The sequence below is a fragment of the Phyllobates terribilis genome, unplaced genomic scaffold, assembly GCF_046119375.1.
Source record: "Phyllobates terribilis strain yellow unplaced genomic scaffold, ASM4611937v1 Scaffold_4__5_contigs__length_816908805, whole genome shotgun sequence".
NCBI lineage: Eukaryota > Metazoa > Chordata > Amphibia > Anura > Dendrobatidae > Phyllobates > Phyllobates terribilis.
This window is the reverse complement of record NW_027362764.1, coordinates 395,917,042-396,061,220: the sequence shown is the minus strand read 5'-3', so window position 1 is coordinate 396,061,220 and position 144,179 is coordinate 395,917,042.

The window sequence follows — 144,179 nt, the reverse complement described above, 5'->3', positions numbered from 1 at the left end:
AAGTTCCGACTGGGTCCCGGCTTCCACTATGTTAACCCAGTGTGCTGTCAGCGAGATGTACCGTCCCTGCCCACAAGCACTTGTCCATGTATCCTTGGTTAGGTGGACTTTCCCGGTAACTGCGTTGTTGAGGGCACAGCTAATGTTGTGGGACACATGCTCGTGTAATGCGGGGACTGCACACTTGGAGAAATAGTGGAAGCTGGGGACCGAGTACCAAGGAACGGCCGCCGCCATCAGGTTGTGGAATGCTTCCATCTCCATGAGCCTAAAAGGCAACATTTCAAGCGCAAGCAGTCACGAAATGTGGGAATTTATTAGTGTTGCCTGTGGGGCGCTGGCTGTGCATTTTCACTTGCGTTTCAAGAACTGGGGTATGGACAAATAAACGCTGTGCTGGGACATGGACGTGGATGTGCTTCCTGATGCGGCTACTTGAGATAGTGCAATTAAAGGTGCAGGGCAGGAGGCATCTTCGCATGCACCATGGACAGTGGATTGGCTTGCATGCACAACAGCGGAAGAAGCAGTGGTGCCACCTGTAGACACTGTTCCTTGAACCTGGGGTTTGCCTACAAAGTAAGGTGCTTTGCTGCCATGTGCCTGATCATGCTGCTGGCGGTCAGGCTGGTCGTTTTGCCACCCCTGCTGATGCTGGCCTAGCAGGTGATGCAAATGGCCTTTTTGGGGTTATCAGCAGAGTCTTTAAAAAACAACCAGACTCGGGAAGACCTAATAGTTGTACTGGCAACTTACTTCGTGTTGGTGTTACCGGGAACGGTTACCTGCCTTCTGTCTGTGGCCACCACACTGCTTCTTCCTGCCTGTTGGGGTGCTCTGCCTCCCTCCCATAGTGTGCTGCTCTCTTCTCTCTGCATGTCCTCCTGCCAGGCTGGGTCAGTTACTGTATCATCCACCACCTCATCTTCCACTTTCGCACCCTGGTCCTCCTCCTGACTTTCTGGCAATTGTGTCTCATCATTGTCCACCTCTTCTGACACTTTCCCACCATCGCCTTCATGTGACCCTGGCTGCTCAAATATTTGGGCATCGCTGCATGCCATCTCCTTTTGCCCCGCTTCAAGTGGACCGGGCGAGAGGCCCGAATCTATAAATGGAGAAGTGAACAGCTCTTCGGAGTGTCCAAGTGTGGGATCAGTTGTCTTTGGGCACTCGGCATAGTGGGAGGAAGGAGGTTCAGGGTAAGGAATATGCTTGACTGTGTGGAAGACAAGGTGGCAGTGGTGGTGGCTAAGTGACTGGAAGCATTATCTGCTATCCAACCAATAACCTTTTCACACTCCTCTGTGTTTAATAGTGGTGTTCTGCGGTCCCCTATTAATTGGGACAGGAAGGTCAAGTGAGAAGATGTGGGTGTTTGTTGTGGCACAATTTCAGCTTGCCCATGGCCTTGGCCTCTGCATGCACCATCACAGTCACGTCCAGTTCCCCATCCAGTGCCACGTGCCTTACCCATTTTAATGGAGGCCAATATCTTCCCTGGTCCCTACAAATGGCTGAATTTGGAGCGAACTTATATGTGATCCGTGTGATGGACAAACCACAGTTTTAAATACCTGGCCTGTAGGTAAGTAGTTTGAACAGCAAACTGGTGTGAATTGCTTCACTGATACACTAAAGGAAATTTTTAATGGAGACCAGAAATGGCAGTATTTTCTGACAACATATATGTGACCCGTGTGATGGAGAAAACAGAGTTTTAAATACCTGGCCTGTAGGTAACTATTTTGAACAGCAAACTGGTGTCAATAGCTTCACTGACACACTGAAACAAATGTTTAATGGATGCCAGAAATGGCAGTATTTTCAGCGGAATTATATGTGATCCTTGTGACGGACAAACCACAGTTTTAAATAGCTGGATTTTTAGCGCTGTAATATGGAAAGGACCTGGCTGTATTCTGCAGTGCCAACAAGCAAATGATGCAGAAATACTGTGTTCTCTGGATTGCTTTTTAAGCAAATAATGAAATTAAGATCCAAAAAAATTATTCCTGGCCCTTGAGACCTGGGCCTATTTCTAGAAATATCTAATAGCAGCAGCAGCAGCAGACAAAACTGGAATGAGCCTCTTGTGCTATATGCACTGCAGTCTGCTATGTACCCTGCCTGCCTGCCTATATATGCTGACTGCCTGATATCTCTGCAGATGGATTAGTCCTCAGAAGGACTGATTGTTGAGTTAGATATGTGTCTCTAATATAGTTTGGTACACCTACACTAACTAGAAACAAGTAAATCTCTCCCTACCTCAGCAGTAGAGATGATCGTTGTTCTACTCGAACTGTTCGCCAATCTCAAATTCGAGCTGTTTTGGGCGGTGTTCGAGCCGTTCGGCGAACACGAACAATTTGAGAAAAATTCGGCTGTTCGAGGTTATGTTCGATAACTGTTCGTGCACCAAAATCATAATTGGATTTTTTCTCAGTAATGATGAAAATTAATGTTAATACGCAGTTTGAGTGTACAGCGGGGTGGGGGGAGGGGCAGGGGATGGATCTCTGCAGGAGCAATGAAGATCTCCATTTTTTTTTTCTCTTTCCCGCATTTACAGTGGGGAGGTGCAATCTGTCAGCCTATCAGCAGCGCACACACGGAGCGAAGTGCTTTTTTTCACACAAGCAAGGGCATGTGTCATTGGCAGTGTATGTCACATGTCCTTGCCCTATAAGACCAAGCCATTTTCCCCGCCGCCACCATTTTCTCACTGCTGCAGCTGCATGTTAGACGGCACCGCTGTTGCTGTGTGCGCTATACCTTGTTAATTTCAAGCCAATTTTCGCACAAATCTACAGATAGCTTGGGAGTAGGGAATAGTTGTGATTGCAGTCCTTTTAAGGACTAGGTTACAGCATTTCCTATGACTTTTATCAGGCAGGTCTGTGCTCTTAAATAGATAGGTTGTGGGAGTAAAGACTAATTGTAATTGGAGTACTTTTCAGGACTAGGTTACATCAGTTCCTATCAGTTTTTGCCAGGCAGGTCTGTGCCAGTGCTGTGCAAGTTTTTTTCACAGCATTTGGCTGAATCTAGCAAAGCTAATCCTTTTTGGCCTATTGCAGAGTGTGTTAGTCAGTGGAGTAGCCTATCTGTGTTGCAAGATATACCACCTGTGTATAGAATACCAATTTTTTTACTGCACCTAGTGAAGTAAAATCTTTTGGGCATAGCATCATTCTATTAGTCCATCTATACTGACCTCCATCAGGTTGCAAATTGAATATAATTTTTTTCTGCATCTAGCTCTGAAAAAATATTGGGCTTCTAGCTGTGTGTGGGACTTGTATTAGTCCATCTATACTGACCTCCATCAGGTTGCAAACTGAATATATTTTTTTCTGCATCTACCTCTGAAAAAATATTGGGCTTCTAGCTGTGTGTGGGACTTGTTCTATTAATCCATCTATACAGACCTCCATCAGGTTGCAAACTGAATATATTTTTTTCTGCATCTACCTCTGAAAAAATATTGGGCTTCTAGCTGTGTGTGGGACTTGTTGTATTAGTCCATCTATACTGACCTCCATCAGGTTGCAAATTAAAAATAATTTTTATCTGCATCTACAGTACCTCTGAAAAAATATTTGGGCTTCTAGCTGTGTGTGGGACTTGTTCTATTAGTCCATCTATACTGACCTCCATCAGGTTGCAAATTGAATATAATTTTTTTCTGCATCTAGCTCTGAAAAAATATTTGGCCTTCTAGCAGTGTGTGGGACTTTCTCTATTAGTCCATCTATACTGACCTCCATCAGGTTGCAAATTAAAAATAATTTTTATCTGCATCTACCTCTGAAAAAATATTTGGGCTTCTAACTGTGTGTGGGACTTGTTCTATTAATCCATCTATACAGACCTCCATCAGGTTGCAAACTGAATATATTTTTTTCTGCATCTACCTCTGAAAAAATATTGGGCTTCTAGCTGTGTGTGGGACTTGTTGTATTAGTCCATCTATACTGACCTCCATCAGGTTGCAAACTGAATATATTTTTTTCTGCATCTACCTCTGAAAAAATATTGGGCTTCTAGCTGTGTGTGGGACTTGTTCTATTAATCCATCTCTACAGACCTCCATCAGGTTGCAAACTGAATATATTTTTTTCTGCATCTACCTCTGAAAAAATATGTGGTCTTCTAGCAGTGTGTGGGACTTTCTCAATTAGTCCATCTATACTGACCTCCATCAGGTTGCAAACTGAATATAATTTTTTTCTGCATCTAGCTCTGAAAAAATATTTGGCCTTCTAGCAGTGTGTGGGACTTTCTCTATTAGTCCATCTATACTGACCTCCATCAGGTTGCAAATTCAAAATAATTTTTTGTCTGCATCTAGCTCTGAAAAAATATTGGGCTTCTAGCTGTGCGTGGGACTTGTTGTATTAGTCCATCTATACTGACCTCCATCAGGTTGCAAATTAAAAATAATTTTTATCTGCATCTACAGTACCTCTGAAAAAATATTTGGGCTTCTAGCTGTGTGTGGGACTTGTTCTATTAGTCCATCTATACTGACCTCCATCAGGTTGCAAATTGAATATAATTTTTATCTGCATCTAGCTCTGAAAATATATTTGGCCTTCTAGCAGTGTGTGGGACTTTCTCTATTAGTCCATCTATACTGACCTCCATCAGGTTGCAAATTAAAAATAATTTTTATCTGCATCTACCTCTGAAAAAATATTTGGGCTTCTAGCTGTGTGTGGGACTTGTTCTATTAATCCATCTATACAGACCTCCATCAGGTTGCAAACTGAATATATTTTTTTCTGCATCTACCTCTGAAAAAATATTGTGCTTCTAGCTGTGTGTGGGACTTGTTCTATTAATCCATCTATACAGACCTCCATCAGGTTGCAAACTGAATATATTTTTTTCTGCATCCACCTCTGAAAAAATATTGGGCTTCTAGCTGTGTGTGGGACTTGTTGTATTAGTCCATCTATACTGACCTCCATCAGGTTGCAAATTAAAAATAATTTTTATCTGCATCTACAGTACCTCTGAAAAAATATTTGGGCTTCTAGCTGTGTGTGGGACTTGTTCTATTAGTCCATCTATACTGACCTCCATCAGGTTGCAAATTGAATATAATTTTTATCTGCATCTAGCTCTGCAAAAATATTTGGCCTTCTAGCAGTGTGTGGGACTTTCTCTATTAGTCCATCTATACTGACCTCCATCAGGTTGCAAATTGAATATAATTTTTATCTGCATCTAGCTCTGAAAAAATATTTGGCCTTCTAGCAGTGTGTGGGACTTTCTCTATTAGTCCATCTATACTGACCTCCATCAGGTTGCAAATTAAAAATAATTTTTATCTGCATCTACCTCTGAAAAAATATTTGGGCTTCTAGCAGTGTGTGGGACTCATTGTATTAGGCCATCTATACCAAGCTCCACCAGCTTTGAAATTAATAATAATTTTTAGCTGCATCTAGCCCTGAAAATAATTTTTCCCAATAGTGGTAGCAATAGAAATATGGGGCGCACGCCTGGCTATCAAAAATATACGCTTCATAACACAAAACACCAGCCTAGCGCACTGCATTAATAAGATGGCATCATCGTCTCTCCCAGTGCTAGGCCTACTACGCAGGCTAGTATTCCTGTGCCTAAAACACAATGTATGGGTCCGCGCTAGCCACTATGCTGAGGGGTATAAAGCTGCTGCTAACGTTTTATAACAATTCAATTGGCAGATTTTCACAGAGCTCTTCCACAACGCCCACCCATCGGGCAACAGTTGCCCACCCTCCCTATGGGATCTAGTGGCGAATAGTTGATGCCATTAATCAGAGCGTCAGTTGCCCCGTCAACGTGGCAAGCATACGGTAAAGCATGGGAAGAGTGGACACGACTAGTAGCAGGCAGACGGGTTGACCAATGTGAACAAGCCAGATCACAAGTCACCATAGAATTTCTCCACCAGCTAATGATGAGGGGCATATCAGGGGCATCAGCGCAGCGGTGTCTGACCGGAGTAGCATTTCACTTCCAACTACTGAATTGGGGAGATGTGACAAAGATTCATCATCAGACAATCCATAAAAGGGTGGAAAAGGGGTCAGCCAAGTCAGGAATGTAGACGTCCCGTCCCGTGTCACTAAAACTGATTTCTCACATCTTATCCCTAACACCATTAACATGACACTCACAATTTGAAGCAACACTAATGTCTACTGCATTTGTGATCGCCTTCTTCGGGGCGCTATGTATAAGCGAATTAGTCCCTCAATCCAAACTTACCACCAGTGGACGCTTATTACACCAGGAAGTAGTCAGAGCCAATAATGCAATACGTCTACGCATACACCAATCGAAAACGGTTCCAGGGGGCAGGGGTACTTGGGTACTTCTACAACCCACAAACGGTACACTGAGTCGGGTAACAATAGTAAAAACATATCTAACCATCAGATCACAAAGTAATTTCTTCGTATCACACATTGATGGAACGCCATTATCAAGATACCTGTTCCAAGCTATATTTAATAAATGCATAACATCGGCAGGGAACCACCCCAAAGATTACGGGACACACTCATTCCGCATAGGTGCAGCCACGGAAGCAGCAAGAGCAGGACTGTCAGAAACGGAAGTTCAGAGGATAGGGAGATGGCGATCCACGTGTTTGGCGAGATACATAAGACCGGACTTGTTATCCTAACGTGGTTTGTTTCTTTTACAGGTGACGCTAAGCCAACAGTGTGAGTGATAGGCCACTCGTATATATATTGGGCACAAAAAAGGGCGAAAGTCCGCCCAGGCGGGAGGAAATTAGAGTTTCATAACACATATTTCAACTGGAGAGGTATTAGAGGCCTGCTATGGCCACAGGTACTAATGGAGGTAATCAAGGTAGGGAGAGAGGCAAGAGGTCCGGTCATCTTAGTTATACAGGCCGGGGGAAACAACCTAGGTCATCACAAGAGCGCATAACTAATGGCAATAATGAAACTAGACACTGAGCGCTTCAGAGAATTTTTCACAAAATTAGCTATAGTATGGTCAGAGATTGTACCGATAGCAGTATGGCAAGGTGCGCGAGACATCACGGCCATCGAATGGACAAGGCGGGTAATAAATATTCGGATGGCAAAATTTAGAAGAGACAGAGGCGGTGTAGTGATACGACACCGACAACTGGAAGGAGATAAAGCAGGCCTCATACGGCCCGACGGTGTTCACTTAATAGATATTGGACTGGACATATTCCTGTCAGGACTCCAGGATGGAGTGGAACAAGCGTTAAGAGTGCTGGGTGGGGGTCAGAGTCCTGCATACGAGTACACTAGATCCTCCGTGGCCTGGAAATAGAAAGGACATGTTGGAGAGTTACACTTGTTGGCCAACTTGCCGGAGTGGGGACCCAGGGCATGCTGCAACAAGCTGAATTATTTTAGAAATAAAATGCCTTTCTAATGGAATGATTATAAAGAGTTAATAAAGCTGTGACCGATCCTCACCCATCCAGTTGTAAGGGTTACATTATTGGGTTGTCCATGAAAGGGGGGCGGTAGGGGGGCTGAGCATCTGGGTTTGGTTGGGGGTCCCCACAGTCTGCCTAGGCTAGATTAATTTAAAAATTCTTATTAGATACACAGGCGGTGCAGCTTGCTTCGCAGCTGGGCTACTACGCCCAAAGTATTGCCTAGGCTAGATGCAGTTAAAAATTCTACGCTGACTAGCAGACACTGAAGATTTGGAGCAGACCTCTGAGTAAACAGCTCTTCAGACTCAACCATCTGTGTTACCCCAAGCCATAGTGTATGCAGTTTCTTACAGTTAAAAGGGGGGGGGGGTGCGACCCAACCCACCTGGAATTGACGATGCCAACGTCACGTAAGACACAGCAAGGGGACTCCCAAAATTGTGGCACAGACACCACTTAACCCTAGAACGCATACCTGTGGCCTTGCAGGCCCGCCCAGTTAATTGTTTTCTATTTTCTGCAAGATTGCTTTAGTTAGAATTTTGAAACTCTAGGTATTCTTCATGTATATAGTTGTTTGTCATTTGAGTTTGAGTTATTCCATGTTATTTGCACACGGGCCTAAAGGGCCCCAGGTATGTGAAAGTGTAGATTTTTATGGTCATGCGTTCTAGGGTTAAGTGGCATCAATTGCCCCACTGTTGCTTAAAACGGTTGGTGAGGTGATTTTACCAAATCCCCAAGCTTTTAGTCTCCCAAGGATGACACAGGGGTAGAAATGTCCTTGCGAATCCATGATTTGATCATCTTTATGAACGTGAGCCTGTCTACATTCTCAGTGGACAGCCGCGTGCGCTTATCTGTCAGCACACCACCAGCAGCGCTGAACACACGTTCAGAGAGAACGCTGGCTGCATGGCATGACAAGATCTCCAAGGCGTGAGTGGCGAGCTCCGGCGATTTTTCAAGATTGGAATACCAAAATGAGCAAGGGTCTAGTGACACAGTCATGGCTTCGATGTTCACTTGGAGATTCTCCTGTACCATCCTCTCTAGGCATTGACTATGTGTCAGACTTCTTGTCTCCTGTGGCCTTGCAAAGGATGGTCTAAAAAAGTGGTGAAACGATTCCACAAAATTGCTGTTACCAGCAGATACTGTGTTACTGTTACTGTTTGAGTGATGAAGACTCGACAGTCCCACCGTTGGCAAGTTGGAACTGTGAGATTCACTACGTGCACCACTGGTGTTTTGTGGAAAAGCACATGTAAGATTCTGCAACAGATACTCCTGCATTCGTCAATACCTTTTTATGGCAGGAATTATTTCGGCAAATATACTTTTGTACCGGGGATCTAAGAGTGTGGCAACCCAGTAGTCGGGATTACTTCGAATTCTGACAATCCGGGGGTCATGTTGCAGGTAGTGCAGCAAGAAGGCACTCATGTGTCTTGCGCATCCAGAAGGACCAGGTCCTTGTTGTGTTGGTAGCGAGGTAAGAATCATGCTTCCTTCCTCTGCCCTCTCCCTCCAACCTCGCACAACAGAAATGTGATCAAGGTCTCCCTCATCTGATGAGTCTTCCATGCCCATTGCCAGTTCGTCCTCCACTTCTTCCTCGGCTCCTGCACCTTCCTCAACAGTTTGGCTGCTACCATGCGCCCTGGTTAATCCCTCTCCCCCACCCTCCCATGCCTGCCGCCTTGGTGCTGCCAACCGTCTGGACCTTGGAGATGTTATCCCTTCCGCATACGACTCCTCCTCTACTTCCTCCACCTCCTCTTGTCCCACCACCTGACTCCGAATTCTGTTTAACATGTGCTCCAGCATGTAAATCACCGTAATAGTCATGCTGATAATGGCATCGTCAGCACTAAACATCTTCGTCGCCATTTCAAGACTGTGCAGAAGGGTGCATAGGTCCCTGATCTGAGACCACTCCTCCAGCGTGATTTGCCCCACCTCTGGATCTCGTTGGCCCAGGCTATACGTCAGAACGTATTGCACCAGGGCTTGTCGGTGCTGCCACAGTCGCTGCAACATGTGCAAAGTTGAATTCCACCGTGTCGGCACATCGCATTTCAGCCGGTGAACTGGCAGGCCCAACGACTTCTGTAGAGATGTAAGTCATTGAACTGCGGGATGCGAACGGCGGAAGTGAGCACACAGCGACCGTGCACTCTGCAGAAGGCCATCTTGTCTGGGATAGTGGGCTAAAAATTGCTGGACAACCAGGTTCAACATGTGAGCCATACAAGGCACGTGTGTGACATTGCCCCGGCGAAGTTCCGCACTCAGGTTTGCAGCATTGTCGCACATGGCCTTCCCTGGTTGCAGGTCCAGTGGAGACAACCTTTCATGAAACTGGGTCTCCAGAGCTGACCAAAACTCCTCAGCTGTGTGACTCACATTTCCCAGACATTTCAAAGTAAACACTGATGCGTTGAGCCCTGCTGCCAGCATAGTAAGGAGGTGTGCAGGATTCCTTCTGCGCAGTTAGAAAGCAGGTGGCATTACCAGACAGGCTTTGGGTGCAGGTGGAGGACCGAGAGGAGGTTGAGGAGGCAGAAGCAGTGGAGGAAGATCGAGATAAAGAGGATTAACACACAACTCGTGGGGACGGCAAGACTTGTCCTGCTGTCACCATAGTTACCCTGTGCCCAGTCAGCGACATGTAACGCCCCTGTCCATGCCTTCTCGTCCAAGTGTCTGTGGTGAAGTGCACCCTGTCACACACAGAGTTTCTCAAAGAAGCGGTGATGTTGTGTGCGACCTGCTAGTGGAGCGCAGGCACACCTTTCTTTGAGAAGTAGAGCCGACTGGGCATCTGGTACTGGGGCACTGTGACGGACATAAGGTCTTGAAAATCCTCTGTGTCCTCCAGGTGGAAAGGCAGCATTTCTGAAGCCAACAGCTTGCAGATGGTGAAATTCAACCTCTTAGCTTTCTCATGGCTAGGAGGAAATGGTCTTTTACTTTTCCACATCTGAGGGACCGAGGGCTGGCTGTTGTGCTTAGACGGTGTTGAGTAGGGTGTCCCCGGCAACTGCCAGTCTGTGAGGAAGATGCAGGCAGACATGTTAGGTTGCCTTGATCCAAAGGTGGTGCTCTCGATGTCGGGCAGCGCTCAACACTAGCAGGTGTTTCCACTTCCCAATGAACTGACGACCTGCCAATCACACTGGCTGTTGCGGGTAAAGAGGTGGCAGGTCTGCGTCCAAAAACATGTGTGACTGCTGTCCCCCCAGTCACAGAGGATGAAGAGGCTGCGGATGCACAAGATGGGGCAGACGGTGGTTGGCCCAGCCGGCTAGGCCGCATTGTAGCAAAGTGAGCTTCCCACTGCAACTTATGCTTCATATCCATGTGACGGTATAAGCATGAAGTACTCAAACTATGTATTTTTTGGCCTCTACTTAGCTTTTGCTGACAAATATTAAAGATAACACGAGTTGGGTCATCCTTATCGATCTAAATAAATGCCCAGGCTATGCAAGGCTTAGAGCCCATGTGACCTGAAGAGCCACTACGACTTGTGGTCAGAGGCAGAATTGTGGTTGAGGATGCAGTTGTTGACGTGCTTCCAGTACTCCGTCTCTGTTCAGGAAGGCGCAACCTAACCTCGTCGTCAATAGCATCTGTGATGCCCCGCTGCGCTTGGTATCACAGATCCTACAAGAGTGCATTGATGGAATCCTCCACAAGAGGCCCCCATAAACATTCACACATCTCCACCTTCCACCTCAGACCAGCAGAGGGAGCCCGTTAGGGATATAAATAGGGAAGGTGGAGCTAGGCAATTCAGTTCCTCTGAAGAGTTCCTGCAGTAGAGAAGCCTAAGAGAGGTCAGTCTGCAGTGGAGCTCAGTCTAGTCTAGAGAACGCAGTTAATAGTTCAGCAGTGGAGCACGAGGCTCCTGCTTGCTAGATTCAGGGAGCCCAGATAGAGCTTAAGGTGTGCCGGTGCCATAAGATCAGTGAAGCGCGGCAAGCTGCCGTTAGTGTGTATAGCCTAGTGAGGGCCCGAGTAGGCCGAAGGCGAGTGGCGAGTTAGTACATAAGGGGCAGAGGAGCTTAACCAGCTCACCCCGAAGCATTTACCGGACACAGGATCCGAGCTTACCGGTATCTCTATGACCCAGTAAGGCATAACCGGAATCCCTGGAGAACTACAAGTCCCAGGATCGCTAAGGTGCTGATATGTAACAGAGCCAGGAGACGCTTAGGCCCCGCATACTGGGAGCGTGAACTCCAAGAGAAGGCCCTACCACAAGGTCAGCCAGCGCAGGACAGAGACAAAGTTAGGCCTAGCTCCAGTCAGGTCAGAAACTTACTACGCAGAGGTAAGAAACAGGAGGCCCTACACCCGCTCATTGGGGAGGATCCTGATTTGCAACCTTCACCCTACAGTGCTCCGGGATGTGCCTGAATTTCCACCAGTAAAAGGTACTGAAGTGACTACCGTGTCCGTTCCCGTTCTTGCTCTGACCCAGCTGGGTCTCGCCTGTCCTGCATTCCCCCTGCATACACTGCCCTGAGACCTAGCTCCACCTGTGGGGAGCTATACCATCGAGCTGCCTTATCACCGGCCTCAGTGGACTGCTGCAGCGCTGGTGCTTGTCACCAGATACCACAGGTGGCGTCATGAACTCTTATAAAATTAACAATTATCCACCCTTTTAAAGAGAGACCCCAGGGTACAGGCCAGGGAGCCGACCACCGCGACATCCCCAAGGCCAGGCAAATGCCCGGGTACCGAGTCATCCCCATCCCCAGGGCTAGTCACATCCTCCTCCACCTCCTCTGCTGACCTCATCGACTGTCTGACTGTGGGTTGACAGTAAGTGGGATCTCCAACCTCGTCATCATCACCCTGTGTGTTATCACACCCGTCGCCCTCAGAGCCAACCTCTTCCTGCCCTGACCGAAAAGTCAAGTTGTCGCTCCAATCAGGTATTTGAGTCTCATCATCGTCTTCATCATTGTCTCCACCAACAGGAGTTACAGTTTGGGAACGAGGGTGTACATTATGCTCAGAACCTTCTTCATCTGGTCCTGGATCCAACTTATAAAGATTCTGGGCATCGGATCAGATCATTTCCTCGTCTGGATTAACAGAAGCTCTGGAGCAGACCTCCGTTTCCCAGGCTATAGTATGAGTAAACAGCTGGGCAGACTCAGCCATTTGTGTTACCCCATACTCAGACGGGCAGCTGGAGACTTGGGAGCTGTGAGGAAGCAAGTGCGATTGGGGTGACACCTCTGAGGACTGGAGTATTTGTGATGTTGAAATTGAGGTGATGGAGAGCCCACTTGAAGGAGCACTTGATATCCGTTGAAGCACCTGCTGTTTTTGTGCCTCATCTAGAATTTGTAGCGATGGGCGTGTCCGTAAGAATGGGATCGTATCACATTGTCCACGAAAAGAAGTCGATATCTTAGTTTGGCTGGAAGATGGTCTTTCTTCTGCAGATGTTACCCCCCCCCCCACCGTGGGGGGCCTCGACCCACCGGCGGACATGCACCAGTATTGGGATAGGGGGGCTGGCCGTCAGGGTCCACCGCGGCTCTGGCACAAACCCGGCGACACAGAGGTGGCACAGGCAGGAACGGACTGGCCGTGTTGGCTTCTCACTTTTTGGATTTTAGAAGGGCATGACATGCCTATATCTGTGTCTCCCCCTCCTTTTACTCCTCCACCTCTTTTCTTTTCGCATGACTATATGTACTTGTCACTTTTCCATGTGTTAGTTGTGTCTTCTGAGCAGTTTGTCAGCTTTTGGACACCTTTGAAGGTGTTTTCTATGTGTTTCTATGTGTTTTTGTTTGCCTGCCATTGGTTTTAACGGTGTTCGAAGGTGTTCGACGAACAGTTCGACGAACAGTTCGGCGAACACACGGGTGTTCGATGAACCGAACCGAACTCGAACACTACGGGGGTGGCTCAACACTACTCAGCAGCACCTCTCCCTACACTGGCTGATTAGGGAGTGACTGTGATGAGCATGGCGGCGACAGTTCTGATATATACCTGATGACGCTGTGCGGACACCAATCACTGTAATGCTACAACCAACATGGCTGCGGCATTACAGTGACAATCCCTGCATGTTCATTGGCTCTGTTAAGAGAACCAAACATGCAGGAAGGGGACCCGAGCTCCTGCCGAGCAACCCCGGAAATACTCGGTGAGCGCCGAGCATCTCGAGCAATGAGATGCTCGGGCGAGCACCGAGCAGTAGTGAGCATGCTCGCTCATCACTAGTGGCCGGGTTTGCATGGGGATGTGTTTGAACACGTAGCTGCTTATAGTTTTTGCACGCATTTTAAGGTTTTGCATACCAGTTTGTCTGGTACTCTTCTTCTGCTACCTATCCCTAGTAGGCCATGGACACACTTTCCATGGATTTTATTACTAACCTACCGGTTTCTGCAGGCAAAACTGTGGTTTTGGTGGTAGTAGATAGGTTCAGTAAAATGGTTCACTTTGTCGCATTGCCTGCACTTCCAAATGCCTAGACACTTGATCAGGTGTTCATAAATGAGATTGTGAAGCTTCACAGGGTTCCCTGCTATGTGGTGTCATATTGGGGGACCCAGTTTGTTTCCAAGTTCTGGAAGGCATTCTGTTCTCGACTGGAGGTGCAGCTGTCCTTTTCCTCTGCCTTCCATCCTCAGTCGAATGGTCAGACCGAGCGTGTCAATCAGAATTTGGAGACCTACCTCAGGTGTTCAGTCTCAGAAAATCAGGAGGATTGGGCATCCTACTTACCGCTGGCAGAGTTTGCCATTCATAATCATCGTCAAGAATCCACTGGCAGGTCACCGTTCTTCGGTGCATACGATTATCACCCACAGTTTGGTACCTTTAGTGGGGTAGGAGCTTCAGGAGTTCCTGAGGAGAAACGATTTGCTTTCCTCGGTATAGCAGGGTGTTCTGAGTAATTTATAGATCATAGGAGACAGGTATAAATGTATGGCTGACAGAAAATGCTTGACAGGTCCGGACCTGAATGTGAATGACTTTGTGTGGTTGTCTACCACGAATATGAGATTGAAAGTTCCTTCTTGGAAGCTGGGACCTAGGTTTATTGGTCCCTATAAAATAACCACCGTCATTAACCCAGTAGCGTTTCGTCTTGTACTCCCTCAGGCCCTTAAGGTCCACAACGTGTTCCACAGGTCCTTACTCAAAAAGTATATGGAACCTCTTGAGCCCTCACCTCTACCAACACCACCAGTAATGGTTGATGGTAATCTGGAGTTTCCGTTTTCGAGGATTGTAGATTCTCATCTCCAACATCGTTTTCTACAATATTTGGTGCACTTGAAAGGCTATGGTCCAGAGGAGAGGATGTGGGTTTCAACGTCAGAGGTGAACGCTCCCCAGTTGGTTCGCTCATTCCACACCTCTTATCCTGAGAAACCCGGTGCTGAGTGTCCAGAGGCAACTCGTAGAGGAGGAGGTACTGTCACGGGTGTGTCAGAGGTGACAGACAGTCGCTCTGCAGTTGGTTGCATGAGATCTCTACATTTGGCATTACAGACATATTCTTTGAGGCTGTCTCTAGGACCCAGCGGCTACCTCCCTCTGGCTAATTAACACTCTGCTTGGGTGTATAAATACCTGCTGTGTTTCAGAGAGAGGTGCCGGCGATATTCATTACTACCTGTGAAGGCTTTAGCAAGAGCAGTACTTCGTCATCTCTGGAACTTGAGGACGTGTACGCATTTGTCTGGAGTTCATCTAAAGCTAAGCAATTTCTTTCTGGTAGCCCACCCCCGTTAGGGAAGACATGATGATGCTAGATCAACCTAGGAGGTCTCCACTTCCCCCCTTTCCCTAGAGTCTAGGCTCCCTTTCCCTCTTCCCTTTGTGTTGCATTAAGTCTTTCTCACACCTTGCGTGACATTGCGTTACCTGAATCTGAAATGCAGTCTGGCCTTGGACTCCGAGTCTGTGTCAACTGTCCTGACCCTTGACGTCAGCTGCTGTGGTATCGGAATCTGTCTTGGATTGGCACCTGGCATCCACCTATGGTTCAAGTCTAACCACACCATCAGGGGCTCTAGTAAAAACCCAAGTGGTCGCTTAGTTATGCCACTCCAGGCTTTCTGCAGTCTGCAGTGGGTCCATGATCCACAAGTGTGACACTAGCTACAGTAAATGGTAGAATAAAGTTAGATATTTGTTTCTTCAAGCAAGAAAGAGATATTATAAGAATTGTAAATACTGATTCATGGACCAAAAATAGATCCAGCACACTGAGAAAACACGGACAGTTTTTTAAGGAACGAGCAAAAACAAAATGCTCTGTAAAACTCTGTAAACTAACAATTTTGATACATAATCTATATGTTTTCATAAAGTGTATTTTATGGCTGTGCATATTATGGCAGTCAGGGAATTGAAAAAAAAAACAATTAACTATTGATTACCTATTAATGATTGTCTTCAAAGTGGATCTGTAACTAGATTTCAAACTGCATATATTACTAAAAAGTTGTTTTGGCCTAGGATGTTGCATTTACTTATTATATCTATGTCAGCATGCCAATAAAATCCTATAAACTCAGTCTCCGCTCACCTAACGTGACTGATAGTTCATCGCTGTCATAACTGCTGCTAAGATCTCACACTGCCCACTATAAGCTGCAGCTGTCAATCCGACTGGCTGGGTGGAGACTAAATACGCTTGGTTTCAAGACCTATTTCATGCTATTGCAGGGCTCATAAAATGCTCATTTTGATATCAGGATTATGTAACCATTCTGAAAAAGATTTTCAAAGTAAATATAGAAGTCTCATTAAGTTTAAAATATATATTTAATAATGTATCCAGTTTGTATAGTCATATCTAGAGACAGATCTTCTTTATTGCCCACATTTAGTTCATTCATTGTCTAGGCTATTTGCAAATTGGTCATATTTGTCTTGCTTACTAATCCCTCCACCATTGCTGCTAATTTTCTCCCAGCCGAAGGTTGTCTTCTCTTGCACTTTGGTATTGACTAAATACTACCTCCTGCTTCCCTCCTGATGGGACTTCTGGTGTTGCCTCTAGTGCATGTTCACTCCAACATCAGCTCACTTAAAAGGCTAGATCTGAACTTTTTCTCAACTACCGCTGTGCTTGGTCTCATCCTGTCCTGACATTGGCCTATCTGACCAATGTTTGAATCTCCTGCTTTTGTATTGGATTGAAGAGTTGCAACATGGAGGTTCCTTGCAGTGAAGTTCAGATCCCTGTGCTGGTATAAAATAGTGAAAACCTGGAAATCTCAAGTAAGACTCATCTCCTCAGTTTAGCCCAATGTCAAATACATTACAATCCAAGGGGCTGATATTTTCCTAGGTAGGCTTTGTGAATATATTTATATTATCTATTTATATTTTTTTAGGCTTCCAAGCAAGCCTAGAATACCTATTTAAGAATAGGGCCAAATGATCTTGCTAGATGTACTTGGCCCAAGCAAACAATGGCTAATTGTGACAATTTTATATGACAAGCATGCAACTCTTGACTTTTCATATGAAGGCAATGCTTTGGCCACATAGCCACTGTACTATCTGGTTGTATCATGGGTAGAGAATATAACTTTAACAAGGGTATACTGCATGTATATATATTTTACAGTACCATTGCTGTGAATGGGAGATTCCAACAATAGACTAAGAACTATGGAGTGGTTCATATTGGTCATGGAACCACTCTATATCAAAGACCTCCTCTGACATTTAAAAAAAAAGTTGAATAATCATGTTTCAAAAAGTTCGTTAAAAAAGATCATCGTGTCTCCACATGAACTAGAATATCTCACAACTCAGAATAGTTGAAACAGGGTTAAATGTATTTTGTCATCATACTGTAAATTTTAACATGTTTGAAAATTTATATTGTTCCACAGTACATTAAGGTCATATTAGTAAATGATATCATTATCTAAATGGGTAGGAGCTACTGTACACACAAAAAATAATCAATGTACAATTGAATCTAAATTAGTTAATGGAGAATTGAAATTATTCTTGAGCATAAAGGAAAAAGTACTTACTAAAAATTAAATAAAACCAACAAATCATGTAATATTTATTATAACTGGACCAATATTAAGTATTTTAAATGATTGTCATAACATTCTAGATACACTTCTACTATGTACAAAAATAGCCCTATATAGTGGCACCAGACATTTGCAATTAATGACAATTACATAAAAATAATAGGGAACCAATTCTCTAACTGATGGAGAAAAAAATCATTAGTCCAGGAGGGTTTAAGTGATCCCTTCAACACATTTCCAGCTGCAATCTGACTGTTATTAAATAAAAATTAGCACACTTAACGAGGAGTTTGATAGAGTGTTAACAATCTTCAACTTCACATTTAGCGGCTAAGCAACAAGTTGTCATTAACTTCTGGTAATAAGAGTATTTGAGCATTACTACTGGTAATTATAAATGTGATGCAAAACAGCTCAACTTTTGACTTAAAGGTTTATTTTCCACTGCATCTGTCTTCTAGAAATATTTCTTGGAAAAGTGAGCACAGTGTACAAGGTAAATGGCATGCTTCTTTATACATGGTTAAAGGTGACCTGTCAGCTCCCCTAACAAGAGATGACAAAATCTTTTGAAATTCAAATTTGCCAGGATCAACACATTTTTCCAAAAAATGAAAAAAAAAATCTATTTGCCCTGGCTTGCAATATTGCAAAGCCTCCAATTGCCCTGAAAAGACATATGTAACACTCTGAGGTCCCCTAAGACTGTATTCAACCCTTTTGAAGCTTTTTAACATAAAGACAGTCTTAGTAATGTCCAAGTGACTTCATCACAGAAAGAGATGGTAAGTAATCAACAGTTCATTTAATAACAAAGAACACTTGACATACTTTATATATATATTTCAAATTGAGAAATGGTTCAAAAATCTTCCTCCTCTGCATTTTCTTCCCTCTATTTCCACAAAATTCAACCACCTTACCAAAGTAATATAATAATTAATATTTAGTAAGTGCAGGTGCAAAAAGCCATCATCAACAATAGGGCTCTGCATTGGTGTGTAGTGTATGGATCTAAACTTTGACTAGTAAAACAGATATGCAAAAAAAAATAAAATAAAAAGTTTACCATGCACACTTCATGAGAATCCAGTCGCAATTAAATATCTGGATTTTAGGTAATTTTCTTTTGTAGTTTTAAAAAAACAATAATGTTCCCCCTTTGCAAAAAAAAGATTGTACACGAAATGCAAAAGCTCAGTTCAGTCTCTTGTGACAAGCAAATACACAATCCCAGACTAACAGCGATTTCAATTTACTTGTTTTTTTTTCATGTACTAAAATTTGTGATGGCTTGCTGCTGCTTTCTGCTGTATTAAAAATGAAGAAAAATATGTGAAATTGTAATTCAGATGCAGCAGAACAGATTCCAACTGCTAGAACCTCTACTATTTTTCTCAGCCTATCAATTGACTCTCTCAATTCAGAAAGAAATACACATATCTGCTTCACATGTGCAGTTGTACAACAAACTACTGTCTGAAGTATTTGTGCAATATTTTATCTCCTTATCTAAATTGCTGAGCTGTGAGCTGTCGTCCTCTCACTATCTTAACCCCTTAGTGACCAGGCCAAATGTTTTAAATCTGATGAGTCTCTTTATGTGTTAACTCTGGAGTAGTGATGAGCGAGTATGTTTTGTTAACCCTTTCGCCAAGTATACTCGGCCGAGCACCGAGTATTTATAGCGTGCTTGGGCTTTAAGTTTTCGTAGCTCCGTGAACATGGTTTGCAACTGTTTGACAGATTTAATACATTTGAGGAATGCTGGAAAAACAGGCATTCCTCAAATGTATTAAATCTGTCAAACAGTTGCAAATCATGGTCACGGAGCGACGAAAACTTAAAGCCCGAGCACGCTATAAATACTCGGTGCTCGGCCGAGTATACTCGGCGAAAGACTTAACAAAACATCCTCGCTCATCACTACTCTGGAGTGTTTAAACATATCCGAGTGATTCAGAGACTATTTCTTCATAACACAATGTATTTAATGAGCATATACCCTGTAGTAAGTAAATAAGTAAATAGTAATAGTACATGTAAATATAACATAGGGTACTTAGTAGTGATGAGCGAACGTGCTCGCCACTACTCAGTACTCGCCCGAGCATCATGGTGCTCGACGCTCGGCAAGTATTTCTGGGGTTGCTAGGGTGGGAACTTGGGTCCCCTCCCTGCATGTTTGGCGCTCTTTAGAGAGGCAATGAACATGCAGGGATTGCCTGCCATGCACTGTAATGCCGTAGCTATGTTGGTTGTGGGCATTACAGTGATTGGCTGGCTGCACAGTATCATCAGGTCTATATCAGACCTGATGCCGCCATGCTCGTCATAGTCACTCCGGATCAGACAGTGTAGGGAGAGCTGCTGCTGTGTCAGGGAGAGATTTGATCGTGTATTAGGTAGTGGAGGGAGAAAAACCGTACATTACACATATCCATCTTAACAAACAGTCCTTCTGAGGACTAATCCATCTGCAGAGATATCAGGCAGCCAGGTTATATAAGCAGGCAGTGTATATAGCAGACTGCAGTGCATATAGCACAAGAGGCTCTATTCCAGTTCTGTCGGCTGCTGCTGTTAGATATTTCGGGAAATAGGCCCAGGTTTCAGGGGACAGGAATCATTTTTTTTGCATCTTAATCCTCATTATTTGCTTAAAAAGCAATCCAGAGAACACGTTTTTTCTGCGCCATTTGCTTGTTGGCACTGCAGAATACAGCCAGGTCCTTTCCATATTACAGGGCTAAAAATCCAGCTATTTAAAACTGTGTTTTCTCCATCACACGGATCACATATACGTTTTCAGAAAATACTGCCATTTCTGTCCCCCATTAAATTTTTTTTTCAGTGTGTCAGCAAAGTTTTTGACACTGGTTTGCTGTTCAAAACAGTTACCTACAGGCCAGGTATGTAAAACTGTGTTTTCTCCGTCACACGGATCACATATACGTCTTCAGAAAATACTGACATTTCTGGCCTCCATTAAAAAAAAAATTTCAGTGTGTCAGCACAGTTTTTAACACTGGTTTGCTGTTCAAAACAGTTACCTACAGAGCAAGTATTTAAAACTGTGTTTTCTCCATCACACGGATTACATATACGTTTTCAGAAAATAGTGACATTTCTGGCCTCCATTAAAAAAAATTTCAGTGTCTCTGCAAAGTTTTTGACACTGGTTTGCAGTTCAAAACAGTTACCTACAGGCCAGGTATTTAAAACTGTGTTTTCTTCTTCATATGGATTACATACACGTTTTCAGAAAATACTGCCATTTCTGGCCGCCATTAAAAAATTTCTTCAGTGTGTCAGCAAATTTTTTGACACAGGTTTGCTGTTCAAAATAGTTACCTACAGGCCAGGTATTTAAAACTGTGTTTTCTTCGTCTCACGGATTACATATACGTTTTCAGAAAATACTGCCATTTCTAAAAAAAAAATGTAAAAAAAATTTCAGTGTGTCAGTGAAGCAATTCACAGCAGTTTGCTGGTCAAACTACTTACCTACAGACTAGGTATTTAAAACTCTGTTTTCTCCGTCACTCGGATCACATATAAATTCGCTCTAAACTCAGTCATTTGTAGTGAGGAAGATACTGTCCTCCATTTAAAATGGGCAAACCACATGACAAGGGACGGGGAACTGGACGTGATGGTAATGCTGCATGCAAGGCCGAGGACATGGCTGTGGGCAAGCCGAAATTGTGCGACAACAAACACCCACATCTTCCCATCTGACCTTCCTGTCCCAATTTCTAAGGAACCGCAGCACACCACTATTGAACCCAGAGCAGTGTCAAAAGGTTGTTGGTTGGATAGCGGATAATGCTTCCAGTCACTTAGCCACCACCACCACCCTGTCTTCCACACGGTCAAGTCTCAGTAGCCGTGAGTCTGGACCGCATATTCCTCACCCTGATCCTCGTTCCTCCTGGATTGGGTGACAATGAGGAAGAGGAGGAGGAGGAAGGACAGGAGCTAGTTTCATGCACTATAGACGGTACTACCTGCACAGTTGTCATACCGTCTGTTCAGCGTGGATGGCCAGAGGACAGAGAGGAGGAGGAGGAGGAGGAGAGCATGGTCAGTCAACCTCTTGGTGAGGACATGAAAGTCTTGCCTGTTAGTAGTCTGGCACGCATGGCCAAGTTTATGTTACGCTACCTTTCCCATTACCCTCGTGTTCTCAAAATTTTGGGTGACAGTCATTACTAGTTAGTGACACTTCTAGACCCATGCTACAAGGAGAACTTTATATCTCTTATTCCTGAGGGGGACAGGTCTACAAAAATGGGGCTGTACCAGAAGGCCCTTGTTGTGGAACTATTAAAAAAATTCCCATCTGAAAACGCTGGCGGCAGAGGGCACACTTCATTGGACAACCAAGGAGTACAGGCGAGAGAGACACAACTTCAATCCAGCAGAGGCAGGGGAACACTGTCAAAGTTCTGGGAGAGTTTTCTCTTACCCTCCCATCGGACAGGCCCTGAAGCGCGGGGCACTCTCACAAGGAGTGCAAAGTTTGGGAAGATGCTGAGGGAGTACCTTGCCGGCCCTACCAATGTCCTCCGTGATTCCGATGTGCCTTATAACTATTGGGTGTCCAAGCTGGATATGTGGAATGAACTGGCTCTCTATGCCTTGGAGGTCCTGGCCTGCCCTGCCGCCAGCGTTTTATCAGAGCGGGTTTTAAGTGTCGCTGGTGGAATTATAACTGATAAGTGCATCCGCCTGTCAACTGAAAATGCTGAGAGGCTGACTCTTATAAAAATGAACAAGGGCTGGATTGGGCCAGACTTCTCCACACCACCGAATGATAGCAGCGTAACATAAACTCCAATCCAGTGTCTTTTCTTGGGAGGTGTATTCCCATGCACCTTTTCACACCCACACATAGATATTCGCTTCCTGATTTTGGCTATTTGCTCTAGTCCTCCTCCTTCTCCTCCTACTCCACCACCATATCACCAGAGTGACCATGGTCCGTGATGCAACACCCACATAATTTTTTTAAAGGGTGTTTATGATGCACATTAAAAAATTTTTTTATACAGTATGTTCATGTATACCCCCCAGGGGTAAATGTTAGTCAGCCCATACACATACTGCATGGGCATTACTTTATAGAAGGCCCGCTCCTTTCTAATGGGAACATTTTTTTATGAGGCCTTCCTCCACGTCTCTTCCAAGGGGCATTGAAGTGCCTCCAAATTTTTGGCAGCCCTTGCATTCACTGCATAGGCCAACACTATGGGAGACTCTCTGCTTTGTAATGGGAATTTGTCATTACTCTAGCCCTGTTCTGTGTGTCTTTAAATTCTTAGTGGGGTTTTTCCTAACATTGGTCAGCCATTGGACTCACTGCATGCCCTATAACTGTATAGCAGACTATCTCCTTTCTAATGGGAACATGTCGTACCTTGTTACTGTGGCTCTGGTCTATGTGTCTTTAAATTCTTAGTGGGGTTTTATCTAAAATTGTCAGCCGTTTGACTCACTGCATACCCTATAACTGTATAGCAGACTCTCTCCTTTCTAATGGGGACATGTCGTACCTTGTTATTGTGGCCCTGCTCTGTGTGTCTTTAAATTCTTAGTGGGGTTTTTCCTAAAATTGTCAGCCGTTGGACTCACCACATACCCTAAAACTGTATAGCAGACTCTCTCCTTTCTAATGGGGACATGTCGCACCTTGTTACTGTGGCCCTGCTCTGTGTGTCTTTAAATTCTTACTGGGGTTTTTCCCAAATTTTGGCAGCCCTTGCAGTCACAGCATGGGCATTACCACAATAGGAGACCCGCTACTTTATAATGGGAACTTTTTTTTACTGAGACCCTCCTCTATGTCTCTTCAAAGGGGTATTGGGTTGCGTCCAAATTTTTGGCAGCCCTTGCAGTCACTGGATACGCAATAACAGTATAGGTGACCCACTTGTTAATAATGGGAACAACAATGCATAGCCGGCTGATGGCTCTGTAACAATAGCTAGGGCCGACTGCTGGCCTTTTAAGAATAGTAAGGGCAGTCTGATGTCCCTATAAAAATAGGTTTTATGACTTTCAGAGTCCCTCCGTCATAAATAAAACAGGATGTGTCTGATGATGTGTCACACACCACATTGCCAGATAAGGTTGTAAAATGTTAAATTGACATTTCCCGGTGAATGCATTTGTCTTAAAAAAAAAACGTAAAAAAATACAAAACGATAGGATCTTTCTTTAGTATATAAAACAGCGTCACCAGTTTAACAACAATGTAATCACATTGTTCAGCTCATGCACCTCCTCCTCCATCTCCGAAATGATCACATCAGTCACAAGCTGACAGCACTGCAGCACTGCCTTGGCCAAGCGGCAACCGGCTGTGATGAACATAACATGCTTAATGCTTAATTGACAAACCGCCCAGCGCTGCAGAGTTGTTGAAAGCTGTAACACAGCAGCCTGATCTGTGGCTCTCACCGCTGAACATACAGCCAGGCGTGGTCATGTGTGACAATGGGCGGAACCTGGTGACGGAGAAATGACAGCCGGGGTAGATACGGTTTCCCTCTATGCCAGTTCTTTCACCGAGCTAAAGAATATGGCTGTGGTGAAATACAAGTCTCACTGAGAACCTGTTTCAGATTGAAAAGCATTGTGCCCACCAGAGGATTTGATTGTGAGGGCTAACCTTTCTCCCCCGCTCAAGAACCCCATAGCAGCTGCAAAGTTAGCGCTATCATGAACTCTCCTGAGGTAGAAGTCAAGGCACACCAGAGGATTCTCTGGTGGGACCGTCCAACCCTGCCAAGAAGCAGTCCTGGCTAAGAAGGTGTGTGGAAAGGTTCCCGGACACTTTATGGCTGCTTTTTTACTGAGGAGGAAACACACGCAAACACGGGGAGAACATACAAAGTCCTTGCAGATGTTCTCCTTGCTGGGATTTGAACCCAGGATCCCAGCGCTGCAAGTCTTCAGTGCTAACCACTGATCCAATGTGCTGCCATTCACCCTCTAATATCTAACAGGCTGGAGAAACTTGCACCTACTGCCACTCTATCTTCAGCTCCTTTGTGAGAAAATGTATTTGGGCAGCTACTCCATCTACCAAATAAAATTCCTGAGATGGAAATTGGGGATGTCTTTGCTACTGGTACTGGGGGCAGTGCTAATACCATGGCGTCGTACCATAGTTTGATAAAAATATTTCAGGCTGGTAGGAGGCAAGCAAATTCCCACAGAAAAGTATCAGCAGTAGTGATGAGCGAGTATGTTCTCTTAACCCTTTCGCCGAGTAAGCTCGGGCGAGCACCGAGTAGTTACAGCTGCCCGGTGTTATGTTTGAATCACTCCCGTGTGCATGATTTGTGACTGTTTGACAGCTTTATTACATATGAGGAATGTGTAAGAAATAGACATTCCTCACATTTATTAAAACTGTCAAACAGTCGCAAATCATGCACACGGGAGTGATTCAAACATATCACCGAGGAGCTGTAAATACTTGGAGCTCGGCCCAAGCATACTTGGCGAAAGGGTTAACAGAACAAACTCACTCATCATTAGTGTTGAGCCACCCCCGTAGTGTTCGAGTTCGGTTCGGTTCGTCGAACACCCGTGTGTTCGCCGAACTGTTCGTCGAACTGTTCGTCGAACACCTTCGAACACCGTTAAAACCAATGGCAGGCAAACAAAAACACATAGAAACACATAGAAAACACCTTCAAAGGTGTCCAAAAGCTGACAAACTGCTCAGAAGACATAACTAACACATGGAAAAGTGACAAGTACATATAGTCATGCGAAAATAAAAGAGGTGGAGGAGTAAAAGGAGGGGGAGACACAGATATAGGCATGTCATGCCCTTCTAAAATCCAAAAAGTGAGAAGCCGACACGGCCAGTCCGCTCCTGCCCGTGCCACCTCCGTGTCGCCGGGTTTGTGCCAGAGCCGCGGTGAACCCTGACGGCCAGCCCCCCTCTCCCAATACTGGTGCCTGTCCGCTGGTGGGTCGAGCGAGCACCCCTTTGGTGGAGGCAGCTCTAAGCTTTTTAATTTAAATTGTCTCTCTAATTTGAATGAATACACTTTAAATCCATTTACAAGGATCTATTGGAGGGCAAGTCTCATGCCAGCAGCCGCGGTAATTCCAGCTCCAGTAGCGTCCACTAAAGCTGCTGCAGTTAAAAAGCTTTTATAAGGATCCAGCTCGGCTGTCCACCGCAAGGCATCCTACTGCCAGTCCCAGCCCCTATGCCTTGGGGTGCCTCCTGATGCTCTTCACTAAGTATCCCATGGTCCCGAAGCATTTCCTTTGAAAAAATTAAGTGTCTAAACTACAGGTGGTGCAGCTTGCTTAACAGCCGGGATAATCCGCTCACTAGCAGACACTGCTACTAGGCACAAAGTATTTCCTGGGCTAGATGCAGTTAAAAATTTGTAATTAGATACTCTCGTTGGATGCTGAGAAAGCATTCCATAGAGTCTCCTGGCACGCCATATATGATTCTCTTAAAAAGCTTGGGGTAGGGGTCTAGGGGACCCTTTTATAGCCAAAATCACGGCCCTGTATCGCAATACGTCACCTAGGCTGAAGATAAATGGAACTGTAGCACCGAGGGCTCGGTTGCTACAGATGTATTGCACCTCACCCAGAGGTGTGATATCTCACTCTCAGATAAGGATGGAGTGTGGATCAGGACCCGACACCTGCATGCATTACACCACATTGCCGTGGGGCAGGGCGACCAATATGCCCCTGAGATGGGCACGACAGTCCCTGTCCCTGGCTGGAGTGGGGGGAGGGAACACTGAGGAAGGGGAACCCTGCAGTGCAGGAGCAGGGAGGAAGCAGTTCCTGGGTGCATTGAGAAGGGAGTATAAAAGGTGGGCACCATCTTAGTTCAGTGCAGAGAAGTCTGAGCAGAAGTGGCAGGGAGCAGGGGCTCTGCATGAGCTCTGCTCCGGAGGCGGGCCTAGTAACAGAGGCCCAGGCCTGCAAGAGGGAGAAGGAAGGAAGAGGAGCGGAGAAGGCTCCAGGAACGAGGAATGAAGGGATCCCAGGGGTGCGGACGGGCGAGTCGCCACCGCACGCCCGAATCCACCTGCGTGGAGGGGTCAGGCCAAAGGGGGAGACCGGTCCCCGAACTAGTGGAGGCAGGAAACTACCCTCAGCTAGAAACCGGAGGCTCTGACATTTTATGTGGCGCAGCCCCTTGCTCCACCCGCTAGGAAGGCACCACATAGGGTCAGGGAAACTGGCGCCATGTTTACCAAGAGGAGGTCCGAGGCAGCCGGACAGAAGTGTTGGTAAGAAAGGCCAGACAAAGGACACACAAAGGGGGTCCTGTGAAGCGCTCCAAAGTTATCTGGGAGTTGTCTGAGCCCCTCACCTGGTGAGCACAGTACGACGTGGGCAGCCGTTACCTGCAGACGTGGTCTAGATAATAAGAACTGTGAGTAAAGGCCCTGAACTGCATCACTGACTCCGTGTCGTTACTGCTGCTGCCCTGCACCATCACCCCCATCCTCCGCATACACTGCCCTGAGGCTATACTCCTCCCGTGGGGAGTTATGCTACGCTCTGCTGCACCCACAACACCAGCCTTAGCGGTCTGCCCTGTAGCGGCGGTTCACTCTGACCGCAATCCACGGGTGGCATAGTCGGACATTTAAACATCAAAACCACATAAATAGTTCCGCCACTGGTTTGACCGCCCTGAGCCACGGAACCGGATCGCCGCCACGAAGACTACAACCACCAGCATCCACCAAAAAGGGTCCGGCTCCGGGTGTCCCAAGGCCCAGGGGGTGCGTCAGAACATTTTCATCACCTTTCACAATCACCAATGGGACAAGGCAGGGATGTCCTCTGTCCCCTCTCTTATACATCCTAGTGACGGAGCACCTGCTCTCATCAATTCGCCATAACCCCAATATTAGGTGGATTGAGGTGGGAGGCACCGAGTACAAGTGCTCTCTATTTGCTGATGATGTCCTAGTATATATCACTCAATCACATATATCCATCCCTGCTGTTATGGCTGAAATAGATCACTTTGTTACATGGTAAAATTTTAAAATCAATGCAGCGAAGTCTGAGGCCCTCGATGTCTCCCTCCCTAAATCCATATAGGATTCCATCCAGTCCAACTTTCCCTTTGCCTGGCCCTCACAGGGTATCAAATACTTAGGAATTCCTATTCATAGAGACCTCTCCCATCTATGTTATCTTAATTTTGGGCCCTTTATTGAACAATTCCATACAGACCACGGTTGGCAAGTTGGAACTGTGAGATTCACTACGTGCACCACTGGTATTTTGTGGAAAAGCACATGTAAGATTCTGCAACAGTCTCTGCTGATACTCCTGCATGTGTGCATCCCTTTCTTTGGCAGGAATAATTTCTGCAAATTTACTTTTGTACCGGGGATCTAACAGTGTGGCAACCCAGTAGTCAGGATTATTTCTAATTCTCACAATTCGAGGGTCATGTTGCAGGTAGTGCAGCAAGAAGGCACTCATGTGTGTTGCGCATCCAGGAGCACCAAGTCCCTGTTGTGTTGGTGTCGAGGTAACAATCATGCTTCCTTCCTCTGTCCTCTCCCCCCAACCTCGCACAACAGAAATGTGATCAAGGTCTCCCTCATCTGATGAGTCTTCCATCAGTTCGTCCTCCACTTCTTCCTGGGCTCCTGCACCTTCCTCACTAGTTTGGCTGCTACCATGCGCCCTGGTAAAATCATCTCCCCCACCCTCACATGCCTGCCGCCCTGGTGCTGCCGACCGTCTGGACCTTGCAGATGTTAGCCCTTCCGCATACAACTCCTCCTCCTCTACTTCCTCCACCTCCTCTTGTGCCACCACCTGACTCCGAATTCTGTTTAACATGTGCTCCAGCATGTAAATCACCGGAATAGTCATGCTGATAATGGCATCGTCAGCACTAAACATCTTCGTCGCCATTTCAAAACTGTGCAGAAGGGTGCATAGGTCCCTGATCTGAGACCACTCCTCCAGCGTGATTTGCCCCACCTCTGAATCTCGTTGGCCCAGGCTATACGTCAGAACGTATTGCACCAGGGCTTGTCGGTGCTGCCACAGTCGCTGCAACATGTGCAGAGTTGAATTCCACCGGGTAGGCACATCGCATTTTAGCCGGTGAAGTGGCAGGCCCAACGACTTCTGTAGAGATGTAAGTCGCTGAGCTGCGGGATGCGAACGGCGGAAGTGAGCACACAGCGACCGTGCCCTCTGCAGAAGGCCATCTAGTCTGGGATAGTGGGCTAAAAATTGCTGGACAACCAGGTTCAACACGTGAGCCATACAAGGCACGTGTGTGACATTGCCCCGGCGAAGGGCCGCACCCAGGTTTGCAGCATTGTCGCACACGGCCTTCCCTGGTTTCAGGTCCAGTGGAAACAACCATTCATGAAATTGGTTCTCCAGAGCTGACCACAACTCCTCAGCTGTGTGACTCACATTTCCCAGACATTTCAATGTAAAAACCGCCTGATGACGTTGAGCCCTACTGCCAGCATAGTAAGGAGGTGTGCAAGATCCCTTCTGCGCAGTTAGAAAGCTTGTGGCATGACCAGACAGGCTTTGGGTGCAGGTGGAAGACCGAGAGGAGGTTGAGGAGGCAGAAGCAGTGGAGGAAAAATGACATAAAGAGGATTGACGCACAACTCGTGGGGACGGCAAGACTTGGACAGCAGCCCCTTGTCCTGCTGTCACCATAGTTACCCAGTGCCCAGTCAGCGACATGTAACGCCCCTGTCCATGCCTACTCGTCCAAGTGTCTGTGGTGAAATGCACCCTGTCACACACAGAGTTTCTCAAAGAAGCGGTGATGTTGTGTGCGACATGCTGGTGGAGCGCAGGCACACCTTTCTTTGAGAAGTAGTGCCGACTGGGCATCTGGTACTGGGGCACTGCGACGGACATAAGGTCTCGAAAATCTTCTGTGTCCACCAGGCGGAAAGGCAGCATTTCTGTAGCCAAGAGCTTGCAGATGGTGAAATTCAACCTCTTAGCTTTCTCATGGCTAGGAGGAAATGGTCTTTTACTTGTCCACATCTGAGGGACCGAGGGCTGGCTATTGTGCTTAGACGGGGTTGATAAGGGTGTCCCCGGCAAACTGCCGGTCTGTGAGGAAGATGCAGGCGGACATGTTAGGTTGCCTTGATCCAAAGGTGGTGCTATCGATGTCGGACAGCGCTCAAGACCAGCTGGTGTTACCACCTCCAAAGAAAATGATGACCTGCCAATCACGCTGGCTGTTGCGGGTAAAGAGGTGGCAGGTCTGCGCCCCAAAACAGGTGTGACTGCTGTCCCCCCAGTCACAGAGGATGAAGAGGCCGCGGATGCACAAGATATGGCAGACGGTGGTTGGCCCGGCCGGCTAGACCGCATTGTAGCACACTGAGCTTCCCACTGCAACTTATGCTTCATGTCCATGTGCCGGTTCATGCATGAAGTACTCAAACTATGTATTTTTTGGCCTCTACTTAGCTTTTGCTGACAAATGTTACAGATAACACGAGTTGGGTCATCTTTATCGATCTGAAAAAATGCCCAGGCTATGCAAGGCTTAGCACCCATGCGACCTGAAGAGCCACCACGACTTGTGGTGAGAGGCAGAGTTGTGTTTGAGGATGCAGTTGTTGACGTGCTTCCAGTACTACGTCTCTGTCCAGGAAGGCGCAACCTGACCTCGTCGTCACTAGCATCTTCCTCCACCTCCTCTGCTGACCTCATCTCTTGGCTGACTGTGGGTTGACAGTAAGTGGGATCTCCGACCTCATCATCATCACCCTGTGCGTTATCACACCCGTCGTCCTCAGAGCCAACCTGTTCCTGCCCTGACAAAAAACTAAAGTTGTCGCTCCAATCAGGTATTTGAGTCTTATCATCGTCTTCCTCATTGTCTCCACCAACAGGAGTTACAGTTTGGGAATGAGGGTCTACATTATGGTCAGAACCTTCTGCGTCTGGTCCTGGATCCGACTCATAAAGATTCTGGGCATCAGTGCAGATCATTTCCTCGTCTGGATTCACAGAAGCGCTGGAGTCGACCTCTGATTCCCAGGCTATAGTATGAGTAAACAGCTCTGCAGACTCAACCATCTGTTCTACCTCATACTCAGACGGGCAGCTGGAGATTTGGGAGCTGTGAGGAAGCAAGTGCGATTTGGGTGACACCTTTGAGGACTGGAGTATTTGTGATGTTGAAGTTGATGTGGAGGAGAGCCCACTTAAAGGAGCACTTGATATCCGTTGAAGCACCTGCTGTTTTTGTGCCTCATCTGGAATTTGTAGCGATTGGCGTGGCCGTAAGAAAGGGATCTTATCACATTGTCCGCTAAAAGAAGTAGACATTTTAGTTTGGCTGGAAGATGGTCTTTCTTCTGCACCTACCCCACGGACACAACCTTTTTTCCCCTTCCCAACACGCCTATTCCCCTTTCCACCAGCAGCAGGCCTTTTTCCACTCATTTTGGTGGTTAACTAATTCACAACTCTGGAGTTGTTTGCACAAAAAAACAATGGATGGTAACCGAGCAGAGCTGAGTGGCCAAACTGTGGTATTAGGCCAAAACTATTGGCTGGGTTAGATGCAGAAAAAAATTATTTTTAATTTGCAACCTGATGGAGGTCAGTATAGATGGACTAATAGACCAAGTCCCACACACCGCTAGAAGCCCAAATATTTTTTCAGAGCTAGATGCAGAAAATTTTTTTATTCAATTTGCAACCTGATGGAGGTCAGTATAGATGGACTAATAGACCAAGTCCCACACACTGCTAGAAGCCCAAATATTTTTTCAGAGCTAGATGCAGAAAAAAATTATTTTTAATTTGCAACCTGATGGAGGTCAGTATAGATGGACTAATAGACCAAGTCCCACACACCGCTAGAAGCCCAAATATTTTTTCAGAGCTAGATGCAGAAAAAAATTATTTTTAATTTGCAACCTGATGGAGGTCAGTATAGATGGACTAATAGACCAAGTCCCACACACCGCTAGAAGCCCAAATATTTTTTCAGAGCTAAATGAAGAAAAAAATTATTTTTAATTTGCAACCTGATGGAGGTCAGTATAGATGGACTAATAGACCAAGTCCCACACACTGCTAGAAGCCCAAATATTTTTTCAGAGCTAGATGCAGAAAAAAAATATTTTTAATTTGCAACCTGATGGAGGTCAGTATAGATGGACTAATAGACCAAGTCCCACACACCACTAGAAGCCCAAATATTTTTTCAGAGCTAGATGCAGAAATTTTTTTTATTCAATTTGCAACCTAATGGAGGTCAGTATAGATGGACTAATAGACCAAGTCCCACACACTGCTAGAAGCCCAAATATTTTTTCAGAGCTAGATGCAGAAAAAAATTATTTTTAATTTGCAACCTGATGGAGGTCAGTATAGATGGACTAATAGACCAAGTCCCACACACCGCTAGAAGCCCAAATATTTTTTCAGAGCTAGATGCAGAAAAAAATTATATTCAATTTGCAACCTGCTGGAGGTCAGTATAGAAGGACTAATAGAACAAGTCCCACACACTGCTAGAAGCCCAAATATTTTTTCAGAGCTAAATGAAGAAAAAAATTATTTTTAATTTGCAACCTGATGGAGGTCAGTATAGATGGACTAATAGACCAAGTCCCACACACTGCTAGAAGCCCAAATATTTTTTCAGAGCTAGATGCAGAAAAAAATTATATTCAGTTTGCAACCTGATGGAGGTCAGTATAGATGGACTAATAGAATGATGCTATGCCCAAAAGATTTTACTTCACTAGGTGCAGTAAAAAAATTGGTATTCTATACACAGGTGGTATATCTTGCAACACAGATAGGCTACTCCACTGACTAACACACTCTGCAATAGGCCAAAAAGGATTAGCTTTGCTAGATTCAGCCAAATGCTGTGAAAAAAACTTGCACAGCACTGGCACAGACCTGCCTGGCAAAAACTGATAGGAACTGATGTAACCTAGTCCTGAAAAGGACTCCAATTACAATTAGTCTTTACTCCCACAATCTATCTATTTAAGAGCACAGACCTGCCTGATAAAAGTCGTAGGAAATGCTGTAACCTAGTCCTTAAAAGGACTGCAATCACAACTCTTCCCTACTCCCAAGCTATCTGTAGATTTGTGTGAAATTTGGCTTGAAATTAACAAGGTATAGCACACACAGCAACAGCGGTGCCGTCTAACACGCAGCTGCAGCAGTGAGAAAATGGTGGCGACGGGGAAAATGGCTTGGTCTTATAGGGCAAGGACATGTGACATACACTGCCAATCACACATGCCCTTGCTTGTGTGAAAAAAAGCACTTCGCTCCGTGTGTGCGCTGCTGATAGGCTGACAGATTGCACCTCCCCACTGCAAATGCGGGAAAGAGAAAAAAAAATGGAGATCTTCATTGTTCCTGCAGAGATCCATCCCCTGCCCCTCCCCCCGCCCCGCTGTACACTCAAACTGCGTATTAACATTAATTTTCATCATTACTTAGAAAAAATCCAGTTATGATTTTGGTGCACGAACAGTTATCGAACATAACCTCGAACTGCCGAATTTTTCTCAAATTGTTCGTGTTCGCCGACCGGCTCGAACACCGCCCAAAACAGCTCGAATTTGAGATTGGCGAACAGTTCGAGTAGAACAACGCTCATCTCTACTGATGATGTCCTAGTATATATCACTCAATCACATATATCCATCCATGCTGTTATGGCTGAAATAGATCACTTTGTTACATGGTAAAATTTTAAAATCAATGCAGCGAAGTCTGAGGCCCTCGATGTCTCCCTCCCCAAATCCATATAGGATTCCATCCAGTCCAACTTTCCCTTTGCCTGGCCCTCACAGGGTATCAAATACTTAGGAATTCCTATTCATAGAGACCTCTCCCATCTATGTTATCTTAATTTTGGGCCCTTTATTGAACAACTCCATACAGACCACGGTTGGCAAGTTAGAACTGTAAGATTCACTACGTGAACCACTGGTGTTTTGTGGAAAAGCACATGTACACTGCGTTCCAAATTATTATACAAAAAGTGTTTAGGAGTGATAAGGGAAGAATTTGTTTGTTTGTCAGTTAAACTCATTGATGGTGATGTGTGTCAGGGCTCTTTATATCACTGTAAGCAATTGCAGACACCTGTGCTAATTAGTTTGGCAGGTGTGTCCAATGAAAGGCAAGACTACTTAAGAAGGCTCTCTCACATTATTAAGCAGCCTACATTTTCTGCCAAAATGGGAAAGAAAAAGGATGTGTCGGCTGCTGAGAAGCAACAAATTGTGGAGTGTTTAGGTCAAGGCATGACTACAATTAACATTGTGCGATGATCAGGATGAAGTGTCTTGGCAATCAAGAAGTATGTAGCTGATTCACAGTACACACGTGTGCGTGCTGATAAGGGCAAATTGAGGACTCTTTCCTACAGGCAATTACGTCAGGTTGAAAGAGCAGCGGCAAAAAAGCCTTGTCATAGCAGCAGACAAGTTTTTGAAGCTGCTTGTGCCTCCAACGTCCCCCGAACAACAAGATGCAGGGTCCTTCAGAGGTTTGCAGCTGTGCATGCGCCATCAAGTCGACCTCCTCTATCCACTTCACACAAGCAGAAATGGCTCCAGTGGGCCAAACATTACATGAAGACTGATTTCAAAACTGTTTTGTTCACGGATGAGTGCCGTGCAGCGCTCGATGGTCCAGATGGATGGAGTGGAGGATGGCTGGTTGATGGACACCCCACGCAAACACGGCTACAGCGCCAACAAGGAGGAGGTGGAGTAATGTTTTGGGCTGGAATCATGGGGAGAGAGATTGTCAGCCCCTTTAGGATCCCTGAAGGCGCTAAAGATGAACTCCATAATGTATGTGGATTTTCTCAAACAGCACTTCCTGCCATGGTTCAAGAAGAAGAACCGTGTATTTCACAGCAAGATCATTTTTCTGCATGATAATGCACCATCTCATGCTGCACATAAAACATCTGCATCTCTGGCTGATATGGGCATAAAAGGGGACAAACTTATGGTGTGACCCCCATGCTCCCCTGACCTCTACCCCATTCAGAACCTTTGGAGCATCATTAAAAGGAGTGTCTATGATGGCGGGAGGCAGTTCACATCTAAGCAACAGCTCTGGGAGGGTATTCTGTCCTCATGCAAAACAATTGAAGCAGAAACCATCCAAAACCTGACAAATTCAATGGACGAGAGAGTTCAGAAGCTCCTTTCGAACAAGGGGTCCTATGTGAAAATGTAACATCACCTAGAATAAAGTTTTGAGTTGAAAACTGTTTGATTTCAGTTTCTAACAACCTGCTAATGCTTATAATTTCAAAAATGACCATTTTTTTGGTCTTTATTAAAATGAAAAGGTTGATCGAAAAGTTTGGGGGATCTAAGAGTGTGGCAACCCAGTAGTCATGATTACTTCGAATTCTGACAATATGAGGGTCATGCTGCAGGTAGTGCAGCAAGAAGGCACTTATGTGCCTTGCGCATCTCGGAGCCCCAAAATTATTTTCCGGGCTAGATGCAGCTAAAAATTATTTTTAATTTTAAATCTGGTGAAGCTTTAGTATAGATGGCCTAATAGGATCAGTGCTGCACACTGCTACAAAGCCCAAATTATTTTCCAGTCAAGATACAGATAAACATGATTAGTAATTTGAAAGCTTAAAATGGTTGGTAGGGTGATTTTAACCAATCATCAAGCTTTTACTCTCCCCAGGATGACACAGGGGTAGAAAAGTCGTTTCGGATCCATGATTTGTTCATCTTTATGAACGTGAGTCTGTCTACATTATCAGTGGAGAGCCGCGTGCGCTTATCTGTCAGCACACCACCAGCAGCGCTGAACACACGTTCAGACAGAACGCTGGCTGCGGGGCATGACAAGATCTCCAAGGCGTAAGTGGCTAGCTCCGGCCATTTATCCAGATTGGAAGCCCAAAAAGAGCAAGGGTCCAGTGACACAGTCGTGGCTTCAATGTTTACTTGGAGATACTCCTGTACCATCGTCTCTAGGCGTTGACTATGTGTCAGACTTCTTGTCTCCTGTGGCCTTGCAAAGGATGGGCTAAAAAAGTGGTGAAATGATTCCGCAAAATTGATGTTACCAGCAGATACTTTGGTTCTGTTACGGTTTGAGTGCTGAACACTTGACGGTCCCACGGTTGGCAAGTTGGAACTGTGAGATTCACTACGTGCACCACTGGTATTTTGTGGAAAAGCACATGTAAGATTCTGCAACAGTCTCTGCTGATACTCCTGCATGCGTGCATCCCTTTCTATGGCAGGAATAATTTCTGCAAATTTACTTTTGTACCGGGGATCTAACAGTGTGGCAACCCAGTAGTCAGGATTATTTCTAATTCTCACAATTCGAGGGTCATGTTGCAGGTAGTGCAGCAAGAAGGCACTCATGTGTGTTGCGCATCCAGGAGCACCAAGTCCCTGTTGTGTTGGTGGCGAGGTAACAATCATGCTTCCTTCCTCTGTCCTCTCCCCCCAACCTCGCACAACAGAAATGTGATCAAGGTCTCCCTCATCTGATGAGTCTTCCATCAGTTCGTCCTCCACTTCTTCCTGGGCTCCTGCACCTTCCTCACTAGTTTGGCTGCTACCATGCGCCCTGGTAAAACCATCTCCCCCACCCTCACATGCCTGCCGCCTTGGTGCTGCCGACCGTCTGGACCTTGCAGATGTTAGCCCTTCCGCATACAACTCCTCCTCCTCTACTTCCTCCACCTCCTCTTGTGCCACCACCTGACTCCGAATTCTGTTTAACATGTGCTCCAGCATGTAAATCACCGGAATATTCATGCTGATAATGGCATCGTCAGCACTAAACATCTTCGTCGCCATTTCAAAACTGTGCAGAAGGGTGCATAGGTCCCTGATCTGAGACCACTCCTCCAGCGTGATTTGCCCCACCTCTGAATCTCGTTGACCCAGGCTATACGTCAGAACGTATTGCACCAGGGCTTGTCGGTGCTGCCACAGTCGCTGCAACATGTGCAGAGTTGAATTCCACCGGGTAGGCACATCGCATTTTAGCCGGTGAAGTGGCAGGCCCAACGACTTCTGTAGAGATGTAAGTCGCTGAGCTGCGGGATGCGAACGGCGGAAGTGAGCACACAGCGACCGTGCCCTCTGCAGAAGGCCATCTAGTCTGGGATAGTGGGCTAAAAATTGCTGGACAACCAGGTTCAACACGTGAGCCATACAAGGCACGTGTGTGACATTGACCCGGCGAAGGGCCGCACCCAGGTTTGCAGCATTGTCGCACACGGCCTTCCCTGGTTTCAGGTCCAGTGGAGACAACCATTCATGAAATTGGTTCTCCAGAGCTGACCACAACTCCTCAGCTGTGTGACTCACATTTCCCAGACATTTCAATGTAAAAACCGCCTGATGACGTTGAGCCCTACTGCCAGCATAGTAAGGAGGTGTGCAGGATCCCTTCTGCGCAGTTAGAAAGCTTGTGGCATGACCAGACAGGCTTTGGGTGCAGGTGGAAGACCGAGAGGAGGTTGAGGAGGCAGAAGCAGTGGAGGAACTTTGACATAAAGAGGATTGACGCACAACTCGTGGGGACGGCAAGACTTGGACAGCAGCCCCTTGTCCTGCTGTCACCATAGTTACCCAGTGCCCAGTCAGCGACATGTAACGCCCCTGTCCATGCCTACTCGTCCAAGTGTCTGTGGTGAAATGCACCCTGTCACACACAGAGTTTCTCAAAGAAGCGGTGATGTTGTGTGCGACATGCTGGTGGAGCGCAGGCACACCTTTCTTTGAGAAGTAGTGCCGACTGGGCATCTGGTACTGGGGCACTGCGACGGACATAAGGTCTCGAAAATCCTCTGTGTCCACCAGGCGGAAAGGCAGCATTTCTGTAGCCAAGAGCTTGCAGATGGTGAAATTCAACCTCTTAGCTTTCTCATGGCTAGGAGGAAATGGTCTTTTACTTGTCCACATCTGAGGGACCGAGGGCTGGCTATTGTGCTTAGACGGGGTTGATAAGGGTGTCCCCGGCAAACTGCCGGTCTGTGAGGAAGATGCAGGCGGACATGCTAGGTTGCCTTGATCCAAAGGTGGTGCTATCGATGTCGGACAGCGCTCAACACCAGCTGGTGTTACCACCTCCAAAGAAAATGATGACCTGCCAATCACGCTGGCTGTTGCGGGTAAAGAGGTGGCAGGTCTGCGCCCCAAAACAGGTGTGACTGCTGTCCCCCCAGTCACAGAGGATGAAGAGGCCGCGGATGCACAAGATATGGCAGACGGTGATTGGCCCGGCCGGCTAGGCCGCATTGTAGCACACTGAGCTTCCCACTGCAACTTATGCTTCATGTCCATGTGCCGGTTCATGCATGAAGTACTCAAACTATGTATTTTTTGGCCTCTACTTAGCTTTTGCTGACAAATGTTACAGATAACACGAGTTGGGTCATCTTTATCGATCTGAAAAAATGCCCAGGCTATGCAAGGCTTAGCACCCATGCGACCTGAAGAGCCACCACGACTTGTGGTGAGAGGCAGAGTTGTGTTTGAGGATGCAGTTGTTGACGTGCTTCCAGTACTACGTCTCTGTCCAGGAAGGCGCAACCTGACCTCGTCGTCACTAGCATCTTCCTCCACCTCCTCTGCTGACCTCATCTCTTGGCTGACTGTGGGTTGACAGTAAGTGGGATCTCCGACCTCATCATCATCACCCTGTGCGTTATCACACCCGTCGTCCTCAGAGCCAACCTGTTCCTGCCCTGACAAAAAACTAAAGTTGTCGCTCCAATCAGGTATTTGAGTCTTATCATCGTCTTCCTCATTGTCTCCACCAACAGGAGTTACAGTTTGGGAATGAGGGTCTACATTATGGTCAGAACCTTCTGCGTCTGGTCCTGGATCCGACTCATAAAGATTCTGGGCATCAGTGCAGATCATTTCCTCGTCTGGATTCACAGAAGCGCTGGAGTCGACCTCTGATTCCCAGGCTATAGTATGAGTAAACAGCTCTGCAGACTCAACCATCTGTTCTACCTCATACTCAGACGGGCAGCTGGAGATTTGGGAGCTGTGAGGAAGCAAGTGCGATTTGGGTGACACCTTTGAGGACTGGAGTATTTGTGATGTTGAAGTTGATGTGGAGGAGAGCCCACTTAAAGGAGCACTTGATATCCGTTGAAGCACCTGCTGTTTTTGTGCCTCATCTGGAATTTGTAGCGATTGGCGTGGCCGTAAGAAAGGGATCTAATCACATTGTCCGCTAAAAGAAGTAGACATTTTAGTTTGGCTGGAAGATGGTCTTTCTTCTGCACCTACCCCACGGACACAACCTTTTTTCCCCTTCCCAACACGCCTATTCCCCTTTCCACCAGCAGCAGGCCTTTTTCCACTCATTTTGGTGGTTAACTAATTCACAACTCTGGAGTTGTTTGCACAAAAAAACAATGGATGGTAACCGAGCAGAGCCGAGTGGCCAAACTGTGGTATTAGGCCAAAACTATTGGCTGGGTTAGATGCAGAAAAAAATTATTTTTAATTTGCAACCTGATGGAGGTCAGTATAGATGGACTAATAGACCAAGTCCCACACACCGCTAGAAGCCCAAATATTTTTTCAGAGCTAGATGCAGAAAATTTTTTTATTCAATTTGCAACCTGATGGAGGTCAGTATAGATGGACTAATAGACCAAGTCCCACACACTGCTAGAAGCCCAAATATTTTTTCAGAGCTAGATGCAGAAAAAAATTATTTTTAATTTGCAACCTGATGGAGGTCAGTATAGATGGACTAATAGACCAAGTCCCACACACCGCTAGAAGCCCAAATATTTTTTCAGAGCTAGATGCAGAAAAAAAATATTTTTAATTTGCAACCTGATGGAGGTCAGTATAGATGGACTAATAGACCAAGTCCCACACACCGCTAGAAGCCCAAATATTTTTTCAGAGCTAAATGAAGAAAAAAATTATTTTTAATTTGCAACCTGATGGAGGTCAGTATAGATGGACTAATAGACCAAGTCCCACACACTGCTAGAAGCCCAAATATTTTTTCAGAGCTAGATGCAGAAAAAAAATATTTTTAATTTGCAACCTGATGGAGGTCAGTATAGATGGACTAATAGACCAAGTCCCACACACCACTAGAAGCCCAAATATTTTTTCAGAGCTAGATGCAGAAATTTTTTTTATTCAATTTACAACCTGATGGAGGTCAGTATAGATGGACTAATAGACCAAGTCCCACACACTGCTAGAAGCCCAAATATTTTTTCAGAGCTAGATGCAGAAAAAAATTATTTTTAATTTGCAACCTGATGGAGGTCAGTATAGATGGACTAATAGACCAAGTCCCACACACCGCTAGGAGCCCAAATATTTTTTCAGAGCTAGATGCAGAAAAAAATTATATTCAATTTGCAACCTGCTGGAGGTCAGTATAGAAGGACTAATAGAACAAGTCCCACACACTGCTAGAAGCCCAAATATTTTTTCAGAGCTAAATGAAGAAAAAAATTATTTTTAATTTGCAACCTGATGGAGGTCAGTATAGATGGACTAATAGACCAAGTCCCACACACTGCTAGAAGCCCAAATATTTTTTCAGAGCTAGATGCAGAAAAAAATTATATTCAGTTTGCAACCTGATGGAGGTCAGTATAGATGGACTAATAGAATGATGCTATGCCCAAAAGATTTTACTTCACTAGGTGCAGTAAAAAAATTGGTATTCTATACACAGGTGGTATATCTTGCAACACAGATAGGCTACTCCACTGACTAACACACTCTGCAATAGGCCAAAAAGGATTAGCTTTGCTAGATTCAGCCAAATGCTGTGAAAAAAACTTGCACAGCACTGGCACAGACCTGCCTGGCAAAAACTGATAGGAACTGATGTAACCTAGTCCTGAAAAGGACTCCAATTACAATTAGTCTTTACTCCCACAATCTATCTATTTAAGAGCACAGACCTGCCTGATAAAAGTCGTAGGAAATGCTGTAACCTAGTCCTTAAAAGGACTGCAATCACAACTCTTCCCTACTCCCAAGCTATCTGTAGATTTGTGTGAAATTTGGCTTGAAATTAACAAGGTATAGCACACACAGCAACAGCGGTGCCGTCTAACACGCAGCTGCAGCAGTGAGAAAATGGTGGCGACGGGGAAAATGGCTTGGTCTTATAGGGCAAGGACATGTGACATACACTGCCAATCACACATGCCCTTGCTTGTGTGAAAAAAAGCACTTCGCTCCGTGTGTGCGCTGCTGATAGGCTGACAGATTGCACCTCCCCACTGCAAATGCGGGAAAGAGAAAAAAAAATGGAGATCTTCATTGTTCCTGCAGAGATCCATCCCCTGCCCCTCCCCCCGCCCCGCTGTACACTCAAACTGCGTATTAACATTAATTTTCATCATTACTTAGAAAAAATCCAGTTATGATTTTGGTGCACGAACAGTTATCGAACATAACCTCGAACTGCCGAATTTTTCTCAAATTGTTCGTGTTCGCCGACCGGCTCGAACACCGCCCAAAACAGCTCGAATTTGAGATTGGCGAACAGTTCGAGTAGAACAACGCTCATCTCTACTGATGATGTCCTAGTATATATCACTCAATCACATATATCCATCCATGCTGTTATGGCTGAAATAGATCACTTTGTTACATGGTAAAATTTTAAAATCAATGCAGCGAAGTCTGAGGCCCTCGATGTCTCCCTCCCCAAATCCATATAGGATTCCATCCAGTCCAACTTTCCCTTTGCCTGGCCCTCACAGGGTATCAAATACTTAGGAATTCCTATTCATAGAGACCTCTCCCATCTATGTTATCTTAATTTTGGGCCCTTTATTGAACAACTCCATACAGACCACGGTTGGCAAGTTAGAACTGTAAGATTCACTACGTGAACCACTGGTGTTTTGTGGAAAAGCACATGTACACTGCGTTCCAAATTATTATACAAAAAGTGTTTAGGAGTGATAAGGGAAGAATTTGTTTGTTTGTCAGTTAAACTCATTGATGGTGATGTGTGTCAGGGCTCTTTATATCACTGTAAGCAATTGCAGACACCTGTGCTAATTAGTTTGGCAGGTGTGTCCAATGAAAGGCAAGACTACTTAAGAAGGCTCTCTCACATTATTAAGCAGCCTACATTTTCTGCCAAAATGGGAAAGAAAAAGGATGTGTCGGCTGCTGAGAAGCAACAAATTGTGGAGTGTTTAGGTCAAGGCATGACTACAATTAACATTGTGCGATGATCAGGATGAAGTGTCTTGGCAATCAAGAAGTATGTAGCTGATTCACAGTACACACGTGTGCGTGCTGATAAGGGCAAATTGAGGACTCTTTCCTACAGGCAATTACGTCAGGTTGAAAGAGCAGCGGCAAAAAAGCCTTGACATAGCAGCAGACAAGTTTTTGAAGCTGCTTGTGCCTCCAACGTCCCCCGAACAACAAGATGCAGGGTCCTTCAGAGGTTTGCAGCTGTGCATGCGCCATCAAGTCGACCTCCTCTATCCACTTCACACAAGCAGAAATGGCTCCAGTGGGCCAAACATTACATGAAGACTGATTTCAAAACTGTTTTGTTCACGGATGAGTGCCGTGCAGCGCTCGATGGTCCAGATGGATGGAGTGGAGGATGGCTGGTTGATGGACACCCCACGCAAACACGGCTACAGCGCCAACAAGGAGGAGGTGGAGTAATGTTTTGGGCTGGAATCATGGGGAGAGAGATTGTCGGCCCCTTTAGGATCCCTGAAGGCGCTAAAGATGAACTCCATAATGTATGTGGATTTTCTCAAACAGCACTTCCTGCCATGGTTCAAGAAGAAGAACCGTGTATTTCACAGCAAGATCATTTTTCTGCATGATAATGCACCATCTCATGCTGCACATAAAACATCTGCATCTCTGGCTGATATGGGCATAAAAGGGGACAAACTTATGGTGTGACCCCCATGCTCCCCTGACCTCTACCCCATTCAGAACCTTTGGAGCATCATTAAAAGGAGTGTCTATGATGGCGGGAGGCAGTTCACATCTAAGCAACAGCTCTGGGAGGGTATTCTGTCCTCATGCAAAACAATTGAAGCAGAAACCATCCAAAACCTGACAAATTCAATGGACGAGAGAGTTCAGAAGCTCCTTTCGAACAAGGGGTCCTATGTGAAAATGTAACATCACCTAGAATAAAGTTTTGAGTTGAAAACTGTTTGATTTCAGTTTCTAACAACCTGCTAATGCTTATAATTTCAAAAATGACCATTTTTTTGGTCTTTATTAAAATGAAAAGGTTGATCGAAAAGTTTGGGGGATCTAAGAGTGTGGCAACCCAGTAGTCATGATTACTTCGAATTCTGACAATATGAGGGTCATGCTGCAGGTAGTGCAGCAAGAAGGCACTTATGTGCCTTGCGCATCTCGGAGCCCCAAAATTATTTTCCGGGCTAGATGCAGCTAAAAATTATTTTTAATTTTAAATCTGGTGAAGCTTTAGTATAGATGGCCTAATAGGATCAGTGCTGCACACTGCTACAAAGCCCAAATTATTTTCCAGTCAAGATACAGATAAACATGATTAGTAATTTGAAACCTTAAAATGGTTGGTAGGGTGATTTTAACCAATCATCAAGCTTTTACTCTCCCCAGGATGACACAGGGGTAGAAAAGTCGTTTCGGATCCATGATTTGTTCATCTTTATGAACGTGAGTCTGTCTACATTATCAGTGGAGAGCCGCGTGCGCTTATCTGTCAGCACACCACCAGCAGCGCTGAACACACGTTCAGACAGAACGCTGGCTGCGGGGCATGACAAGATCTCCAAGGCGTAAGTGGCTAGCTCCGGCCATTTATCCAGATTGGAAGCCCAAAAAGAGCAAGGGTCCAGTGACACAGTCGTGGCTTCAATGTTTACTTGGAGATACTCCTGTACCATCGTCTCTAGGCGTTGACTATGTGTCAGACTTCTTGTCTCCTGTGGCCTTGCAAAGGATGGGCTATAAAAGTGGTGAAATGATTCCGCAAAATTGATGTTACCAGCAGATACTTTGGTTCTGTTACGGTTTGAGTGCTGAACACTTGACGGTCCCACGGTTGGCAAGTTGGAACTGTGAGATTCACTACGTGCACCACTGGTATTTTGTGGAAAAGCACATGTAAGATTCTGCAACAGTCTCTGCTGATACTCCTGCATGCGTGCATCCCTTTCTATGGCAGGAATAATTTCTGCAAATTTACTTTTGTACCGGGGATCTAACAGTGTGGCAACCCAGTAGTCAGGATTATTTCTAATTCTCACAATTCGAGGGTCATGTTGCAGGTAGTGCAGCAAGAAGGCACTCATGTGTGTTGCGCATCCAGGAGCACCAAGTCCCTGTTGTGTTGGTGGCGAGGTAACAATCATGCTTCCTTCCTCTGTCCTCTCCCCCCAACCTCGCACAACAGAAATGTGATCAAGGTCTCCCTCATCTGATGAGTCTTCCATCAGTTCGTCCTCCACTTCTTCCTGGGCTCCTGCACCTTCCTCACTAGTTTGGCTGCTACCATGCGCCCTGGTAAAACCATCTCCCCCACCCTCACATGCCTGCCGCCTTGGTGCTGCCGACCGTCTGGACCTTGCAGATGTTAGCCCTTCCGCATACAACTCCTCCTCCTCTACTTCCTCCACCTCCTCTTGTGCCACCACCTGACTCCGAATTCTGTTTAACATGTGCTCCAGCATGTAAATCACCGGAATATTCATGCTGATAATGGCATCGTCAGCACTAAACATCTTCGTCGCCATTTCAAAACTGTGCAGAAGGGTGCATAGGTCCCTGATCTGAGACCACTCCTCCAGCGTGATTTGCCCCACCTCTGAATCTCGTTGACCCAGGCTATACGTCTGAACGTATTGCACCAGGGCTTGTCGGTGCTGCCACAGTCGCTGCAACATGTGCAGAGTTGAATTCCACCGGGTAGGCACATCGCATTTTAGCCGGTGAAGTGGCAGGCCCAACGACTTCTGTAGAGATGTAAGTCGCTGAGCTGCGGGATGCGAACGGCGGAAGTGAGCACACAGCGACCGTGCCCTCTGCAGAAGGCCATCTAGTCTGGGATAGTGGGCTAAAAATTGCTGGACAACCAGGTTCAACACGTGAGCCATACAAGGCACGTGTGTGACATTGCCCCGGCGAAGGGCCGCACCCAGGTTTGCAGCATTGTCGCACACGGCCTTCCCTGGTTTCAGGTCCAGTGGAGACAACCATTCATGAAATTGGTTCTCCAGAGCTGACCACAACTCCTCAGCTGTGTGACTCACATTTCCCAGACATTTCAATGTAAAAACCGCCTGATGACGTTGAGCCCTACTGCCAGCATAGTAAGGAGGTGTGCAGGATCCCTTCTGCGCAGTTAGAAAGCTTGTGGCATGACCAGACAGGCTTTGGGTGCAGGTGGAAGACCGAGAGGAGGTTGAGGAGGCAGAAGCAGTGGAGGAACTTTGACATAAAGAGGATTGACGCACAACTCGTGGGGACGGCAAGACTTGGACAGCAGCCCCTTGTCCTGCTGTCACCATAGTTACCCAGTGCCCAGTCAGCGACATGTAACGCCCCTGTCCATGCCTACTCGTCCAAGTGTCTGTGGTGAAATGCACCCTGTCACACACAGAGTTTCTCAAAGAAGCGGTGATGTTGTGTGCGACATGCTGGTGGAGCGCAGGCACACCTTTCTTTGAGAAGTAGTGCCGACTGGGCATCTGGTACTGGGGCACTGCGACGGACATAAGGTCTCGAAAATCCTCTGTGTCCACCAGGCGGAAAGGCAGCATTTCTGTAGCCAAGAGCTTGCAGATGGTGAAATTCAACCTCTTAGCTTTCTCATGGCTAGGAGGAAATGGTCTTTTACTTGTCCACATCTGAGGGACCGAGGGCTGGCTATTGTGCTTAGACGGGGTTGATAAGGGTGTCCCCGGCAAACTGCCGGTCTGTGAGGAAGATGCAGGCGGACATGCTAGGTTGCCTTGATCCAAAGGTGGTGCTATCGATGTCGGACAGCGCTCAACACCAGCTGGTGTTACCACCTCCAAAGAAAATGATGACCTGCCAATCACGCTGGCTGTTGCGGGTAAAGAGGTGGCAGGTCTGCGCCCCAAAACAGGTGTGACTGCTGTCCCCCCAGTCACAGAGGATGAAGAGGCCGCGGATGCACAAGATATGGCAGACGGTGATTGGCCCGGCCGGCTAGGCCGCATTGTAGCACACTGAGCTTCCCACTGCAACTTATGCTTCATGTCCATGTGCCGGTTCATGCATGAAGTACTCAAACTATGTATTTTTTGGCCTCTACTTAGCTTTTGCTGACAAATGTTACAGATAACACGAGTTGGGTCATCTTTATCGATCTGAAAAAATGCCCAGGCTATGCAAGGCTTAGCACCCATGCGACCTGAAGAGCCACCACGACTTGTGGTGAGAGGCAGAGTTGTGTTTGAGGATGCAGTTGTTGACGTGCTTCCAGTACTACGTCTCTGTCCAGGAAGGCGCAACCTGACCTCGTCGTCACTAGCATCTTCCTCCACCTCCTCTGCTGACCTCATCTCTTGGCTGACTGTGGGTTGACAGTAAGTGGGATCTCCGACCTCATCATCATCACCCTGTGCGTTATCACACCCGTCGTCCTCAGAGCCAACCTGTTCCTGCCCTGACAAAAAACTAAAGTTGTCGCTCCAATCAGGTATTTGAGTCTTATCATCGTCTTCCTCATTGTCTCCTCCAACAGGAGTTACAGTTTGGGAATGAGGGTCTACATTATGGTCAGAACCTTCTGCGTCTGGTCCTGGATCCGACTCATAAAGATTCTGGGCATCAGTGCAGATCATTTCCTCGTCTGGATTCACAGAAGCGCTGGAGTCGACCTCTGATTCCCAGGCTATAGTATGAGTAAACAGCTCTGCAGACTCAACCATCTGTTCTACCTCATACTCAGACGGGCAGCTGGAGATTTGGGAGCTGTGAGGAAGCAAGTGCGATTTGGGTGACACCTTTGAGGACTGGAGTATTTGTGATGTTGAAGTTGATGTGGAGGAGAGCCCACTTAAAGGAGCACTTGATATCCGTTGAAGCACCTGCTGTTTTTGTGCCTCATCTGGAATTTGTAGCGATTGGCGTGGCCGTAAGAAAGGGATCTTATCACATTGTCCGCTAAAAGAAGTAGACATTTTAGTTTGGCTGGAAGATGGTCTTTCTTCTGCAGATGTTACTGTTGCTTTAACACCTACCCCACGGACACAACCTTTTTTCCCCTTCCCAACACGCCTATTCCCCTTTCCACCAGCAGCAGGCCTTTTTCCACTCATTTTGGTGGTTAACTAATTCACAACTCTGGAGTTGTTTGCACAAAAAAACAATGGATGGTAACCGAGCAGAGCTGAGTGGCCAAACTGTGGTATTAGGCCAAAACTATTGGCTGGGTTAGATGCAGAAAAAAATTATTTTGAATTTGCAACCTGATGGAGGTCAGTATAGATGGACTAATACAAATAGTCCCACACACTGCTAGAAGCCCAAATATTTTTTCAGAGGTACTGTAGATGCAGATAAAAATTATTTTTAATTTGCAACCTGATGGAGGTCAGTATAGATGGACTAATAGACCAAGTCCCACACACTGCTAGAAGCCCAAATATTTTTTCAGAGCTAGATGCAGAAAAAAATTATTTTTAATTTGCAACCTGATGGAGGTCAGTATAGATGGACTAATAGACCAAGTCCCACACACCGCTAGAAGCCCAACTATTTTTTCAGAGCTAGATGCAGAAAAAAATTATATTCAATTTGCAACCTGCTGGAGGTCAGTATAGAAGGACTAATAGAACAAGTCCCACACACTGCTAGAAGCCCAAATATTTTTTCAGAGCTAAATGAAGAAAAAAATTATTTTTAATTTGCAACCTGATGGAGGTCAGTATAGATGGACTAATAGACCAAGTCCCACACACTGCTAGAAGCCCAAATATTTTTTCAGAGCTAGATGCAGAAAAAAATTATTTTTAATTTGCAACCTGATGGAGGTCAGTATAGATGGACTAATAGACCAAGTCCCACACACTGCTAGAAGCCCAAATATTTTTTCAGAGCTAGATGCAGAAAAAAATTATTTTTAATTTGCAACCTGATGGAGGTCAGTATAGATGGACTAATAGACCAAGTCCCACACACTGCTAGAAGCCCAAATATTTTTTCAGAGCTAGATGCAGAAAAAAATTATTTTTAATTTGCAACCTGATGGAGGTCAGTATAGATGGACTAATAGACCAAGTCCCACACACTGCTAGAAGCCCAACTATTTTTTCAGAGCTAGATGCAGAAAAAAATTATATTCAATTTGCAACCTGCTGGAGGTCAGTATAGAAGGACTAATAGAACAAGTCCCACACACTGCTAGAAGCCCAAATATTTTTTCAGAGCTAAATGAAGAAAAAAATTATTTTTAATTTGCAACCTGATGGAGGTCAGTATAGATGGACTAATAGACCAAGTCCCACACACTGCTAGAAGCCCAAATATTTTTTCAGAGCTGGATGCAGAAAAAAATTATTTTTAATTTGCAACCTGATGGAGGTCAGTATAGATGGACTAATAGACCAAGTCCCACACACTGCTAGAAGCCCAAATATTTTTTCAGAGCTAGATGCAGAAAAAAATTATTTTTAATTTGCAACCTGATGGAGGTCAGTATAGATGGACTAATAGACCAAGTCCCACACACTGCTAGAAGCCCAAATATTTTTTCAGAGCTAGATGCAGAAAAAAATTATTTTTAATTTGCAACCTGATGGAGGTCAGTATAGATGGACTAATAAACCAAGTCCCACACACCGCTAGAAGCCCAACTATTTTTTCAGAGCTAGATGCAGAAAAAAATTATATTCAATTTGCAACCTGCTGGAGGTCAGTATAGAAGGACTAATAGAACAAGTCCCACACACTGCTAGAAGCCCAAATATTTTTTCAGAGCTAAATGAAGAAAAAAATTATTTTTAATTTGCAACCTGATGGAGGTCAGTATAGATGGACTAATAGACCAAGTCCCACACACTGCTAGAAGCCCAAATATTTTTTCAGAGCTAGATGCAGAAAAAAATTATATTCAGTTTGCAACCTGATGGAGGTCAGTATAGATGGACTAATAGAATGATGCTATGCCCAAAAGATTTTACTTCACTAGGTGCAGTAAAAAAATTGGTATTCTATACACAGGTGTTATATCTTGCAACACAGAGAGGCTACTCCACTGACTAACACACTCTGCAATAGGCCAAAAAGGATTAGCTTTGCTAGATTCAGCCAAATGCTGTGAAAAAAACTTGCACAGCACTGGCACAGACCTGCCTGGCAAAAACTGATAGGAACTCATGTAACCTAGTCCTGAAAAGGACTCCAATTACAATTAGTCTTTACTCCCAAGCTATCTGTATATTTGTGCGAAAATTGGCTTGAAATTAACAAGGTATAGCGCACACAGCAACAGCGGTGCCGTCTAACACGCAGCTGCAGCAGTGAGAAAATGGTGGCGACGGGGAAAATGGCTTGGTCTTATAGGGCAAGGACATGTGACATACACTGCCAATGACACATGCCCTTGCTTGTGTGAAAAAAAGCACTTCGCTCCGTGTGTGCGCTGCTGATAGGCTGACAGATTGCACCTCCCCACTGCAAATGCGGGAAAGAGAAAAAAAAATGGAGATCTTCATTGTTCCTGCAGAGATCCATCCCCTGCCCCTCCCCCCACCCCGCTGTACACTCAAACTGCGTATTAACATTAATTTTCATCATTACTGAGAAAAAATCCAGTTATGATTTTGGTGCACGAACAGTTATCGAACATAACCTCGAACAGCCGAATTTTTCTCAAATTGTTCGTGTTCGCCGAACGGCTCGAACACCGCCCAAAACAGCTCGAATTTGAGATTGGCGAACAGTTCGAGTAGAACAACGCTCATCTCTACTCATCATTAATCAGCAGTAATGTTCAGGGACACGCGCTTGTAGAAGACGGAGACAACACCGGTATAAATAGTGACTGCTGGGGACCGAGTATGGACACGAGGCATGAGGCATGTGGTTGTGAAAAGCTTCTGCCTCCACGAGCCTAAAAGGCCACATTTCAAGTGAAAGCAGCTTTCCAAGACTTCCTGTGAGAAATGACACGCAGGGTAGATAGGGTTTCCCTCTATGCCAGTCCTTTCACCCAGCTAAATACAACTGTCAGCAAAAAAAGTTGTGGACTGGCTCCGTACCGTCCTTGGCCACATTCATCTGTCCACGTGTTTGTGGTTAGCTGGTCCTTCCCAGTGAGTGCACTGGGGAGGGCACGGGTAATGTTGTGGACCCGTGATTGTGGAAGCCAGAGGCGATACTGGGAAATATAGTGGCGGCTGGGGACCGTGTATGGGACACCCGGCCGCCGCCGGCATGAGGTTGTGAAAAGCTTCCGCCTCGACAAGCTTAAAAGACCATATTTCAAGTGCAAAAAGCTGCCCAGAAATCTGGCAGTTTAGTGTTGCGGCCGGTGGGTGGGTGGCTGGCTGCATACTTGCACTTGCATTCCAAGTAACAGAAACTAAGCAGATGGTGGCCTCTTTCATCATCATGGCCTCACCTCGGCACTATGAACTCTCCTGAAGGAGAAGCCAGGGCCTGCCGGAGGAGTCTCCGGTTTTCTGGTGGGCCTGTCTAACCCTGCCGAAAAGCCGCCCTGGCTAAGAAAAGTGTGAGGGAAGGTTCCCGGACACTCTATGACTGCTTTTTTAATGTGGATCAGAGATGCTTATGCATGTTATTTCTCAAACCGCATTACAGATCAGGCCATTGTCCAACTCTGTATTGAAGAAATTAAATGCGCAAAGAAAGATGTGTGTGTGTCAAAGCACCACCGACAAGGGCGAGTTGATGTTGGACGGGCTGCCATTGCTTCTGCAACAAGTTGCATTACAGGACTTCCTGTGAGAAATGACATGCAGGGTAGATAGGGTTTCCCTCTATGCCAGTCCTTTCACCGAGCTAAACACAACTGTCAGCAAAAAAAAGTTGTGGACTGGCTCTGTACCGTCCCTGGCCACATTCACCTGTCCACGTGTTTGTGGTTAGGCGGTCCTTCCCAGTAAGTGCACTGGGGCGGGCACGGGTAATGTTGTGGGACCCATGCTTTTAGAAGGCAGAGGCGATACTGGGAAATATAGTGGCGGCTGGGGACCGAGTATGGACACCCGGCTGCCGCCGGCATGAGGTTATGAAAAGCTTCCGCCTCCACCAGCCTAGAAGGCCACATTTCAAGTGCAAGCAGCTGTCAAAAATTTGTCAGTATAGTATTGCAGCCTGTGAGTGGGTGGATGGGTGGCTGCCTGCATACTTGAGCTTGCATTCCAAGGAATGGGGTAGGGAAAACTGAACGCTACAGTGGGACAAGGATGTGGATGGTGATTGTTGCAAGTCTGCAACGACAGGTTCATGGTGGGAGGCATCTTCACATGTGCCAAGGATCACTTATGATGGGCACACTTTTAGGCAGTGACCTGGGAGTCAGAGATGCTTCCAGAGGTCTTCCCCATGCTGTTCCCATGACTTTTCAGCACTGTATGCATGTGTCTGATGATGTGTCACACACCACATGGCCAGATAAGGTTGTAAAATGTTAAAATTTAATTTCCTGGTGAATGCATTTGTCTTGGTTGAAAGCAATGCAAAAGTGCAAAAACGCATCAAAAACGCTACGTGTGAACATAGCCCAAGGTGTGGGGGAGTATTTTTGCTGTTGGTTATTTATTTTGCTTTATATACATTGTACATGTCATGGAAAGGATGTTCCTTAACATATTTCCCAGGAAAATTTTGGTTTTGTTTTGGTATGTTTTATTGTGAGTCCGTAAAAGTGGCGTAATACCTCTGACAACATTGTTGACAGAAGTGACCAGGGAGTCAGAAATGCTTCCAGGGGTCTTCCCAGTGCTGTTCCCATGTCAATTGAGCACTGTTCCCATCGATTTTGGCAATTTTTAGGCCCTCTGCAGACCGCCGGGGGGAGCCGCCTGAAAAATTATCGAGTTTCCCATAGACTTACATTGGGCTCGTTGCTCGGGTCGAGCACCCGAGTATTCCAATTTGCTCGACCCGACCATTTTAGTGCTTGTTCATCACTAGTACTTAGTTATCACTATTTTGATCAAAAAAGTGTAAAAGCTATCTCACCGTGACAAGCAAAAACAGGAAAAAGGAACGGTACTGAATAAAACATCCGTTTATTTCATCCGTTAAAAACAGGGATATCCATGATTAAAATATACAGAGTAATTCTTACGCATTTCTGGCATAACTGCCCTTAGTCATAGAATATCACTCTGTATTTTTTAATCATGGATATCCCTGTTTTTAGCGGATGAAATAAACGGAAGTTTTATTCAAGTGCCCATCATTTTTTCTGTTTTTGCTCATTGCACACTGCTGGTTTACAGCATGGATAGAGGTACTTACAATTGATGCAGCGACAGGGCACGGTGAGGCTTTTCATGTTCTTGTACATTTTTTCTCACCACTACAAGGTGTGCCCAATCAAGATAGTTCAAGAAGTGCAGAAGTTTTGAAGATTAGTAGTGTCATCCAGATAGGGAGCTTAGGGGTCAGTCCTAACTTTGTTATCTATTTAGCTACACTTTGTGAACCCTGGGTGGGACTCTTAAAGAAAAACTGTCACCAGATTTTTGCTACCTCATCTGAGAGCAGCATAATGTAGGAAAAGATATCCTGATTCCAATGATGTATCACTTAGTTTACTGGTTGCAGCAGTTGTGACACAATCAGAGTTTTTAGATATAACATGTAGCAGAGCTCAGAAAGCGAACCCTGCTCACACACCTTTCTGTGTACATTCTTTATGGACAGTAAGTTACTTATCAGAGGAGGGTACTTGTGGTCAGACCAGGGCTCTGGCAAGCTGCAGTCAATGCAGTGATAATCTCCTGGTGATAAAACATTCATTGTATAGAAACAACAGCACACAGCCTAATAAGTGATACATCCCTGAAATATGTGTCTCAGCCCCTACCTCATTCAGTCCTCAGATTACTTAGCAAAATCCTGTTGACAGATTCCCTTTCATTCACTGACTATTCAAAATATTCACACTATTATTCCACTGACTCTCCACTACTAGTTGATCACTATAACTTCAGAGTGACCTGGTTCACACCCTTGATATCAGCTCTTATTTTTCTAGTGTTTTTCAGTTATCAACTGCTGCTCATATTCTGAATATCCTTTCACCTGACATCTCTACTCCTGTTTTCGGCCCTTTAATATTGACATGACTTAATCTTTCAGCCTGCTAGTTGGGCCATGGAAGCCTCTTTAACAACTACAAGGCCACCATGCATAAAGCCACTGAGACAGTAAAACTGGCCTAAAAATTGTTATGCCCGAATCCAAGCTTTGATCAATCAGGGACTTACTCAATTGGTGCAGAACCTTGCAGTGCAGATCCAACATCATGAAACCACCCTGGCCAAAGCCACTTTTTCTGTAGAATGTGTAAAATATTTTTTACCCTTGGGAAAAGTCAGCTGTACTTCATACTTTGCCTGCAATCACCTAATAACAAGTTCCAGGCTGGCTGTGGTTGCCTCATTTCTGCACCGTAACACTTATATTTTGGTCTTCTCCTTACCAACTGTCATGGCCCACATAGTGAAGTGAATATTCTAAGCCACAGGTCCTTGCGGGTACATGGACCATGGGCATCGATGCAGCAAGCAGGAAGGCATGTGGGCATCGAGGACTATAAAACATCATCAGGAATCCAGGATCAGCAAGGTGGTTGCAGTTGGGCCCAGCAGGAATGAATACAAGTACAAACAAAAAACATAAACAGTTCAAATGCTGGAGCACACCTAACAGAGGACTAGGAGCCTTAGAAACCCAACCTCAAGAAACAAGTGTGTGTCAATTGGCTGTAAATATGTCTAGGGAGATGATGTCATTGATCCATACTGGTCAACTTGGAAAACTCAACGTAGATCACAACAAAGGGTAGAGGACCCAAGGGAAAGAAGCATGGAATTGGATATCTGGGACAGGTGTGTAACACTATCCCCTCTCTATGTGCCCCTAACAGCAGAGAGAGAATGCTTATCATGACATCTTTTGAGAAGAATAGGAGCATCTATGTCATTCTTAAGCACCAAGCATCTCTCTTCAGGACCACGAGCCATTCCACAGTCCAGAACATGGATTACATACTTCTTGACAGCATTAGAAGTAGAAGCAATATCTGTTTAGTCTGTAGAAGAGGATTTGCTGAGGGCCAGAGGACAACCTGCAAATGGAGAGTTGGAAAACTAAGAGGTTTAGTTACATCTTCCCTGCAATTCTTTTTGGCCCCATGCCTGGAGAAGACACCTGCTGAGTCCTGATAGGAAGCAGAAACATTAGAGACAGCAGATGAAGAGCAGAGTTTCTGAGAAGGTGCTTGAGGTGGAATCTTGAAGCAGGTATGACAAGTTAATCCCCACAGGGCAATCTGGAAGGATGATCCGTCAATGACCCGAGCGTGTAGCTGCAGCCGTGGATGTCCCAAAAGCAACAATGCATCAAAAAGTGGCACCACTAAATAAAAAGAAATGGCCTTCACTTGCAGTGCTCCAATCTGGAGAGTTACCTTTACTGTCTGGAATTGGATATGACCACCTGGAATTGTTGAGCCATTCATGGAGGTTAGTTTCAGGAGTATCTGTAAAGAAACTAAAGGAATTTTCAGTCTTTTGGCTAGAGCGAAGTCCATAAAATTCTCAGCTGCTCTGGAAATAATAAGCGATTGTCCCGTGAACACAATGGAACTGTAAGAAATGGACATAGACACTATTAATTTATCTTTAGTGGAGGAAAGAGATAATCCTAGGGCGATACCTCCCTTTTCACCTAGGGTCTACAATTTTACCTGTTTGGCCTTCAGTTTGGAATATTTGTGCGATGATGAACCCGTTCACTGCAATACAAACAGAGCCCACTAGCAAGGCGACGTGATCTTTCAGCTTGAGATAACCTGTTGCAGCCGATATCCATTGGTTCCAGTTGAGACATAGAAATCAAGCGTTTTTTCTTTACACCATTCTTTAAAATGCAAGTCCACTCAGGTGGCAAGGGAAATCAAGTAGTCATGGGAGGACCGCAAATCTCTATGATTTGTAAGTTCATCTTTAATCCAACTGAATAAGCTGGCATAGAAAACAGCCATAAGAGCCTCATTGTTTCAGGTGAATTCAGCAGGTAGGGTGCGGAACTGGATAGTGTAATGTCTCACAGAGCTAGTCCCTTGTCTAAGCCACAGTGTGGAATCAGTAGAGTGGACATGACCCACTTCATTAAACGCTTTACCTAAGACAGACAAAAAATATGGTAGGGAATGCATCATAATAATAATAAATAATATTTTTTATTTATATAGCGCCAACATATTCCGCAGCACTTTACAATTAAGCGGTGACATATATGGACGATAAATTCAATACAAGGTAAGACAGTTTAAACAGTTACATTAAGAGTGAGGCACCTGCTTGCAAGCTTACAAACTACATCATAGGGTCATCCCACTCCCAGAAAAAATGTATCCAGACATGAAAGAAAATGTGTATGCCACTTTAGACCGGTCAGAAAAAGATTGCTGGGACATAACTCAAATGTACAGCGCATTGGTTTACAAAGCCTTGGCAGGCCTTAATATCTCCATCAACACGTGTAGGAGTGGGAAAATGTGGAGATGTTTCATCTTTGGAATACATGGTCTTGGGATTCTGTCACGACTCACCCGGTGAGACGGATCCTCTAAGCCTCAAAATTTATCTGCTCGTCTACTCAGTAATACAATCCACCTCACAAAGTATAATAAATTGTAATAGCAAAAAAGTGAGTGTTAATAAAGCATAACCTTTAATGGTAGCTCAATAAAAATAAATTGTAGCTGCATTTTTTAAATAATCCTAAAATTACTTATATCAAAAATATATAGCACAGAGAAAAGAGAAGACAACCTATAGATAAATAAATTTATAAAACATATGGATTATAAATCTTGATGGACAGTGGTCAGACCTGATAGCGGTGATCTGTATCACCAAAGACTTAACCCAAAATTGCATAAGGATTAGTTGTCTACTACTAACAGCTTAATAAAAGGCAAAACCACATATCGTTATAAAAAATTATAAGGAGTAAGAAAAATAGGGACAGTCTCACCCATTTGGAAGTTCAGTGTAATCATAGCATGTCCGTTCATGTCAAAATGACTCCTCTTCTTCATCCTTGGCAATCAGGTTCTAACCCTACAAAAGGCCCTATGTACTATCATGGCACTGGTTAGTCCAAATAGCTCCCGTCCTAAAAAGGGCAGTTCACAGCTATCCCTATTTTAAAGGAAGCCCTAGACTGTCCGTCCATGTTTTCCAATGCATTTCCCTCATCTGGATTCATCAGGGAAGCTAAGCATGTATCAATTTGTGGCTGACCATTTTGGATAGACATTTCAGCACCATTTTTGCTGCAGAATGCTCTGCAGCAAAAACCAGAGTGTTGGCAGGAAAACTTCTGCGCACGATACGCACGTTCTATATGTGTTTTTATATGCGTTTGAAGCATTTTCACTTGCGTTATTCTTTCCCATTCATTGAGTAGGGAAAAAACGAATTGACAAGCTGCAGATTGATAACAAAAAGTGTCATCTGGCAGGTACAGTGGAATAGTTTGGAATAGTATAGTAAACTGCATTATTTCATACAATAGTATAATAAGCCCTGTTCACACTGTTTCTGCAGTGTGTCCGGGGGTTCTGCCTGAATCCCTCTAAAAACAGGATTCAGACAAATCCCCGACATAGACCGCAATGACGCAGAGTTCAGATGAATTCCATTTGTGTTTTCTTTCCTGAAATTGACTGTCATTTTTTTTTTTTTTTTAAGTCTCAGTTTGTGTTTTTTCTTCTTAAAGTGTCCACTTTTCTGTGACTGTTGGAACAGACCATCACTATCCATTAAAAAGTACCATAACTACAAGATTATTAACAGGCTAACAGTACAAAACCCTTTTTTTTTCTTTCTTCTAAATATTAATATTTCGCAATTCACAGTGATGGCCACACAAATTGGCTGCATCATTTGGAGGACATTTCTTCAGGGGAGCCCAGAGAATAGTCTAAGAATAGAGAATAGTCTAAGTTTAAATCACAATGATTGTTGATTTGAAAAGTTTGTTATATCATGTTTATGGTAATAGATACCATTTTTGACAAAGCGCAAAACCCCTTAAAGTTTGTTTCATTTTTGTCATCACTATTAGAGAAGAGCAGATCGATCAGCGGAGGATCTAGGTTGAGTTGAATTTCATGAAATGAATTCTTTTATGCAAATTCAAACATTTTGAGATTCGATTTGCGACTCGCAAAAAAACTTGCAAGCACCATTTCCAACACAGCTGCGGAATCAGAGAGCCAGCTAATGTCATTTTGCATTGCGATTTGGGCCTACTCATAATAATATGTACAGTAGTGGTTAGTAGTGGTCTATATCTGAGCCATCTGAGATCATTAATTCCCAGTGGAGCAACGTTTGTATGCCAGAGTCGTTTTCCATCTCCAAAATCACTGGTCACTAGCTCTTATGGTCAGCAGGGCTCTCTCTCCTTTCTGCTTTTATGGTAAATGAGGTTCTCTCTCTCTTCTATAGTGTGTAAGCTCTTATGGTCAGCGGGGTCCATTTTCTCGCTCTCCCTCTTTCTCTTTCCTGTAGATTGTAAGCTCTTATGCTCAGCAGGGTCCTCCTCTCCCCCACATGTATTTAAAATTTGTGGAATTTTTTTGCCGCAACTACATTTTGGGGGAAAATTTGATGAAGTTGGCAAATTCAAATGAAAGAAAATCTGCTCTTTTGTAATCACTATCAACTTCTATTATGCTGTGATCATTTCTTCAAAGTCTCACCTGAAACTACATCTTTGATTCTTCATTTAAGATTTTGCAGCGCAATGAAGATTAATTTACCATATTAAATGTTCCTTGTAAAAATTGTTTTAAGAAAGTCATAGAAATGCATGAGAAGAAAATGTATATGTTTGCTGTTAAAACATATTAGGGTTTGGAAATGCTAGCCAGGCTATGGTGTTTACAAGCAGTTCACAAAACAGTACAATCCATTGTGAAAACCAATAACTTTATATATGTATATATATAGTACATTTGTTTCAAATCAAACTGGATGCATTTATGAGAACAACTTAACATTACCTAACATTATGCTGCATGTTTTACTTGCCACCAGTGAAAGTGTAATTGGCCAAATGTACAAATGACTAGGTGCCAGACATTGTGCAGTTTGATGCCAAGGAGAGTGTGTCACTATGAAATTCCTATAAAAATAAAACAAGTTCTAGTTTAATCTAAAAACAAAAAGCTATAGTTTGTTAGTTATATTCACATTAAAGTTTTATGCAGTAAAGCACATATATAAAACCAGGCAAAAAATTTTACAATTTTGTTACGTGCTTGTATCGTACCACTCGGCTGATTAAAATGTACAATTGAATTCACTCTAATTTTGTACTGTTTTCAAAGCCAACTTTTGTGGGCTTACTGTACTGAAAAGTGTAGTACATTAGATATGTTCAATAAGAAGGGCTTAATGGGTGCTGACCCCTGGGGCATTTTTTCAATAAAATCTACAGCTACCTAGCCAATTATTGTCTGTTATGTGAGCACGCCAGTCTGCTTAGCTAAATAATGTACTGCTGCCAAAACAATATCTAATTTAGGCAGCTCCTTTCATTGTGATGGCGTTAACTATTCATACAGTGCTAAAATGATTCAGAAAATAGTACTTAATACAGGAAATTAAAACTCGCTTGGTGTAATTAGATTGATTATTGATCAAATGAAAAAAAAAAAATGGAACGTGCAAATAATAAAAGAAAGCAAAAGGCTGATATTGCTTAGGTTCTTTTGTGCTAACCTTTAAAAATACTCAGTCTACAGCTTTGCTACAGAAATAGCAAATCTGCTCACAGTTTTCATATAAATTCAGATTATGCAAAAGTTACACATGATAAGCAAACATTAGTGGCACACAGAGCATTCATTAAAGGTGTCTACTTCTACATAGACCTGACACCTTTGTTTTTGTATAAATTCTATTTACAGTATATGTTCACACTGGCATCATGACATCTTTCCATAATGGAAGCTAGTATCAATTTTCAATTGATCTTAACTGTTAATTGCAGACTCCAATGTTGTTTTTCATCCTTCGTAGTCAAAGATGACCATGACTTCAGAGTTTAGAGGAGAATCAGTGACTTTAAGTCTGGAGGAGGCCAACCCAGCCCTGAAGGCTCGCCCACATACAGGTCATAAGTAAGTGGATAAAGTCAGGACAGTAGATACTGTTTGTGCCTTGCACACAACTCACTTTCATTTTGCCTCAAAGATTCTCCTGTCTTCAGCTGCACAAACTCCTGAGCTAATACTGCCTCGCTAAACTGGACTGTCCAGGGCAAGCTTCTCCTATTTATTGATGTCGATTCCCAGGATTTTGAAGGATGTTTTAAGGCAGTCTTAGTAACATTTCTTTTGCCCCCTGTTTGCTTTTCCTGACACAGTTCTCTGTACAGTAGTTGTTTAGGCAATCGGCCATCTGGCATTCTGACTAGAGATGAGCGTTGTTCTACTCGAACTGTTCGCCAATCTCAAATTCGAGCTGTTTTGGGCGGTGTTCGAGCCGGTCGGCGAACACGAACAATTTGAGAAAAATTCGGCTGTTCGAGGTTATGTTCGATAACTGTTCGTGCACCAAAATCATAACTGGATTTTTTCTCAGTAATGATGAAAATTAATGTTAATACGCAGTTTGAGTGTACAGCGGGGCGGGGGGAGGGGCAGGGGATGGATCTCTGCAGGAACAATGAAGATCTCCATTTTTTTTTCTCTTTCCCGCATTTGCAGTGGGGAGGTGCAATCTGTCAGCCTATCAGCAGCGCACACACGGAGCGAAGTGCTTTTTTTCACACAAGCAAGGGCATGTGTGATTGGCAGTGTATGTCACATGTCCTTGCCCTATAAGACCAAGCCATTTTCCCCGTCGCCACCATTTTCTCACTGCTGCAGCTGCGTGTTAGACGGCACCGCTGTTGCTGTGTGCGCTATACCTTGTTAATTTCAAGCCAATTTTCGCACAAATATACAGATAGCTTGGGAGTAGGGAATAGTTGTGATTGCAGTCCTTTTAAGGACTAGGTTACAGCATTTCCTACGACTTTTATCAGGCAGGTCTGTGCTCTTAAATAGATAGATTGTGGGAGTAAAGACTAATTGTAATTGGAGTCCTTTTCAGGACTAGGTTACATCAGTTCCTATCAGTTTTTGCCAGGCAGGTCTGTGCCAGTGCTGTGCAAGTTTTTTTCACAGCATTTGGCTGAATCTAGCAAAGCTAATCCTTTTTGGCCTATTGCAGAGTGTGTTAGTCAGTGGAGTAGCCTATCTGTGTTGCAAGATATACCACCTGTGTATAGAATACCAATTTTTTTACTGCACCTAGTGAAGTAAAATCTTTTGGGCATAGCATCATTCTATTAGTCCATCTATACTGACCTCCATCAGGTTGCAAACTGAATATAATTTTTTTCTGCATCTAGCTCTGAAAAAATATTTGGGCTTCTAGCAGTGTGTGGGACTTGGTCTATTAGTCCATCTATACTGACCTCCATCAGGTTGCAAATTAAAAATAATTTTTTTCTGCATCTAGCTCTGAAAAAATATTTGGGCTTCTAGCAGTGTGTGGGACTTGGTCTATTAGTCTATCTATACTGACCTCCATCAGGTTGCAAATTAAAAATAATTTTTTTCTTCATTTAGCTCTGAAAAAATATTTGGGCTTCTAGCAGTGTGTGGGACTTGTTCTATTAGTCCTTCTATACTAACCTCCAGCAGGTTGCAAATTGAATATAATTTTTTTCTGCATCTAGCTCTGAAAAAATATTTGGGCTTCTAGCGGTGTGTGGGACTTGGTCTATTAGTCCATCTATACTGACCTCCATCAGGTTGCAAATTAAAAATAATTTTTTTCTGCATCTAGCTCTGAAAAAATATTTGGGCTTCTAGCGGTGTGTGGGACTTGGTCTATTAGTCCATCTATACTGACCTCCATCAGGTTGCAAATTAAAAATAATTTTTTTCTGCATCTAGCTCTGAAAAAATATTTGGGCTTCTAGCAGTGTGTGGGACTTGGTCTATTAGTCCATCTATACTGACCTCCATCAGGTTGCAAATTGAATAAAAAAAATTTCTGCATCTAGCTCTGAAAAAATATTTGGGCTTCTAGCGGTGTGTGGGACTTGGTCTATTAGTCCATCTATACTGACCTCCATCAGGTTGCAAATTAAAAATAATTTTTTTCTGCATCTAGCTCTGAAAAAATATTTGGGCTTCTAGCAGTGTGTGGGACTTGGTCTATTAGTCTATCTATACTGACCTCCATCAGGTTGCAAATTAAAAATAATTTTTTTCTTCATTTAGCTCTGAAAAAATATTTGGGCTTCTAGCAGTGTGTGGGACTTGTTCTATTAGTCCTTCTATACTGACCTCCAGCAGGTTGCAAATTGAATATAATTTTTTTCTGCATCTAGCTCTGAAAAAATATTTGGGCTTCTAGCAGTGTGTGGGACTTGGTCCATCTATACTGACCTCCATCAGGTTGCAAATTGAATAAAAAAATTTTCTGCATCTAGCTCTGAAAAAATATTTGGGCTTCTAGCGGTGTGTGGGACTTGGTCTATTAGTCCATCTATACTGACCTCCATCAGGTTGCAAATTGAAAATAATTTTTTTCTGCATCTAGCTCTGAAAAAATATTTGGGCTTCTAGCGGTGTGTGGGACTTGGTCTATTAGTCCATCTATACTGACCTCCATCAGGTTGCAAATTAAAAATAATTTTTTTCTGCATCTAGCTCTGAAAAAATATTTGGGCTTCTAGCAGTGTGTGGGACTTGGTCTATTAGTCCATCTATACTGACCTCCATCAGGTTGCAAATTGAATAAAAAAATTTTCTGCATCTAGCTCTGAAAAAATATTTGGGCTTCTAGCGGTGTGTGGGACTTGGTGTATTAGTCCATCTATACTGACCTCCATCAGGTTGCAAATTAAAAATAATTTTTTTCTGCATCTAACCCAGCCAATAGTTTTGGCCTAATACCACAGTTTGGCCACTCAGCTCTGCTCGGTTACCATCCATTGTTTTTTTGTGCAAACAACTCCAGAGTTGTGAATTAGTTAACCACCAAAATGAGTGGAAAAAGGCCTGCTGCTGGTGGAAAGGGGAATAGGCGTGTTGGGAAGGGGAAAAAAGGTTGTGTCCGTGGGGTAGGTGCAGAAGAAAGACCATCTTCCAGCCAAACTAAAATGTCTACTTCTTTTAGCGGACAATGTGATAAGATCCCTTTCTTACGGCCACGCCAATCGCTACAAATTCCAGATGAGGCACAAAAACAGCAGGTGCTTCAACGGATATCAAGTGCTCCTTTAAGTGGGCTCTCCTCCACATCAACTTCAACATCACAAATACTCCAGTCCTCAAAGGTGTCACCCAAATCGCACTTGCTTCCTCACAGCTCCCAAATCTCCAGCTGCCTGTCTGAGTATGAGGTAGAACAGATGGTTGAGTCTGCAGAGCTGTTTACTCATACTATAGCCTGGGAATCAGAGGTCGACTCCAGCGCTTCTGTGAATCCAGACGAGGAAATGATCTGCACTGATGCCCAGAATCTTTATGAGTCGGATCCAGGACCAGACGCAGAAGGTTCTGACCATAATGTAGACCCTCATTCCCAAACTGTAACTCCTGTTGGTGGAGACAATGAGGAAGACGATGATAAGACTCAAATACCTGATTGGAGCGACAACTTTAGTTTTTTGTCAGGGCAGGAACAGGTTGGCTCTGAGGACGACGGGTGTGATAACGCACAGGGTGATGATGATGAGGTCGGAGATCCCACTTACTGTCAACCCACAGTCAGCCAAGAGATGAGGTCAGCAGAGGAGGTGGAGGAAGATGCTAGTGACGACGAGGTCAGGTTGCGCCTTCCTGGACAGAGACGTAGTACTGGAAGCACGTCAACAACTGCATCCTCAAACACAACTCTGCCTCTCACCACAAGTCGTGGTGGCTCTTCAGGTCGCATGGGTGCTAAGCCTTGCATAGCCTGGGCATTTTTTCAGATCGATAAAGATGACCCAACTCGTGTTATCTGTAACATTTGTCAGCAAAAGCTAAGTAGAGGCCAAAAAATACATAGTTTGAGTACTTCATGCATGAACCGGCACATGGACATGAAGCATAAGTTGCAGTGGGAAGCTCAGTGTGCTACAATGCGGTCTAGCCGGCCGGGCCAACCACCGTCTGCCATATCTTGTGCATCCGCAGCCTCTTCATCCTCTGTGACTGGGGGGACAGCAGTCACACCTGTTTTGGGGCGCAGACCTGCCACCTCTTTACCCGCAACAGCCAGCGTGATTGGCAGGTCATCATTTTCTTTGGAGGTGGTAACACCAGCTGGTCTTGAGCGCTGTCCGACATCGATAGCACCACCTTTGGATCAAGGCAACCTAACATGTCCGCCTGCATCTTCCTCACAGACCGGCAGTTTGCCGGGGACACCCTTATCAACCCCGTCTAAGCACAATAGCCAGCCCTCGGTCCCTCAGATGTGGACAAGTAAAAGACCATTTCCTCCTAGCCATGAGAAAGCTAAGAGGTTGAATTTCACCATCTGCAAGCTCTTGGCTACAGAAATGCTGCCTTTCCGCCTGGTGGACACAGAGGATTTTTGAGACCTTATGTCCGTCGCAGTGCCCCAGTACCAGATGCCCAGTCGGCACTACTTCTCAAAGAAAGGTGTGCCTGCGCTCCACCAGCATGTCGCACACAACATCACTGCTTCTTTGAGAAACTCTGTGTGTGACAGGGTGCATTTCACCACAGACACTTGGACGAGTAGGCATGGACAGGGGCGTTACATGTCGCTGACTGGGCACTGGGTAACTATGGTGACAGCAGGACAAGGGGCTGCTGTCCAAGTCTTGCCGTCCCCACGAGTTGTGCGTCAATCCTCTTTATGTCATTTTTCCTCCACTGCTTCTGCCTCCTCAACCTCCTCTCGGTCTTCCACCTGCACCCAAAGCCTGTCTGGTCATGCCACAAGCTTTCTAACTGCGCAGAAGGGATCCTGCACACCTCCTTACTATGCTGGCAGTAGGGCTCAACGTCATCAGGCGGTTTTTACATTGAAATGTCTGGGAAATGTGAGTCACACAGCTGAGGAGTTGTGGTCAGCTCTGGAGAACCAATTTCATGAATGGTTGTCTCCACTGGACCTGAAACCAGGGAAGGCCGTGTGCGACAATGCTGCAAACCTGGGTGCGGCCCTTCGCCGGGGCAATGTCACACACGTGCCTTGTATGGCTCACGTGTTGAACCTGGTTGTCCAGCAATTTTTAGCCCACTATCCCAAACTAGATGGCCTTCTGCAGAGGGCACGGTCGCTGTGTGCTCACTTCCGCCGTTCGCATCCCGCAGCTCAGCGACTTACATCTCTACAGAAGTCGTTGGGCCTGCCACTTCACCGGCTAAAATGCGATGTGCCTACCCGGTGGAATTCAACTCTGCACATGTTGCAGCGACTGTGGCAGCACCGACAAGCCCTGGTGCAATACGTTCTGACGTATAGCCTGGGCCAACGAGATTCAGAGGTGGGGCAAATCACGCTGGAGGAGTGGTCTCAGATCAGGGACCTATGCACCCTTCTGCACAGTTTTGAAATGGCGACGAAGATGTTTAGTGCTGACGATGCCATTATTAGCATGACTATTCCGGTGATTTACATGCTGGAGCACATGTTAAACAGAATTCGGAGTCAGGTGGTGGCACAAGAGGAGGTGGAGGAAGTAGAGGAGGAGGAGTTGTATGCGGAAGGGCTAACATCTGCAAGGTCCAGAAGGTCGGCAGCACCAAGGCGGCAGGCATGTGAGGGTGGGGGAGATGGTTTTACCAGGGCGCATGGTAGCAGCCAAACTAGTGAGGAAGGTACAGGAGCCCAGGAAGAAGTGGAGGACGAACTGATGGAAGACTCATCAGATGAGGGAGACCTTGATCACATTTCTGTTGTGCGAGGTTGGGGGGAGAGGACAGAGGAAGGAAGCATGATTGTTACCTCACCACCAACACAACAGGGACTTGGTGCTCCTGGATGCGCAACACACATGAGTGCCTTCTTGCTGCACTGCCTGCAACATGACCCTCGAATTGTGAGAATTAGAAATAATCCTGACTACTGGGTTGCCACACTGTTAGATCCCCGGTACAAAAGTAAATTTGCAGAAATTATTCCTGCCATAGAAAGGGATGCACGCATGCAGGAGTATCAGCAGAGACTGTTGCAGAATCTTACATGTGCTTTTCCACAAAATACCAGTGGTGCACGTAGTGAATCTCACAGTTCCAACTTGCCAACCGTGGGACCGTCAAGTGTTCAGCACTCAAACCGTAACAGAACCACAGTATCTGCTGGTAACATCAATTTTGCGGAATCATTTCACCACTTTTTTAGCCCATCCTTTGCAAGGCCACAGGAGACAAGAAGTCTGACACATAGTCAACGCCTAGAGACGATGGTACAGGAGTATCTCCAAGTAAACATTGAAGCCACGACTGTGTCACTGGACCCTTGCTCTTTTTGGGCTTCCAATCTGGATAAATGGCCGGAGCTAGCCACTTACGCCTTGGAGATCTTGTCATGCCCCGCAGCCAGCGTTCTGTCTGAACGTGTGTTCAGCGCTGCTGGTGGTGTGCTGACAGATAAGCGCACGCGGCTCTCAACTGATAATGTAGACAGACTCACGTTCATAAAGATGAACAAATCATGGATCCGAAACGACTTTTCTACCCCTGTGTCATCCTGGGGAGAGTAAAAGCTTGATGATTGGTTAAAATCACCCTACCAACCGTTTTAAGCTTTCAAATTACTAATCATGTTTATCTGTATCTTGACTGGAAAATAATTTGGGCTTTGTAGCAGTGTGCAGCACTGATCCTATTAGGCCATCTATAATAAGCTTCACCAGATTTAAAATTAAAAATAATTTTTAGCTGCATCTAGCCCTGAAAATAATTTTGGGGCTCCGAGATGCGCAAGACACATAAGTGCCTTCTTGCTGCACTACCTGCAGCATGACCCTCATATTGTCAGAATTCGAAGTAATCATGACTACTGGGTTGCCACACTCTTAGATCCCCCAAACTTTTCGATCAACCTTTTCATTTTAATAAAGACCAAAAAAATGGTCATTTTTGAAATTATAAGCATTAGCAGGTTGTTAGAAACTGAAATCAAACAGTTTTCAACTCAAAACTTTATTCTAGGTGATGTTACATTTTCACATAGGACCCCTTGTTCGAAAGGAGCTTCTGAACTCTCTCGTCCATTGAATTTGTCAGGTTTTGGATGGTTTCTGCTTCAATTGTTTTGCATGAGGACAGAATACCCTCCCAGAGCTGTTGCTTAGATGTGAACTGCCTCCCGCCATCATAGACACTCCTTTTAATGATGCTTCAAAGGTTCTGAATGGGGTAGAGGTCAGGGGAGCATGGGGGTCACACCATAAGTTTGTCCCCTTTTATGCCCATATCAGCCAGAGATGCAGATGTTTTATGTGCAGCATGAGATGGTGCATTATCATGCAGAAAAATGATCTTGCTGTGAAATACACGGTTCTTCTTCTTGAACCATGGCAGGAAGTGCTGTTTGAGAAAATCCAAATACATTATGGAGTTCATCTTTAGCGCCTTCAGGGATCCTAAAGGGGCCAACAATCTCTCTCCCCATGATTCCAGCCCAAAACATTACTCCACCTCCTCCTTGTTGGCGCTGTAGCCGTGTTTGCGTGGGGTGTCCATCAACCAGCCATCCTCCACTCCATTCATCTGGACCATCGAGCGCTGCACGGCACTCATCCGTGAACAAAACAGTTTTGAAATCAGTCTTCATGTAATGTTTGGCCCACTGGAGCCGTTTCTGCTTGTGTGAAGTGGATAGAGGAGGTCGACAGGATGGCGTATGCACAGCTGCAAACCTCTGAAGGACCCTGCATCTTGTTGTTCGGGGGACGTTGGAGGCACAAGCAGCTTCAAAAACTTGTCTGCTGCTATGACAAGGCTTTTTTGCCGCTGCTCTTTCAACCTGACGTAATTGCCTGTAGGAAAGAGTCCTCAATTTGCCCTTATCAGCACGCACACGTGTGTACTGTGAATCAGCTACATACTTCTTGATTGCCAAGACACTTCATCCTGATCATCGCACAATGTTGATTGTAGTCATGCCTTGACCTAAACACTCCACAATTTGTTGCTTCTCAGCAGCCGACACATCCTTTTTCTTTCCCATTTTGGCAGAAAATGTAGGCTGCTTAATAATGTGAGAGAGCCTTCTTAAGTAGTCTTGCCTTTCATTGGACACACCTGCCAAACTAATTAGCACAGGTGTCTGCAATTGCTTACAGTGATATAAAGAGCCCTGACACACATCACCATCAATGAGTTTAACTGACAAACAAACAAATTCTTCCCTTATCACTCCTAAATACTTTTTGCATAATAATTTGGAACGCGGTGTACATGTGCTTTTCCACAAAACACCAGTGGTTCACGTAGTGAATCTTACAGTTCTAACTTGCCAACCGTGGTCTGTATGGAATTGTTCAATAAAGGGCCCAAAATTAAGATAACATAGATGGGAGAGGTCTCTATGAATAGGAATTCCTAAGTATTTGATACCCTGTGAGGGCCAGGCAAAGGGAAAGTTGGACTGGATGGAATCCTATATGGATTTAGGGAGGGAGACATCGAGGGCCTCAGACTTCGCTGCATTGATTTTAAAATTTTACCATGTAACAAAGTGATCTATTTCAGCCATAACAGCAGGGATGGATATATGTGATTGAGTGATATATACTAGGACATCATCAGCAAATAGAGAGCACTTGTACTCGGTGCCTCCCACCTCAATCCACCTAATATTGGGGTTATGGCGAATTGATGAGAGCAGGTGCTCCGTCACTAGGATGTATAAGAGAGGGGACAGAGGACATCCCTGCCTTGTCCCATTGGTGATTGTGAAAGGTGATGAAAATGTTCTGACGCACCCCCTGGGCCTTGGGACACCCAGAGCCGGACCCTTTTTGGTGGATGCTGGTGGTTGTAGTCTTCGTGGCGGCGATCCGGTTCCGTGGCTCAGGGCGGTCAAACCAGTGGCGGAACTATTTATGTGGTTTTGATGTTTAAATGTCCGACTACGCCACCCGTGGATTGCGGTCAGAGTGAACCGCCGCTACAGGGCAGACCGCTAAGGCTGGTGTTGTGGGTGCAGCAGAGCGTAGCATAACTCCCCACGGGAGGAGTATAGCCTCAGGGCAGTGTATGCGGAGGATGGGGGTGATGGTGCAGGGCAGCAGCAGTAACGACACGGAGTCAGTGATGCAGTTCAGGGCCTTTACTCACAGTTCTTATTATCCAGACCACGTCTGCAGGTAACGGCTGCCCACGTCGTACTGTGCTCACCAGGTGAGGGGCTCAGACAACTCCCAGATAACTTTGGAGCGCTTCACAGGACCCCCTTTGTGTGTCCTTTGTCTGGCCTTTCTTACCAACACTTCTGTCCGGCTGCCTCGGGCCTCCTCTTGGTAAACTTGGCGCCAGTTTCCCTGACCCTATGTGGTGCCTTCCTAGCGGGTGGAGCAAGGGGCTGCGCCACATAAAATGTCAGAGCCTCCGGTTTCTAGCTGAGGGTCGTTTCCTGCCTCCACTAGTTCGGGGACCGGTCTCCCCCTTTGGCCTGACCCCTCCACGCAGGTGGATTCGGGCGTGCGGTGGCGACTCGCCCGTCCGCACCCCTGGGATCCCTTCATTCCTCGTTCCTGGAGCCTTCTCCGCTCCTCTTCCTTCCTTCTCCCTCTTGCAGGCCTGGGCCTCTGTTACTAGGCCCGCCTCCGGAGCAGAGCTCATGCAGAGCCCCTGCTCCCTGCCACTTCTGCTCAGACTTCTCTGCACTGAACTAAGATGGTGCCCACCTTTTATACTCCCTTCTCAATGCACCCAGGAACTGCTTCCTCCCTGCTCCTGCACTGCAGGGTTCCCCTTCCTCAGTGTTCCCTCCCCCCACTCCAGCCAGGGACAGGGACTGTCGTGCCCATCTCAGGGGCATATTGGTCGCCCTGCCCCACGGCAATGTGGTGTAATGCATGCAGGTGTCGGGTCCTGATCCACACTCCATCCTTATCTGAGAGTGAGATATCACACCTCTGGGTGAGGTGCAATACGTCTGTAGCAACCGAGCCCTCGGTGCTACAGTTCATTTATCTTCAGCCTAGGTGACGTATTGTGATACAGGGCCGTGATTTTGGCTATAAAAGGGTCCCCTAGACCCCTACCCCAAGCTTTTTAAGAGAATCATATATGGCGTGCCAGGAGACTCTATGGAATGCTTTCTCAGCATCCAACGAGAGTATCTACTTACAAATTTTTAACTGCATCTAGCCCAGGAAATACTTTGTGCCTAGTAGCAGTGTCTGCTAGTCAGCGGATTATCCCGGCTGTTAAGCAAGCTACACCACCTGTAGTTTGGACACTTAATTTTTTCAAAGGAAATGCTTCGGGACCACGGGATACTTAGTGAAGAGCATCAGGAGGCACCCCAAGGCATAGGGGCTGGGACTGGCACTAGGATGCCTTGCGGTGGACAGCCGAGCTCGATCCTTATAAAAGCTTTTTAACTGCAGCAGCTTTAGTGGACGCTACTGGAGCTGGAATTACGCGGCTGCTGGCATGAGACTTGCCCTCCAATAGATCATTGTAAATGGATTTAAAGTGTATTCATTCAAATTAGAGGGACAATTTAAATTAAAAAGCTTAGAGCTGCCTCCACCACAGGGGGGCTCTCTCGACCCACCAGCGGACAGGCACCAGTATTGGGAGAGGGGGGCTGGCCGTCAGGGTTCACCGCGGCTCTGGCACAAACCCGGCGACACGGAGGTGGCACGGGCAGGAGCAGACTGGCCGTCTCGGCTTCTCACTTTTTGGATTTTAGAAGGGCATGACATGCCTATATCTGTGTCTCCCCCTCCTTTTACTCCTCCACCTCTTTTCTTTTCGCATGACTATATGTACTTGTCACTTTTCCATGTGTTAGTTGTGTCTTCTGAGCAGTTTGTCAGCTTTTGGACACCTTTGAAGGTGTTTTCTATGTGTTTCTATGTGTTTTTGTTTGCCTGCCATTGGTTTTAACGGTGTTCGAAGGTGTTCGACGAACAGTTCAACGAACAGTTCGGCGAACACACGGGTGTTCGACGAACCGAACCGAACTCGAACACTACGGGGGTGGCTCAACACTAATTCTGACCACATGTCCACCGCACCAGGCTTGGGTTTTCAGCAGCATAATGTTGACGCTGCAGAGCCTAGCTTGTTCCAGGATTGCCGTATCAGGGACATTGTCTTGCCACCTTATGTGGAGAAGTCTGGAGAGACAACTAAGATGAAAGTGATTGAGCTGTTTGGCATGTCGGCTGAAGACAGTCGAGGTCTTGCTGGCATAGAGAAGAGTGGTAAGGACCACCGCCCAGTAGACCTTCAGCTAGGTTGTAAGGCTGAGTCCCCTCCATTTCAAGATGTTCTTACAAAGTTTCCCGAAGGTGGAGCTGGCTTTTCCAATTCTGTTGTTGACCTCAGCTACTATGGTACCTATGCAGGAGAGTGTGCTGCCAAGGTAGGTGTAGCTGTCGATTGCTTTTAGGTTATGCTCCTTCACCATAATGCATGGCTCATGGTATGGTTTTCCTGGAGCAGGTTGGTACATAACTTTGGTCTTTCTAGTATTGATAACAAGAACAAAGTTGTCACAAGCTTGTGAAACAGTCCATTTCACTCTTCATCTGCTGCTCTGTGCTGGTGTTGAGTGTGTAGTCATCAGTAAACAAAAAGTCATGGATGACAGTCTCATGCACTTTTGTAACAGCTTTCAGGTGTCTGGGGTTGAACAGCTTGCACTTAGTCCTTACTCCTTACCTAACATGGATTCCTTCTTTGCAGTTGCTAAAAGCATCTATCAACATGGCAGAAAATAGAATACTGAACAGGGTCGTGGTGAGTAAACAGCCTTGTTTTACTCTCTTTGCAACTGGGAAGGCCTCCAATTAGTCTCTATTAGTGTTGAGCGAGCACTAAAATGCTCGAGTGCTCGAAGCTCGGGCCGAGCTCACCGTGATACTCAGGTGCTCGACCCGAGCAACGAGCCCAATGTTAGTCTATGGGAGACCCGAGCATTTTTGCGGCGGAACCCCCGGCAGTCTGTATAAAGCTTAAAAAGTGCCCAAAACGATAGTCACAGTGTTCAAATGATATGGGGACAGCATGTGGACCTGACTCCCAGGTCACTGCTGTCAACAACGTGGTCAGAAGTATTAAACCACTTTTACGGGCTCACAATAAAACGTTCAAAAACAAAACTGAAACGGATTTCCTGTGAAATATGTTAAGGAACTTCCTTTCCAGGGTAAAGACTTGTGTATAAGGTAAAATAAATAACTAAAAACAAAAATACTCCTCCACACCTTGGGCTATGTTCACAAGTAGCATTTTTTATGCGTTTTTGCACTTTTGTATTGCTTTCAACCGTGACAAATGCATTCACCGGGAAATGTCATTTTAACATTTTACAATCTTATCTGGCCATGTGCTGTGTGATACATGCATACAGTTCTGAAAAGACATGGGAACAGCATGGGGAAGACCCCTGGAAGCATCTCTGACACCCAAGTCACTGCCTAAAAGTGTGCCCATCAGAAGTGATCCTTGCCGAATCAGAAGATGCAGACTTGCAACTATCCCCGTGCAAGTCCACGTCCCAGGGCAGTGTTCAATTGTACCTCCCCTATTCCTTGCAATGCAAGCACAAGTATGCAGCCTGCCACCCACCCACCCCCAGGCTGCAATACCATACTGCTAGATTGCACTTGAAATAGGGCCTTTTAGTTTGGAGAAGGCCGAAGCTGGCCACTAGCTCATGGCTGCTTCGGCAGCGAGGTATCCATACTCAGTCCCCAGCCGCCCGGCGGCCAGGTGTACACGCTCGGTCCCCAGCCGCCAGGGGGCGGCCGGGTGTCCATACTCGGTCCCCAGCCGCGCCGCGGCCGGGTGTCCACACACAGTCCCCAGCCGCCCGGGGGCGGCCGGGTGTCTATAAACGGTCCCCATCTGCCCCTATTTCTCCTGTCAACTTCCCCCTCACATTTCTTAGCCTCGCCTGCTTTAGGGCTGCATTGGACAAGCCCACCAGAGAACCAAACTCCTCCGGTAGGCCCTGGCTTCTCCATCAGGGGATTTGAGAATGCCAAGGTGAGGAGCATGATGATGATGATAGAAGTAGTGTTGAGCCACCCCCGTAGTGTTCGAGTTCGGTTCGGTTCGTCGAACAGCCGTGTGTTCGCCGAACTGTTCGTCGAACTGTTCGTCGAACACCTTCGAACACCGTTAAAACCAATGGCAGGCAAACAAAAACACATAGAAACACATAGAAAACACCTTCAAAGGTGTCCAAAAGCTGACAAACTGCTCAGAAGACACAACTAACACATGGAAAAGTGACAAGTACATATAGTCATGTGAAAAGAAAAGAGGTGGAGGAGTAAAAGGAGGGGGAGACACAGATATAGGCATGTCATGCCCTTCTAAAATCCAAAAAGTGAGAAGCCGACACGTTCAGTCCGCTCCTGCCCGTGCCACCTCCGTGTCGCCGGGTTTGTGCCAGAGCCGCGGTGAACCCTGACGGCCAGCCCCCCTCTCCCAATACTGGTGCCTGTCCGCTGGTGGGTCGAGCGAGCCCCACTGTGGTGGAGGCAGCTCTAAGCTTTTTAATTTAAATTGTCTCTCTAATTTGAATGAATACACTTTAAATCCATTTACAAGGATCTATTGGAGGGCAAGTCTCATGCCAGCAGCCGCGTAATTCCAGCTCCAGTAGCGTCCACTAAAGCTGCTGCAGTTAAAAAGCTTTTATAAGGATCGAGCTCGGCTGTCCACCGCAAGGCATCCTACTGCCAGTCCCAGCCCCTATGCCTTGGGGTGCCTCCTGATGCTCTTCACTGAGTATCCCGTGGTCCCGAAGCATTTCCTTTGAAAAAATTAAGTGTCCAAACTACAGGTGGTGTAGCTTGCTTAACAACCGGGATAATCCGCTGACTAGCAGACACTGCTGCTAGGCACAAAGTATTTCCTGGGCTAGATGCAGTTAAAAATTTGTAATTAGATACTCTCGTTGGATGCTGAGAAAGCATTCCATAGAGTCTCCTGGCACGCCATATATGATTCTCTTCAAAAGCTTGGGGTAGGGGTCTAGGGGACCCTTTTATAGCCAAAATCACGGCCCTGTATCACAGTACGTCACCTAGGCTGAAGATAAATGGAACTGTAGCACCCTGAGGGCTCGGTTGCTACACAGGTATTGCACCTCACCCAGAGGTGTGATATCTCACTCTCAGGTAAGGATGGAGTGTGGATCAGGACCCGACACCTGCATGCATTACACCACATTGCCGTGGGGCAGGGCGACCAATATGCCTCTGAGATGGGCACGACAGTCCCTGTCCCTGGCTGGAGTGGGGGGAGTGATCACTGAGGAAGGGGAACCCTGTAGTGCAGGAGCAGGGAGGAAGCAGTTCCTGGGTGCATTGAGAAGGGAGTATAAAAGGTGGGCACCATCTTAGTTCAGTGCAGAGAAGTCTGAGCAGAAGTGGCAGGGAGCATGGGCTCTGCATGAGCTCTGCTCCGGAGGCGGGCCTAGTAACAGAGGCCCAGGCCTGGAAGAGGGAGAAGGAAGGAAGAGGAGCGGAGAAGGCTCCAGGAACGAGGAATGAAGGGATCCCAGGGGTGCGGACGGGAGAGTCACCACCGCACGCCCGAATCCACCTGCGTGGAGGGGTCAGGCCAAAGGGGGAGACCGGTCCCCAAAACTAGTGGAGGCAGGAAACGACCCTCAGCTAGAAACCAGAGGCTGTGACATTTTATGTGGCGCAGCCCCTCGCTACACCCGCTAGGAAGGCACCACATAGGGTCAGGGAAACTGGCGCCAAGTTTACCAAGAGGAGGCCCGAGGCAGCCGGACAGAAGGGTTGGTAAGAAAGGCCAGACAAAGGACACACAAAGGGGGTCCTGTGAAGCGCTCCAAAGTTATCTGGAAGTTGTCTGAGCCCCTCACCTGGTGAGCACAGTACGACGTGGGCAGCCGTTACCTGCAGACGTGGTCTGGATAATAAGAACTGTGAGTAAAGGCCCTGGACTGCATCACTGACTCCGTGTCGTTACTGCTGCTGCCCTGCACCATCACCCCCATCCTCCGCATACACTGCCCTGAGGCTATACTCCTCCCGTGGGGAGTTATGCTACGCTCTGCTGCACCCACAACACCAGCCTCAGCGGTCTGCCCTGTAGCGGCGGTACACTCTGACCGCAATCCACGGGTGGCGTAGTCGGACATTTAAACATCAAAACCACATAAATAGTTCCGCCACTGGTTTGACCACCCTGAGCCACGGAACCGGGTCGCCGCCACGAAGACTACAACCACCAGCATCCACCAAAAAGGTTCCGGCTCCGGGTGTCCCAAGGCCCAGGGGGTGCATCATAACATTTTCATCACCTTTCACAATCACCAATGGGACAAGGCAGGGATGTCCTCTGTCCCCTCTCTTATACATCCTAGTGACGGATCACCTGCTCTCATCAATTCGCCATAACCCCAATATTAGGTGGATTGAGGTGGGAGGCACCGAGTACAAGTGCTCTCTATTTGCTGATGATGTCCTAGTATATATCACTCAATCACATATATCCATCCATGCTGTTATGGCTGAAATAGATCACTTTGTTACATGGTCAAATTTTAAAATCAATGCAGCGAAGTCTGAGGCCCTCGATGTCTCCCTCCCCAAATCCATATAGGATTCCATCCAGTCCAACTTTCCCTTTGCCTGGCCCTCACAGGGTATCAAATACTTAGGAATTCCTATTCATAGAGACCTCTCCCATCTATGTTATCTTAATTTTGGGCCCTTTATTGAACAACTCCATACAGACAACGGTTGGCAAGTTAGAACTGTGAGATTCACTACGTGAACCACTGGTGTTTTGTGGAAAAGCACATGTACACTGTGTTCCAAATTATTATGCAAAAAGTGTTTAGGAGTGATAAGGGAAGAATTTGTTTGTTTGTCAGTTAAACTCATTGATGGTGATGTGTGTCAGGGCTCTTTATATCACTGTAAGCAATTGCAGACACCTGTGCTAATTAGTTTGGCAGGTGTGTCCAATGAAAGGCAAGACTACTTAAGAAGGCTGTCTCACATTATTAAGCAGCCTACATTTTCTGCCAAAATGGGAAAGAAAAAGGATGTGTCGGCTGCTGAGAAGCAACAAATTGTGGAGTGTTTAGGTCAAGGCATGATTACAATCAACATTGTGCGATGATCAGGATGAAGTGTCTTGGCAATCAAGAAGTATGTAGCTGATTCACAGTACACACGTGTGCGTGCTGATAAGGGCAAATTGAGGACTCTTTCCTACAGGCAATTACGTCAGGTTAAAAGAGCAGGGGCAAAAAAGCCTTGTCATAGCAGCAGACAAGTTTTTGAAGCTGCTGGTGCCTCCAACGTCCCCCGAACAACAAGATGCAGGGTCCTTCAGAGGTTTGCAGCTGTGCATACGCCATCCTGTCGACCTCCTCTATCCACTTCACACAAGCAGAAACGGCTCCAGTGGGCCAAACATTACATGAAGACTGATTTCAAAACTGTTTTGTTCACGGATGAGTGCCGTGCAGCGCTCGATGGTCCAGATGGATGGAGTGGAGGATGGCTGGTTGATGGACACCCCACGCAAACACGGCTACAGCACCAACAAGGAGGAGGTGGAGTAATGTTTTGGGCTGGAATCATGGGGAGAGAGATTGTCGGCCCCTTTAGGATCCCTGAAGGCGCTAAAGATGAACTCCATAATGTATGTGGATTTTCTCAAACAGCACTTCCTGCCATGGTTCAAGAAGAAGAACCGTGTATTTCACAGCAAGATCATTTTTTTGCATGATAATGCACCATCTCATGCTGCACATAAAACATCTGCATCTCTGGCTGATATGGGCATAAAAGGGGACAAACTTATGGTGTGACCCCCATGCTCCCCTGACCTCTACTCCATTCAGAACCTCTGGAGCATCATCAAAAGGAGTGTCTATGATGGCGGGAGGCAGTTCACATCTAAGCAACAGCTCTGGGAGGGTATTCTGTCCTCATGCAAAACAATTGAAGCAGAAACCATCCAAAACCTGACAAATTCAATGGACGAGAGAGTTCAGAAGCTCCTTTCGAACAAGGGGTCCTATGTGAAAATGTAACATCACCTAGAATAAAGTTTTGAGTTGAAAGCTGTTTGATTTCAGTTTCTAATAACCTGCTAATGCTTATAATTTCAAAAATGACCATTTTTTTGGTCTTTATTAAAATGAAAAGGTTGATCGAAAAGTTTGGGGGATCTGAGAGTGTGGCAACCCAGTAGTCATGATTACTTCGAATTCTGACAATATGAGGGTCATGTTGCAGGTAGTGCAGCAAGAAGGCACTTATGTGTCTTGCGCATCTCGGAGCCCCAAAATTATTTTCCGGGTTAGATGCAGCTAAAAATTATTATTAATTTTAAATCTGGTGGAGCTTAGTATAGATGGCCTAATAGGATCAGTGCTGCACACTACTACAAAGCCCAAATTATTTTCCAGTCAAGATACAGATAAACATGATTAGTAATTTTAAATCTGGTGGAGCTTATTATAGATGGCCTAATAGAATCAGTGCTGCACACTGCTACAAAGCCCAAATTATTTTCCAGCCAAGATACAGATAAACATGATTAGTAATTTGAAAGCTTAAAACGGTTGGTAAGGTGATTTTAACCAATCATCAAGCTTTTACTCTCCCCAGGATGACACAGGGGTAGAAAAGTCATTTCGGATCCATGATTTGTTCATCTTTATGAACGTGAGTCTGTCTACATTATCAGTGGAGAGCCGCGTGCGCTTATCTGTCAGCATACCACCAGCAGCGCTGAACACACGTTCAGACAGAACGCTGGCTGCGGGGCATGACAAGATCTCCAAGGCGTAAGTGGCTAGCTCCGGCCATTTATCCAGATTGGAAGCCCAAAAAGAGCAAGGGTCCAGTGACACAGTCATGGCTTCAATATTTACTTGGAGATACTCCTGTACCATCGTCTCTAGGCGTTGACTATGTGTCAGACTTCTTGTCTCCTGTGGCCTTGCAAAGGATGGGCTAAAAAAGTGGTGAAATGATTCCGCAAAATTGATGTTACCAGCAGATACTGTGGTTCTGTTACGGTTTGAGTGCTGAACACTTGACGGTCCCACGGTTGGCAAGTTGGAACTGTGAGATTCACTACGTGCATCACTTGAGTTTTGTGGAAAAGCACATGTAAGATTCTGCAACAGTCTCTGCTGATACTCCTGCATGCGTGCATCCCTTTCTATGGCAGGAATAATTTCTGCAAATTTACTTTTGTACCGGGGATCTAACAGTGTGGCAACCCAGTAGTCAGGATTATTTCTAATTCTCACAATTCGAGGGTCATGTTGCAGGTAGTGCAGCAAGAAGGCACTCATGTGTGTTGCGCATCCAGGAGCACCAAGTCCCTGTTGTGTTGGTGGCGAGGTAACAATCATACTTCCTTCCTCTGTCCTCTCCCCCCAACCTCGCACAACAGAAATGTGATCAAGGTCTCCCTCATCTGATGAGTCTTCCATCAGTTCGTCCTCCACTTCTTCCTGGGCTCCTGCACCTTCCTCACTAGTTTGGCTGCTACCATGCGCCCTGGTAAAACCATCTCCCCCACCCTCACATGCCTGCCGCCTTGGTGCTGCCGACCGTCTGGACCTTGCAGATGTTAGCCCTTCCGCATACAACTCCTCCTCCTCTACTTCCTCCACCTCCTCTTGTGCCACCACCTGACTCCGAATTCTGTTTAACATGTGCTCCAGCATGTAAATCACTGGAATAGTCATGCGCTGATAATGGCATCGTCAGCACTAAACATCTTCGTCGCCATTTCAAAACTGTGCAGAAGGGTGCATAGGTCCCTGATCTGAGACCACTCCTCCAGCGTGATTTGCCCCACCTCTGGATCTCGTTGGCCCAGGCTATACATCAGAATGTATTGCACCAGGGCTTGTCGGTGCTGCCACAGTCGCTGCAACATGTGCTGTGCAGAGTTGAATTCCACCGGGTAGGCACATCGCATTTTAGCCGGTGAAGTGGCAGGCCCAACGACTTCTGTAGGGATGTAAGTCGCTGAGCTGCGGGATGCGAACGGCGGAAGTGAGCACACAGCGACCGTGCCCTCTGCAGAAGGCCATCTAGTCTGGGATAGTGGGTTAAAAATTGCTGGACAACCAGGTTCAACACGTGAGCCATACAAGGCACGTGTGTGACATTGCCCCGGCGAAGGGCCCCACCCAGGTTTGCAGCATTGTCGCACACGGCCTTCCCTGGTTTCAGGTCCAGTGGAGACAACCATTCATGAAATTGGTTCTCCAGAGCTGACCACAACTCCTCAGCTGTGTGACTCACATTTCCCAGACATTTCAAAGGAAAAACCGCCTGATGACGTTGAGCCCTACTGCCAGCATAGTAAGGACGTGTGCAGGATCCCTTCTGCGCAGTTAGAAAGCTTGTGGCATGACCAGACAGGCTTTGGGTGCAGGTGGAAGACCGAGAGGAGGTTGATGAGGCAAAAGCAGTGGAGGAACTTTGACATAAAGAGGATTGACGCACAACTCGTGGGGACGGCAAGACTTGGACAGCAGTCCCTTGTCCTGCTGTCACCATAGTTACCCAGTGCCCAGTCAGCGACATGTAACGCCCCTGTCCATGCCTACTCGTCCAAGTGTCTGTGGTGAAATGCACCCTGTCACACACAGAGTTTCTCAAAGAAGCGGTGATGTTGTGTGCGACATGCTGGTGGAGCGCAGGCACACCTTTCTTTGAGAAGTAGTGCCGACTGGGCATCTGGTACTGGGGCACTGCGACGGACATAAGGTCTCGAAAATCCTCTGCGTTCACCAGGCGGAAAGGCAGCATTTCTGTAGCCAAGAGCTTGCAGATGGTGAAATTCAACCTCTTAGCTTTCTCATGGCTAGGAGGAAATGGTCTTTTACTTGTCGACATCTGAGGGACTGAGGGCTGGCTATTGTGCTTAGACGGGGTTGATAAGGGTGTCCCCGGCAAACTGCCGGTCTGTGAGGAAGATGCAGGCGGACATGTTAGGTTGCCTTGATCCAAAGGTGGTGCTATCGATGTCGGACAGCGCTCAACACCAGCTGGTGTTACCACCTCCAAAGAAAATGATGACCTGCCAATCACGCTGGCTGTTGCGGGTAAAGAGGTGGCAGGTCTGCACCCCAAAACAGGTGTGACTGCTGTCCCCCCAGTCACAGAGGATGAAGAGGCCGCGGATGCACAAGATATGGCAGATGGTGGTTGGCCCGGCCGGCTAGGCCGCATTGTAGCACACTGAGCTTCCCACTGCAACTTATGCTTCATGTCCATGTGCTGGTTCATGCATGAAGTACTCAAACTATGTATTTTTTGGCCTCTACTTAGCTTTTGCTGACAAATGTTACAGATAACACGAGTTGGGTCATCTTTATCGATCTGAAAAAATGCCCAGGCTATGCAAGGCTTAGCACCCATGCGACCTGAAGAGCCACCAAGACTTGTGGTGAGAGGCAGAGTTGTGTTTGAGGATGCAGTTGTTGACGTGCTTCCAGTACTACGTCTCTGTCCAGGAAGGCGCAACCTGACCTCGTCGTCACTAGCATCTTCCTCCACCTCCTCTGCTGACCTCATCTCTTGGCTGACTGTGGGTTGACAGTAAGTGGGATCTCCAACCTCATCATCATCACCCTGTGCGTTATCACACCCGTCGTCTTCAGAGCCAACCTGTTCCTGCCCTGACAAAAAACTAAAGTTGTCGCTCCAATCAGGTATTTGAGTCTCATCATCGTCTTCCTCATTGTCTCCACCAACAGGAGTTACAGTTTGGGAATGAGGGTCTACATTATGGTCAGAACCTTCTGCGTCTGGTCCTGGATCCGACTCATAAAGATTCTGGGCATCAGTGCAGATCATTTCCTCGTCTGGATTCACAGAAGCGCTGGAATCGACCTCTGATTCCCAGGCTATAGTATGAGTAAACAGCTCTGCAGACTCAACCATCTGTTCTACCTCATACTCAGACGGGCAGCAGGAGATTTGGGAGCTGTGAGGAAGCAAGTGCGATTGGGGTGACACCTTTGAGGACTGGAGTATTTGTGTTGTTGAAGTTGATGTGGAGGAGAGCCCACTTAAAGGAGCACTTGATATCCATTGAAGCACCTGCTGTTTTTGTGCCTCATCTGGAATTTGTAGCGATTGGCGTGGCCGTAAGAAAAGGATCTTATCACATTGTCCGCTAAAAGAAGTAGACATTTTAGTTTGGCTGGAAGATGGTCTTTCTTCTGCAGATGTTACTGTTGCTTTAACACCTACCCCACGGACACAACCTTTTTTCCCCTTCCCAACACGCCTATTCCCCTTTCCACCAGCAGCAGGCCTTTTTCCGCTCATTTTGGTGGTTAACTAATTCACAACTCTGGAGTTGTTTGCACAAAAAAACAATGGATGGGAACCGAGCAGAGCTGAGTGGCCAAACTGTGGTATTAGGCCAAAACTATTGGCTGGGTTAGATGCAGAAAAAAATTATATTCAATTTGCAACCTGATGGAGGTCAGTATAGATGGACTAATAGAACAAGTCCCACACACAGCTAGATGCCCAAATATTTTTTCAGAGGTAGATGCAGAAAAAAATTGTATTCAGTTTGCAACCTGATGGAGGTCAGTATAGATGGACTAATAGAACAAGTCCTACACACAGCTAGAAGCCCAAATATTTTTCAGAGGTAGATGCAGAAAAAAATTATATTCAGTTTGCAACCTGATGGAGGTCAGTATAGATGGACTAATAGACCAAGTCCCACACACAGCTAGAAGCCCAAATATTTTTTCAGAGGTAGATGCAGAAAAAAAATATATTCAGTTTGCAACCTGATGGAGGTCAGTATAGATGGACTAATAGAGAAAGTCCCACACACTGCTAGAAGGCCAAATATTTTTTCAGAGCTAGATGCAGACAAAAAATTATTTTGAATTTGCAACCAGATGGAGGTCAGTATAGATGAACTAATAGAGAAAGTCCCACACACTGCTAGAAGGCCAAATATTTTTTCAGAGCTAGATGCAAAAATAAATTATTTTTAATTTGCAACCTGATGGAGTTCAGTATAGATGGACTAATAGAGAAAGTCCCAAACACTGCTAGAAGGCCAAATATTTTTTCAGAGCTAGATGCAGAAAAAAATTATATTCAGTTTGCAACCTGATGGAGGTCAGTATAGATGGACTAATAGAACAAGTCACACACACAGCTAGAAGTCCAAATATTTTTTCAGAGGTAGATGCAGATAAAAATTATTTTTAATTTGCAGCCTGATGGAGGTCAGTATAGATGGACTAATAGAGAAAGTCCCACACACTGCTAGAAGGCCAAATATTTTTTCAGAGCTAGATGCAGACAAAAAATTATTTTTAATTTGCAACCTGATGAAGGTCAGTATAGATGGACTAATAGAGAAAGTCCCACACACTGCTAGATGGCCAAATATTTTTTCAGAGCTAGATGCAGATAAAAATTATTTTTAATTTGCAACCTGATGGAGGTCAGTATAGATGGACTAATAGAGAAAGTCCCACACACTGCTAGAAGGCCAAATATTTTTTCAGAGCTAGATGCAGAAAAAAATTATATTCAGTTTGCAACCTGATGGAGGTCAGTATAGATGGACTAATAGAACAAGTCCCACACACAGCTAGAAGGCCAAATATTTTTTCAGAGGTAGATGCAGATAAAAATTATTTTTAATTTGCAGCCTGATGGAGGTCAGTATAGATGGACTAATAGAGAAAGTCCCACACACTGCTAGAAGGCCAAATATTTTTTCAGAGCTAGATGCAGACAAAAAATTATTTTGAATTTGCAACCTGATGGAGGTCAGTATAGATGGACTAATAGAGAAAGTCCCACACACTGCTAGAAGGCCAAATATTTTTTCAGAGCTAGATGCAGACAAAAAAATATTTTTAATTTGCAACCTGATGGAGGTCAGTATAGATGGACTAATAGAGAAAGTCCCACACACTGATAGAATTCCAAATATTTTTTCAGAGCTAGATGCAGATAAAAATTATTTTTAATTTGCAACCTGATGGAGGTCAGTATAGATGGACTAATAGAGAAAGTCCCACACACTGCTAGAAGGCCAAATATTTTTTCAGAGCTAGATGCAGAAAAAAATTATATTCAGTTTGCAACCTGATGGAGGTCAGTATAGATGGACTAATAGAACAAGTCCCACACACAGCTAGAAGGCCAAATATTTTTTCAGAGGTAGATGCAGATAAAAATTATTTTGAATTTGCAACCTGATGGAGGTCAGTATAGATGGGCTAATAGAGAAAGTCCCACACACTGCTAGAAGGCCAAATATTTTTTCAGAGCTAGATGCAGAAAAAAATTATATTCAGTTTGAAACCTGATGGAGGACAGTATAGATGGACTAATAGAACAAGTCCCACACACTGCTAGAAGGCCAAATATTTTTTCAGAGCTAGATGCAGACAAAAAATTATTTTTAATTTGCAACCTGATGGAGGTCAGTATAGATGGACTAATAGAGAAAGTCCCACACACTGCTAGAAGGCCAAATATTTTTTCAGAGCTAGATGAGGATAAAAATTATTTTTAATTTGCAACCTGATGGAGGTCAGTATAGATGGACTAATAGAGAAAGTCCCACACACTGCTAGAAGGCCAAATATTTTTTCAGAGCTAGATGCAGACAAAAAATTATTTTTAATTTGCAACCTGATGAAGGTCAGTATAGATTGACTAATAGAGAAAGTCCCACACACTGCTAGATGGCCAAATATTTTTTCAGAGCTAGATGCAGATAAAAATTATTTTTAATTTGCAACCTGATGGAGGTCAGTATAGATGGACTAATAGAGAAAGTCCCACACACTGCTAGAAGGCCAAATATTTTTTCAGAGCTAGATGCAGAAAAAAATTATATTCAGTTTGCAACCTGATGGAGGTCAGTATAGATGGACTAATAGAACAAGTCCCACACACAGCTAGAAGGCCAAATATTTTTTCAGAGGTAGATGCAGATAAAAATTATTTTTAATTTGCAGCCTGATGGAGGTCAGTATAGATGGACTAATAGAGAAAGTCCCACACACTGCTAGAAGGCCAAATATTTTTTCAGAGCTAGATGCAGACAAAAAATTATTTTGAATTTGCAACCTGATGGAGGTCAGTATAGATGGACTAACAGAGAAAGTCCCACACACTGCTAGAAGGCCAAATATTTTTTCAGAGCTAGATGCAGACAAAAAAATATTTTTAATTTGCAACCTGATGGAGGTCAGTATAGATGGACTAATAGAGAAAGTCCCACACACTGCTAGAATTCCAAATATTTTTTCAGAGCTAGATGCAGATAAAAATTATTTTTAATTTGCAACCTGATGGAGGTCAGTATAGATGGACTAATAGAGAAAGTCCCACACACTGCTAGAAGGCCAAATATTTTTTCAGAGCTAGATGCAGAAAAAAATTATATTCAGTTTGCAACCTGATGGAGGTCAGTATAGATGGACTAATAGAACAAGTCCCACACACAGCTAGAAGGCCAAATATTTTTTCAGAGGTAGATGCAGATAAAAATTATTTTGAATTTGCAACCTGATGGAGGTCAGTATAGATGAACTAATAGAGAAAGTCCCACACACTGCTAGAAGGCCAAATATTTTTTCAGAGCTAGATGCAGAAAAAAATTATATTCAGTTTGCAACCTGATGGAGGACAGTATAGATGGACTAATAGAACAAGTCCCACACACTGCTAGAAGGCCAAATATTTTTTCAGAGCTAGATGCAGACAAAAAATTATTTTTAATTTGCAACCTGATGGAGGTCAGTATAGATGGACTAATAGAGAAAGTCCCACACACTGCTAGAAGGCCAAATATTTTTTCAGAGCTAGATGAGGATAAAAATTATTTTTAATTTGCAACCTGATGGAGGTCAGTATAGATGGACTAATAGAGAAAGTCCCACACACTGCTAGAAGGCCAAATATTTTTTCAGAGCTAGATGCAGAAAAAAATTATATTCAGTTTGCAACCTGATGGAGGACAGTATAGATGGACTAATAGAACAAGTCCCACACACAGCTAGAATCCCAAATATTTTTTCAGAGGTAGATGCAGATAAAAATTATTTTTAATTTGCAACCTGATGGAGGTCAGTATAGATGGACTAATAGAGAAAGTCCCACACACTGCTAGAAGGCCAAATATTTTTTCAGAGCTAGATGCAGAAAAAAATTATATTCAGTTTGCAACCTGATGGAGGTCAGTATAGATGGACTAATAGAACAAGTCCAACACACAGCTAGAAGGCCAAATATTTTTTCAGAGGTAGATGCAGATAAAAATTATTTTTACTTTGCAGCCTGATGGAGGTCAGTATAGATGGACTAATAGAGAAAGTCCCACACACTGCTAGAAGGCCAAATATTTTTTCAGAGCTAGATGCAGACAAAAAATTATTTTGAATTTGCAACCTGATGGAGGTCAGTATAGATGGACTAATAGAGAAAGTCCCACACACTGCTAGAAGGCCAAATATTTTTTCAGAGCTAGATGCAGACAAAAAAATATTTTTAATTTGCAACCTGATGGAGGTCAGTATAGATGGACTAATAGAGAAAGTCCCACACACTGCTAGAATTCCAAATATTTTTTCAGAGCTAGATGCAGATAAAAATTATTTTTAATTTGCAACCTGATGGAGGTCAGTATAGATGGACTAATAGAGAAAGTCCCACACACTGCTAGAAGGCCAAATATTTTTTCAGAGCTAGATGCAGAAAAAAATTATATTCAGTTTGCAACCTGATGGAGGTCAGTATAGATGGACTAATAGAACAAGTCCCACACACAGCTAGAAGGCCAAATATTTTTTCAGAGGTAGATGCAGATAAAAATTATTTTGAATTTGCAACCTGATGGAGGTCAGTATAGATGGACTAATAGAGAAAGTCCCACACACTGCTAGAAGGCCAAATATTTTTTCAGAGCTAGATGCAGACAAAAAATTATTTTTAATTTGCAACCTGATGGAGGTCAGTATAGATGGACTAATAGAGAAAGTCCCACACACTGCTAGAAGGCCAAATATTTTTTCAGAGCTAGATGAGGATAAAAATTATTTTTAATTTGCAACCTGATGGAGGTCAGTATAGATGGACTAATAGAGAAAGTCCCACACACTGCTAGAAGGCCAAATATTTTTTCAGAGCTAGATGCAGAAAAAAATTATATTCAGTTTGCAACCTGATGGAGGTCAGTATAGATGGACTAATAGAACAAGTCCCACACACAGCTAGAATCCCAAATATTTTTTCAGAGGTAGATGCAGATAAAAATTATTTTTAATTTGCAACCTGATGGAGGTCAGTATAGATGGACTAATAGAGAAAGTCCCACACACTGCTAGAAGGCCAAATATTTTTTCAGAGCTAGATGCAGAAAAAAATTATATTCAGTTTGCAACCTGATGGAGGTCAGTATAGATGGACTAATAGAACAAGTCCCACACACAGCTAGAATCCCAAATATTTTTTCAGAGGTAGATGCAGATAAAAATTATTTTTAATTCGCAACCTGATGGAGGTCAGTATAGATGGACTAATAGAGAAAGTCCCACACACTGCTAGAAGGCCAAATATTTTTTCAGAGCTAGATGCAGACAAAAATTTATTTTGAATTTGCAGCGTGATGGAGGTCAGTATAGATGGACTAATAGAACAAGTCCCACACACTGCTAGAAGGCCAAATATTTTTTCAGAGCTAGATGCAGAAAAAAATTATATTCAGTTTGCAACCTGATGGAGGTCAGTATAGATGGACTAATAGAACAAGTCCCTCACACTGCTAGAAGCCCAAATACTTTTTCAGAGCTAGATGCAGAAAAAAATTATATTCAATTTGCAACCTGATGAAGGTCAGTATAGATGGACTAATAGAATGATGCTATGCCCAAAAGATTTTACTTCACTAGGTGCAGTAAAAAATTTGGTATTCTATACACAGGTGGTATATCTTGCAACACAGATAGGCTACTCCACTGACTAACACACTCTGCAATAGGCCAAAAAGGATTTGCTTTGCTAGATTCAGCCAAATGCTGTGAAAAAAACTTGCACAGCACTGGCACAGACCTGCCTGGCAAAAACTGATAGGAACTGATGTAACCTAGTCTTGAAAAGGACTGCAATTACAATTAGTCTTTACTCCCACAATCTATCTATTTAAGAGCACAGACCTGCCTGATAAAAGTCGTAGGAAATGCTGTAACCTAGTCCTTAAAAGGACTGCAATCACAACTATTCCCTACTCCCAAGCTATCTGTATATTTGTGCGAAAATTGGCTTGAACTTAACAAGGTATAGCGCACACAGCAACAGTGGTGCCGTCTAACACGCAGCTGCAGCAGTGAGAAAATGGTGGCGACGGGGAAAATGGCTTGGTCTTCTAGGGCAAGGACATGTGACATACACTGCCAATGACACATGCCCTTGCTTGTGTGAAAAAAAGCACTTCGCTCCATGTGTGCGCTTCTGATAGGCTGACAGATTGCACCTCCCCACTGTACATGCGGGAAAGAGAAAAAAAAATGGAGATCTTCATTATTCCTGCAGAGATCCATCCCCTGCCCCTCCCCCCACCCCGCTGTACACTCAAACTGCGTATTAACATTAATTTTCATCATTACTGAGAAAAAATCCAGTTATGATTTTGGTGCACGAACAGTTATCGAACATAACCTCGAACAGCCGAATTTTTCTCAAATCGTTCGTGTTCGCCGAACGGCTCGAACACCGCCCAAAACAGCTCGAATTTGAGATTGGCGAACAGTTCGAGTCGAACAACGCTCATCTCTAGATAGAAGTTAGCATCTGCTTTGTTTTCTTGGAATGCAAGCGCATGTATGTAGTAGCGGCTAGGCCTGAGGTGGTCAGCGTTTTGGCGCATATCCTACCTCCTCCGAGGATTGCTGGATGTTTTCCTGCTACTATCCCAGTTCTATGACTCCCGATAAAACAAAGCTTCAGGTGATGAATGATGGATGAGGTGGTGGCAAAGGAGAAAGAGCAGGAGGAACAGGGACCATTCACATCAATATCAGGCCCGTCAACCACACATGTCTTGTAGGATATGTTTCTGTACCAAAAGGAGTGGTTCGGCTACACACTTATAGGGCATACAGTGAGTACAATGCCTACCAAAAATTTTGAGGCACTCCAATGCCCCTTGGAAGTGACATGGAGGTCAGAGGGCCTTAACTAAACCATTTTTTCCATTTATAGCAACTGGGTCTCCTGTGCACTGCTGGCCTAAGCAGTGAATAGAAGGCTTTCCAAATATTATGAGGAACTGCAATGCCCCTTGAAACTGATGTGGATTACAGCATACTAAAAACCTTCTACCCATTATTGGGGAGTGGGTCTCCCTTAGTGTTCGCCTATGCATTGAAAAGCAAAAGCTGACTAAAATTAGGAGAAAATGCAATGCCCGCTGGAAGAGTCGTGGAGGTTAGAGCTAACTAAAAACAACATTTCAATGCCCCTTGGAAGAGCTGTGGAGTTCAGAGTGGTTTAACAAGACAGTTTTAATGCCCCTTGGAAGAGACGTGGAGGTCGCAGTAGCTTAACAAGACGGTTTTAATGCCCCTTGGAATAGTGGTGGAGGTCACAGTGGAATAAAAAGACAATATCAATGCCCCTTGGAAAAGTGGTGGAGGTCGCAGTAGCTTAACAAGACAGTTTTAAGGCCCCTTGGAAGAATGGAGGAGGTCGCAGTAGCTTAACAAGACGGTTTTAATGCCCCTTGGAAGAGATGTGGAGGTCGCAGTAGCTTAACAAGACGGTTTTAATGCCCCTTGGAAAAGTGGTGGAGGTCGCAGTAGCTTAACAAGATGGTTTTAATGCCCCTTGGAAGAGACGTGGAGGTCGCAGTAGCTTAACAAGACGGTTTTAATGCCCCTTGGAAGAATGTTTTAGGTCGCAGTAGGTTAACAAGTTAGTTTTAATGCCCCTTGGAAGAGACGTGGAGGTCACAGTAGCTTAACAAGATGGTTTTAATGCCCCTTGGAAAAATGGTGGAGGTCGCAGTGGAATAAAAAGACAATATCAATGCCCCTTGGAAAAGTGGTGGAGGTCGCAGTAGCTTAACAAGATAGTTTTAATGCCCCTTGGGAAAGTGGTGTTAGTCGCAGTAGCTTAACAAGACGGTTTTAATGCCCCTTGGAAGAGACGTGGAGGTCGCAGTAGCTTAACAAGACGGTTTTAATGCCCCTTGGAAAAGTGGTGTAGGTCACAGTTACTTAACAAGACGGTTTTAATGCCCCTTAGAAGAGACGTGGAGGTCGCAGTAGCTTAACAAGATGGTTTTAATGCCCCTTGGAAAAGTGGTGGAGGTCGCAGTAGCTTAACAAGATGGTTTTAATGCCCCTTGGAAGAGACGTGGAGTTCAGAGTAGCTTAACAAGACGGTTTACATGCCCCTTACAAGAGCCATGCAGTACAGCATATTAAAAACATTATTCCCATTATTGGGGAGTGGGTCTCCCATAGTCTTCGACTATGCCTTCCAAGCAAAAGCTGTCAAAAATTAGGACGGAGGAACTTGCAATGCTGGCAAAAAAGAGCCATGCAGTACAGCATATTAAAAACATTATTCCCATTATTGGGGAGTGGGTCTCCCATAGTCTTTGCCTATGCCTTCCAAGCAAAAGCTGCCAAAAATTAGGATGGAGGAACTTGCAATGCTGGCAACACGGACCACGGTCACCCTGGTGGTATAGTAGTGGTGGAGGCTGAGGATAAGGAGAAGAGCAAAATACAAGCGAAATGAGGAAACGTATACCCATGTGTGGGTGTGAAATGGTGCATGGGAATACACCTCCCGAAATAACACAGTGGATTTGACTTTATGTTACTCTGCTGTCATTTTGTCGTGATGAGAAGTCTGGCCCAATCTAGCCCTTATTCATTTTGATAAGGGTCAGCTTGTCAGCATTGTCAGTTGACAGGCGAGTGCGCTTATCAGTTATAATTCCCCCAGCAGCAGTAAAAACACGCTCCGATAACACGCTAGCTGCAGGGCAGGCCAGGACCTCCAAGGCGTACAGAGTGAGTTCATTCCAAGTGTCCAGCTTGGATACCCAATAATTAAATGGCACAGAGGAATCACGGAGGACTCTGGTACGGTTGGCAAGGTACTCCCTCACCATCTTTTGAAACTTTCCACTCCTTGTGAGAGTACCCCACGCCTCAGGGCCTGTAAGCTGGGCGGGTCTCAGAAAACTGTCCCAGAAAGTTGACAGTGTTCCCCTGCCTCTGCTGGATTGGAGTTGCATCTCTCTCGCCTGTACGCCTTGGTTGGTCAACGAACTGTGACCTCTGCCGCTAGCGTGTTCAGATGGGAATTTTTTTAACAGTTCTGGAGCAAGGACCTTCTGGTACTGCCACATTTTTGTAGACCTCTCCACCTCAGGAATAAGAGAGTGAAAGTTCTTCTTGTAGCGGGGGTCTAAAAGTGTCACCAACAAGTAATGACTGTCGCCCAACATTTTGACAATGCGAGGGTCACGGTTAAGGCAGCGTAACATAAAGTCAGCCATGCGTGCCAGACTGGTAACGGGCAAGACTTCCGTGTCCTCACCAAGATGATGACTGACCATGCTCTCCTCCTCCTCCTCCTCCCCCCTGTCCTCAGGCCACCCACGCTGAAACGACTGTATGACAGTTGTACAGGTACTCCCGTCTACAGCGCATGATACCAGCTCCTGTTCTTCCTCCTCCTCCTCCTCCTCTCCTTCATTGTCCCCCAATGCACGTTGGGATGAGATGAGGCTGGGCTGTGTGTAATCACCCATTACGGCTTCTTGATCCATCTCATCACACTCTGGCTGCAATGCCTCCTCTTTTATTCTCTGCAGAGAGCGTTGCAAAAGACAGACAAGTGGGATGCTGATGCTAATGATGGCGTCATAGCTACTCACCATCTTGGTGGACTCCTCAAAGTTTGTCACGATGGTACATATGTCAGACATCCAGGTCCACTCCTGAGGTCTTATGTGTGGAGTCTGACCTGAATATCGATGGCCTTGTTGCAGCTGGTACTCCACAACTGCTCCCTTCTGCTCACAAATTCTTTGCAACATGTGGAGGGTAGAGTTCCAACATGTGGGGACATCACACACCAGTCGGTGTGCCAGAAGCTGCAAATGCTGCTGCAACACAGCAAGGGCGGCAGAAGCTGTAGCCATCTTCCGAAAATGAGCTGACAGGTGGCGTACTTTGATGAGCAGATCTGGCAACTCGGGGTATGATTTAAGAAACCGCTGAACCACGAAGCTAAGCACATGAGCCAGGCATGGTACGTGTGTGATCTCGCCTCGCATCAGAGCCACCACCAGGTTACGGCCATTGTCACACATCACCATGCGTGGATGTAGGTTCAGCGGTCTCATCCACAGATCTGCCTGCTCTTTGACATCTGTCCACAACTCACAAGCAGTGTGAGGTTTCTCACCTAAGCTTATGAGTTTCAGCACAGCCTGTTGCCGCTTGGCTGAGGCAGTACTGCAGTGCTTCCAGCTTGTAACTGATGTGGTGATATCTGAGATGGAGGCTGAACATGAGGAGGAGGAGGATGATGCGCAGGAGCTGTACACTGTGGGGGCAAATCTGACTGACATTGGGCCCGCAATCCTAGGTGTGGGGAGGATGTGTTCTGTCCCAAGGTCCGACTGGGTCCCGGTTTCCACTATGTTTACCCAGTGTGCCGTCAGGGAGATGTACTGTCCCTGGCCACAAGCACTTGTCCACGTGTCCATTGTCAGGTGGACTCTCCCAGTAACTGCGTTGTTGAGGGCACGGCAGATGTTTTGGGACACGTGCTTGTGTAGTGCGGGGATGGCACACCAGGCAAAATAGTGTCGGCTGGGGACGAGTACCGAGGGGCGGCCACCGCCATAAGGTTGCGGAAGGATTCCGTCTGCACCAGCCTAAAAGACAGCATTTCCATCGCAAGCAGTCGTGAAATGTGCGAATTTAGGACTGTGGCCTGTGGGGCGTTGGCTGCGAATTTGTGGTTTCTTTCAAGGGTCTGGGATATGAACAATTGAACGCTGCGGTGGGACGTGGACATGGACATTGATGCTGTTTCTTGAGAAACTGCCATAACAAGTGAAGACTGAGAGGAGGGGGCATCTTTGCATGCAGTATGGACAGGGGATTGCCTTGCATGGGCAATAGGGCCTTTTTGGGGTTATCAGCAGAGTCTTTAAAAAAATTCCAGTCTCTGGAAGGCCTACCAGTTGTACTGGCAACGTCCCTCGTGTTGGTGCTACGGGGGACTGTTGCCCGCCTTCTTTGTGCGGCCACCACACTGCTTCTTCCTGCCTGTTGGGGTACTCTACCTCCCTCACCCTGTGTGCTGCTGGCCTCGCTCTGAATGTCCTCCTGCCACGTTGGGTCAGTTACTAGATCATCCACCACCTCCTCCTCTTCCACTTGCGCACCACAATCCTCCTCCTCACTTCGTGGCAATTGTGTCTCGTCATCGTCCACCTCTTGTGACAAATTGCCAGTGTCGACTTCCTGTGGCCGTGGCTGTTCAAATATTTGAGCATTGCTACATGGGATCTCCTCTTCCACCACTTCAAGTGGAGCAGGTGAGGGGCACAAATACGGAAATGGACCAGTGAACAGCTCTTCAGAGTGTCCAAGTGTGGGATCAGCTGCTGTCTGACGACACTCGGCATGGTGGGAGGAAGGAGCATCAGGGTGAGGAGGAGTATGCGGTCGAGACTCACGGCTACTAAAACTTGAACTTGTGGAAGACAGACCGGAGGTGGTGGTGCCCAGTTAACTGGAAGTATTATCTGCTATCCAATTAATAACCTGTTAACACTGATCAGTTCGCAATACTGGTGTTGTAGTGTGGTTCCCTAGTAATTCGGTCAAGAAGTGGGAGCGAGAAGATGTGGCTGTTGGTTGTGGCACATTTTCACCTTGGCCACGGCCCCGTCCTCTACGCGCACCATCACCAGAACATCCAGTTCCACGTCCCTTGCCACGCGCCTTTCCCATTGTAAATGAAGTAAAATAGCTTACACACGCACTATCAATGGAAAAAGGGTAATAAAAAGGAGATTAGAACTGTGGAAGAGGAAAACCACAGTTCTCTTTCTCTGGCCTACACCAGACTCTTTTAAACAGATATATTGGTGTCTGACCAGTCAGGGAGACACTATTACAGTTTTTTTTACGGCAAAAAATGCCAAAAGCAGGATAATGCAGAAATTTGACCCGTGGAACTGCAAAACCACAGTTCTATTTCTCTGGCCTACACCAGACTCTTTAAACAGATATATTGGTGTCTGAACAGTCACAGACACACTCAATTTTTTTTTTTGGTGGGGGGGGATACCAAAAGGTTAATAAGACGCGGATTTGTACAGTCTGACTGAGGAAAAAAAAAATACTGGATTTAGATGAAAAAAAAAAGTATTTTTCTTTGCCCCTGAGACCAGGGGATAAGTCTAGCAACTTGACCAACAGGAGCAAAGAGGACTGTAATGCAGCGTTTGCTGGTATAACCACTGCGTCTCCTATACAGCCTGCCTGCCTGCCTGATATCTGGGATGGATATTAGTCCTGAGAAGGACTGTTTGTTGATTTGGCAGGCTTTAGAGACCCTACACTACCTATTTCGTACTATATATCTCTCACTTACTCCACAGCACTCTCCCTACACTGTCTGATCCGGAGCGACTGTGTCCAAGATGGCGGCGCCCGGTTTTATATACTCGAGGTGACGCTGTGTGGCCAGCCAATCACTGTAATGCCCACAAACAACATGGCTGCGGCATTCCAGCGACTTGATGGCAATCCTTGTATGTTTATTGGCTCTGTAAAGAGTGCCAAACGTGCAGGGCGGAGACCCGAGCTCCCGCCCGAGTAAACCGGAAATGTTCAGTGCTCGCCGAACATCCCGAGTAGTAAGATGCTCGGGCTCTACACTAGTCTCGATTATTCAGAACCTTCACCACCATACCATCATAGAACTACCGGACAATTGTGAAGAACTTGTTTGGGCAGCCAAACTTTCAAATGATTTTCCACAGGCCATCTCTGCTGACTATATGGAGAGCCTTGGTCAAGTCAACAAAGGTTATGAAAAGGTCGCTGCATTGCTCCTGCTACTTTTCCTGGAGTTCATGCACCATGAAGATCATATCTGCCATCCCACTTTCATCAAGGACGCAGCACTTACTTTCAGGTAACAGCACTTGCTTAAAGTGCTGGAGGAGGTGGTTGAGGCAATAGGCGAGCCAGAATCTTCCCAGCAGTGGACAAAAGGGAGATACCTCAATAGTTGTCGCAAAATTGGTGGTTGCCTTTTCTCTTGCAGATGTGGATTATGCTGGAATCTTTCAGCTGTTATGGAACCAGTTCATTATTCCACATAGACTGTAATAGTTCAACTATCATTTTCATCATGACAGGGCCTCCTGCTTTGTATACCTCAGCAGGAATAGCATAATTTCCTGGTGTTTTGACACAGGAGAGCTGCATTACTGCCTTTTTGACTTCGTCTTATGTGGGAAGAACATCGAGGTCCTTGTTGATCTCTACCTAGGGCAAGCAAGAAAAGGCCTTGTCTTCAATATTAGCAGGGCGATTAAAAATACTGTTGAAGTGATCAGCACACCATTCCAGAATTTGTTTCATTTATGTCAGCAGCTTAGTTTCATTCATGTTGAGGAGAGATGAGGAGTTGGATGATTGGGGTCCATATACAGCCTTTAGCGCATCATAGAAGCACTTCAGGTCATGGCAGACTGCATAGTCCTTGATTTTGTCAGCCTTTTTGCTAAACCAGCTGTCCTGCATCTTGCGTAATTTTAATTGTACATTTCTTTTGGGTTCATAAAAGCATTCTTCTTAGCTAGCGATATTGGGTCGCTTTTATGCACTTTGTACTGACAATTCTTCTTTTGTAAGAGTGCCTTTATTTCTTCATAATTTTCATCTAACCAATCTTGGTTACTTTGGTCTGCTGGTCCAAAATACTCCAGGGCAGAATTGTAAATAGCATGTTATACACTGACCAGCAAAAGGGTAACAATGTTTTGAACTTTTGACTTTCAGGCTCCATATCTCACCATCCACTGCTACTTCGAACGTGAGACTACCATCATTTTATAGACAATCATTTACTATCTCATACATAAATTTGACTTGCAACTATTTAGCATATGATTAGTTATGCAGTTTCTGCTTGGGAACAATTTTTCAAATAAATTGGTGAATGAGGGATAGTGTATTGTTTTTTTTCGTGTCTTATTACGTTTTTCAGGTATCTATTGGTGGACCATGTCGGATTCCCTGGACTATGACGGACCTGCGTGGGAAAGTGTTGTTTTATTTTCTAAAAAATAACTTTTTATATGTGTGTGATTTATTTTTTGATTACTTTGTTTGTAATGAGGGTGACTGAAAGACACCTTTCCATTACTAACACCAGGGTTTCATGCCATTACCCCAATTCCACAGCACCAGGGAAATCAGGAAAAGTTGGGCAAAGCATCAGAATTGGTGCATCTAATGTGATGCACCACTTCTGGGGAGGCTGCAGGCTGGTATTTTTAGGCTGGAAAGGGCCCAATAATAATGAACCCTCCCATCCTGTTAATATCAGCTCACAACTGTCTGCTTTGATAACTACTAGTTATCGAAAATAGGGGGGATCCCACGTCATTTTTTTCATCATTTAATTATTCATTACGTTAAACAAGACTAAACACCCTTTATTATCACATGAAAGGCACTAAAGGGTGCAAGCTTATTATATGTAGGGCGCTTGTGAAATTATTTACATATAGGATAGTTATGTATTCTATCTATATAAATATTACCTGGATGAGGGGGGCCATACATACAGGGATGAAGGGTGCCACACATACTGGGATGAAGGGGGCCATACATACCGGGATGAGGCATGAGGGGGGCCATACATACAGGGATGAAGGGGACCATGCATACAGGAATGAAGGGGGCCATACATACAGGGATGAAGGGGGCCATACATACAAGGATGAGGGGGGCCATACATACAGGGATGAAGGATGAGGGGGGCTATACATACAGGGATGAAGGGTGACATACATACCAGGATGAGGAATGAAGGTACCATACCCCCATCCCCCACCACCCAGAGCTGATTGAATCATTTGTCATGTGCGGGGGAAGAAGCAGGCTCAGTGTTGGAGTCCGCATGAAATTCAAGGACGTAACATACGTATGTCGTGAACATGCGACATATGTCGTGAAGGGGTTAAAAAAAAGTTTAGTTACTCTTTAAGTTTTAATTGTCACAAAATTTACAAAGTGTCGACAGCTTAAGCACCGACTTCAAAATAGTTTTGCAGTATCCAAAGCGTTCTATAGGGCAGTTAAATGCCAAAAATGTTTTTCCTTTTCACATGGTCTGGCAGACTTTGTCTAAATACTTTTTGGTCATTTGGATCTATCTGTACAAATGAAAGATAAAATGCTTGCGATACACCTTTAAAAACAAAACAAAACAAAAAAACATCTGCCAACTGTATGCAGCAATGCCTCAATAACCATGTATCTTATTTATGGCACTCTTGAGACAGAATATAAAATTGGCTCACAGTTTTGTCCGTTTTTGACAATTTTCTTTAAAAAATGTGCAAATGTGGTTCTGAACTTACACATAATAAACCTTTCTGAAATGATTGTCAATCACCAGTGACCCACAGATGTAGCAGCCGCCAACATTAAGCGGAGTGCTACAGCAATAATGTATTACCCCTACAATATTTGCATAGCGTGCCTCTTATTCATCATGAATGAGAATAATTAGCATAGAGCCCATGTTAACAGTATGTTAGCGCCGTGCTTTTACTCTCCATGTTACATAACCGTTGTTATCAGCAATTGACTACGTGTTGTGTATAAGTTATCAATGATATAAACAATATGTGATAGGAGACCATGATAACGGCTTAAAAATGGTGTAGAAAATAAAGTATTGAGTATGAGCTTATTAGTGTTAATTTTTTTACTTTTTAAGGATTTTTAGACTCTCTCTATGTATGTAAACACACACACATATATATATATATATATATATATACATACTGTACATACATATTATATAATGTGATTTCATAAAGACTTACTCAATTTGCCAAACAAATAAAAGAAAAAGATTCTTTAATGAAAGAAAAATACCCTCTGCATTCTAAACTACAGAACTATCCGCTGCTAAGGCTGCATATGAAATTTCCTTGCACTCCTCTGTGTGTCTGCAGAACTTCATGCTCACTTCACATCTTTTCAGTAGGTGACAGCAATTTCTTCATCTCTTTTAACTTCCTTCCCCAGCAGCTTCTGCACTGTGCAGTCACATGCAGGTTATTTTTGCTGTGAATAAATATTACAAACTGCTATGTATACCTGTCATTTGAAAGGTTTTAAAGGTTATATCTGACAGCGATTGCTCATCTATTCTTATACAGAACACACTGCAGGTATAGTTTATACTTTGCATTGTGCATTTCAAAAATATAACAGTATGCTTTGCTAGTATACAACTTTCGGAAGTCATACATATTTGCTAATTAGACGCAAAAAAAATAATTGTACTCCACAAAAATGTTCAATGAATGGAAGTTAAATATCATTTACTATATATAAAGCTATCGCCCTTTTACGGGAAGTTCTGGTCAATTTGCTTTAAATTAACAATCCATGTCTTACTCACCCAACCCGGGCCCTTTGCTAATTCTCCCCCACTCTTCCCAGTATCTGATATTGACTGCAGGGATGTTGATGGGACATCATAGTAACATAGTAACATAGTTTGTAAAGCCGAATAAAGACTTGCGTCCATCAAGTTCGACCTGTTAGTTCTGTAATTGCTAAAGTTGATCCAGAGGAGGGCAAAAACCCCAAATGATTTGGCCAATCTTCACCTGAGGAAAAATTCCCTCCCGTCTCTGAAACCAGCAGTCAGAATAAATCCCTGTATCAACCTACTATTTTATTTTATTTTTAAGTATATGCTGAAATCTGCCTGGTATCTAGAAATGCATCCAGTCCCCGCTTGAACTGGTGTAGTGAATCCGACATTACCGTCTCCTTACTCAGTGAATTCCATATTCTCACTGCTCTTACCGTAAAGAACCCCTTCCTATGCTGGTGCTGAAACCTTTTCTCTTCCAGTCTTAGTGAGTGCCCTCTTGTTACCGTAATATCCCTCCTTTTGAACAAATCCCGGGCAAGATCTCTATACTGTCCCCTAACATATTTGTACACATTTATTATGTCCCCCCTCAACCTTCTCTTTTCCAGGCTGAATAGTTCTAGTTTTGCCAACCTCTCTGGGTATTGCAGTCCCTCCATTCCCTTTATTAATTTTGTTGCCCTCCTTTGTACCCTTTCAAGCTCATTTATATCCTTTCTATATATTGGGGCCCATAACTGAGCACAGTATTCCAAGTGTGGTCTGACCAGTGCTTTGTATAGTGGAAGAACAATGTTCTCATCCTTTGCAGCTATACCTCTTCTGATACATCCCATTACCCTGTTTGCCCTTACAGCAGCGGCCTGACTTTGGGCACTCCAATTTAGTTTGCTATCAATCAAGATGCCCAAGTCCTTCTCCATCTCTGAATTCCCCAATGATTTCCCATTCAGTGAGTACTGGTGACTTCCATTGTTCCTTCCCATATGTATGACCTTACATTTCTCCTCGTTAAACCTCATTTGCCATTTAATGCTCCACCTACCCAGCTTATCCAAATCCCTCTGTAGGGCTGCACTGTCCTCTTTTGTATTAATTGTTTTACATAACTTTGTGTCATCTGCAAATATTGATATTTTACTATTTATCCCGTTGACTATGTCGTTAATAAAGATATTAAATAACATTGGACCTAGTACAGACCCCTGTGGTACCCCACTAGTGACGCTTACCCAATCTGAGTATATTCCATTTATAACCACCCTCTGCCTTCTATCCTTTAGCCAGTTAGCTACCCACTTGCAGACATTTTCCCCCAGCCCCATCATTCTCATTTTGTATACCAACCTATTATGTGGCACGCTATCGAACGCTTTTGAGAAGTCGAGATACACGACATCCACTGGTTCCCCCTGATCTACTCGAGAGCTAACCTCCTCGTAGAAGTCAATCAGGTTTGTTTGGCAGGAGCGATTCCTCATGAATCCATGTTGGTTCGGGATTAAAAGATTATTAGCATCAAGATGCTCCGTAATTGCCTCTTTAATGAAGCTTTCAAAAATTTTGCCCACAACGGACGTCAGACTCACCGGCCGATAGTTTCCGGCGTCACTTTTCGCTCCCTTTTTGAATATTGGCACTACATTCGCCTGTCGCCAATCAAGTGGCACAGACCCAGTCTCAACAGAGTCCTTAAATATAAGATATAACGGTCTGTCTATCACATTATTTAGTTCCCTTAGTACCCGTGGGTGTATGCCATCAGGTCCTGGTGACAATCACTGCAGACAATCACTGAGCTCAGCTGCTCTACCCATGTAGACAGAATCCCCCACCCACAGTTGCTGAGCTGTAACGTGGCGTCAGCACTGCAGCTTATATCAGATATTTGATGCAGTGGCAAAGACTTGGGAGAGTGAGTAAAGTGTGGTTTACAAACTGCACCTAACAATAGACGTTTTCTGAAATACGCCAACCCCTTTAAGCTGTACAGAACTCTTCTAGCTTTTTTATGCCACAAAAAATATAAAAAAGTAGAAAAATATTTAAATATTTTATATAATTTCTGAAAGGGTGCAAAATTATATATGTTAAATAATAGTAGTAATAATAATAGTAATAATAATAATAATATATCATATCAAAACTTTTACACATTTACACCTGCATATACACACACGTTATACATGTATTCTATATTTGAAATACGAAAAACATAAAAAAAAAAAAATGCGTACTTAACTGTTTAATCATACATTTTTAAAATTATATAAAAATGTTGAAATATCTACTTTATATTATGTACAGTCGATATTTGTAGAAATGTCAATAATTCATACAGTTCCCTACAATCTGGCTGTTTCCAAAATGTTCCTGTTCTCAGATATTTCAGCGACACAAAACAATTTAACCGAGTAAATTACCATGCTCCACTTGAGTGAACTCCAATGCTACTAAAAATTGAATAATTTTGTATGTAAAATAAAATGAACTCAGAAAGTTATTAACACAGGCCAGTAAATGTAAAAATCTGAAATAAACCACATTAAGTATTAAAGAATAACAGTAAAAACCATGTGAACTGGTCTGTGAAGGATAATCTGTGTGAATGGCTTCTAAAAAGTGCTACTTTCCATGCAGTACAATAATATTTTGCAGCATATTTTGGCTCCAGCACAATGTGTTATGCATCAGTGTTTGAGAGCATATTGTGCACTGTTATTGCCCTGTCTCTGGAGGACTACAAACTGCATTAGTATGAATTACCAAATCATAACTTTATGTGCAGCAGATCTTCCACAAGGACTTTAGCATTTTTATGTCATAATCCCTCTATTATCCCCCTCCTCACATGCTTTATAACTATTAAGGTATTGAAAAATTCTGAACAGATGTCATCTAAAGATGAATGTTGCTCTGCGGATGGGTGTCAAGTCTGGATCCTGGATATTGCTCAACTAAAAATGTCAAGCAGAAAATAGTCAGCTATAAAAATACAAGATATGCCAAAAATATTGTTTTCATGTCAGCTTTAACTGAACTTGTAGTGTTGGAAATTTTACCTAGGATGCGGTGCAATTTTAACTTACAGAAAAAATGTTCGTCTCCTGATATTTTAATATTTGAAATAGAGGGGTTTTTTTAGGTGTCATGATCATTGCTACAGAGCAGCAAACAAATATTTTTGCATTGTGTTATTCAATAGGTGTTTCTATATTATGTGATGGATTCAATTAAAATTCCAAAGAGGGGGATTTACACACTTTCTTAAAAGCCATGGTGATTTTTGTGTCCAGCCAGGTACAACTAAGCAGCTAAGGGCTGTAATCCGCAGCGCAGGGAGGCCCAAGCTTTCTGGGCCCCCCCCCGCTGCGAATTGCAGTCCGCAGCCACCCCAGAAAATGGCGCGTTCATAGAAGCGCCATTTTCTGGAGCTGTGTCCACCTCATCCAGGGCCCTGGTGCGGTTGCTAACTGGGTAATAATGGGGTTAGGGCCAGCTTTGTATTATCAGCTGGCCCTAAGCCGGAAATTCATGGGGTCACGCCAATATTAGACATGACCGCCATGAATTTCTAAGTGAAATATAAAAAAAAAACCACAACACAGAGAAATAAATTTTTTATTAGAAATAAAACAAAAAAAAATTAGAGACTCCATCTTTATTAAAAAAAAATATCTTCCGTCCGACGTAGTCCAATGGAGTCTTCTTCTTTAGCTCAGCTACATCTCTGGTAGAGATTCTGGGAAAGTTGATGTGAGTTCATGCAGTCAAGCATGAACTCACATGAACCCTCTGAGGGCACCGCGGCTACTTCAAATGAACAGCTGATCAGCATCAGCTGATACCTCAGCTGTTCATTTGAAATAACCGGCGGGAAAGCAGGCAGTGAAAAGACTCCCGTTCGGTGCTGCGCTCCCGCTCCCTGATGCACGCTCCCCGCTCCCCTACCACCTCCCATCCCGATCCTAAGTTAGGACCGGGCGGGGAGCGAAGCACCAGGGAGCGGGGAGCATACATCAGGGAGCTGGGAGCGCTGCACAGAACGGGAAAGCCGGCGGTGAAGTCTTTTCACTGCCGGCTTCCCCGCCCGTGTCCTTCGCTCCCGCTCACTGGTGCTGCGCTCCCCGCCCAGCTGCGGGGAAGCCAGTATGGGGCTGAGTGATTGTTTAAAAGCCGGCGGCTTTTACCGTTGGCTTTTAAACAATCATGCACCCATTTCAGCCATTTCCTCAGCCCCCAGACCGCTTTATAGGCTCCAGCAGACAAGGCTTACTCGCATTTCCCATTAACTTACATTGGACTCTCTACTTGTAACGAGTACCCGAGTATTGGGACCTACTCATTACGAGTATAGCGAGTCCAATTATTTCACTACTCGCTCATCCCTAGCCTCAACATATCTGACTATGGGTAAATGTTTGGTAATCAACAGCAAATGTAAGAACAAATAGCACAGACAGACTTTCCATACTTTTTACAATAAATGAAAAATTGTTAAAAAATTATTGCACTTAGTATTTTATAATCAGGCACACCATTCTGCCATTTTCTGTAAGTCCTGCACAAATGTCAACTAAAAATTTACCTACCTAGGTCTGTGGTTTATACAAAACCTAATAAACTATGCATTTTGTAACAATGTCCCAAAACTCTCGGAATTGATGACAGCCATCTATTCTCATACAGCTACAATGTGTCTGTTTGCCTATTAACTTTGGAAGGTACTTGATGAGTCTATTAATCCAGTGGTCAACCTCTTCATCCATGTAACTTGGAGTCAACAAATGACACTGCTGTATGGATAATTGTGGTGTTGTAGCACAAGAACCAGTGCAATAGATACTTAATAACCAAAAGAAATCACGATTACTAGTATCAATTAAATTCTATTGAACCTAAAACCCTTCAAAAAGTGATGTCTTCTAAAGGTAACGGTTTAAAATTGACATCACTTGATGATACATGTGACAGCTGTGATTATTATTCAACTATCTCCTAAACTACGTGATATTTGTTTCATAGTGATTATAAGGAAAGAAACACTACCAGAGCCTTCTATGTTCCCAATCCTGGGCAGGGGCCAAACCCGTGCAGGTTTCTATAGGGGAAATTTATCCGACCCCCAAAATATCATTTAGACGAGAATTAAAAATTTTGTTCAATAAAATTTCACAAAAGGAATACCAATAATTTTTGTTTCCTAAATTGCAAATTTCCCTTACTGCCTTGCGTAGACGTCTAATCCTGAGCAGGGTCCCACTGGTTGAATTCATCGAAGTTAGTGCCGCTCAAAAAAAAATATTTTGCTAAAAATGAGAGAATCTGAAACTGAAAGAAAATTTGGAGACATTAACACCCAACCATTTATTAATATATATTGTCTTGGGTTCCCATTCCTGTCAGGGGCTCAATCCTGCACAGAATTTAACTGAGCAACTTTACTGACCCCATAAAAAAATATTGAATGCATATTAAAAAAAATTTGAGAATTTCAATGAAGAAAATTGCATTCATGGAATATCAAGAATTTTTGTTACATAAGTTACCACATTTCCCCCTCTAATCAGTCCATGCAGAGAGGTTCAATCCTGTGTAGGAATCTGCTTGTGGAATTCACCAGTTTCTGCCCGTAAAAAAAATTAATTACACAAAAAATCAGGAAGAAGTTAAGACCAAAAAAAAATTCAGAGAAGTCCAGCACTTTTTTAAATTTGTTTGCTCTTAATGCCCATCCATGCACAGGGGTCCAATCCTGCTTATGGTCCTAAATGAGGAATTTTGATAAGTCTTCGGTAAGTGACAGTCAAAGTTTTCAGTAAGTGGCATGCGGTCATCATGACACACATCCTGTAAATTGTTAAATTGCTCATTCAGGACTTAACAATTGATGGATCAATATCTATATGACATTGTCGTGATATGACACCACATATTGATTGATTAAAAACTACTTTTGCCACAGTCAGAACTTAGCCATGAATGAACTTAACACAGTATCATTGTGAATTATTATTGCAGTACATTTACTTCAATGGGAGTAATGTACTAGGCTGCCGTGTGTGTATGGGGCTGTTTGTACATCTCTTAGTTCTAGTCACTGCTAGCTGATTTGTGATTGTGTCGATCTCATATTGATGACCCATCCGACGTATAAATCATCAATCATTAAGTCCTGGCAACCTGGTCCTAGAAACATGGAATGCCTCTATTTTTTCATTGACAGATGGTAGATCTGAGTGAGGTCTTGTTTTTTCGGGATGAGTTGAAGTTTTTATTGGTACACACCTGAAGAAGGCTGCAAGCAGCCGAAACGTGTTGTGTATATAGTTTTTATTTGTTTTATATTGGTGTCAATAAAATAATTTTAATTACAAGCAACCTGAAGTTCCTACACCTTGATCTCACTCGGTGGCAAAGACAGTGCCATCACCTGGTCCACCTTTTTAGCATCTTCACTGTGGGATACTCCTGTATCAGGGTTCAATCCCATCTCACCAGGTCGGCCGCAGTCTTTTGCAAACTCATCCATACTTCAAGCGGGAATTGTGCCTCTGTTTGCATAACCACATCAGGTGAACAATTTCCTATAGATACTCTCCCTTTTATTTGATCAAATCTTACTGCACTTAGATAGCGCCACATTTTTTCTCCTTTAGGAAATCTATTATTGGTACCAATTATGGATATATAACATTTTTTAATTGTCTTTTATTCAGATTTTTAGGAGACACAATGAACAAATAAACAGCAATCCAGAATTGTTCCTTAAATTTTTATGCCATTATACAATGTTAATTACAATGACACAGGGGTTGCATAGTTTTTTTATATTTTTCTATGTTTTCACACTACATGTTCTTATAAATATTTATGCATCATCATATTCTGAGAGCTATTATTTTTTTGCTGAAAGAGCTATGCAGCTATGAGGGTTAAGTTTTTATTGAAACCATTTAGGACAATATTATATTTTTTATTGCTTTTTTCTAATATTCAGGTGGCAAAGAGGGCAAAAAACAGTATTTCATATATCTTTTTAATTTTTTTTTTTATGTTATTCCTTATTCAATAAGGTAGTAAAACAACTGTGCTTTTCAGGTCAGTATAATTACAGTGATACCTCATTTATATGGTGGTATATGTTTCTCTACTTTTGCATACTGAATTTTTTTTTTTACAAAAAATGATTTTTTTATTCATCATATTCTTATAGCTATAACTTTTTATTTTTTTTTATAAGCAAAGCCGTATGATGACTCATTGTTGCCAATACCATATGATGTTTTCAGTGATACCATTTTTTATTATATACAAAATTTGATCACGTTTTACTTTGCACCACATTTTTTATGTGTCAGTATGATGAGAAAACTATATTATTGACATTTTTTTTTACGGTATACTCTGTACAGGTTAAATGATGAGACAGTTGCTCCGGACTCGATGCTTCATGGGCCAAACATTTAAGTGCATTTTGCTACCTGCTTGTTTTCCATCAATCTTTGCCCTTTTCTGCCTATATAAAGCAAGAACTGACAATTAAAGAAGTGGCAGGGTGGAGATTGAGGGAAAAGAAGCAGATGGAAAGGTGTATATAAATGTTTGGCTATGCCATGATGCACTGAGCTCCTGTATTTGGTTTGAACAATCATTCTGTACTGACAGACTCCCTTTAAAGCTGGTTGAGCTTCTAAGCAATGTTCAGGTCCATCTCCTATGTTGTATATGCAGTATTATTTCTTAATAATTTCAAAAGCGAAACATGCAGGTTACATGTAGGCAAAATAGCTAAATTACATATATTTTGAAGCAGGAAAATTTTGACTGTATAAACAGACACGAGCTAACATAACTAATAACAAAGATAGCATCTGGTGGGCAAAATACATTGTTTTAATGGCTCATGTCAGATGTCTTTGAAAACAAAATCATTCTGTCATATTTCAGAGCAGTGCCTTACAAGCATTCCACTCATGTCACTGAGGTGACAGACAGTCGCCCTGCAGTTGGTTGCAGGAGATCTCTACGTTTGGCATTACAGGCATCTTCCTAGAGGCTGTCTCTAGGACCCAGCAGCTACCTCCCTCTGGCTAATTACCACCTTGCCTGGGTGTATAAATACCTGCTGTGTTTCAGAGGGAGGTGCCGGCAACATTCATTACTATCTGTGAAAGCTTTAGCAAGAGCAGTACTTCATCCTCTTTGGAGCTTGAGGACGTGTGCGCATTTGTGTGGAGTTAGTCTAAAGCTAAGCAATTTCCCCCTGTTTGTCCACCCCTGTTGTCTATAGTGTTTATTGGAGATCGACTAGTGCTCATCTCCCCCCTTCCCTAGCCTTAGTCATACGCCAGGGAAAGATAGGGCGAGGCACGCATGCAGCGATTGGTGAAGAGCCAATACAGGGACGTTAGGGAGACAGGCTGATGCTAGATCAACCTCGGAGGTCTCCACTTCCTCACTTTCCCTAGACTCTGGGCTCCCTTTCCCCCTTCCTTTTGTGTTGCACTAAGTCTTTCCCACACCTTGCATGACAACTCATCCAGATATGAACTTTCTCTCAACGAGACTCTGAAAACATGACTCAAGGATTTAAAGCATTAAACACTACATAGTAAAAACTCTAAAATGTCCAAAAACTGTGATAACCAGTCACAAATATAAATAATATCCTACCCCAGCATTGCATTTTAAGGACACTGTTGTCCATTGTTAATTGTATAAACAATATACAGCAGAAGTGTCCTCATCCATAGGATTCAAAGTAAGGACAGAAAAATCTTCTTTATCTATGTATTATCTGCATGTGTTTAGCCCCATAGTAAAAGGGCAAGCAGCTGGAGGAGAGTCACATGGGTAAGTCAAGTAACCGCTTTCACTTTAAATCCTATGGATGGTGACACTGCTTCTTTTACTCATCTGAACCATGGGCAGCAGGGGCCCTAAGAATGCAGTGCTGGGGTAAGTGACGCGCCCCTGGGCCTGTGTCGCGCTGCGTTGCGCATGCGGGAGCCTACCCGGAGCCGGATCAGTGGAGGGTTGTAGTCTCGTGGCGGTGACCCGGTCCGTGCCCAGGGAGCCAAACTAGACGGCAGTCTATTAGTAGTAAATAGTTGATGACTACGCCACCCGTTGAGTGCAGCCAGGGAGCTGCTGCTGCAGGGCAGACCGCTGAAGCCGGTGGTAGGATTGTGCAGCGTGATAGTATAACCCCCAACGGGAGGGGTATGGCCTCAGGGCAGCCGACGTGGATGATGGGGGTAGCAGGAACCACTCAGAGACGGTACGGTGTAGTTCAGGGTCTTTACTGGTAACAACGATAGACCCTCCCGGAGTACTTGCTAGCAAACGGGGCCTGGTCAGTCTTTGAGCAGATGGGATCTCCCCTGGCCAGGCGTAGTTGTAGGCCTCACAAACTGACTGTACTCTTCTGGCTACCTTGCTAGAAGCTGATGTAAGTAGCCCACGTCCCTGAGTGTACCGTGTGGTGCTCACCCGTATGGCCGGTGACTCGGGGCCTTCTAATGGCTTCCGCTCCACGATGGCGGTGCTGGTCCCACGCGTGTGACCGTGCCTTCGGGCTTCTGGGCCAGAGGACCTGAAATCCCCTGCCTGACGGATTCTGCTGCTGGGTAGAAGTTAGTCCCCACAGCCTCGGACTCCGGGTCCGGTAAAGAATCTTCTTAGTCAGGGCGAGCGCTGCAGCTGCCAGCCCCTGACTCCTTGGAACTCTCCTGTTTCCTATGCTGCTTCTTGTCTCCACTCTCCTTGTCTGACTCACCCTGCCTCAGCCCCGGGTTTATACAGGGGAAGTTCTTCCCCTCCCAAGACTGGGCAGGAGGTGTGGCATGCACAGGATCCCTGACCAAAGGACCTCCCACCTGCTCTCAGACATAACATTATATTACTGTGGAAAACCAGACCCCTGGGGTGCCACATTCCCCCCTAGTGAAATTTAGTACTCCGGGACTAAACACATTTAGAAAAACATAACAAAGTATAACAATAACAACACAATAAGAAAAACACATAAGATGGTTGCGGCGTGTCCGCAACCGGGTGCAGTCTTTGAAGAAAAGCAAAGGTGTCCATTTCACCAACACAGGGAGACGTAACCAGGTAGGGGTCTGTCCTACCCCGAGTCCTTAACAGTCTCTAGTCCATCCTGGGTTACGCTCCAACTATATACAAGGATTCCCGGTAAATCCACCAAGGTTTCCTAAAAACAACTGGAAACACAAAATTATTCACAAGCAACAATACACAGAAAAACATAAATAAAACAATTTATACACTTTAAATTCTCCAGCGTGCGGGTAACTGGCCTCTAGTGGCCCGAGTGGACCTACGGAGCTGACTGTCTGGCCCTGAACTACAGGGTGTAGGAGCTGTCAAGGGTAAACTGGGCAGCTGTCTACCGGCTCTTTGTCTCACTAGGGGTACGGCAGGCTCACTATAAGCAGAGGGTTGATTCTCCTGTTCTGCTTGTGTGGAGTCTTCTGCCTCCTGGACCGGCTGTTCTTCCAGCTCTACCCGTTGCTCCGTAGGTTCTTGGGATGATGGTTGGAGGAAGGTGAGTACGGGTACCACAACTGCACCATTGACTTGAGTCCAAGACTGAGGGAAGTCCCCGAGCACGGTACTAACCATATCTTCCCTTTCTTCCACGGGTCGATGGTCTTCTTGTTCCTCTTCAGGGTTCCTCAGTTGTTCGGGACACTTCTTCAGGTGGTCCCGGGATACAATGGCTGTGGTTTCCCCTCCGTCTTTACTGATGGTACAGACCTTCGGGTTCTCGTGGCTTGAGGGCAGTACGGTGTACGGGTCCTCCTCCCACTGGTCATCCAACTTGTGGAGCCGTCTTTTCCTCTTCAAGACCTGCTCTCCGGGTACCAGGGGAACAGCGGGAGCATACTGGTTGTAAGTCTTCTCTTGTCTTTCCCTAGCCTGACAGAGACTTCGCTCCACGCTCTCTTGTACTCTCCGGTACTGCTGCTGCCTCTCTGTGTCCCAGTCTGTTTCTGGTGAAGTGTCCTCAGGTGTCAGGACTCCCATTTCCAGGTCAACAGGTAACTTACCAGGTCTCGCCCTCATTAGGTAAGCCGGGGTACAGTTGGTGGAACCTACCGGGATGTGGTTGTATAGGTCCACCAGATCGGGCAACTTCTCAGGCCACAGACTGCGTTCTTCCAGGGGCAATGTTTTTAGCAGATCCATTACCACCTGGTTCATTTTTTCACAAAGTCCATTAGTTTGCGGATGGTAGGGTGTCGTCCTTATCTTCCGGCAGCCATACAGATTGCAGAATTCCTGGAAGACCTCCGCTTCAAAGGCAGGTCCCTGGTCCGTCAGCACTTGGTCCGGGTACCTGTGTGGACGGCAGAAGTGCTGCTGGAAGGCTCTAGCTGCTGTTTGAGCCGTTAAGTCCTTGACGGGGACGACAACCAAGAACCGGGAGTAATGATCCACGATGGTTAACGCGTAGACGTAGCCACTTCTGCTTGGGGTCAGTTTTACATGATCCAAGGCTACCAGTTCCAACGGTTGCCGGGTGACGATGGACTGCAGGGGAGTCTTCTGGCTGGCCCGGTCCTTCCTTCTCAGATTGCACGGGCCACAGTCTCTGCACCACTTCTCGATGGTTCCCCTCATGCCTACCCAGTGGAACCGCTCGCGCAGCAGGAACTCCAGCTTTTTCCACCCGAAGTGTCCAGCTCCGTCGTGGTATGCCTCCATCACCATGGCTGCGTCTCTTCGTGGCACCACTACTTGCCAGAGTAGTTCATGCGTCCGGGAGTTGACCATTCTGCGGCACAACTTCCCCTTGTAAAGGAATAGTCGACTCTTCTCCGCCCATAGTTGTTTGGCTTCCTCCGGAGCGTCTGGTTCAAGTCGAGCCTCCGGCCGAGTCAGCATCTCCTTCACCAGTCGGACGGCAGGGTCGCTGTCTTGCGTTTCCGCCCAGTTGTAGTGGGGTAAGGGGTTCAACGTAGCAGCCTGTTTACCCCTTACCCAGTGGGAATACTGGATAGTCCCATGACGGTGGAACGCAGGGAGTTCAACTTCTTCCAGTCCCTCCGGATCTTCTCCTTCGTCCGGCAGGTTGGGCATCCTGGACAGGGCATCCGCGTTAGTATTGGAGCGTCCTGCCCGGTATTTGATTGTGAACTCGTAGTTGGACAGACGGGCCATCCACCTCTGCTCCAGGGCACCGAGTCTTGCCGTGTCCAGGTGTATCAACGGGTTGTTATCCGTGTATACGGTGAACCGGGAAGAAGCGAGGTAATGCCTAAAGCGCTCGGTGACTGCCCATACCACGGCCAGGAACTCTAGCTTAAATGAGCTGTAATTCTCAGGGTTCCTTTCGGTGGGTCGCAGTTTTCGGCTGGCATAGGAGATCACTCGTTCTCTCCCCTGCTGAATCTGGGATAGTACGGCTCCTAGCCCGATGTTACTGGCGTCGGTGTAGAGGATGAAGGGCTGGCTATAGTCTGGGTACGCCAAGATTTCATCCCCCGTGAGGGCCATCTTCAGCTGGCGGAAGGACTCTTCTTCTAGCTCTTCCCATTTGAAGGGCGGCTTCTGGTTCTTGGCCTTCCGGGACTGGCCTATCAGGAGGTCCTGCATAGGCGCTGCCTTTTTGGTGAAACCGGGAATAAACCTTCGGTAGTAGCCTACCAACCCTAGGAACTGCCGCACTTCTTTTACGCTGGAGGGGCTTGGCCATCCCTTAATTGCGGTGATCTTATCGGGGTCGGGAGCCACTCCGTCAGCGCTCACCACGTGTCCCAGGTATTGCACCTTTGGTTTCAGGAGGTGACACTTGGAGGGTTTCACCTTTAGGCCGTAACTCGCCAGAGCTTCGAACACCTCCGCCAGGTGTTTCAGGTGGTCCTCATAAGTTTTGGAGTATACGATGACATCGTCCAGGTACAACAGGACCGTCTCGAAGTTTCTGTGGCCCAGACAGCACTCCATTAATCGTTGGAAGGTTCCTGGGGCGTTGCAGAGTCCGAACGGCATGCAGGTGAACTCACTAAGTCCCATCGGGGTGGTGAATGCGGTCTTCTCCCGGTCCGCCTCTGCTACAGGAACCTGCCAGTACCCGCTAGTGAGATCCAAGGTAGAGAAGAAGTTAGCAGATCTTAAAGCAGCCAATGACTCCTCTATCCTTGGTAAGGGGTACGCATCCTTGTGTGTGATACGGTTGATTTTCCGGTAATCTACACACATCCTCATGGTGTTGTCTTTCTTTTTGACTAAAACTAGTGGGGCTGCCCAGGGGCTACAGCTATCCCGGATTACCCCAGCCTCCTTCATGTCTCTAAGCATCCCGTTGGCGTGTTGGTAATGTGCAGGGGGTACGGGTCGATACCTCTCTTTTATGGGAGGATGATCTCCCGTGGGGATGCGGTGTTCTACCCCCTTGACTCGCCCGAAGTCTAACGGGTGTTTACTAAACACTCTCTCATACTCTTGAACCACCCGATAGACTCCTTGTTTCTGATGTGAGGGAGTGGAATCAGTACCCAAATGTAGTTGCTGACACCAGTCCTCCATGTCTTTCTTAGAGCCGTTACCTTCCTCCGGGTGAGATGGAGGCAAGGGTTCCACAGATTGTATAGAATTTTGATTAGTGGTATATAATTTGGCTAGCGTGGCATACCGGGGCAGGTACACTTCCCTCTCCCCGATATTTATTATGCGAATGGGCACCCTCCCATGGCGTACATTGACCACCCCCCGTGCTGTCAAAATGGTGGGCCTACTGTCTGAGTAAACTGGTTCTACCATTGCCTGGTAATCTCTTCCTCTCAGACCAATAGCTGCCCGGCACCAAATCATCATTTCACTTTTTGGGGGCATGGCAATAGGAAAAGGGTCACACATTCTTACGCTACCAATCTCACCGCCGGAGAGTTCCACTTGTTGCCGTTGCATCAGTGCCCGGATCTCTTTCTGGAGCACCCGCTGCTCGCCGGAGCTGGCGTTCTTGGCAACCTGCTGTAAAAGGAAAATCACCTCTGCAAGACAATTTTCAATTACGTTAGTTCCTAGAGTTATTTTTGGGTGACTCTCATGTTTATCAATATCTACAATGATCAGTCCCTGTGCGGCCAGTTCGACTCTACCGATTTTGAGGGCCACCTCCTTAAATCCGATCTGTGGCACGGGCTGGCCATTGCTGGCGATGATACTCAAGTCGTCGTCAGGGTAGTGGGTAATATCCGAGTCATTCCAGTACTGCTTGAAGAGCACGTACGGGATGGTGGTGACCTGTGACCCGGTATCCAGTAGGGCACTCATGGGAATGCCATCCAGTACCACAGGCAAGACTGGACGTCCTCCCACATATCTGTCGCGCCAGTTCGATGGGCCTGGTGATCTTTTTCCTGGGGGTTGGCCCTCTACCCCAGGTTGTGCCCGTTTAAAGAACAGTACCTTTCCATATGTCCGGGTTGATTGCAGCGGCGGCAGATGGGTCGTCCGTCCTCGCTGTATCGGTCACTAGGTCTTCCTCTGGCCGGTGGGGTCCTCCTTGGTCGACGCCACGGGATGTCCTCCGGTCCGGATGCCAGCTGGATCTTCCCTGGGGTGGAAACCTGTAAAGACTGCACAGTTCGGGTTAGCGCAGCAACGCTCTTAGCTAGCTCTTGGACCTGATGGTGTAGGTCTGGAGCCGGGTCATTGTCCAAAGCCTGCGCATCAGCTCCCACAGGCCCTGCTGACAAGGGCGCCGCCTCCTGGTAGTAAGTGGTAGTGGGGCGTCTGTGGGTCACAACGCCACCTGGTGCCGGTTCTCGGAGCACCCGGATGGCTCTGTCCTTGAACTGTGCAAAGTCCAGATGGGGATCCTGTAAGGCCATTGCCCGCAACTGGGTTTGGTGGGCATTGCAATATAAACCCTCTATAAATTGTTCAGTCAACAGCCTGTCCTCGTTTCCCACCCCATCAGGGTCGGTCTGCTTTATGGCCCTCAGGGCCTCTTGTAGGTTTAGTGCATAGTCCCTTATACTCTCATGCGCTCGCTGCTTGCACCCGTAGAATCTAAGCTTAATCTCGGCTGAGGTGCGGGTATCAAAGGTGTCCTTCAGCCGGGTTAGTATCCCTGCGACAGTCTTCCTCCCAGGTGGCCAGGATTTTACTTCCCTTTTGGCTGCCCCGGTTAGTTGGGCCACCAGGATGCTCACTTTTTGCTCTTCTGTGAGGGGGTACACCTGGAAGAGGCTATCCAGCTTTTCTCTAAAGTCATGCAGGGTATGTGACTCCCCTGAGTACTGGGGTAGCCAAGCTGCTCCCGGGATATAGGGCATGGTGAAGGGCATAACTGCAGCAGCGGTAGCGCTGGCGGGGGTTGGGGCAGTGAAGCTCTCCTCCGTATCCGACATCTTCCTCCCCCCTAGTGGACCGTGGCCTACCTTGCGATGATCCTCTTCCGTAGGCCGCGGCTCCGCAGTGGATCGTCAGGGTTGAGGACCTTCCGTCGCGCTCCTGTGACGTCGGCGTCTGCTGGGCTCCTTCCAGGACCTTACGCAACGTCCGGACGTGAGGCGGGGCTTCAGTTCTCGCGCGCTTTCGGAGTCCACGCCCCTCTTCTTCCCGCGCGGCGTCCCCAAGATGGCGTCCAACGGCGGGAAAACTCCACGGATGGCGGGAAGAAGGCCGAAGATGGCGCCGGATGGCGGGAAACTTCACCGATGGCGGGAAGAAGGTAGAAGATGGCGCCGGATGGCGGGAAACCTCCACGGATAGCGGGAATCTTCACCACTGGTAAGTTTGAACAGTCTTTGCTTTTCAGGCACGCAGTACCCGGTGGTTGCGGGCACGAAGTCCTGCCGACTACGCCAAAGTTGACGCGCCCCTGGGCCTGTGTCGCGCTGCGTTGCGCATGCGGGAGCCTACCCGGAGCCGGATCAGTGGAGGGTTGTAGTCTCGTGGCGGTGACCCGGTCCGTGCCCAGGGAGCCAAACTAGACGGCAGTCTATTAGTAGTAAATAGTTGATGACTACGCCACCCGTTGAGTGCAGCCAGGGAGCTGCTGCTGCTGCAGGGCAGACCGCTGAAGCCGGTGGTAGGATTGTGCAGCGTGATAGTATAACCCCCAACGGGAGGGGTATGGCCTCAGGGCAGCCGACGTGGATGATGGGGGTAGCAGGAACCACTCAGAGACGGTACGGTGTAGTTCAGGGTCTTTACTGGTAACAACGATAGACCCTCCCGGAGTACTTGCTAGCAAACGGGGCCTGGTCAGTCTTTGAGCAGATGGGATCTCCCCTGGCCAGGCGTAGTTGTAGGCCTCACAAACTGACTGTACTCTTCTGGCTACCTTGCTAGAAGCTGATGTAAGTAGCCCACGTCCCTGAGTGTACCGTGTGGTGCTCACCCGTATGGCCGGTGACTCGGGGCCTTCTAATGGCTTCCGCTCCACGATGGCGGTGCTGGTCCCACGCGTGTGACCGTGCCTTCGGGCTTCTGGGCCAGAGGACCTGAAATCCCCTGCCTGACGGATTCTGCTGCTGGGTAGAAGTTAGTCCCCACAGCCTCGGACTCCGGGTCCGGTAAAGAATCTTCTTAGTCAGGGCGAGCGCTGCAGCTGCCAGCCCCTGACTCCTTGGAACTCTCCTGTTTCCTATGCTGCTTCTTGTCTCCACTCTCCTTGTCTGACTCACCCTGCCTCAGCCCCGGGTTTATACAGGGGAAGTTCTTCCCCTCCCAAGACTGGGCAGGAGGTGTGGCATGCACAGGATCCCTGACCAAAGGACCTCCCACCTGCTCTCAGACATAACATTATATTACTGTGGAAAACCAGACCCCTGGGGTGCCACATAAGCATATGGATTATTTATGGCTGGTTATCACAGAACACAACGGATTAGAACATTTTAGAATTTTGAATAGAATGTGGTCATAACCTTTAAGCATGAGGCTTAAGAACTTGACTATAGCTTGTATCACCATGTTTATAGACAACCTTTTTTGCAATGAAACCAGCAAAGGAATTTATTAACCAGAAGTCTGGCTTTTCGAAACCTGGCAATCAATTGTTCTTGATAGTGGATGTTGATGATGGATGATGGATAGTGGATAGTGAGTGATGAAAATGGATAGTGGATGATGAAGAGAATATGTCATTAGAAAAGGACCTAGCTTGCATCAAGTTTTTGTTAAATGTACTTTTTAACTTTTTTGTAATGTTTTTTTTCATACCATAATCGCTCTTAAAAGTAAAATTTGGAAATCTTGGAATTTTCACATTTGCCACTGGGACTTATCTATACTAATACTTCCTGTTGTTTCATGAAATCCTATCATACATAGCCTCAATGAACAGTCATTGACTCCATCCTTTGTATATAATCATCTAATGAGCCTGTGCAAAGCTCATTATGACTGGAGGAGAAGCAGGTTCAGCTGTGACATCACATATTGTGATTGGTGAATCCTGTGTTATCAGCTGTGTATACAGGTATTGTTTGTTAGTGTAATCCTGCCTCTGATAATGTGGAGCCTACTGAAAACTGTTCCTGTAAGAACAGAAAGTTAGAGTCTAATATACACCCTGTGGCCAGTGTAAAAATCTCAAGATTTCTAATTTTTTATTTATTTTTTTAATGCAAATTGTGATATGAAAAAAAAACCATTGACAATTTAAAAAAATATATATGTACGGTAACTCAAAAACCTGATGTAAACAATACATAATTTTTCCCAGGCAAGAGGACAATCAAGTGACCAAATGTGTGCAATTTGTATATTTTCAGTCATAGGCCAACAGTAATCATGTGCACGACCTAAACAATATGGCACATTGTCATAATGCTTGTCTTTAATGTCTACAGTAAAAATGTCACATTTTAAAAAAGCTTCTTAACTCCCTTAATAGGAATGTCCTTATTCTCCATTCTAATTGTGCAATACCCTAAATCCCTGAAATACTCCTTAAATAAACAAGAAATATCTGTGTAATAAAAGACAATGTTGAAATATGAATAGGTATTTAGTCTCAATTACCTTAAAGATTCAAAATGCAGCTCTAGTAAGATATCAAAAATAAGTTAAAGGGGTATTCCCATCTCCAAGATCCTATCCCAATATGTAGTAGGTGTAATAATAATAATATTAGCAAATACCTTCAATCAGAAATGTAGTATAGTATTTTTGATTTGCTATATCTCTTTCCTCATGTGCATGCAGGCATCGCAGGACCTTAGGTATCCATGGTTATGACCACTAGCAACAAGCTAACTGTAACTTTATCAGTGGATGTAACCATGGATACCTAAGGTCCTGCAATGCCTGTACATGAGGAAAAAGACATAGCGAATCAGAAAAAATATACTACATTTCTAATTGGAGATATTTGCTAATATTATTATTATCACACCTACTACATATTGAGATAAGATCTTGGAGATGGGAATACCCCTTTAAATGCTGGTCATAGGATGACATTCACAATGAACTTCTTTTATACATAGTTTATAAGGCCGAAAAAAGACAAGCGTCCATCCAGTTCAGCCTATTTCTTGTGCACTGCAGCTATTCCGCAGCGTTGATCCAGGGGAAGGCAGCAAAAAACCATGCGGTATAGGCCAATTTACATCATTGAGGAAAAATTCACTTCCCAACACCAATCTGGCAGTCAGATTAAATCCCTGGATTAATTAACTATCACTAAGCATAAGATGTAATTTTATTGTTCTCAAGAAAGGCGTCCAGGCCTCTCTTTAACTCATTAAGTGAGTTGGACATCACCACTTCCTCTCCCAGAGAGTTCCAGAGTCTCACGGCTCTGACCGTAAAGAATCCCCTTCTATGCTGGTGCAGGAACCTCCTTTCCTCCAGACGCATAGTGTGCCCCCTCGTCTTTGTCACCATCCTTGGTATAAACAGGTCATGGGAGAGATCTCTGTACTGCCCCCTGATGTATTTATACATGTTTATGAGGTCTCCCCTAAGCCTTCTCTTTTCCAATGTAAATAGGCCTAATTTTGACAACCTCTCTGGGTATTCTAGTCCCTCCATTCCCTTTATTACCTTAGTCGCCCTCCTTTGTACCCTCTCTAGCTCCAATATGTCTTTCCTGAACACCGGAGCCCAGAACTGTGCACAATATTCTAAGTGCGGTCTTACCAGCGATTTATACAGAGGAAGAATAATGTTCTCATCATATGCCCCTATTCCTCTTCTGATGCATGCCATGACCAGGGGAGGAGTCCTGAGGAGATAATTTGCATATTTCCACTGCATTTTGGGGTAAGTGAAGAGTCTCCGCGAGCTCAAAGAACACTGGATTTTGGCTGTTGGAGCTGAAAAGAGGACATCGGTAAACCAGGGGAGGAGTCCTGAGGAGATAATTTGCATATTTCCACTGCATTTTGGGGTAAGTGAAGAGTCTCCGCGAGCTCAAAGAACACTGGATTTTGGCTGTTGGAGCTGAAAAGAGGACATCGGTAAACCAGGAAAGGAGTCCTGGGGAGATAATTTGCATATTCCCACTGCATTTTGGGGTAAGTGAAGAGTCTCCGTGAGCTCAAAGAACACTGGATTTTGGCTGTTGGAGCTGAAAAGAGGACATCGGTAAACCAGGGGAGGAGTCCTGAGGAGATAATTTGCATATTTCCACTGCATTTTGGGGTAAGTGAAGAGTCTCCGCGAGCTCAAAGAACACTGGATTTTGGCTGTTGGAGCTGAAAAGAGGACATCGGTAAACCGCGCGCCGTTCGGCGCGCGCATTTTGAAACATTTTTCACTGTTTTCAGAACATTAACAGTAAGAACATGGAAGAGTCCCGGAGCCATTTGGTGAGCTGCATATCCTGCTACATGTTCACAGGCTTGCCAGTGGAAAAGCCAAACTTCACATGCCAGAAATGCAAGCTTGTGTCCCTGTTGGAGGAAAAGTTGCGAAATCTAGAAGAGAGGTTAACTACCTTGAAAATCATTAAGGAAGGTGAAGAGTTCTTAGACAGAGCAGAATTATCTCTTCATGATTCAGAAAGAGAAGAAATTCGAACTGCACCTGACGAAACAGAGGAATGGAAGCATGTGACCCACAGAAGCAGGAGGATCGAGAGGCAGTCAGCACCCATACTGCTCAGGAACCAGTACCAGGCTCTCACGCCAGAGAACCTTGAAGAAATACAGCAAGATAAGACTTTGCCAGCAATGAATAACCTTGTAAGTCCTCAGAATCCTCCTGGATGGAGAAAGAAGAATGTTGTGAAGAAAAAACGAAGAGTGGTGGTCATGGGGGATTCCCTGTTAAGAGGAACAGAGGCCGCTATCTGCAGACCTGACATAACCTCAAGAGAAATGTGCTGTCTTCCTGGAGCAAAAATTAAAGATGTGTCTGACAGGATATCAAGACTCTTCAGACCTACAGATCACTACCCATTCCTGCTAATACATGTGGGGACAAATGACACCGCAAGAAAGGACCTGGAAACCATCTGCGGTGACTTTGAAGACTTAGGCAAGAAAGTGAAAGAATTGGGAGCGCAGGTGGTCTTCTCATCCATCCTCCCAGTGGATGACCATGGAACAATGAGGTGGAATAAGATTCTACAGGTGAACAACTGGCTACGTCGATGGTGCCGTCAACAAGGATTTGGATTTCTGGATCACGGGATGAATTACCTATACGATGGACTACTTGCTAGAGATGGGGTGCACCTTACGAAGACTGGAAAACATGTATTTGGAAGTCGCCTTGCTACACTCATCAGAAGAGCTTTAAACTAGAACAATGTGGGAAGGGAAGCAAAAGGCCAGAAAAAGCCATACAGCTGACAAATACTATTGAGATCTCTGCTACTGGAAGTGGAAAGAAAGAACAAAGACAAAAAAATCTAAATAAAAATATGGGAGGAAGAGAAACCAATCACAAACTAAAATGTTTTTATACAAATGCACAAAGCATGGGCAACAAACAAGGAGAATTGGAACTACTAATGCAGGAAAAGAAATATGATGTCATTGGAATCACTGAAACTTGGTGGGACGATACACATGATTGGAATAAAAGGCTAAAAGGATACAACTTATTTGCAAGAAACAGAATTGATAAACGAGGAGGAGGTGTCGCATTGTATGTTAGAAAAGCGTATATCTGCACAGAGATTGAAGCTTCAGAGACTGGGAGTTCTGTGGAAACTGTTTGGGCAAGAATACAAGGAGAGAACAACGGAAAGGACACCATTGTAGGCATTTACTACAGGCCACCTGGGCAAGCTGAAGATATGGATGAACTCTTTATGTATCAAATGACCAAGTTCTCCAAAAAATATGACGTAGTGGTCATGGGAGATTTCAACTATCCAGACATTTGTTGGGAATCTCTCTCAAGTAAAACTAACAGGTCAAGCAAATTCTTATCCTCTCTTGCTGACAACTTTATCTTCCAAAAGGTAGGGGAGAAAACAAGGGGATCTGCTACTTTGGATCTAATCCTTATAAACAGGGAGGAAATGGTTGAGGAGGTAAAGGTGGCTGGGACCCTAGGAGGCAGCGATCATGCTATTATAGAATTTTGGATAACTAGAGGAGGAAGACATGTGAAGACTCAAACTTCAAGGTTAGATTTTAGAAAGGCAGATTTTAAGAGACTCAGAAAGAGAATAGGAGGGATCCAATGGCTGGATGTCCTTAAGGACAAAAATGTCCAGGAAGGATGGGAAATTTTTAAAAATGAGATTCTCAAAGCACAATCGTTAACAATCCCGAAAAGTAGGAAGAATGGGAAGCATTTAAGGAAACCAGGATGGATGAACACAGAACTTAAACACATGCTAAAAAGAAAGAAAGAAATGTTTATTAAATGGAATGAGGGAGGCATATCTAAAGAAGATTATAATGCAGTCTGCAGATCCTGCAGGGCACCTATCAGGTTAGCTAAAGCTGACAATGAATTAAGGCTTGCAAGAGATGTCAAAAGCAATAAAAAAGGATTTTGGGGGTATGTCAAAAGTAAAAGAAAAGTCAAAGATGCTATAGGATTTTTACAGGATGAAAATGGAGAAATGGTAAGAGAGGATGTTGAGAAGGCCAAACTTTTTAATTCCTATTTTGCATCTGTTTTCTCTCAGAAAGAAAATGTAACATCAACTGATTTTCACTGTCCTTTTAAAGGAATAGAAGAATCCAAGTTATCTGTAAACAGAAAGATTGTGAGGGAATATTTAGCTAACATAAATGAGTTCAAGTCTCCAGGTCCAGATGAATTACACCCCAGAGTACTGAAGGAGATCATAGAAGAAATTTTAGAACCACTCTCCATAATCTTTGAAAATTCTTGGAGAACAGGAGAAGTCCCAGAAGACTGGAGAAGAGCAAATGTTGTTCCTATCTTCAAAAAGGGGAAGAAGGTGGACCCAGGGAACTATAGGCCGGTGAGTCTGACTTCTATACCAGGAAAGATCTTTGAACAAATTATTAAACATCATGTATGTAAGTACCTGGATAAGAATGAAGTGATTAACCAGAGTCAGCATGGGTTTGTAACTAACAAGTCATGTCAGACTAACTTAATTTCCTTCTATGACAGAATCACTGACTGGGTGGATCAGGGAAATGCTGTAGATATAGTATATCTTGACTTCAGCAAAGCATTTGACAAAGTATCTCACACCATCCTTATTGAAAAAATGACCAAGTATGCAATGGACCAGGCAACTGTTAGGTGGATTCATAACTGGCTTAGTGATCGGACTCAAAGGGTGGTTGTAAATGGCTTCACATCCAGCTGGATGAATGTCTCAAGTGGGATACCACAGGGCTCTGTCCTGGGACCTGTATTGTTCAACATCTTCATCAATGATTTAGATGAAGGAATTGAGGGTAAACTGATTAAATTTGCTGATGACACAAAGCTAGGAGGGATAGCTAATACTAGAGAAGAGAGAGAGAGGATTCAAAAAGACCTAAATAAACTGGAGCAGTGGGCAGCAACCAACAGAATGGTTTTTAACAGGGAAAAATGCAAAGTACTACATCTGGGCAATAAAAATGAAAAAAGCATATACAGAATGGGAGGAATAGAGCTAAGCAACAGTACATGTGAAAAAGACTTAGGTATACTAATAGATCATAGACTGAACATGAGTCAACAGTGTGATGCAGCAGCAAAAAAGGCAAATACAATTCTGGGATGTATTAACAGAAGCATACAGTCTAGATCACGTGAAGTCATTATCGGTCTTTACTCCTCTTTGGTCAGACCTCATCTGGAATACTGTGTACAGTTTTGGGCACCACATTTTAAAAAAGACATAGACAAGCTGGAACAAGTTCAGAGAAGAGCGACCAGAATGGTGACTGGTCTGCAAACCATGTCCTATGAGGAACGGTTGCAGGATTTGGGAATGTTTAGCTTGCAAAAAAGAAGACTGAGAGGAGACTTAATAGCTGTCTACAAATATGTCAAGGGCTGTCACATTGTAGAAGGATCATCTTTATTCTCATTTGCACAGGGAAAGACTAGAAGCAACGGGATGAAACTAAATGGGAGGAGACACAGATTAGATATTAGAAAAAACTTTTTGACAGTTAGGGTGATTAATGAGTGGAACAGGCTGCCACGAGAGGTGGTGAGTTCCCCTTCAATGGACGTCTTCAAACAGAGGCTGGACAGACATCTGTCTGAGATGATTTAGTGAATCCTGCTTTGAGCAGGGGGTTGGACCAGATGACCCAGGAGGTCCCTTCCAACTCTACCATTCTATGATTCTATGATTCTATGATTCTATGACTCTATTTGCCTTCGCAGCTGCTGCCTGACACTGGGCACTCCAATTTAATTTGCTATTAACCAAGACGCCCAGGTGCTTCTCCATGTCAGATTTCCCCAACGGTTTCCCATTTAATATGTATGGGTGACTGCTGTTTTTCTTTCCCATGTGCATGACCTTACATTTATCGGGATTGAACCCCATTTGCCATTTTTTGGCCCAACTCCCCAATTTATCTAAATCCTCCTGTAGCTGTGCCCTATCCTCATCTGTATTAACTACTTTACAAAGTTTAGTATCATCTGCAAATATTGCTATTTTACTATGCAACCCTTCCACTAGATCATTAATAAATATATTAAATAATATAGGGCCCAAGACAGACCCTTGAGGCACCCCGCTAGTAACCCTGACACACCCTGAGCTTACTCCATTGATAACCACCCTCTGCTTTCTATCACTCAGCCAGCTATTTACCCACTTGCACACATTATCCGCCAGACCAAGCATTCTCATTTTATATACCAACCTTTTGTGTGGCACGGTATCAAACGCTTTGGAGAAGTCAAGGTATAGCCCATCCACTGACTCTCCCCGGTCCAGCTGTGAGCTCACCTCCTCGTAGAAGGCGATCAGGTTTGTTCGGCAGGAGCGATCCCTCATGAATCCATGTTGATATGGAGTTAGACAGTTATTATCATTAAGATATTCTACAATAGCATCTCTAAGAAATCCTTCAAACAATTTAACCACAACAGACGTTAAGCTGACTGGTCTATAGTTCCCAGGGTCACTTTTAGACCCCTTTTTGAATATTGGTACCACATTTGCGTGGCGCCAGTCTAGCTTGTTCACAATATTCAATGTCATAGTCACTTTTAATGAAGCAACAGGGTTATTAATTGCACCCTTCTCTTAGAACAACCAAAAAAGCAAGTGATCACAGGGTGTCCAACTACTGGGCTTTACAGAGATCACCTATAATTTGAAAATTTTTTCAACCTATATTCACCTTTTTATTTAACAGTCCATTGAAAATGTTGTCGGATTTTAGATTTCTTTTTCGATAAGTACACGAGTGATTGGGAAGCAATAATTTATTATACAAATAATTCTAATTTAGTGCTATCTTACTTTTATTTGAATATGATCCGTTAAATGAATAGAAAGACAAACAGAAGGTTCTGGAGAAATGAGCAGAGTTCTGCTTTTGTCTGAGAGAGGAAATAAAGGGCTACAAATGGAAATGATGTAAAAGAAGAGGAATGTTCCACTGGTTGTGGGAATATCCTAATCATTTTACGCTACTTCCTACAGATTCTTGGTTTAGGTTGTTGTTGCATGGAAAATATAAACAATGATAGCAATTTAAGAATAATAATCTGTGAATTGTATTGCAGCTGTTGTAGTGATTTCTACAGCAGAGCTTACAATTATAACACACCAGGTATTCAACTTGTCAAGTTCCTTAAAATATACCATGAGACTAATAGAAAAGAATATTATATGTGCTTAAAATTGTATCAATATTTCGAAAGGAATTTATTTTTCTTACTCAAACTTATTCAATAAGTTCACGTAGGGACAAAGCTGAATTAATGCTCAAACTTTCTGGAGTTTTTCTTTAATTAAAATAACACCAGGGACATAGACAGCCAGTGCTCTCCCCACAGAGACAGTCTACTTGTTGGAATCATCTGGCTTTAAAATAGATTCCACTTTGTATTGAAATCATGGGCAAGAATATTGGCCCATGCGGACAAAATAACTTCTTGCAGTCGCAGAAAATTATATGTGGGTACTGATATATTCTGAACAGCCTGTTCTACCTTGTCAGAGTGATGCTCTGTAGAATTAATATCTAGGGTCGTGAAGACCAGGGAAGTAAGGAGAACTCGCGTTCATGAACTTGGAACCAATCTATAAATGCACAACCTTTGGGGAATGATGCATTGTTCTGCTGAATGTGTCCATAAGTAAAAGGGCAAAGAGCTGCCATGAAAGAATAAACTTGGGTAGCCAAAATGGTTATGTGTGCTCTACTGTCTAAACATCAATCCAAAGTTATCAGGAAACTCAGGATGTGTCAAGAAAACATTCTTCAAATTAATATTCCATCTCCACCAGCTTGAACTGTTGACAACAGACAGGAAGACTCCATCTTTGTTTCCTTTATACATCACTTGCATTTAATTTGATGATCTCCTGTTATAGCCCACCCTTGCTAAAAAATGACAGCTTGTGCATTTTGACAGGTTAGTTGGAAGTCTAATGTTGTGTTCAGTCGAGATGAGAGAGTTTATGGAAGTAAAATTTAATTTTACTCAAATTTTACAAAAATCGACATTGCAGATTTTTTTGCAATTCCCTTCCCACAATTTTGCTGAACTGAAAAGGGCCATCAAAAGGTTAAAAATTTAAAAAATACTTCTACTCACAATTAGTGTTGAGCCACCCCCGTAGTGTTCGAGTTCGGTTCGGTTCGTCGAACACCCGTGTGTTCGCCGAACTGTTCGTCGAACTGTTCGTCGAACACCTTCGAACACCGTTAAAACCAATGGCAGGCAAACAAAAACACATAGAAACACATAGAAAACACCTTCAAAGGTGTCCAAAAGCTGACAAACTGCTCAGAAGACATAACTAACACATGGAAAAGTGACAAGTACATATAGTCATGCGAAAATAAAAGAGGTGGAGGAGTAAAAGGAGGGGGAGACACAGATATAGGCATGTCATGCCCTTCTAAAATCCAAAAAGTGAGAAGCCGACACGGCCAGTCCGCTCCTGCCTGTGCCACCTCCGTGTCGCCGGGTTTGTGCCAGAGCCGCGGTGAACCCTGATGGCCAGCCCCCCTCTCCCAATACTGGTGCCTGTCCGCTGGTGGGTCGAGCGAGCCCCCCTGTGGTGGAGGCAGCTCTAAGCTTTTTAATTTAAATTGTCTCTCTAATTTGAATGAATACACTTTAAATCCATTTACAAGGATCTATTGGAGGGCAAGTCTCATGCCAGCAGCCGCGTAATTCCAGCTCCAGTAGCGTCCACTAAAGCTGCTGCAGTTAAAAAGCTTTTATAAGGATCGAGCTCGGCTGTCCACCGCAAGGCATCCTACTGCCAGTCCCAGCCCCTATGCCTTGGGGTGCCTCCTGATGCTCTTCACTAAATATCCCATGGTCCCAAAGCATTTCCTTTGAAAAAATTAAGTGTCTAAACTACAGGTGGTGTAGCTTGCTTAACAGCCGGGATAATCCGCTGACTAGCAGACACTGCTACTAGGCACAAAGTATTTCCTGGGCTAGATGCAGTTAAAAATTTGTAATTAGATACTCTCGTTGGATGCTGAGAAAGCATTCCATAGAGTCTCCTGGCACGCCATATATGATTCTCTTAAAAAGCTTGGGGTAGGGGTCTATGGGACCCTTTTATAGCCAAAATCACGGCCCTGTATCACAATACGTCACCTAGGCTGAAGATAAATGGAACTGTAGCACCCTGAGGGCTCGGTTGCTACAGAGGTATTGCACCTCACCCAGAGGTGTGATATCTCACTCTCAGGTAAGGATGGAGTGTGGATCAGGACCCGACACCTGCATGCATTACACCACATTGCCGTAGGCAGGGCGACCAATATGCCTCTGAGATGGGCACGACAGTCCCTGTCCCTGGCTGGAGTGGGGGGAGGGAACACTGAGGAAGGGGAACCCTGTAGTGCAGGAGCAGGGAGGAAGCAGTTCCTGGGTGCATTGAGAAGGGAGTATAAAAGGTGGGCACCATCTTAGTTCAGTGCAGAGAAGTCTGAGCAGAAGTGGCAGGGAGCAGGGGCTCTGCATGAGCTCTGCTCCGGAGGCGGGCCTAGTAACAGAGGCCCAGGCCTGGAAGAAGGAGAAGGAAGGAAGAGGAGCGGAGAAGGCTCCAGGAACGAGGAATGAAGGGATCCCAGGGGTGCGGACGGGCGAGTCGCCACCGCACGCCCGAAACCACCTGCGTGGAGGGGTCAGGCCAAAGGGGGAGACCGGTCCCCGAAACTAGTGGAGGCAGGAAACGACCCTCAGCTAGAAACCGGAGGCTGTGACATTTTATGTGGCGCAGCCCCTCGCTACACCCGCTAGGAAGGCACCACATAGGGTCAGGTAAACTGGTGCCAAGTTTACCAAGAGGAGGCCCGAGGCAGCCGGACAGAAGGGTTGGTAACAAAGTCCAGACAAAGGACACACAAAGGGGGTCCTGTGAAGCGCTCCAAAGTTATCTGGGAGTTGTCTGAGCCCCTCACCTGGTGAGCACAGTACGACGTGGGCAGCCGTTACCTGCAGACGTGGTCTGGATAATAAGAACTGTGAGTAAAGGCCCTGGACTGCATCACTGACTCCGTGTCGTTACTGCTGCTGCCCTGCACCATCACCCCCATCCTGCGCATACACTGCCCTGAGGCTATACTCCTCCTGTGGGGAGTTATGCTACGCTCTGCTGCACCCACAACACCAGCCTCAGCGGTCTGCCCTGCAGCGGCGGTTCACTCTGACCGCAATCCACGGGTGGCGTAGTCGGACATTTAAACATCAAAACCACATAAATAGTTCCGCCACTGGTTTGACCACCCTGAGCCACGGAACCGGGTCGCCGCCACGAAGACTACAACCACCAGCATCCACCAAAAAGGGTCCGGCTCCGGGTGTCCCAAGGCCCAGGGGGTGCATCAGAACATTTTCATCACCTTTCACAATCACCAATGGGACAAGGCAGGGATGTCCTCTGTCCCCTCTCTTATACATCCTAGTGACGGAGCACCTGCTCTCATCAATTCGCCATAACCCCAATATTAGGTGGATTGAGGTGGGAGGCACCGAGTACAAGTGCTCTCTATTTGCTGATGATGTCCTAGTATATATCACTCAATCACATATATCCATCCATGCTGTTATGGCTGAAATAGATCACTTTGTTACATGGTCAAATTTTAAAATCAATGCAGCGAAGTCTGAGGCCCTTGATGTCTCCCTCCCCAAATCCATATAGGATTCCATCCAGTCCAACTTTCCCTTTGCCTGGCCCTCACAGGGTATCAAATACTTAGGAATTCCTATTCATAGAGACCTCTCCCATCTATGTTATCTTAATTTTGGGCCCTTTATTGAACAACTCCATACAGACCACGGTTGGCAAGTTAGAACTGTAAGATTCACTACGTGAACCACTGGTGTTTTGTGGAAAAGCACATGTACACTGCGTTCCAAATTATTATGCAAAAAGTGTTTAGGAGTGATAAGGGAAGAATTTGTTTGTTTGTCAGTTAAACTCATTGATGGTGATGTGTGTCAGGGCTCTTTATATCACTGTAAGCAATTGCAGACACCTGTGCTAATTAGTTTGGCAGGTGTGTCCAATGAAAGGCAAGACTACTTAAGAAGGTTGTCTCACATTATTAAGCAGCCTACATTTTCTGCCAAAATGGGAAAGACAAAGGATGTGTCGGCTGCTGAGAAGCAACAAATTGTGGAGTGTTTAGGTCAAGGCATGACTACAATCAACATTGTGCGATGATCAGGATGAAGTGTCTTGGCAATCAAGTAGTATGTAGCTGATTCACAGTACACACGTGTGCGTGCTGATAAGGGCAATTTGAGGTCTCTTTCCTACAGGCAATTACGTCAGGTTGAAAGAGCAGCGGCAAAAAAGCCTTGTCATAGCAGCAGACAAGTTTTTGAAGCTGCTTGTGCCTCCAACGTCCCCCGAACAACAAGATGCAGGGTCCTTCAGAGGTTTGCAGCTCTGCATACGCCATCCTGTCGACCTCCTCTATCCACTTCACACAAGCAGAAACGGCTCCAGTGGGCCAAACATTACATGAAGACTGATTTCAAAACTGTTTTGTTCACGGATGAGTGCCGTGCAGCGCTCGATGGTCCAGATGGATGGAGTGGAGGATGGCTGGTTGATGGACACCCCACGCAAACACGGCTACAGCGCCAACAAGGAGGAGTTGGAGTAATGTTTTGGGCTGGAATCATGGGGAGAGAGATTGTCGGCCCCTTTAGGATCCCTGAAGGCGCTAAAGATGAACTCCATAATGTATGTGGATTTTCTCAAACAGCACTTCCTGCCATGGTTCAAGAAGAAGAACCGTGTATTTCACAGCAAGATCATTTTTCTGCATGATAATGCACCATCTCATGCTGCACATAAAACATCTGCATCTCTGGCTGATATGGGCATAAAAGGGGACAAACTTATGGTGTGACCCCCATGCTCCCCTGACCTGTACCCCATTCAGAACCTTTGGAGTATCATTAAAAGGAGTGTCTATGATGGCGGGAGGCAGTTCACATCTAAGCAACAGCTCTGGGAGGGTATTCTGTCCTCATGCAAAACAATTGAAGCAGAAACCATCCAAAACCTGACAAATTCAATGGACGAGAGAGTTCAGAAGCTCCTTTCGAACAAGGGGTCCTATGTGAAAATGTAACATCACCTAGAATAAAGTTTTGAGTTGAAAACTGTTTGATTTCAGTTTCTAACAACCTGCTAATGCTTATAATTTCAAAAATGACCATTTTTTTGGTCTTTATTAAAATGAAAAGGTTGATCGAAAAGTTTGGGGGATCTAAGAGTGTGGCAACCCAGTAGTCATGATTACTTCGAATTCTGACAATATGAGGGTCATGCTGCAGGTATTGCAGCAAGAAGGCACTTATGTGTCTTGCGCATCTCGGAGCCCCAAAATTATTTTCCGGGCTAGATGCAGCTAAAAATTATTATTAATTTTAAATCTGGTGAAGCTTTAGTATAGATGGCCTAATAGGATCAGTGCTGCACATTGCTACAAAGCCCAAATTATTTTCCAGTCAAGATACAGATAAACATGATTAGTAATTTTAAATCTGGTGGAGCTTATTATAGATGGCCTAATAGAATCAGTGCTGCACACTGCTACAAAGCCCAAATTATTTTCCAGCCAAGTTACAGATAAACATGATTAGTAATTTGAAAGCTTAAAACGGTTGGTAGGGTGATTTTAACCAATCATCAAGCTTTTACTCTCCCCAGGATGACACAGGGGTAGAAAAGTCGTTTTGGATCCATGATTTGTTCATCTTTATGAACGTGAGTCTGTCTACATTATCAGTGGAGAGCCGCGTGCGCTTATCTGTCAGCACACCACCAGCAGCGCTGAACACACGTTCAGACAGAACGCTGGCTGCGGGGCATGACAAGATCTCCAAGGCGTAAGTGGCTAGCTCCGGCCATTTATCCAGATTGGAAGCCCAAAAAGAGCAAGGGTCCAGTGACACAGTCGTGGCTTCAATGTTTACTTGGAGATACTCCTGTACCATCGTCTCTAGGCGTTGACTATGTGTCAGACTTCTTGTCTCCTGTGGCCTTGCAAAGGATGGGCTAAAAAAGTGGTGAAATGATTCCGCAAAATTGATGTTACCAGCAGATACTGTGGTTCTGTTACGGTTTGAGTGCTGAACACTTGACGGTCCCACGGTTGGCAAGTTGGAACTGTGAGATTCACTACGTGCACCACTGGTATTTTGTGGAAAAGCACATGTAAGATTCTGCAACAGTCTCTGCTGATACTCCTGCATGCGTGCATCCCTTTCTATGGCAGGAATAATTTCTGGAAATTTACTTTTGTACCGGGGATCTAACAGTGTGGCAACCCAGTAGTCAGGATTATTTCTAATTCTCACAATTCGAGGGTCATGTTGCAGGTAGTGCAGAAAGAAGGCACTCATGTGTGTTGCGCATCCAGGAGCACCAAGTCCCTGTTGTGTTGGTGGCGAGGTAACAATCATGCTTCCTTCCTCTGTCCTCTCCCCCCAACCTTGCACAACAGAAATGTGATCAAGGTCTCCCTCATCTGATGAGTCTTCCATCAGTTCGTCCTCCACTTCTTCCTGGGCTCCTGCACCTTCCTCACTAGTTTGGCTGCTACCATGCGCCCTGGTAAAACCATCTCCCCCACCCTCACATGCCTGCCGCCTTGGTGCTGCCGACCGTCTGGACCTTGCAGATGTTAGCCCTTCCGCATACAACTCCTCCTCCTCTACTTCCTCCACCTCCTCTTGTGCCACCACCTGACTCCGAATTCTGTTTAACATGTGCTCCAGCATGTAAATCACCGGAATAGTCATGCTGATAATGGCATCGTCAGCACTAAACATCTTCGTCGCCATTTCAAAACTGTGCAGAAGGGTGCATAGGTCCCTGATCTGAGACCACTCCTCCAGCGTGATTTGCCCCACCTCTGAATCTCGTTGGCCCAGGCTATACGTCAGAACGTATTGCACCAGGGCTTGTCGGTGCTGCCACAGTCGCTGCAACATGTGCAGAGTTGAATTCCACCGGGTAGGCACATCGCATTTTAGCCGGTGAAGTGGCAGGCCCAACGACTTCTGTAGAGATGTAAGTCGCTGAGCTGCGGGATGCGAACGGCGGAAGTGAGCACACAGCGACCGTGCCCTCTGCAGAAGGCCATCTAGTCTGGGATAGTGGGCTAAAAATTGCTGGACAACCAGGTTCAACACGTGAGCCATACAAGGCACGTGTGTGACATTGCCCCGGCGAAGGGCCGCACCCAGGTTTGCAGCATTGTCGCACACGGCCTTCCCTGGTTTCAGGTCCAGTGGAGACAACCATTCATGAAATTGGTTCTCCAGAGCTGACCACAACTCCTCAGCTGTGTGACTCACATTTCCCAGACATTTCACTGTAAAAACCGCCTGATGACATTGAGCCCTACTGCCAGCATAGTAAGGAGGTGTGCAGGATCCCTTCTACGCAGTTAGAAAGCTTGTGGCATGACCAGACAGGCTTTGGGTGCAGGTGGAAGACCGAGAGGAGGTTGAGGAGGCAGAAGCAGTGGAGGAACTTTGACATAAAGAGGATTGACGCACAACTCGTGGGGACGGCAAGACTTGGACAGCAGCCCCTTGTCCTGCTGTCACCATAGTTACCCAGTGCCCAGTCAGCGACATGTAACGCCCCTGTCCATGCCTACTCGTCCAAGTGTCTGTGGTGAAATGCACCCTGTCACACACAGAGTTTCTCAAAGAAGCGGTGATGTTGTGTGCGACATGCTGGTGGAGCGCAGGCACACCTTTCTTTGAGAAGTAGTGCCGACTGGGCATCTGGTACTGGGGCACTGCGACGGACATAAGGTCTCGAAAATCCTCTGTGTCCACCAGGCGGAAAGGCAGCATTTCTGTAGCCAAGAGCTTGCAGATGGTGAAATTCAACCTCTTAGCTTTCTCATGGCTAGGAGGAAATGGTCTTTTACTTGTCCACATCTGAGGGACCGAGGGCTGGCTATTGTGCTTAGACGGGGTTGATAAGGGTGTCCCCGGCAAACTGCCGGTCTGTGAGGAAGATGCAGGTGGACATGTTAGGTTGCCTTGATCCAAAGGTGGTGCTATCGATGTCGGACAGCGCTCAACACCAGTTGGTGTTACCACCTCCAAAGAAAATGATGACCTGCCAATCACGCTGGCTGTTGCGGGTAAAGAGGTGGCAGGTCTGCGCCCCAAAACAGGTGTGACTGCTGTCCCCCCAGTCACAGAGGATGAAGAGGCCGCGGATGCACAAGATATAGCAGACGCCGGTTGGCCCGGCCGGCTAGGCCGCATTGTAGCACACTGAGCTTCCCACTGCAACTTATGCTTCTGACGCGCCCCCTGGGCCAGTGTTGTTTGGGGGATACCCGGAGCCGGATCGGATGGGGGTTGTAGTCTCCGAGTGGCGGTGACCCGGTTCGTGCCCAGGGTGTCAAGCTCAGTGTGTGGCAGTCCTACAGATGTTGCTGGATGTTCTTTAGTGTCGACTACGCCACCCGTTGATTTGCGGTCAATACGGCCGCCGCTGCAGCAGGGTCCGCTGAGGCTGGTGGTGTGTGTGCAGCTTCTGGTAGTATAACCCCCAACGGGAGGGGTATAGCCTCAGGGGGTCAGTTGTAGAGGGTGGTGGTTGTGGTGGTGCAGTGATGATGGTAATAAGACTCAGAGTCGGGCTGTGCAGTTCAGGGTTTTTACTTACTGCTGTTGTGCTGGTCACTCCGGCCTTGAGTGACCGCCCGAGCCGTGCTGCGTCCACCAGGTCCTGGACTCGGCCAACCCCCAGGTAATTCTGGAGCGTGATCCTGAGCTCCCTTTCTGACGTTCCTTTTCTCTGGCCTTCCCCACCAGGGATCCACTTATGTCCGGCTCCCTCGGGCCTCTTGTTGGTAAAACCCTTGCCTCTGGGTTCCCTGACCCTATACTCGGTGTGCCTTCGCAGTGGATTTAGTGGGGGGTCGTGGCAGATCCTGCCCACAACCTCCGGTCTCTGGCTGAGGATTAGTGCCCTCCACCAGCTTGGGATCCGGTACCCTTGTGCCAACCCTTCACCCTTCTGGTTGTATTTGGGCTCTTGGGGTTCCCTCTTCTTCCCCTCTGGGTCCTTTTCTTCTCCTCTCTCTCTTCTTTCAGGACTGCTTGACCCTCTACAAAAGACTGACTGGTAGCTGTCTGCCTGTCTGACCCTGATCTAAGATGGTTCCCACCTTATATACTCCCTCTATGTGTGAGCTCAGGTGACCAGCACCCAATGAGCTCCTAGCATTACCCAGACTGCTCCCCCTATCTGCCCCTACACTACTGGGATGTTCCACCCCCCTCCCACTCCAGCCAGGGACAGACACTATCGTACCTGCACATAAACTGGTGGGAGTACCGTCGATCTGTCCCCCGGAAATGGGATGTATGTAGTGTATGCAGCTAACTGAGCTCAGTTCCACACTCCATCCTTACCCGGGAGTGGAATATCACACCTCTGGCTTGAGGTGCAATACCCCTGTAGCAGCCGAATCCTCAGGGTGCTACATTCCCCCCTGGTAAATCACAGCACGTCCTCGGGCTGTAAGAGAATAAAAACATCAAACATACAAATTTTCATAACAACAATAACATATAAAACATTATATATATATTAACACTCTTGCTCCTCCGGCCACGGTGCGACTTGTGACCGGGTAAAGTGCGACAGTCTTTTGTAGAAAAACGGTTTCCTTATAAAACCAGTAGGGGGCGCCTTAGAAAGCGCAACTATATACAGGGGGAAAGTGGCCGCTCTCAGTCCTCGGCCAGGTATAAGGAAGGAATGACCGCTCTCAGTCCTCGGTCAGTGGGATTAAGGGACACACGGGTAACAGTTTACACTTGTCCCAACGGGGACATATTTAAAGCAGCAACAGTTCACTGTACCCCGACGGGTAACTATTTACAGTCTCTTTACCGTACTTTAACGACGGCGTCCTCCTGCTCCTTCTTTATCTTCAGACCCGTCCGGGTCCTCTTGCTCCTCCTCACACCGCAGCTCCTCCTCCGTCAGGCGATGCACATGGAGGGCGTAGGGTCCTTTGGCACACTTGTACCGGGTGAACGTGACCTCGTCCCCTACGTACAGGTCACGACCTCTGTGTCCCTCCGGCAGATGGCTTTCTACGTCTCTGCGGGTTACAAAGACGTCGCCGGGGGTATGATGGTCTCTTATGAAGCCCCACCCATGCTGCAGGTTGAATTTAATCACAGTCCCGGTGGTACGGGGACCATGAGCTGCACGGGGGTTCCTCCTGGTCCGGCTCTTCTGCCCTGCGCTCTGTTCCTGCAGCCGCTGCTCACGGATCCGCCTCTCTTTCCGCTCTTGCTCGAAGGCTGCCAACTGCTGGCGGCAGCACTCCACTCGCTCTGCTGCAGCTGCCCGCGTTTCTTGAGTGAACCCCATGAGGTCTCCTCCGGTGGGGTCCCACTCGAATTGTGCTTCTTCTAGCGGGAGCGGGGTTCTCCTGACGGGCTTCGGAGCCGGAATCAGGGGCTCGCACAGGGGCCTTGCTCTTTGGAGTTCCAGTTGGTAGTACTCCTGGGGCCATACAAAGAGCTGCCCATCCGGGCACGTGTGCTGGGCAAATAGATCTTCGCCCAGGTGCGGCACTCGAGATGTTGAGGGCGCGTTGATGGTAGCGGCGCCCGGGTTGACCAGGCCTTGCGACCAGGCTTGGGGCACCCTAAAGGTAAAGGGCACCGTTAGGACGGCGGCGCCCGGGGGTACTCGGCCCTGCGACCAGGCCGGTGGCTCCGCGGAGGTAGGGGGCGCTGTTGGAATTGCGGCGCCCGGAGGTACTAGACCTTGCGACCTTGCGACCAATCATCAAGCTTTTACTCTCCCCAGGATGACACAGGGGTAGAAAAGTCATTTTGGATCCATGATTTGTTCATCTTTATGAATGTGAGTCTGTCTACATTATCAGTGGAGAGCCGCGTGCGCTTATCTGTCAGCACACCACCAGCAGCGCTGAACACACGTTCAGACAGAACGCTGGCTGCGGGGCATGACAAGATCTCCAAGGCGTAAGTGGCTAGCTCCGGCCATTTATCCAGATTGGAAGCCCAAAAAGAGCAAGGGTCCAGTGACACAGTCGTGGCTTCAATGTTTACTTGGAGATACTCCTGTACCATCGTCTCTAGGCGTTGACTATGTGTCAGACTTCTTGTCTCCTGTGGCCTTGCAAAGGATGGGCTAAAAAAGTGGTGAAATGATTCCGCAAAATTGATGTTACCAGCAGATACTGTGGTTCTGTTACGGTTTGAGTGCTGAACACTTGACGGTCCCACGGTTGGCAAGTTGGAACTGTGAGATTCACTACGTGCACCACTGGTATTTTGTGGAAAAGCACATGTAAGATTCTGCAACAGTCTCTGCTGATACTCCTGCATGCGTGCATCCCTTTCTATGGCAGGAATAATTTCTGGAAATTTACTTTTGTACCGGGGATCTAACAGTGTGGCAACCCAGTAGTCAGGATTATTTCTAATTCTCACAATTCGAGGGTCATGTTGCAGGTAGTGCAGCAAGAAGGCACTCATGTGTGTTGCGCATCCAGGAGCACCAAGTCCCTGTTGTGTTGGTGGCGAGGTAACAATCATGCTTCCTTCCTCTGTCCTCTCCCCCCAACCTTGCACAACAGAAATGTGATCAAGGTCTCCCTCATCTGATGAGTCTTCCATCAGTTCGTCCTCCACTTCTTCCTGGGCTCCTGCACCTTCCTCACTAGTTTGGCTGCTACCATGCGCCCTGGTAAAACCATCTCCCCCACCCTCACATGCCTGCCGCCTTGGTGCTGCCGACCGTCTGGACCTTGCAGATGTTAGCCCTTCCGCATACAACTCCTCCTCCTCTACTTCCTCCACCTCCTCTTGTGCCACCACCTGACTCCGAATTCTGTTTAACATGTGCTCCAGCATGTAAATCACCGGAATAGTCATGCTGATAATGGCATCGTCAGCACTAAACATCTTCGTCGCCATTTCAAAACTGTGCAGAAGGGTGCATAGGTCCCTGATCTGAGACCACTCCTCCAGCGTGATTTGCCCCACCTCTGAATCTCGTTGGCCCAGGCTATACGTCAGAACGTATTGCACCAGGGCTTGTCGGTGCTGCCACAGTCGCTGCAACATGTGCAGAGTTGAATTCCACCGGGTAGGCACATCGCATTTTAGCCGGTGAAGTGGCAGGCCCAACGACTTCTGTAGAGATGTAAGTCGCTGAGCTGCGGGATGCGAACGGCGGAAGTGAGCACACAGCGACCGTGCCCTCTGCAGAAGGCCATCTAGTCTGGGATAGTGGGCTAAAAATTGCTGGACAACCAGGTTCAACACGTGAGCCATACAAGGCACGTGTGTGACATTGCCCCGGCGAAGGGCCGCACCCAGGTTTGCAGCATTGTCGCACACGGCCTTCCCTGGTTTCAGGTCCAGTGGAGACAACCATTCATGAAATTGGTTCTCCAGAGCTGACCACAACTCCTCAGCTGTGTGACTCACATTTCCCAGACATTTCAATGTAAAAACCGCCTGATGACATTGAGCCCTACTGCCAGCATAGTAAGGAGGTGTGCAGGATCCCTTCTACGCAGTTAGAAAGCTTGTGGCATGACCAGACAGGCTTTGGGTGCAGGTGGAAGACCGAGAGGAGGTTGAGGAGGCAGAAGCAGTGGAGGAACTTTGACATAAAGAGGATTGACGCACAACTCGTGGGGACGGCAAGACTTGGACAGCAGCCCCTTGCCCTGCTGTCATCATAGTTACCCAGTGCCCAGTCAGCGACATGTAACGCCCCTGTCCATGCCTACTCGTCCAAGTGTCTGTGGTGAAATGCACCCTGTCACACACAGAGTTTCTCAAAGAAGCGGTGATGTTGTGTGCGACATGCTGGTGGAGCGCAGGCACACCTTTCTTTGAGAAGTAGTGCCGACTGGGCATCTGGTACTGGGGCACTGCGACGGACATAAGGTCTCGAAAATCCTCTGTGTCCACCAGGCGGAAAGGCAGCATTTCTGTAGCCAACAGCTTGCAGATGGTGAAATTCAACCTCTTAGCTTTCTCATGGCTAGGAGGAAATGGTCTTTTACTTGTCCACATCTGAGGGACCGAGGGCTGGCTATTGTGCTTAGACGGGGTTGATAAGGGTGTCCCCGGCAAACTGCCGGTCTGTGAGGAAGATGCAGGCGGACATGTTAGGTTGCCTTGATCCAAAGGTGGTGCTATCGATGTCGGACAGCGCTCAACACCAGCTGGTGTTACCACCTCCAAAGAAAATGATGACCTGCCAATCACGCTGGCTGTTGCGGGTAAAGAGGTTGCAGGTCTGCGCCCCAAAACAGGTGTGACTGCTGTCCCCCCAGTCACAGAGGATGAAGAGGCCGCGGATGCACAAGATATGGCAGACGCTGGTTGGCCCGGCCGGCTAGGCCGCATTGTAGCACACTGAGCTTCCCACTGCAACTTATGCTTCTGACGTGCCCCCTGGGCCAGTGTTGTTTGGGGGATACCCGGAGCCGGATCGGATGGGGGTTGTAGTCTCCGAGTGGCGGTGACCCGGTCCGTGCCCAGGGTGTCAAGCTCAGTGTGTGGCAGTCCTACAGATGTTGCTGGATGTTCTTTAGTGTCGACTACGCCACCCGTTGATTTGCGGTCAATACGGCCGCCGCTGCAGCAGGGTCCGCTGAGGCTGGTGGTGTGTGTGCAGCTTCTGGTAGTATAACCCCCAACGGGAGGGGTATAGCCTCAGGGGGTCAGTTGTAGAGGGTGGTGGTTGTGGTGGTGCAGTGAGGATGGTAATAAGACTCAGAGTCGGGCTGTGCAGTTCAGGGTTTTTACTTACTGCTGTTGTGCTGGTCACTCCGGCCTTGAGTGACCGCCCGAGCCGTGCTGCGTCCACCAGGTCCTGGACTCGGCCAACCCCCAGGTAATTCTGGAGCGTGATCCTGAGCTCCCTTTCTGACGTTCCTTTTCTCTGGCCTTCCCCACCAGGGATCCACTTATGTCCGGCTCCCTCGGGCCTCTTGTTGGTAAAACCCTTGCCTCTGGGTTCCCTGACCCTATACTCGGTGTGCCTTCGCAGTGGATTTAGTGGGGGGTCGTGGCAGATCCTGCCCACAACCTCCGGTCTCTGGCTGAGGATTAGTGCCCTCCACCAGCTTGGGATCCGGTACCCTTGTGCCAACCCTTCACCCTTCTGGTTGTATTTGGGCTCTTGGGGTTCCCTCTTCTTCCCCTCTGGGTCCTTTTCTTCTCCTCTCTCTCTTCTTTCAGGACTGCTTGACCCTCTACAAAAGACTGACTGGTAGCTGTCTGCCTGTCTGACCCTGATCTAAGATGGTTCCCACCTTATATACTCCCTCTATGTGTGAGCTCAGGTGACCAGCACCCAATGAGCTCCTAGCATTACCCAGACTGCTCCCCCTATCTGCCCCTACACTACTGGGATGTTCCACCCCCCTCCCACTCCAGCCAGGGACAGACACTATCGTACCTGCACATAAACTGGTGGGAGTACCGTCGATCTGTCCCCCGGAAATGGGATGTATGTAGTGTATGCAGCTAACTGAGCTCAGTTCCACACTCCATCCTTACCCGGGAGTGGAATATCACACCTCTGGCTTGAGGTGCAATACCCCTGTAGCAGCCGAATCCTCAGGGTGCTACACTTCATGTCCATGTGCCGGTTCATGCATGAAGTACTCAAACTATGTATTTTTTGGCCTCTACTTAGCTTTTGCTGACAAATGCTACAGATAACACGAGTTGGGTCATCTTTATCGATCAGAAAAAATGCCCAGGCTATGCAAGGCTTAGCACCCATGAGACCTGAAGAGCCACCACGACTTGTGGTGAGAGGCAGAGTTGTGTTTGAGGATGCAATTGTTGACGTGCTTCCAGTACTACGTCTCTGTCCAGGAAGGCGCAACCTGACCTCGTCGTCACTAGCATCTTCCTCCACCTCCTCTGCTGACCTCATCTCTTGGCTGACTGTGGGTTGACAGTAAGTGGGATCTCCAACCTCATCATCATCACCCTGTGCGTTATCACACCCGTCGTCCTCAGAGCCAACCTGTTCCTGCCCTGACAAAAATACTAAAGTTGTCGCTCCAATCAGGTATTTGAGTCTTATCATCGTCTTCCTCATTGTCTCCACCAACAGGAGTTACAGTTTGGGAATGAGGGTCTACATTATGGTCAGAACCTTCTGCGTCTGGTCCTGGATCCGACTCAAAGATTCTGGGCATCAGTGCAGATCATTTCCTCGTCTGGATTCACAGAAGCGCTGGAGTCGACCTTTGATTCCCAGGCTATAGTATGAGTAAACAGCTCTGCAGACTCAACCATCTGTTCTACCTCATACTCAGACGGGCAGCTGGAGATTTGGGAGCTGTGAGGAAGCAAGTGCGATTGGGGTGACACCTTTGAGGACTGGAGTATTTGTGATGTTGAAGTTGATGTGGAGGAGAGCCCACTTAAAGGAGCACTTGATATCCGTTGAAGCACCTGCTGTTTTTGTGCCTCATCTGGAATTTGTAGCGATTGGCGTGGCCGTAAGAAAGGGATCTTATCACATTGTCCGCTAAAAGAAGTAGACATTTTAGTTTGGATGGAAGATGGTCTTTCTTCTGCAGATGTTACTGTTGCTTTAACACCTACCCCACGGACACAACCTTTTTTCCCCTTCCCAACACGCCTATTCCTCTTTCCACCAGCAGCAGGCCTTTTTCCACTCATTTTGGTGGTTAACTAATTCACAACTCTGGAGTTGTTTGCACAAAAAAACAATGGATGGGAACCGAGCAGAGCTGAGTGGCCAAACTGTGGTATTAGGCCAAAACTATTGGCTGGGTTAGATGCAGAAAAAAATTATATTGAATTTGCAACCTGATGGAGGTCTGTATAGATGGATTAATAGAACAAGTCCCACACACAGCTAGAAGCCCAAATGTTTTTTCAGAGGTAGATGCAGAAAAAAATATATTCAGTTTGCAACCTGATGGAGGTCAGTATAGATGGACTAATACAACAAGTCCCACACACAGCTAGAAGCCCAATATTTTTTCAGCGGTAGATGCAGAAAAAAAATATATTCAGTTTGCAACCTGATGGAGGTCTGTATAGATGGATTAATAGAACAAGTCCCACACACAGCTAGAAGCCCAATATTTTTTTCAGAGCTAGATGCAGAAAAAAATATATTCAGTTTGCAACCTGATGGAGGTCTGTATAGATGGATTAATAGAACAAGTCCCACACACAGCTAGAAGCCCAATATTTTTTCAGAGGTAGATGCAGAAAAAAATATATTCAGTTTGCAACCTGATGGAGGTCTGTATAGATGGATTAATAGAACAAGTCCCACACACAGCTAGAAGCCCAATATTTTTTCAGAGGTAGATGCAGAAAACAATATATTCAGTTTGCAACCTGATGGAGGTCTGTATAGATGGATTAATAGAACAAGTCCCACACACAGCTAGAAGCCCAATATTTTTTCAGAGGTAGATGCAGAAAAAAATATATTCAGTTTGCAACCTGATGGAGGTCAGTATAGATGGACTAATACAACAAGTCCCACACACAGCTAGAAGCCCAATATGTTTTCAGAGGTAGATGCAGAAAAAAATATATTCAGTTTGCAACCTGATGGAGGTCAGTATAGATGGACTAATACAACAAGTCCCACACACAGCTAGAAGCCCAATATTTTTTCAGAGGTAGATGCAGAAAAAAATATATTCAGTTTGCAACCTGATGGAGGTCTGTATAGATGGATTAATAGAACAAGTCCCACACACAGCTAGAAGCCCAATATTTTTTCAGAGCTAGATGCAGAAAAAAATTATATTCAATTTGCAACCTGATGGAGGTCAGTATAGATGGACTAATAGAATGATGCTATGCCCAAAAGATTTTACTTCACTAGGTGCAGTAAAAAAATTGGTATTCTATACACAGGTGGTATATCTTGCAACACAGATAGGCTACTCCACTGACTAACACACTCTGCAATAGGCCAAAAAGGATTAGCTTTGCTAGATTCAGCCAAATGCTGTGAAAAAAACTTGCACAGCACTGGCACAGACCTGCCTGGCAAAAACTGATAGGAACTGATGTAACCTAGTCCTGAAAAGGACTCCAATTACAATTAGTCTTTACTCCCACAATCTATCTAATTAAGAGCACAGACCTGCCTGATAAAAGTCGTAGGAAATGCTGTAACCCAGTCCTTAAAAGGACTACAATCACAACTATTCCCTACTCCCAAGCTATCTGTAGATTTGTGCGAAAATTTGCTTGAAATTAACAAGGTATAGCGCACACAGCAACAGCGGTGCCGTCTAACACGCAGCTGCAGCAGTGAGAAAATGGTGGCGACGGGGAAAATGGCTTGGTCTTATAGGGCAAGGACATGTGACATACACTGCCAATGACACATGCCCTTGCTTGTGTGAAAAAAAGCACTTCGCTCCGTGTGTGCGCTGCTGATAGGCTGACAGATTGCACCTCCCCACTGTAAATGCGGGAAAGAGAAAAAAAAAATGGAGATCTTCATTGTTCCTGCAGAGATCCATCCCCTGCCCCTCCCCCCACCCCGCTGTACACTCAAACTGCGTATTAACATTAATTTTCATCATTACTGAGAAAAAATCCAGTTATGATTTTGGTGCACGAACAGTTATCGAACATAACCTCGAACAGCCGAATTTTTCTCAAATTGTTCGTGTTCGCCGAACGGCTCGAACACCGCCCAAAACAGCTCGAATTTGAGATTGGCGAACAGTTCGAGTAGAACAACGCTCATCTCTACTCACAATCCCCTGAGTAATCAATTTTTTTAAATTTCAATGGTTCAACTAAAATAGGTGCCATTTTGCTTAATTTGCTCTAAGTTAATTACAGAAGGTTCGCATTCTGGAAAATACAGATTTTTGAAAACTTCTGGTAATATTCAATTATAGCTAATAAAACAATAAATAAAGTACCAGGAAATCATGGATAAGACAACAATCCTATGTAGAATGTGTAAGGAAAGTATTTTAGGTTTTCAAAATATGTGTGATAAGAAAACCACATATCTTTTTATCATTTGAAATTATTGCATAATCTTATATTTAAGATTATTCCCTGTCTTATAAGGTGAATTTCCACCTTACATAAAGAAACAATAAAGAAGAACTCAGTCATTATCTTGCAGTATTGTAATATTGGGAGCATTTTGTCTGTATAAAATAATCAAATTATTAGCACAATGAATAGTTATATATTATGTTTGCCTAACTGAACTATAAAATATGGAGCACAACATGAATTCATTTAATTTAATAATTTGATACTTTTTAAGTCAAAATATGTAATTATTGCTCTGTGTCGTTGTGTAATACCAATACTGAAGTCATTTATGATGTCACTAATGATGTCATTTATAATACAATTTTATTGTCCATGCATTCGGCAAAACAGTTGGCTTTACCCACAATTAAAGAATACATATTTATTCACATAGACCCATAGTTGTCATGGTTATGACATGGCATACACCACAGTACATTTTCGGAGGTCATAACAAGGAGCTTAACAATTCCACTATATTCTTCCTCTTCAAATCTGTCTTTGCTACCAGCCTACTCATTTCTTTTTGTATATGCTCTTGCTTGGACTGCTTATTCCTCTGACCTTTAACAATTGCTTCCCAGAATAAAACAGCCCCGAGGCATGTAAGAATTGGGAATAATGTTCAAATTTCATCATCTTGTATTTTGATTAAGTAGAAAATACTAGTTCATGATTTACATTCTTTCTTTGCAAATTAAAAATAATGGCAACACATCTATATGTATAGTTTTTTATTCTCAATTAAAATATAGGATATGCTGTTGTTATCCGTGGTAGCAAAATGTTTAAAGCGTGAACTTTTTTGACAGCTATTAGCTGGGAGTTTGACAGATACATCAATTCCATAAAGAGGTATAATTGGTATATAATTTTACTGCTCTATTACTTACAATCTTTTCTGACCAGAAATTACTTTCTAATGAAGCGGCATCATGACTTAAGAGCATCTTATCATTTTACAAAGTAAGATATTCAAATAAAGTGAGGCTTTTTTGTGTTTTAGCATCTTCAAAGAAAGGAAAACGAATATCTATCTATCTATCTATCTATCTATCTATCAATCAATCATCTATCTATCTCTCTATCTATCATCTATCTATCTATCAATCAATCATCTATCTATCTATCTATCCTTATAGATTGTAAGCTTGCTAGCAGGGCCCTCACTCTACCTGTAACTGTTGAAATATGTTACTTTGTATTGTTTTTATTGTTTGTACATGCCCTGCTTAATTGACATAGTAGTCATATTTAATCCCTGGGTCTTTTTGTGCTGTTCAGTCAGGGAACCATGGGGGTTATTTCCTGGTTTCTTTCAATGATCCCTGGGTGGGGTTGTCATCTACTTAAACCACTGAGCCTCTGACACTCACTGCCAGTTAAAGTGTTCTCTGGCTCTGTCTTGTGCTGTTGGCTATTTTCTTGATTGTTCAATTCCTGTTGTCAGACAGCGGTTTGTTTCCTGACAATTTTTTGTCTGCTGATTTTGCGCCTTTGCTGCCCTCCTGGTTCGGACCCAGCTACCCTGATTTCTCTCATCTCTGGTTCACTTTTCTGGCCAGCAGACCATCTGCACAAGCAATCTAAAGGTTAGAGGGAGAAGGCTGGAGTTCCTCTGGAATCTGTCAGACAGAGTGGATTCCACCAAGTCTGTCCGAGGTAGCCTTTCTGAGCCTACAGCTCCTGACAGACGTTACAAGTTCACTTTCAAAGGTTTTCCAATAAATCACTCATATGGTATACTCAATTGATAAACCATAAAAGTATTATTAAATTGAATATAAACAGTAGGATTCTTATCAATCCTAAGCACAGGTCTGTTTCCATGCAAATTTTGTCAAGCCTCCATTGCAGTCTATTTTGGATATAGAAACATAATATTTTGTGTTATTCCCATACATGATATGATTCAATATTTTCAAAAGTTATTAAGCCATATATTATTGTTAAAGAAGCACTCCCATCTATATATTTTTTATTAAATGTGTTTATATATGCATGTAATATAGTGTGTGTTTTAATATATTCCCCTATCACTGCTTTCTCTGTCATCCAGCACCATTCTACTCCTCTTCTCAGTGATGTCATGCATTACACGCATATATATACACATTTAATTAAAAAAAAAAAAAAGATGGGAGTGGTTCTTTAAAAAAAATATTTGCTTATTTCTATAATTCTGTATAAAGATGCTTCCAATTGAGCTCTTCACTAGAGATGAGCGGTGTTCGACTAGAACTGTTCGCCAATCTCAAATTCGAGCTGTTTTGGGCGGTGTTCGAGTTGTTCGACGAACCCGAACGATTTGCAAAAAATTCGGCTGTTCGAGGTTATGTTCGATAACTGTTCGTGCACCAAAAGCGTGTCCTGCATGTCTGGCGCTATTTAGAGCACCAATCATGCAGGGATTGTCTGCCACTCACTGTAATGCCACAGCCATGGTGGTTGTGGCATTACAGTGATTGCCCAAATAGATGGGAACAGTGCCAACAGTGAAACATGAAAAGCCGGCAATTCAGCAGCGGCATACACCTGTACCCGACAATTTAGAACCGAAAGAATAGAGCTTCACACATAGATTAGATAGATAGAAACATGTCAGCCACATATATACGAAGTACAGTGACAGTGTTGCTTACTGTACTTGTCATTTAGCGTAAAGGATTTATCAAAAAAAATAATAGTGTTTTCATGCACTGTCTCTTTAAAAAAGCCGGCCGGCAATTCAGCAGCGGTACCCGACAATTTATAACAGACAGAATAGAGCTTCACACATAGATTAGATAGATAGAAACATGTCAGCCACATATATACGAAGTACAGTGACAGTGTTGCTTACTGTACTTGTCATTTAGTATTAAAATAAAGGATTTATTATTAAAAAAATTGGCGTGGGATTCCCCTTAATTTTAGTCTCTAGCGGAGGTTAAGCAGACGGCTGGGGCAGATGTTTGAAGCCTGGGAAGGGGGTAATACCCACGGAGCTTCCCAGGCTACTAATATCAGCCCCCAGCTGAATACATAGCCTTTACTAGCTATTAAAATGGGGGACACCCCAAAAAAAATGACGTGGGGTCCCCCCTAATTTAATAGCTAGCAAAGGCTAGGCAGACAGCTGGGGGCTGATATTAATAGCCCAGGAAGGGAGCCATGAATATTGGCCCCCTCCCAGGCTAGAAACACCAGCCGTCAGCCGCCCCAGAAATGGCGCATTCATAGGATGCGCCAATTCTGGCACTTAGCCTCGCTCTTCCACGCTGCCCTGGTGCGGTGGCAGGGGGTAATAGGGTTGGGGTTGATGTCAGCTTATAATGCCAGCTGACATCAAGCCCAGGTTAGTAATGGAGAGGCGTCTATAAGACACCCCCATTACTAACCCCATAGTCAAAGTTAAAAAAAACACAAACACCCAGAATAAAGTCCTTTAATTGAAATAAAGACACAATCCTTTATTGTTCTAAATTAAACCATACTTACTGTCACGCCCATTCCAGCTGAAGCCAACGATCTCCTGCAATAAAAGAAAAATAATAAAGCAACCTCATCCTTACCTTTCCATGGTTCCCACGACAGCTTCAGCTCTGCTACATCGAGATGACAGGCTGGACCGCAGCAGAACGCTGCCATCCAGCCTCTCATCCCGCAGACACTGAGAAGCGCAGGCTTGCTTGCGCTGCTCAGCGTCTCTCTGTGACGACATCCAGATGAGCCGAGTTCATGTCCAATGAACTCGGCTCACCTCATGCACGTCACTGACAGCGTGGGAAAATTCTCACGCTGAAGCGGTGAGTGCAGGAGAATTCTCCCACGCTGTCAGTGACGTGCATAAGGTGAGCTCATGTCCAATGAACTCAGCTCACCTCCTGCACTTCACTGACAGCGTGGGAGAATTCTCCTGCACTCAGCGCTTCAGCGTGAGAATTCTCCCACGCTGAAGCGCTGAGTGCAGGAGAATTTTCCCACGCTGTCAGTGACGTGCATGAGGTGAGCCGAGTTCATTGGACATTAACTCGGCTCATCTGGATGCCCTCACAGAGAGACACTGTGGAGCGCAAGCAAGCCTGCGCTTCTCAGTGTCTGCGGGATGAGAGGCTGGATGGCAGCGTTCTGCTGCGGTCCAGCCTGTCATCTCGATGTAGCAGAGCTGAAGCTGTCATGGGAACCATGGAAAGGTAAGGATGAGGTTGCTTTATT